General features: G+C 36.8%; 8 protein-coding genes and 1 long non-coding RNA gene across 9 annotated transcripts in view; 4 read left to right on the top strand and 5 right to left on the bottom strand.

Annotated features, from left to right (window-relative positions):
* LOC140150349 (uncharacterized) overlaps nt 1-621 on the bottom strand; it is an 895-nt gene extending 274 nt beyond the window's left edge. The window contains exons 1-2 of the mRNA XM_072172357.1: nt 166-621; nt 1-128 (exon numbers count right to left, since the gene is read on the bottom strand). The exon at nt 1-128 is cut by the window's left edge and continues 274 nt beyond it. Coding sequence (XP_072028458.1) covers nt 1-128; nt 166-621 — 584 coding nt within the window. The remainder of the gene's footprint in view (nt 129-165) is intronic.
* Nucleotides 622-695: 74 nt separating this feature from the next.
* On the bottom strand, nt 696-2288 carry LOC140150348 (uncharacterized). Its single transcript, XM_072172356.1, has one exon. The coding sequence runs from the start codon at nt 2286-2288 to the stop codon at nt 696-698; it is 1593 nt and encodes a 530-aa protein (XP_072028457.1).
* Nucleotides 2289-11464: 9176 nt separating this feature from the next.
* On the bottom strand, nt 11465-39175 carry LOC140151341 (26S proteasome non-ATPase regulatory subunit 11-like). The gene is made up of 10 exons (XM_072173650.1): nt 39038-39175; nt 26156-26257; nt 24770-24894; nt 23931-24060; nt 22514-22625; nt 20161-20388; nt 18218-18341; nt 16723-16884; nt 15887-15938; nt 11465-13337 (listed from the first exon to the last, which is right to left on the bottom strand). Exons 1-10 carry the CDS (start codon nt 39135-39137, stop codon nt 13195-13197), a joined length of 1278 nt encoding a protein of 425 aa, XP_072029751.1. The 5' UTR covers nt 39138-39175; the 3' UTR covers nt 11465-13194.
* A 13228-nt stretch (nt 39176-52403) lies between these two features.
* Nucleotides 52404-57383, top strand: LOC140149926 (apolipoprotein D-like). Its single transcript, XM_072171943.1, has 5 exons — nt 52404-52672; nt 54313-54456; nt 54791-54947; nt 55947-56008; nt 56771-57383. Exons 1-5 carry the CDS (start codon nt 52652-52654, stop codon nt 57002-57004), a joined length of 618 nt encoding a protein of 205 aa, XP_072028044.1. The 5' UTR covers nt 52404-52651; the 3' UTR covers nt 57005-57383.
* Nucleotides 57384-62280: 4897 nt separating this feature from the next.
* On the top strand, nt 62281-72855 carry LOC140151340 (uncharacterized). Its single transcript, XM_072173649.1, has 4 exons — nt 62281-62437; nt 67852-69633; nt 70113-70262; nt 71694-72855. Exons 1-4 carry the CDS (start codon nt 62381-62383, stop codon nt 72177-72179), a joined length of 2475 nt encoding a protein of 824 aa, XP_072029750.1. The 5' UTR covers nt 62281-62380; the 3' UTR covers nt 72180-72855.
* A 4812-nt stretch (nt 72856-77667) lies between these two features.
* Nucleotides 77668-84846, bottom strand: LOC140151339 (cytochrome c oxidase assembly protein COX19-like). Its single transcript, XM_072173648.1, has 3 exons — nt 84646-84846; nt 79957-80068; nt 77668-79091 (listed from the first exon to the last, which is right to left on the bottom strand). Exons 1-3 carry the CDS (start codon nt 84722-84724, stop codon nt 79013-79015), a joined length of 270 nt encoding a protein of 89 aa, XP_072029749.1. The 5' UTR covers nt 84725-84846; the 3' UTR covers nt 77668-79012.
* Nucleotides 84847-84942: 96 nt separating this feature from the next.
* Nucleotides 84943-101553, top strand: LOC140149586 (uncharacterized). Its single transcript, XM_072171663.1, has 7 exons — nt 84943-85078; nt 91478-91717; nt 92003-92174; nt 93323-93516; nt 94243-94372; nt 100789-100985; nt 101389-101553. The coding sequence occupies exons 2-7, from the start codon at nt 91481-91483 to the stop codon at nt 101551-101553; spliced, it is 1095 nt and encodes a 364-aa protein (XP_072027764.1). The 5' UTR covers nt 84943-85078; nt 91478-91480.
* Nucleotides 101554-102477: 924 nt separating this feature from the next.
* Nucleotides 102478-120030, top strand: LOC140151337 (uncharacterized). Its single transcript, XR_011858928.1, has 3 exons — nt 102478-102581; nt 110786-110853; nt 119308-120030. It is a non-coding gene; the product is annotated as an uncharacterized lncRNA (long non-coding RNA).
* A 2244-nt stretch (nt 120031-122274) lies between these two features.
* Nucleotides 122275-143231, bottom strand: LOC140151336 (uncharacterized). Its single transcript, XM_072173645.1, has 4 exons — nt 143017-143231; nt 130945-131194; nt 129941-130145; nt 122275-128292 (listed from the first exon to the last, which is right to left on the bottom strand). Exons 1-4 carry the CDS (start codon nt 143117-143119, stop codon nt 128113-128115), a joined length of 738 nt encoding a protein of 245 aa, XP_072029746.1. The 5' UTR covers nt 143120-143231; the 3' UTR covers nt 122275-128112.
* Between the last annotated feature and the right edge of the window lie 948 nt (nt 143232-144179).

The raw sequence follows: 144179 nt of genomic DNA, 5'->3' as shown, positions 1-144179 counted from the left end.
GACTGAAGCACTGTGCGGATGTTGCTTGTCCACTTAGTCAAGTTGAACCCGCCGTCTTTACAAGCCTTCTTTAGATCACTCACAAGATCAACAGCTTTCTTCAGATTTAACTGATCTGAGCATGTCATCTACATAGAAATTATGTAGCATAGAACTTGTAACTACTTTGTCGTACTTGACTCCAGCTTCTTCTGCTGTTCTTCTGAGAGCATAGTTCGCACAAGATGGCGACGAGGTGGCTCCAAATAAATGGACCTTCATGCGATAAGTCTGCAAGGGTTTATCTACTTCTCCTTCCGGCCACCAAAGGAAACGCAGTAAGTTGCGATCACTTTCCGGTACCTGAACCTGGTGAAACATACTTTCAATGTCTGCTGTCACCGCAATGCATTCTTGTCTAAATCGCAGCATCACTCCTACTAATGAACTAGTAAGATCGGGGCCTTGTAACAACTCCTTGTTGAGTGAATGTCCCATATAGTTGACTGCACAATCATAAACAACACGCAATTTGTTCTTTCTGGGGTGGTACACCCCATGATGTGGAATGTACCACGTTCTACCAGATTCACCTATTTCTTCTTCTTCAGGCACCTTCTGGGCGTATTCCTTGTTTATCATGTCATTTACTACAGACTTGTAATCCGCATGAAACTCAGGGTTCTTGGAAAACCTCTTCTTCAGATGTGCTGCTCTCACTTCTGCTTGCTGTGCTGTCTATTGTTGGGAAATTTCTTGTTGTGATCTTTGAGGGGTAATCCTATCTGGTAGTGACCTTCAATGAGTCTAGTTGTGTTGTTTACATCAGCTAGAAACTGTTGGTCATTCAAACTCTTCTCTGGTAGGTCTTCAGTGATGCGCTCTGTGAAATCATGGTTGAATAACTTCACCAGCTGGTGGTCGAGCGTTTCTTCCACTCTTGTTCTTGTTATGGTAAGCGGTGACGATGATTTATTGTTCATCCCATACACCGTCCAGCCAAGCAAAGTTCTGCAGGCATATGGACCATCATTGCTGCTATGTATCACTTCCCAGGGTTCGAAGACTTGTGGCACATTATTCCCGATGAGCAGACCTATGTGTGCATTTGCTTCATCTTCCAATCTGGTTAGACACACTTTCTCTAAATATGACCAGCTTGAAATCTGCTCCTGAGTGACAACATGATCCATGCGTGCAGGAATTTCCTCCTTGGTGTATACCTTTGGCAGCATCACACTGTTTTTCGTGTCCATGTCATAAATTTCTAGTCCCTGTAGGATTCTACTATTGACCTTCCTGCTTCCAGTCATGGTCTGAATATCTAACGTAGTAGACCTTCCTTTAAGATTGAGTTGCTGGCTTAAATTCTTAGTACAAAATGTAGCATCGCTACCCGAGTCTAAGTATGCATAAGTTTCCACAGTGATTCCTGTAGAACTTGATCTGATTTTTACAGGAATGATGCACGGCGATGAATTATCTCCGGCGCCTGTATGATGACAATGACATACACCAGCATTTGTCACCTTTTCTTCTTTATTCTTGGGTGCTGTGTCTTGCTTCTTGGATGCTGTGTCTAGCCTTTCTAGGTGAAGCACTGTGGGGTGATTTTTATTACACTTGTTGCATGATAATTTATTCGTGCACGCTTTACTGATGTGCTTTGCCTTTTTAAGGCAGCCAAAGCACATACCTTGCTCTTTCAGATACTTCAGCTTTTGCTCCGCTGGTAACTTCATTAATTTGAAGCAGTTGTCCAAATTATGGTTCTCTTTCTCACAGTAGTTGCAGGATTTTTTATCTGCCTTCTGGTCTGCAGCAGTATTTGCAGCAAAACTTTCATCTGTACTTGTAGCAAAGTTCCTCTTCACTTTAGGCCTGCTATTTGCACCTTTATTATTATTACCTTCTTTGTCACTTATTTTCCCAAATGCAGCATTGTTCTGAATTCTTGCTTGTTTCTCAACAAAGAGGGAAAAATCCTCAAACCTAACCGGACGACCCACATCTTCTTCAATATAGTCTACTCTTTGACGCCATCTGTCCTTCATCTTGTAAGGAAGTTTGCCAACAAGCAGTCTAATATTCGCAGTGCTGTGCAGCTCACTAGTATAGCCAAGAGACTCCATGGTATTTTTACATTCCATCAAAAACAAGGACATCTCTTGTAAGCCTGATGAGTCTTCATTGGTGATATTAGGCCACGCCCTCATTTTGGAGAGATATGCTTCCGCAATGCGATGTACATTACCAAATCTCTTCTGAAGCAGCTTCTTAGCCTCTTGATATCCGGTATCATCTTTCATCTGCAAGCAACTTTTTACCAAACTGTTGGCTTCTCCTCTGGTAAACTGCTCCAGAAATAGTAAACAATCTTGACTGTTGGTTCCTCTGTTTTCAATAGTGTACTCAAAGTTCCTTATGAAGGAAGTGAACTGCAGGGGTCGTTTGTAAACGGCTGCAATGTTCGTTTTGGAAGGCTAGATCTCACATGTTGTTCTAGCAGCATCTTGGTAACCACATTGTTGCCAACTTGACTGTCTATTGTCAAATCTTGCTTGCCAGAAATAGGCCTCAATTGCAATGGTGTTGAAGTAGCAATCGGTGGTGCTGGAATTTCTTGTTGTTGACCTCTTATTGTCAGATCCGGCCTGCTTGGTGCTGGATTTATATGTTGTTTGCTTTTACTATACTGATTGCCAGTAAAGGGCCTTGCTTGCAATGGTCTTGTCGTTAAATTATCATGACGATTTCCATTGTCTGTTATTGAACCGTCAGTTTGCCTAGTGTTGGGTGGTGCTGACCGTACTGGATTTTCAAGTTGTTGACCTGGCTGGGGTGGTTGGTGTATTTCAACTTTTACCTCTTTCTTCGTGAGCGTAGGGCTAGGTGCTGTATTGTTTTCACTGCGGTTACAATCCAACCATTCTTGTACCAAGTCCTTGGATTTCTTACCCTCATCCAGTGATTCTTCTAGAGAACTACTACGTTTGTCCTCAGTTTCATATTTCTCCAACGCAAATAATTTGGCGTTTTCAACGTTTATTTCTGTACGCAACTCCAATACCTGACGTTGCTGTTCTAATTCTTTCATCTTGAGTCTTATACCCTCTTCATGTCTTTGAATTATCTCCTGCAGCTTGTATTCTTCCATCTCAAGTGCTAACCTTTTTTGTAATGCTTCTTCTCTAGCTTCCATTTCTGCTTTCCTGGTAGCTGCAGCAATAATAGCACTTTCCATACTTATTGCTCTGCTTTTTATTGATCTGGAAAATGTGCTCTTTGAGCCTTTTGAGCTCCTATTTGTTGCCATTTTGACTCTTGCTTTTTGTTGACGAGTCCTTTATTTTGTAAATTCAGATGATGTTACCACAGCAAATCGAGTCTGGTACCGTCTGGGCAACGTGGGCAGCTGTAGGCTGCGTGACACATACGTGACAAAATGACACGAAGTTCTAAAATTGTTCTAATTTCACTTGGTGTGCTTCAAACCCGGGCTTCAAAGTTAAATCTAATCTGATACTCAGTTGCCTTATAGCTTATAGCTTCTTGATGAATAGCTTCGAGCATCCTATAACAGTTTTTTGTACTAAAATGTTGGGGATAAAACTACGATGTCCCATACCATGGCTGTCGAATTCCTGGCTACCGAAGCTTGTTACGATCACCACTCGTCACTGATATCGATGAATTACCTTCCTGATTTGAGCCTTGCCCTTAATTATGAGTAGGCCTAATACACTCACCACAGACACCAATACACACTCTCAGATGAAGCTTGGATCTATGTTCTTGCTCCTTTATATAAAAGTAACTCAAACGACGACTTTAAACTTGATTTAACGATATGATGATGTACAAAAAACTCCCGGGGGTGCCACTGTAATGGTGAAGGGGGGTATCAGGCGCGTCCGTGGACTCACAAAAAAGCACCCTAAACAAGTATTGCTGAGACTGAAATTTGCACCCCTAAACAAGTATAAGTAGCGTGATTTGCTACCCTAAACAAGTAGTTGTCTTTTCTCTAACCCTAAACAATTGATGCAATTATTACCCCTAAACAACACTAAAAAACAGGTGCCTTTAACCATAAAATAAGTAAGAAGCTGTTGCCTTGGTCAATTTTGGAAATAACTTGGACCAAAAACATGTTTTTGCTTCCTTTATTAAATAAATGCATGTTATGAAAAGCTTGAACATGTTGAATGTAAAAGTGTCAACTTCAAAGGTTCATAACTTGAAAACTGAGCCCCCTACATACATATGAACTGTATCAAGAGATAGAGCTCTTTAAAATAAAGCTTTTCTGAAAAAATTGGACAGAGCTCCGCCGTCTGACAGAGAAATTTAAGGTTTCCAAGAGCTTGCTTTTTAATCACAAGTCACTTATTCACAGAGCTTACCTATAGTACTAGTAGTAGCCTCCATTAAAACAATAGTTTAAGGATGCACAACTATGTTTTCTCAAAATTTGAGTTGGCAAAATCCCTAAAAAAGTAAGTCCTAAATTTATTAATTTATTCTATTTGGCAACTGGCTAAATTGCGAAAAACAAACAACCAGGTTTTGAATTTGGAGTTAATAGGACATCAGTAAAGTGGTCAAACATCGTTTTTTGGTATTTATCAATTATTAATTTAAATGAATAGGACTGGCAACCCACTAATTTCAGAAAATCATTGATCAATATATCATTAAAACAGTCAAGTGTCAATGTCAATTAGAATACTATGATAGCAGTTGTCTATGCATATATAAGAAAATATATTAATGTGCCGTGCTGCACCATGAGAAAGTCACGACAAAACAAAGTCGAAAACCATCTTGTAGGCTTAAATTCATTTGCACAAATAGACCTAAATAGTTAACTAAATACCTTCAGAAGACAAAGCATGTGTGGCAGTTAGATAGTTAAAATATTAATGTGCATGAAAAATCGGCAAGTTGGAAGAAAATCATTTCGGAAACCATCTTGTAGGCCTATATAGTTTTTTTAATGTGCATGCATCATGCGAAAGTCGGGAGAAAAACAAAGTCCGAAACCATCTTGTAGGCTTATTTTTTTGCACCGATAGAGCTAAATAGTTAACTAAATACCTTCAGAAGACATAGCATTAGATGGTTGAGTAAAATATTAATGTGCATGAAAAATCAGCAAGTCGGAAGAACATTATTTCGGAAACCATCTTGTAGGCCTAGCCATATAATTTTTTAATGTGCATGCATCATGCGAAAGTCGGGAGAATAACGCAGTGAAACCATCTTGTAGGCTTATTCTTTTGCACCAGAGTAGAGCTAAATAGTTAACTGAATACCTTCAGAAGACATAGCATTAGATGGTTAAGTAAAATATTAATGTGCATGAAAAATCAGCAAGTCGGATGAACATTATTTCGGAAACAATCTTGTAGTCCTATTTTTTTAATGTGCATGCATCATGCGAAAGTCGGGAGAATAACGCAGTCGGAAACCATCTTGTAGGCTTATTCTTTTGCACCACTAGAGCTAAATAGTTAACTGAATACCTTCAGATGACATAGTATTAGATGGTTATTAAAATATTAATGTGCAGGAGAAAATTATTTCGGAAACCATCTTGTTGTAGGCTACAACAAGATTCCGTAGGCCTATTAAATAATTTTTAAATGTGCATGCATCAACGAAAGTCGGGAGAAAAATGATGTATATTTTTGCCAGTTTGGTATGGGTTAAGTGCCAAGCGTCAAAAGAATTGAGTCCGTTGGCAAAACCCCGGGGCAAAACTACCCTAAGTACGTAAGAGCTCCAAAAACATACCCTTTTACACCAATTGTACATGGATTTGATACCCTATTCGCGTTACGCACGTAACGTGCCCTAGTCTGAAAAAATACCCTTTTTACGTGAATTTACGGACGCGCCTGATACCCCCTTCACCATTCGAGTGCCCCCCCCCGGGAAAAAACTTTAGGCTTCCGAGGGAATCCGCAACCCCATTGCACACAAAAATATCACTCCATGTCACTCCAAAACATGTATGCTCACCACCACTGAGGGCGTACATCACAAATTGCAGTGGGAAGGCTGACTAAATGCCATCGGATTCCTAAAAATATCAATTAATCTAATCAATCCAATAATTATGAAACACTTGAGGAAATGGCACTAACACTAATATCAACATACATTTAGCAGTGATATAGCATTCAAGTGATTATTCACCTCAAAACATCATCTGGATTTCAAATTTGATCCAAAATTTGTAGACTTAATTGTCAATATCAAATTTAGTGAAGCCTTTCATGCACATCCACACATCCCAGCACACATCCACCAGATTATCCATTAGCTTAATATAATTATTATCATTAATTATGCACATCTGGATAATTATTAATATTTTGCCTATAAAGCTCCAATAAATGATAAATTTCTGTAAACATGGTATGGCAAAGGAACTCTGTATCATTTGACTCAAATGCACACACTGCCCAAGTACATGTGGTGGGAAAATGTAGTTTTTATGTGTGCACTTGTGCTAGGGGAGTGTATTTGGATGGGGAATATTAAAATGATGAATACAATAATGCTATAATTAATGATATCAAAACATGATAACTTGAAATTCACAACAAACAACAATTTCTTGAAATGTTTTACTTCCAGTTTGCTATACATGTAGCATACATGTATGAGTGGCATACAGTGTGCACAGGCTGGAGGCTGTCACAATCATGACAATGTAGGTATCTACCCTGTGTGTAGCATATGTAGCCAGGACTAGATTTACCTTTTTCAGGCCCTGGACCAGGCTACAATTTAGGGCACTTGCTATCTGGATCCATGCATGTGTTACTCCCCACCCAACCCCATCCATGTAACCTATTGTTTTGATTATGTCTATGATCAGAGGACTCAGTGCATGAGTGTAGTTAACAGGCTTGTGAGAAGTGAGAGTAGATCTACTCTCACTTTCTTACATGCATGTAGGCAGGCACTGTATGGTATGGTACCCGTACCCATGGTACCCGTGTCCACGGTATGGGTACGGGTCCCGGCCATGAGTACGGTACGGGTACGGGCCCCAGGCCATGAGTATGGGTACGGGTACGGGTCCCGGGCCATGAGTACGGTATGGGTACGGGTCCCAGGCCATGAGTACGGTACGAGTGCACGGGTCCCAGTCCATGAGCACGGGCACGGGTACGGGTCCGAAGCCAAAATAGGGCATGAGTGCGGTACGGTACGTGTCCGGAACCATGGGTACGGGTACGGGTACGGAAAATGGGACTCGAGTACGGGTACGGGTACGAGTACGGGTACGGGTACTACAAGTCTGCCAAACTGGCTACGGAGGAGACTACTATTCATAATTTATAATCATCATATAAATCAATTTCGCTTCGAACGCTGAAAAGGGCCGTACGAGCCAGCATTTTACCAACACAATTTGTCTTTTTTTTCATGAGCAATACGAATAAAAAATTGCAACGAGTTAATGTAATAATTATTTTCTTCGAATGGAGTTAAACTTGCTTACAATAATAATAATAAGAAACCTTGCTAAACACATTTGAGGTATCATGCACTCAATATAAAATATAAAATATACGGCTTCAACCTCATATATGGCTTTGAACATAAACATGTATCGCTTCCCAATGCATCAAAAGTAGCACGCGACCCACAGTCACCATAATCCAAAAGTTGTTACTTACCGAAACTAATCAGTGCAGTGTCGTACCAGGCACAATTTCCAGGGAGCAGGGGAGATCGCAACTTTACTTTGGGAAATTTACTCAAGAAGTCTAGCTTCAAATTTGCTCACCGATAGCTTCGCATTCGAGGCTAGAGTCCATTGCTATCGAAATCTAGCAGAAATCGATGAAGCATGACACCGTGTAGAGCAATGGAAGTTCAGAAGTAGACACAGCCGATCACGAGGAGCGATCGATCAAAAATGTTGTTAAAATTCAACTCAATTTAATTGGACTGTTCAAATAGGTAGCAAATTTTAACATCAACAGAAAAATTAATGCGAGTTACAAAAAATGTCACCCCTGTATCTTGGGGCCCTGGTCTATCTGGTCCTGTGATAGTCACACCCACATACTCAGGTTACACTCTCTTAGTTTACTATTACTAATCTATAACCAAAACTGTCTTTGTTGAGTTTACCTCGTCTTTTCACAGTACGTCTTTTAACAAGTGTCACATTTTATGAACCAAATTGCCAGAACATGTTAATGCAGTGAATTTACCTTTTATGGCGCCAGTATTCGCCATTAAATGACGCTCGTGGCACTTTCCCATTCACAACAAAAATAATCTACAATAACTGCTGATGGCAATAAAAATAGATATTAGAGTAATATAAACCGCAAGAGTGAAAACGTTTAATATGATGAAATTTAAAAGCCTCGTTGAACAAGTACAAGTCTTTAAATTTGCTTCGAGGTTGGTATCAACCCTGGAATTAAGGAATTTGTTTTGGCCTCATAGGCCTATTGCTAAATTATTGTTTAAAGTATGGTAATAATGTTAACCTTTTGTCCACGAGGCACCCAAGTATTTTGAATGAGAGCACACAATGCGCAATAAAGACACCAGATCTGAAACTGACTTTAATAATCAAGGTTGATTTTTGTGTTCGTTCAATTTTGTTCTGTTCAAACTAACTTTCTAACATTTCTTAAGTCCTTCATACCTCACCGACTCTAATTTTTCTACTCCCTGCAATTCGCTGTCGTAGTGCACGTTAGTAACCATTGGTTACTGTTCCAAGCCTGGGCTCATACACCTGTTCCAAATTTTGATATGCCATAGGCTAGGCTGTCTTGTGATCATTTCGATCAGTGGTTCGTAACAAAGAAATCGTGATCCAGTTGACCTAGCAACGGTCTTATTCTAACGTGCACTATGACAGCGAATATGTCCAACTTGGATATTTTGTAATTCACACTACTTCAATTTTCACACATTTCCTTATGACATTCGAAAGCCACCCACAAATTTGTATGTTTCTTTTATAGAGGATGAACAGTTTTAATGTAAAGGCACATATGAAAATAACAACAAAGTATATATAGGTTTTCCCAGAGTATTTCGCACTTATATCATTCATATTCATAAAAAGGACAGTTTAAATTCGTCCTAAAAATCGAAGTTGCACAAACTCAAAACCAATTTCATATTTTTATCATTATATTTCACATTTGTATCATTGATATTCGTCAAATCTGTGTTCAATTTCGTCTCGTGGGGCGATGGCTACTGAATCGTGAAAGCAATTTAGTCTTTTGTCATTCATTTTAAGGCATTTGTCATTTATATTCGTCAGGTGTTAAATGGATGTATAATTATGACTATTTAAAAGGACAGTGTTCGTTTTAGTTTATGTTGAAGATCTTATTCTTATAATTCTTATGATCATAAAATTGTATAAGAAAATGAAAGAAAACACACAAAGATCATAAGAAATTTATAAAGAAAAGAGTAACGTTAAAGAATAACAAAACAAATATAAATTTACAATTCATCTGAAGGAAAATATTTCCAAGCAAACAGGGACATGTCACATGACCCAACATCAAAAATATACATAACTTTATAAAACTGCAAGTGCTACAATAAATTAACATGCTGTTTAAATTAAGTCGTCTTACATGTTTACCATGAATTTTCTTACCGGGGGTTCGCCTTTGCACATCTTCATTAAGGTTTTGTTTAATGTGTTTTTGTTATTTGGGATATTGAAATTCTATGATGGTTTCATGTTTTTTATTACTTTATTCGTTTCCATATCGGACAAACTGTAGCACGAGTTACCATGTTGTTGGCGAGTTAGTGTGAAACTATGAAGGACAAATCTTTATTATTTATGTCTTTTTGTCGTTGTTGTTGCTGTTGTTGTTGTTGTTTTAGGACACTATCAAAATAATACTTTTTAGCATGTCCTCTGCTCGTAACACGAGATACCGTTTTGTTGTTGTTTTAGGACACTATCAAAATAATACTTTTTAGCATGTCCTCTGCTCGTAACACGAGATACCGTTTTACATAGCTGTCCCATAGGTACAAAAAATGAGTTTTTAATAGAGCATAAAGTATGTAAAAGGATGCCCAAAATTATAACACGAGTTACCATGGAATTGCCTATATAGCCCTTGTAATGTATGATATCAAATAAAGAAAGAACGACAAAATTGCATACAATAAAAGCAATCCAGAATAATCCCCCAACAAAAAGTTGCTTAAATATGTTTTGGACTTATATCAATTTCAAGAATAATCTTTAACATGTTTAATCTTTGTAACAATTTATTGGATCAAAAATTAAAAAGAAATTAAAGCCTACATTATGAGCTCATAAGCATAAGTAAAAGATACAATATAATATAAAAATGTTTGAAACAAAAGCAGATCAAAAATAAGCCCCCTAAAATGAACGCACAATTAATACATATTGTATATAGGCCTATGAGACGAAATTAAATAAAACGATAATGAATATCAATGACAAATGACGAATTTGCTTTTGCGAAAGGGATCGTTACGTATTTTCAGACGAATTTGAACTGCATGACGAAAATCAATGACACAAACACGAAATTTAATGCTACAATATTGAAATCTAATGGCACAATAGTGAAATTGAAGTGGAGTTTTTCGCTCAAAGATTTTTCGGGACGAAATTGAAATGTCTTTTATACGAAAATCAATGACACAAGTGCGAAATACTCTGGGAAAACCTATATTAAATGTTTCTACTACTTAAACAAGACCAGAGACAATCAAACTTTGGGTGCTCCATTCTACTTCAGTGCCAATGCGGTTAAGAAAATGGCAGTTGTTCCAAATATATAATACAGTACCTTACAGTGTGATGACATTCAAAATTTAGATGTCTTGTGGAAAAACATAATTGGGTGTCGCTTTGACTGACATAAAAACAGAACGACAAGTGCTAATTACTTCGTTTCTTCACATGAATTATCATGCGCATAACGTTTTAAAACCTAAAAAGTTCCAACCTGATTATAAAATAAAGATGGATTCTTTGCACTATGGCACTTTTTTTTTTTTTCAACTAACTTGCCTTCAATTTTATTTAAAGGAGTATTTCGTGATCCTAGCACCCTCTTATGACATTTTTCAGCAGATATCTACGAAAAACGCATATCCTCAAAATGTCAGTTGATTCCGATTTTGCATTTGCGAGTTTAGCATAATTATGTGTATTACACTGTTCCATAGCCACTGTTGAAATTTTGTTCTGTACTCAAATTTGACGTTGTACGTGTTATTTTTGCCAAACGAATTAATCTGCAAGAAATGTTTTGTACATAAACATTATGTAGCCAGAGGTTTCCAGTGGCATAAAAATCTCAACTTTTTTTTAGAAAAGTGGACTGAGGCTGTGGATCACGAAATGCCCCTTTAATGTCATTAAAATGATTGCATCTCTTAGGACAGCACAAATTACTACAAAAATGGGCCATAATTCAATAAGTTTCTAAGGTATACAAAACCTTATTTATTTTTACAATAACATAACAAACACGCTACAATTCAGTGTTGCAAAATACTGCTAAACAAAATTTGATACAAGAAACTTTAAGATGAAGGAAGATAATTACCATATTCGACCCAGTTAGCCATTTCAAGGGGACGCATTGTATTTATTTACTACATTATGAAGTTTCAAAATTGACATTTTGCAATTGAAAAAAACAAACATTTGAGGACAATAGCGATCATTAAAGGAGGATGGTCTAATTTTATCACATAATATTTCTACTAGTTGAGTGACCTTGATTGACTCCACTCCACACTCCATACATACAGAGTTTCATCCCAAATACAAGACCCAAATTCACATCGCTCAGCTCTAATAGAGGCCTTGCATGTGACATATCATCCCGTAAATATGGCGGACTACTCAAATGCATTCAACAAAAGCATGATTGCAATCTACAGTGACAGTTCGTCTCACACACATAACCCTGCACTACGATCAAATAGGTTGATGACAACATTTGATTGAATGGACTGCACTCCACCATAACTACGGTGAAGGACACCGGCTCAAATCCTTTGTTTGGAGCCAAATCAGCCAATCGATAATTTCATGCAGGGCCTCTATTGATTTCACAAGGTCAATGAGATAAGTATGACCTTTACATTGGGACTAAAATCTCAATTTTGACGAGAAATGAGTAGTTGGTGACAGGCTATCCTCCTTTAACTGTACAACAAATGTCACAGCCATAAATCAATGCTAAGATGAAGATATTTAACTTGTAGTTTTGCCCAATTTCATGCTACAGGTTCACTGACAGAAGGTTATAAGATGAAATATTCCACAAGGGGTGCTAATTAAGAAAGGGTCATTAATTAGGTCAAATATGGTAGTAATGTGCTCAAATGATTACCTTGCCTACACTATGGACCACTATAGCCTCACCCAATGGAATAGTCCAATAACCTCAATTACATAATCATAGTGCAAAATTTGACCTTAAGTTGCAGAGTATGACTTTTTGTACCCAAATTTTCAAAGGTCATTCAATGAATGTACAAATGTATTGGGGTTTAAGAACTGTGCCCCTGATAGATGAGCATGTTGTGGATCCTAGTGCTAGGTCAGGGGTTTTCAACTCAAATCAAGGGCCACAAGTCGGCTTAACTCATTTCAAACATACATGCTTGAGGGCCAAAATAAATATGCTTTATTTTACAATTTAGAGCTGATCATATTCCAAATGTAAATAGGTGGCAGACTGGATTTGGCATGCGGGCCACCTGATAAGAACCCCTTTATTAAATGGCCTGTGGTCAAAATCCATTGCCAATGCTACTACCAATTCAGTCATAGCTAAAGTGCAGATGCAGTGTTGCAATTGAGTTCAACTGATAGTGAGTTGATGCTCTGGATGCCAGCAACTTCTGATTTATGTATTGGCTATACTTACTTTTAGCAATCTTGTATCTAGTAATAATATTACCATCTGTTGGAGGCCCACAGAGCTCACATTCACAAGCAATAATATGCAGGTCAAAGGTGCCCAAACTGACTGTTTTATCTTAATTTATTTTAACATCTGTGGGTCTGGTTTCATAAAAGAGTCTTGTCTATTGAAAATTCTTGCCACATAGCCTATGTGTGAACACCATATAGCAAATTACGTTGCAAAATCCAAAATGTTTTTCAACACATACAATAGTTAACTTTTAATAGAGTTTCTTGGTTTTGTTATAGAGAGCGTCGACTACTTTTCCCATACTTTGTATTGTTTCCAGTGAATTTTCATAGGTCTGATCCACGATGGGTTCATCAAATACAATGAGAACACCTTCACCCTGATCAAGAATACCTGTAATGACAAACAAAAAGTAAAAATATCAGTAATTATATACCTCATCTAAAGATTACCGCCATCTGATTGGTTAAAAGCCCGGGCATAATTTTGACTATGCCTGCAAAAGTAACTATTCCCCGAGCATAGTTCTGTGTGTGCTTTGTTCCCAGAGTAAAATGAGATTACACACGTGTTAATGTTTTCGCGCGCTATATTGCTACGCGGAAACTGCAGATTGTAATCTGTGCCATTCGCATTGAAACTATTAATTTCTCTTCCCAAAATTGATGCTTTTAACCAAACAGATGATGCTTTTAACCAAACAGATGACAAGAATCTTAAGATTTGGTATATAAAACAAATATTGACTGCTTTCATGACTATGCCCCTCGGCTACGCTTTGGGGCATAGTCATGGTTTTGAGATCACCGCGGGCCTAAAATTTTAACCATGCCCCTCATAGCAGTCAATATTTGTATAATACTTGTGCTTAACAGTGGCACAGTTATTATTTTGGAAGCTGCAAATCACCAGTCTTTGTGCTGTAAGAATTTCAAGATTTTCTACCAAAATATACATGAAAGAAACTCACTTCACATATTCAAACTTAAACATTTAGTTAAAGAACAAACTATTTCAGAATATGAAACTTTTGGGGTATATGTCTTTTGCATGTATCATTATTGTATGAAATCTTTTTTGTTTGATTCTGTTTTTAAATTTGCTTAAGGGGTGGAGTCATTACAGGCATCATCATTGGCCTTCCTCTCTCCTCCGTTCAATTTGATTTGATTTCTTCCTATTTGCATTTATATACCTCATATATAGATTCCTGTCATCTGATTGGTTGAAAGTGCAGCCATTGAATTAACTATGCCCGCAAAATGAACTATGGAACGGTCCATGGAAATGAGCTATGGACCGGTCACGTGCGTCACGATCAAACTGCGCATTTTTCCCAGCGTAAAATGATATTGCGCACGCGTTAATGTTTTCACGCTATAATTACGCAGAAATCGCAGATTGTAATCTGTGTGCCGTTCGCCTCGGGGCATAGTCATAGTTTTGAGATCACCTTGGGCCTATAATTTTAACCATGTCCCTCATAGCAGTCAATATTTGTATAATATTTTATACCAATGTGCTATTTAACCTTTATTAGGGATGCCTTTCAAACTCAACTGCCAGAGCTCTGGCAGAGCTGTCATTTTTATTAAAAAATTTCATGGCATATAAAAAAAAAAATAAACAAGTAGACCGCCTAACATATCGTACGCTATTTTGTGCGGTTTGTATTGCAAGGAGATCACTGGCTTGTGCAAATTTATTTTGTGTGGTTTGCATAATTCATTGACCTACAATTTACTCATAGACTAATTTGCAGTCGTTTATAATTTTCTCCAGCCAGGGTCAACAGGATTGTTACTGTTTTTTGTTGTTTTTTAAAGGAATTTTTATTCTATGATGATAACGACACAATGCCATAATATAAAGGATACTAAATTGATTGAAAAAATGATACCCCCTTGCCCCCCCCAAATTTAACATTGCATGTATGGCCTATAACGTTGTGTGAGAGCATGGTTTTTGGCATTCAGGGAGACCAAATGTACAGAATATGGGGTCATTGGTTGAGAGAGTAGATCCGTTTGGATCTAAATTATGGGGGGGCATTGGGTGAGAATGACTTTTTAATGGGGTCTTTGTGTGAGAGCCTAAAGAAGCCTCGAAAATTGAATTTCTAGTTCTAAATGACTTCAAATGGCTTTGTCATTTCAAAGTCTTTGGGTGATAGATCTAAAGGAAAATATGGGGTCTTTGGTTTTCACAGCATGTACTGGTAATGGGGTCTTTTGGTGACAGCGATGGTGAAAAAGGGGGTCTTAACAGCCCTACACATACGCGTCACCTTCACAGTGGGAGTGCCCTCCCCCCCCTCGGATTTCAGCATCTCACATCAAAGCTCCCATTGGGGGCACCATTCCTTATACAGTGTTTCTAAATCAATGGTATAGTTTTACAGTTTCTCTCTATAAAAGAAACTTTAACCATTAAAACCAATTAACAAACATAACATCAAAAGTAAAACATAATCCGATATCATTTTTCTGTTGAACAAACTTTACCAAAAACGTCACACAATGATACAACTCTATTACATTTATTCCTGTTTATAAATAATAGCGACTACAAACACAATTATTGAGAAATAATTTTTCACAATGAAGGAAGGACGGACTGACAGAAGGAAGGACGGATCTTCGGGCGGAAGCGTTCTTATAATCTTTACTCTATTCCATGGCGTACGATAATAATAGCATGGATATGTAGGGAGAGCATTCCACATGCAGGCTGTACTACAAAAGAACTTTGATAGCTGACAATGTTTAATCGTGTTATCTTGACCATTATTCTGAACAATAGACACCAGACTGGGCCTCTCAGCGCTGGCAGTCAACCGGCGGTTGGGATTGGAAGCCATCCCTTATACCAATTTGCTATAACATACACCACCACCACAAGAGAGACAACAATACTACTCTTCATGTAACGCCAACACTTACCATGAAATTTCTTGTCTAAAATCATTTGTGACAACTTCTTCTCTACTCGGTCCTGTATATGATAACAAAAGGACAGGTTTGATATTAAAACAAACAACAAAACAAAAACAAGCAAACAAACAGACAAACAAAAATCTCTGGTTAAAGCTGTAGTGTCCATATCAAATGTTAAGTTTTGTAATGCATTAAAATGCAAGGTTTGGATGAATTTCTTTACAAAAGTTTACTTAAAGGCCCATTCAGTGATTTGCTCACGCAGACGATCGTAAAAATCATCAAAATTCAGTTTTTGGTACCTTTGTCATTGTCATAGATGTGCTAACATAGCCTGCAAGGGGTTCAGCCGAAAGCGGTGTATTTTAAAAAACAAAATAAGACATTTTACAAGAATCTGTAATTTAGATACTGACAGTATCTAAATTAGCTACATGTATTTGAATGCGGCTTCAACTTCGTCAGTGCTGCTGTTTTCTTCGTATTTTTTGCCAACTTTGTCATTTAAAAAATATCAAATGACAGTTTGAATGACTTATGTGTCTTTAAGTTAAAAACAATACATATCACAAGTCGACACCAAATTCGCTACTTACTGCTGATCGATTGTAGCCAGTCAGGAAATATTTTAACTCAAATGTTCATAAATTCTGTTATAATGGAAGGGAAGTTGGCTACAAGCTGCTGCTTATAAGCATAGCAATTGCATCACACTTTACACTGACTATTACCACATGCTATCATTGTGTAACATTTGTGCCAAAGCACATCAAAATGGTGATATTTGTTCTCCCAACATAAGATATGACCGATCACAAGTTCATGACTATATCACCACTTACCAAAGGTAGTTTGATGATGTTGGCAATATGGTCCACCTGCACCCTGGAGAATGGCTCTATAATCCTGCACAGATTTTGTTCCATCAGGTTGTCATAGAGTGAATCCAGATGAGCCTGAATGATGGGGTCACCCTGGAGCTCTTGCTTGAACTTGAGCAATGTCTATATGAAAGAAAAACAATGGTAACAAATATTGTTAACATATAAAGAACTTACACAAAATGTTATATCCAATCAACTATCATGTTTACAGTCAGGTTTGGAGTTTGTTTCAAAGTCACAAGTGTGGGGATGTATGTGTAGGGGTGTTCGTAAGTATTTGCTGCAAATGGGAACATACTCAGAACTCTGCATTCCAACTGGAGATACATATTAAACCATAGGTCATCACCTGTCAAAGTAGATGCAATAGGGTGCAAAACACACAAATATGTATAAAAGTATGTCCCCTTTCCATGATAAAACAAACGTGTTGACTCTACTGTCAACGCATGTGTAGAATGCATAGAATATCCTGGTTTAAACAGTCAAATCAGAAAAATGACTGTTTGTATAAGTCTCAGATAGAGCCCCTGGTTGGTGGTATTTCCTGTAGGTATGTGTTTGAGGAAGAACATACACCTCCAACTTCAATAACAATATATATTGTTATGAATTTCGCGGACAGCCTAAACCAGATTCGGCTTTTGGTGGGTTCATATTACGTATGCATTATTTTTTAATTGGAGAACAAGGGATCAATGCCTTAGATAAAAGAGGGCAGCATATCAATTTTTTAATGAAGATCAGATGATAACAGCATAATAAGTAATCAAAAGAGGGCAGCTTACATGGTTAGCTAACGGTGCATTGCAGTACGGTTGATGATGATAACTGTTAAAAAATTGATATGCTGCCCTTGATAGGTAAAGCATTGGTCCCTTGTTCTTTAATTTAAAAAAAAATGCATGCATAACATGAATTTACTGAAATCTGAATCCGGATTCGGCCAACTGTCTGCCGAATTCATTATGATATGATGCTCCAGATTGCAGTTGAAAGAAATTCATTCTACCAAGCAGACTCTTACCACCCTCCGTTTCAATTCTGTACTGACTGAGGACCCAAAGGGCCTCCTTTCCCTCCGATTACACCCATGATAATAGGTATATTGTGAACACCCCCAGTGATGTATCAGGCATGAGACTGCAGTTTCCTAAAAAAACTGAAAAAAACCAACAACTGAAAATGCGTGTGAAATTGGGCAAAAAGTACCAAAAACAGGCTGAAATTAAATAAAGTTGCGGAAATTTTGACTATACTGAAAATTCTCATGCCTGATGTATTGATCTATTCCAGTTGAAATCCATACACCCTCTGTGGAAAACATGACCTTAATCTTCCACACAGGGAGTGTGTAATGCCATTTGTAATCTAAACCCCCTCTGTGGGAAATTAAAGTCATGTCATCCACAGGGGGTGTATGGATTTCAACTGGAATACCCCATTGCCTTACCTGTTGGAATTCTGAGAGTGACCTGTTCTTGCTGGCTTTGGCTATACTCTTCATTGCATCCACATTGGAACCGGCATGTCTCAGAGCCAGCTTGCCACTCACTATAGATTGCACATCATCAGCACTGTTGGAGAGATATAAAGAAGCAATGTTGATTAGGTATTGCTGGATTTGTTGGTTCATGTTGGTAAAGTTTGTTCGGTTTATATAAGGCGGAAATTATTTGGCTTTTGTTACTGCGCACATAAATAAAGTCTCAACTCACGCTCGCGTAAATTCACTTAACGTGCGCCACTCATGCAATTACGCAATGCACAACTAGCGTAAGCATTGCGCCCAACTTCGTGCATGCCATTTTGTATCAATACACGGTGTTGAGCAAAATCACATATACCAAAGAATTTGCAAGAGAAGGGGTAAATTAGACTATTGCGTAATACTGCAGAAAATATGCTATATTGTATTTTCATGCAAGGAGGTCATGATGGTGTACTTTTAGCATCTTACATCTTTATTCTGAGTGAAATTTAGTCTCAGAAAACATGTACATGTCCAGGTTTGTGAACATTAGCAATGCCCTACATTTGACAGGAAATTCTGTCAAATGTCAAATCCAGAAACCAATGAAATTCAGCACTTAAAAGCTAAAACCGCAGGCACTGAATACGAATGCCCAATCAAATTTTGTGTCCACAAACTCAAACTAAGAATAAAACTTAAACTGACTATATTCCAGTTAAAAGGGCATTTCGTGATCCACAGCCTCATCCCCCCACTTTTCTCAAAAAAAGTTGATTCGATCGCCGATCGCCGATTACCAGTTCCCCAATTGTAAACAATGGCTGCCATCACAGTGAGTAAATTTCACCCGTATGTTGAAAGGGTACTTGTACGCAAAGTATTACCATAATTATGTATGCTCTGAGCACAAAAAAACACACTCCCATATGCATTTAAAATACTGAATTTGACCATGATTATTATAAGCTCAATTTACCTTTTCCCCCTGATATCCGAGTCCGTCGAATCATTTGATCGCCCCATTTTAATATTGTGTTTACGTTCAAGTCAGTATTGAGTTTTGCACACGGCCCGTAGCTCTCTCCAATCTGACACGCCCGTGTGTAACCCGGAAAGTGTTGAGTGTTGCACGCGGCCAGTACGCACGTGTGTAGCCCGGAAGTAAGAACTACAATTGTACATGTGCATACGGGGAATTACCTGATTATCTCAGCTGCGTGCCTGAATCACGGTATGATTTTATATATGTTTATCGCCTACAAAGCTTGTTCTTTTGCTAAATTTTGCTTGATTTAACTAGTCTAATTCAAAGAAATATACCAATAAATGTATACTTGTTAAGCTTCAACAATTACTTTCATGATATTGGGTGATCGGTGCATTACATCGGCGGATGAAGGAAAAATCGGCCGATGCAGATCACTACCGATAAGCTAATAATCGGCCCGATTCGGAAGCTACCGATCTGATCGGTCAGTCTCTACGCAAAATCGGAATCAACTGAAATTTTGTGGATATCTACTGAAAAATGTCATAAAAAGAGGATGCTAGGATCACAAAATCTTCCTTTAAACTGTTATTTCGGGTGTAATATTTTTGCATATTTTATGTTAATTCAGCTGAAAATGTAAAAATATTCAAGTCCAGTTTGCCATTTCAATATGATCCATATCGGGAAAGTAAGTGTGGAATTCTAAAATCTTTAACACCGTTTCCACTGTTTTTGGAAGAAAATGGTGGAATTTGTAATGGCTCTAATATGACCTTTTGAATTTGGTTGGAATTCCGAACTCTTCTCAAGAGGGGTATGTTTTTCAAATGGAATAGCTAATTTTCTTTCCCATCTGGCACACAAATTTACTCAATCTCTATTCATCAGACAATCTGTTATTTTCCCAATTGAGATATGTTCTACATCTCACCTGTTTAAGAGGATTTTGGACAGCAACATGTACTTGAGTGCATCAATAGCTTTAGGGTTGTCTACCGAGTCGTATCCCTCAAAGGCCTCGTAAAAGTAAGAGAAGGCCGTCTTGAAATCCCTCTCGTCGGCTGCATGTAGCACACCTGACTGCAGATCCAACGCTGCTTGCAATTTTGGAGGACAGTAGATAGCATTGGCTGTTGTTCTTGCAGAGGTAAGTGCCGCCCTGGAAATAAATGGGTCAGTAATATGCTATTAGAACATAATGCATGGTGAAGAGTTTGGATAAGATAAGCTTGAAAACAGGAGTAAAGGTTATTAAGTAAGTACTTCAATACAAATAAACTGCCAAATTCTACTCTACAAGGGTACTATGTACAGTTCATCAAATTTTGCAGACAGGTGATCTGACACAAGTTGCCATCAACATGAACCATAAATCATTCATATTTCATGATCTTTTCTTCCATTCATTTTCGAAGTTCATAAAGTGCATATGTGACCCGCTCCCACAAAACCAGACATAAGTCACTAATTTTGAAAATTGAGGTTTTGATGTCATCATTTAATACAGGTCTTCAGCTTTTATTTGATACCAAAATTATGTTTCTGGGACATATGGACCTCATTCTACGGTCTTTCAACAGGAAGGGGGAAGTGACACATAAAGAAAAGCCAAATGCAAGAAAAATGGCTTTAAAGTTGTAAAATGACATGTAAAGGACTTGGGTTTGGCTCAGAAAATGCTAGATTTGGGTGTTTTAGACGTAAAAAATATTTTGTTTTCAATGGTAGGTTAAAGTAAACATATTAAGGAATCAAAAAATAAAAAATAAAAAACAAAATCTCCAAGGTTTTTCACCCCTTTCTCAACTTTGACTCGCCGTATCTTGAAATGGCTGAGTGTGACTTATGGCGGGTTTCATCAGAGCGGGTCACATATAGGGAATTTGCCAGAATCAAGATTATTCTTGAACTGAATCAAGATTATTCTTGCATTGAGGAACAATATACAATCCAACCTCCCTTATTCAACACTCTTTTATATCATATGGATCTCTCTTTTATCTTCACACGACAGGCGTTTGGTTATGCTTTGATGCATTATGTTCATGTTCAGGAATGAGGATGTACTTATACTTTGATCAGCTCATAATCGGCGGGAATTGTTAGGCTTTTACCACGCTGAAAAAGTAGATCCATGTGAAGAGTGGTATTGTTCATTTTGAAGATCTACAATGCGCATGTTAAAGAAAGTAGACAAGTATAGGACTTGAATTAATAATTTATGATTTTTCTGGCGAGGTGTCACAAGCAAATTCTCTTAATAAAATATATTGATATTAATCCGCGATGTTAAAATTCCCGCCGATTACGAGCTGATCAAAGTATAGAAGGACATTTCTATGTTGTGTATGTGACCCATCATATCAAAAGGAACAATAAGGGTCCCTTTGACAAAACTGAGATTTGAACATATCCTTACAGAGCAAATTCGAAGTTCTAAAATGATACCTTATTTGTGAAATTTGAAGAGATGCTCTTGAAGATAACAGAAAAAAATGCAGCTTTTATTCTTATTTTTTCATTATATTTTGCAAGGTTATTTTGCCTATAGATATATCTCAATATAGACTACGCCAATCTTATTGTTCCTTTTGATATCGTTTAAATTCAATGTTACACATGCATTAATTTTGAATTAGAGAATAAAGGATCAATTCTTTACATAATAGAGGGCAGCATATCAATTTTTTAATAGAGATCAGATGATAACAGATGGTAATCAAAAGAGGGCGGCATACAGGGTTAGCTAATGGTGCACCGCAGTACGGTCGATGATGGTAACCAGCATTATTAGTCAGTATTGAGAGTATGGATGGCTTCAAAACCCAACTGCCCGCCAGCACCCTGGTAGAACCAGCGATTGGACCTGCTTTATATTGTTCGCAAGTGATTCACAACAATAAACATGGTTCAACTGGCGGTTCTACTAGGGTAATTCGGCAGTTGAAATACGAAGCCATCCATAAACTTTTTGTTACACTTTGCCTACTTTGTAAAAGGTGCTCTTTAAATTTCATTGTTTATGTTTAGGTTTTGTTGACCCAATTTTAGTACTTTAGAAATTCAATGCAAAATTACACTTATTCACTTTTGATTTTTCACTTATCTGGCCCATATTAGTTCCATCATGACCAGATAAAAGATGTTGGAGTGTAACCCTTTGATTTGGTACTTTGGGTCTTAAGTTATAGTAGCATAATTACTTCTAAGGGTATTCAAACAGAGAGCATGTCATAGCTTATTACATCGGACAACATGATTTCACTAAGGGTACCCGTACCTACCTTGCTTTTGGTAGATTGCTGAGTGCATGGTAAACTTTACTCTCCAGTAGCTGTACCTCTACCAACAAAGCTTTATCATCTAACTTTTTCAGCTCTTTTAATAACCTGGAACCTGATGAAAAATATCATCAATTTCATCAATTAGTAATAGTAATAAATAGTATTAATTTCCCATTTTATTTAAGGTGATGGACATGAGTGACAGCAAAGGAAAGAAATGTGGTATAGGTAATGATCTTCAAAGTAAGAAATAAATATGTTGAGAAACAGTGAGACACCCAAGGAGAGACACTGTGATAGGTGAATGAGACAGTGGATGAGAAGGCTAATGAGAGTAAAGACAGAGATGATGATATTGATACAGACAGACATAATTAGGAAACAACAGAATGTTACAAAAAACAGACCACAAAAAGTTATTATTCTTTCAACAATGTAGCTAAGGAGGTATAAGCCACCAATCCATATATTTTGTCTGAATATCCTAGAAACAAGGGTGCACAATGGTTTAAGCCCAGTTTGGATCAATTACACTCACAAATGCCAGTCATTGATGGCCAAAGACAAAGAAAGGTATCGAAGTATCGAAAATAATGTTTAAGGAAACTTAAACATATGCAGATTTTTACATGAAATAACAAAATGTCCTCACAAGTCTAGTTTACCTCTCCCTTAAAGCTACAGATTGCTATTTCTTGGTTCCCATGAAAATGGGCAGAGAGTAACACAAGTAAGGTGTAAATTTCACCTTGAGCACATGGATAGTGTTTCTGCTTTCCCCTAGGCCACCCAATTTGCCCTACAATAGGCTACATAGTAGGCCTAAATGGCATGGTTTAGATCACAACTTTTCACATCTGGTGTTTTATTCTGTGGCTTTAAGGGGGTACTACACCCCTGTGGTAAATTTGTGACTATTTTTGCATTTTTCTCAAAAAATAATAACACACCGGTAACAAAATTTATGTATATTATTGGGGCAAGGAATATAATTACTACACTGAAATTTCAGTGACTCAAGACAAACGGTTCAGTATATATGATAGGAAATGAGGTACATCCTAGCGGTACCTCTTTTCTTATCATAAATAACAAACCGCTTGTCTTGAGTCACTGATTCCAGTGTAGTAACTGGATTCCTTGCCCTATAATATACATAACTTTTTGTTACCACTGTGTTATTGGTTTTGAGAAAATGCAAAAATAGACACAAATTTATCGAGGGGTGTAGTACCCCTTAAACAATTTTAGCTAAGTGGGTAGCACATAACCCATTGAGCTTATGCGAGATCATAAATAAGTTACTGCTCCCATGGATAAACTCACATACTAGTCTTTAATGAGGTATTATCCCACTTCTAAAGGGTGCAGGCTATTTTACCATGGTGTACAATAACTGTAAAACTTGACCACTCACCTACTGTCAGGGCATCTGTGTATCTCTTGTTCTCAAAGTAGAGAGCTATGAGTCTAGCTTCCAAAGCTTGCCTCAGGAATGTTCGCTTCTCACTGGTGGCCCATTCGATGCATTCTTGACACAGTGTGACCTTCACATTAAAGGAAAAAGAAAAACTTTGAAATTAACTCATTATATATTTTGTATTCCTAAGCGCTACCCCATGGTGCACTTCTGAATAGCATTTTTAAATATTGGTGTAATAATCAAATAATAGTAAAAGTTCATTCTATTTCTCACATAACTGTAATAATCACATTGACTTTTTGCAAATCTCAAATGAAAAATCAACCCTTCTGAGTTGAATATAAATCCTACCTCATTTGACTTTTTTCAAATTTCAAATGAGAAATCAACACTTCTGAGTTGAATATAACACAGTCATAACATCTATCCATCAAACTCTAGCTGTCCAAAATGATGGCCAGTTTAACACACTTGGAAGTACTGAAACCCAAAGAGTCCCGACTTGAAATCGCCGCATATAATGCTACATGGTAAATCTGCCACATTGGATTGTCGTGCTTGGAGAGCAAATCAGTGTAATGCCAGCTTTTGTTTGCAAAAGCCATGAATTGAACGACAATGTGTCTTCCAGCTTGAGCATTACAATGGTTTGCTCATGTAGAGATATACGAGAGCTATTGGCACAACTCATTACATGATGTAATTTGATGTTTGCTATGCGCATTGCCAAATAATCTCAATGTACACTATTTTGCCCTCAGTGCCAGCGACATGCAAACATGGCAGAGTTGGGACTCTTTGAGACTAATCTCTTTGACTCTAATAAATCCTACCTCATTTCCTGTGCCTGCTTCCATATCAAGGAATAAATCAACCAGCGCTCTCACAAGCTTGGCTGCTTTAGCCTTGCTTACACTAGACAGAAAAGGCCTGGTGAATTTGATGAGACCACCCAATTCTGAAGGAAAAAACAGAATCTTTGATTATTTATCAAATCTTAATTTCAGAGCTCGACCTTAATTCAAACTAAATCAAATTATTCCAAATTGCTATTCATGTACCATAATTAGCACTGTAACTTCTCTTAATAGTTTTCAAGCCTGTCACTCCCTGCCCCTGAAAAATATAATTGAACATTTCCCAGGAAAATATTAACCAATTTCAAACAAAGATTGCCACATTTTCTACAACATTGTATGTGTTTCTTCATTTAGGAAAGGAAATTTGTAATATTTCCTGAGAAATAGCTTCTGGATTCCTCACTACTATTCAAAATTGACCATGCCAATAACTGGATTATTATATGGGCTTGAACGTTCTATTAATTTTCTCAGAGTTCTTAGCCTGAATCAAATGTGCTGATACTGACCATGTTTGATCCCACTGGTGCATATTACTTTGTAGCTGAGTGCAAGAAAGTTAAAAGTGTATTTTTATCAGTTTTAAACACATTAAGGGGGTACTACACCCCTGTGGTAAAATTGGGACTATTTTTGCATTTTTCTCAAAAATTAATAACACACTGGTAACAAAAGTTATGTATATTATTGGGGCAAGGAATCCAATTACTAAACTGAAATTTAAGTGAATCAAGACAAGCGGTTCAGTAAATATGATAGGAAATGAGTTTCATCCTAGCGGTACCTCATTTTCTATCACAAGTATCGAACCGCTTGTCTTGGGTCACTGAAATTCCAGTGTAGTAATTGGATTCCTTGCCCCTATAATATACAGAACTTTTGTTATCAAGGTGTTATTAGTATTTGAGAAAAATGCAAAAATAGTCACACATTTATTGAGGGGTGTAGTACCCCCTTAAAGAACATGTAGAAGCAATCTTATGCTTTACAAACAAGAAATTGCAAAACTCAACATTTGTAGGAAAATAATTTAAAGTCATAAAGTGTGATTTGCTCGACAGCGACACCCTCAATTTGTTTTGAATTTCTACTTTTTCCAAGATTGTAATGCCCAGTGGTGTACTGAAACGTCATGTGAAAGACTAATCATGCAGTAAAATTTAGAGTTTTAATACTAAAACCAGGGATCCTTGACAGTTCTTACTAGTAATATCATGCAATAATTTTTGGCAAAGAATAATGAAAATTAAAATTTGACCAAAATCACAGCTGAAAAGTACTTGATTACATAAATCGTGACTTTGGCACATATCCGCCACAGACTGTTTATATCTGAGTTACAATATTCCTGATTCTTACCATCAGCTTGGCCAGTCTTAGCCAACAACTGTCCCAACTCCAGAATACTCTGCTCCTTTAATCTCATGCCTTCATCATTGTTTACTTCTACTTCTTGTTTTACTGTGGGAAAAAATAGATAATGTTAATGTTCAATATTGATTTCAATTGAAGAGTGGAATGTTTGTTTAAGTAATATTAGTGTTTAACTATGACAAAGGAGTCATTAACAAGTACCAAGATTGGACATGACAGGGGTGATTCCAGGCTATATGCACTGATAATGATGTGGTTGCAAGGTACATGTAGTATAAATCTTGGAATAGATTCATCAGGATTGTATAAAAGTCATAATGTTCGTTAATTATGTAGCACAGGAAAGACGTCGAAAAAGCCAAGGACATCAAATACACTAGGTCAAAAAGACAAGAATCTGTTTCGGAACAGCACAAATCAGCCATTACAGACCACACTGCTCAAGAGAATCATGTCATTAATTGGGAGGGGGCAAGTATAATTGACAAGGACACTAACAAGCAAACTAGATGGATACGCGAAGCACTTTGGATCAGAAAGAGGGACACCCAGACTATCAACCTTGATGAGGGCATCTATTCTCTAAATCACATGTATGATCCGCTGTGAAGAACTGTGCACCCAAGGAATGAGAAATTTTGCGGGAGAGTAGGCGGATCATAGCATTACTGAAGTTAACCGACCTGGTTGACGAAACTGTCTAAAATCGTGCGTAGAAAATTGGATTTGACTACATAATTAACCAACTTTAAGGTAGTATAAACTTTTTCCATATAAATTAAACATAGTTTTTGTTTTTCATTTTTGTAGAGCAAACATTTGCTTAAAACTGACTGAAGAAAGTTCCCTACAAAAAAGCACATATTCTGTTGATGTTTAAATTTGGATGGTAGTTATTTTGATGAGTCAATTGTATAATATTTAGAGCAAAGGTTGCCTATTTTTGAACAGTCTAAAATTCAGTTGTAGTGCAATTTCAACAATGTTTTGATGCAATTCTTACCCGTTGTGTACGACTGTGTTTACTTCTGAAGTTCCATTGCTTTACACACTGTGTCATGTCATGCGCCATTGATTTCAATAACAACTTGGAAGGAATGCTAACAAGGAATCAGTACCGGTACTTACTGGAGAACTCTGGCTTCGAGATCAGCATTGTCATTTTTTACAACGCAACACATGTTAAATATTCTGATGATGTTCAAATTTGGAAGGTACCGGTAGTTATTTTGATTCATGAGTCAACATCTTTTAGGTTAGAACAAATGTAGCCTAATTTGAAGTGCAATTTTAACAACAATTTTGACAACACAAGACCACAGTCAGAAAGGGGTCATTCTTCTATAAGATGCACCACGCAATTCCAGGCGTGATTTCTTTTATCAAGAACTTTCATTTACAGCAGTTAATTACAGCACAACCGCGATGAACTGGTCCCAATATGTTAGAGATGTAATGATTCAGTGGGTCTGGGAAGATGTCATCTACGATATTTGTAAAGCGCAATGTTCATATTTTTGGTATTGCGCTATATCAAGCGCCGTTGTTATGTTATGTTATGTTATGTTAAGAAACAGTATTGTTGAAATCGACAAGAGTTTATTTGGCCGGAAAGTCAAACATCATAAAGGAAACCCTAGAGCACAGGAGAAAGTGTGGGTAGTTGGTTTAGTAGTTAAGAAGCAGTGGAAATTGCATAATGTATCCTGTTGAAAACAGAAGCAGAGCTACGCTGATGAAGATCATCAATCGCCATGTGGAAGTAGGCTCCACCATCTACACTGATGGGTGGGTGGGGTATAATAAGCTCAATTACGCAGGATACCGCCATTTCACAGTAATTCATTCAGACACCTTCAAAAAAAAGGTACAGAAATGTTCAGATTGGAGAGATAATTGAAGTTGATACCAACTACATTGAAGGTACGTGGATGGATGCCAAAGATCACTTTGTTAGGATCCATGGGACCACAACTTTGAAGCCCATTTGTGCGAGATTATGTGGCAAAATTTCCATAGGGGATCGCCCGGTGAGGTTTACCAAATGTTTTTTGACCTGCTTAGTGATGTCTACAGCGGCGATGGCCCGGCACGCCTTACTGCACCACTCCCGCTGTTTGATACCTGGAGTATCCAGGGGAATCACGTCAGCGTTGAAGTGCATCAGATATATAACTTCCGCCACGCACCTGATATTGAAGCTGCTGTCCAAACAATCAATCTTGACCATGATTATGCTCGTGTGCCAGAAACGGAAAGCAAAGCGTCAGTACTCCAGCAAATGTTTTGCAAGTTATTCCCGAGACCCCTAGCCCACCCGACGAGCGTGAACTGCCTGGACCAAGTAGGCCTAGGCCTGGAACATCACAACGGTATATGCCCGCGGGATTTGTAGAGTGCACACAGGAGGAAGCAAAGAAGCAAAAGAAGAAAGCAAAGCAAGCAAAGAAAGTGGCCAAGAAAGCAAAGAAAGTGGCCAAAAAAAAAGAAGCAGTCTCAGTGCACCAAGGAAGCAAAAAGAAGCGCAAATGGCTGGCAGAAATGGCCAAAATGTCTAGCGACAGTGACTTTGAATAGAGAACAAGTTTAAAACTATATAGTTGCCCACTTTCAGCGGATTTTAAAATGTTATACATTTTCACATGTTTGTGAAGTTTTACGCTGCCAAGTTATCTCAACTCTTGCCTGTTGGACAAATTACTATACCATGATACCGTTAACAATTACTACTGTTGTTGATGAATTTAATATCAACTTAAACATTGTTGGAGGATTTCACCATTTTTGCAAACTTTTTGCATGGATTTAATATTGCAACTTTTCGCATCTTGAATTTTTGGACTTCTATTTCCTGTGGACATCTCTTGACGAATAATAGGTAAGAATATATTGTAAAATTTGTATTTCGAAACTGGATAAAATAGGCTTATATATAAATTTGTAATAATATTATTATTTTTAGGACGCTTAAAATGACTTTAAATTATCACTGAAAGCTTGAAAATCTGAAAAAAAAATCCGATGATTTTTTACAAACATATTTTGAAAAGGAGGCATATTAGTTCGGACTTTTGGAGGCATATTAGTTTGTAGCATCTAGTCATAATTGGTATTTTATGTTAAAATCCATCACGCATTTTAGCGTAATATTAACTGTCTGTAAGAACTTTTTTTCAGTAAGCTAGGGGGTCTTTTTTTAGCGGAGGCACATTAGAGAAGATGGCCAAAAATTGTTGAAATGTTTGAGCTGCGCAAAACGTTAAGTGTGTAAATCCCATTGACACACAAAATGGCATAAGCCAGTCTCTGTGTACAAACGTCGTACACGAGACTGGCAAGCGAGTCTATGACAAGTCATGAAAAAAAAGATTATGGTACGTTACCGTATGTATTTTGTATTGTTCTCAGAAAAAACCTGAGTTTTCTACCTGTGGCGCTCCAGCTGAAATACAGCAAGATAAATGTAAGATAGCAAAATGTAAACCTGTATTTTAGCTAGAGTATCTCAAGCTAGGCTAGATAGCAGAAAAAAGTCCCACGTAACATTGCATGGTAAAAAGTGAAAAGTAATTGAACAAAATGGTGTTGTCCAACGATGCTTTAATATAAAATTATACACTGACGTTTCGTACAAAAGTACTTTGCGTGTTGCGCTATTTCTAGTACGCACCTTTTAACATCGCATTTTTCATTTTTGTTTTTCGCGCTCGCAGACATTCTCTATTTTGCTCACTTTGATCAAGTACTTTTCATTTTATATTAAAACATCGTTGAACAACATCGTTGAACAACACCATTTTGTTCAATTACTTTAGGCTAGATCAGAAGTGGTCTAATCCTGCATAAAACCGGGCCACGTTTTTTCTATAGATCTGCTGCGCATTCAAATTGCATTGTATTGCATCGTAATTTCATTTGTGTCCATGCAAATTGCAATAAGTACAATGAAATAATGAATAGGGCGGGCTCCGGGGTGGGTTTCTTCTTCGTCTTACGTAACAGTATTGTTCTAAAAAAAAACCCGGAAGCGCTACATACATGTATGGCGCTCTAGCTGAAATACAGCAAGATAATGTAAGATAGTAAATGTAAACCTGTATTTTAGCCAGAGTATCTTGAGCTAGGTTAGATTAGTATAGTACTAATTCATACCTAGAATATTTTCTCAATTTTAATTTTATCCTTTCTAGGTATGACTGCTTTTACCGTAAAATTTGCGTCAATTCCCGATCATGATATGTGCGCCATGTTTTTTAGGTTCCGGGCGATTGCCGATTACATATGATAGAAATTATAGACGAGAGCAACTGGTAACCTGCGATCTAGCGAACCTGTGCAGTATCGGGCTGCTATTCAATTGCGTGGTCCATGGGTTACGTGTATTTTCAATGTAAAATACGGTGATCCACCCAAAATATAAAAAAATTACCGTATAGATAGATCCATGTACTAAACATGCTAAAGGCTATAGCGGCGTGCCGTTTGTTCGAAAATTTCTAACTTTCGTATGAACAACCGATAGCTTGTGATACGAAAGTTAGAACGTGGAAGTATACGTGCTCATGTAACGTACCTTGTTTGGCACATGTACACGGTTGCCATCCAGGGCCCAATATCATGCATATGAATAAAAACTTCTTCCTCAAGTTAATTATTGTCTCAAAAATATGAGGATATTGTTATTGACATATTAGTGACACGTGACATGTGCTATATTCCTTCATCAATTCACCATGACGTTACTCACGAAAAACATCATGTTGTGTCAATTTTTCTCGAGTGATCGCCAGACATCAACACAGTCCCCATTGTAAATAGGTGATCAACACATGTAGTGCTTGTAACAGTGCAGAATGTTGGTGCGGGGGTCTTGCTTTTTTGTAAGACATTCTTGTTGAAATTCACGATTTCGGATTCCGATTCCTTTCATAAACGGCTATTGCCGAATCATTCCGAGTCTTTCATTAGGAACAATAGAAATGCAATCTTGACCAATCACAGTTCAGGATTTGTGTGGGCGAACTTCCGATAAAATCTGTAGCGCGTGCTCATGGAGGCTCACTCTATCTCCGACCACAGACACATCAACATGGGGTTGTAATCACGGAGCTTTTGCTCTGGTTGTTTTATCATTTATGTTCTCCGGAGTTCAAATTACAAATTATCTTTATGTTATCTGCACCAGTGATATGAAATAAAATCATCACCAAACCAATTCCTGTTGTTACCAGAACTTTTATTTAAACCAGTGGCCTACCGTAATCAGCCATGTTTACAATGGTGGCTATGCAGTGGTTTCGTTCTCCACAACAAGATGGCCGAATACTTAGAAATAGAATCATCCGTGTAGGGGGCCTACAATGTACACGCACTGTTTCAATAGGTAAATTCATGCCATTCAACATCGATCGATTTTTATACACGTGATCAGCTGGTGATAGCTCATACAGAACATGGTGCATACATTGGATAAATAAGTCTAACGCTACAATAGCGTTTTAACATGAGGGGATGAAATGTCCAGGGGATGAAAATGCGAGGGGATGAAATGTCCAGTTACCGTAGTGCTGGGCTCACATGTTCAAGAACCGGAAGGGTATCACCATCAGTTTGCAATAACAAGTCATCCTTTGCAAATCGGGAGATGGATTGATTTGCCCAGCACTGGATTTTCTCAAATCTTTAATCACCGACGCAGTTGGCAGTTCACCGCTGTTTGAGGGCGGCAGACAGGTTACGCGAAAACGCTGCACAGCGGTCGTTTTGTCGCAAAACGCAAACCGCGTTTGAGCACAATTTTATCCTGTACCGGCTTACTAAAATGCTCTGTCTCAAAATTGACGGGAATCAGAACATTAAAAATTGCACAATATAACTGATAAGCAATTATTTTAGCAGATTATCGAGAAATTTTAAGTAATTAAAAATTAATTAAGACTTATTTATGTGGTTCGTTTTGCCCCAATTTTCGTGATATTGCTCTGAAAACACAATGTTTTAAAGTACTTTTTGAAAAATTTTGAGATTTTCTGTGTTGAAGTGAAGTCATTCCATATCAAATCACCTAATTTTCAGAAAAGGTTGGCTGGTCACCCTCTCAGATTTTCTTTAAAATCACTTATATCATAGCCCTATGGGTTAAATGAACACATTTCAAACGGTAGGTCTCAACTCCTTGTCGTTTCCGAGTTATGGCTCGTTGAATATTTGATGTTTTTTGACGCAATTTGTCCACTTCCCATTGAAATACACACAAAATTGTCCTAAATACCAATGTGGGAAATGAGCCACCATAATCAAACTCACACATATTCAAAATACTTATATGATGTTCCTCTGTACCAAAAATCAAAGTGGTGTCAAGCCATCTTCATGGTTAAATGACTGTTTGGAGATCGCATTGAAACACACAGTAATTGCCATTAATGTTCTAATTCCCAGAAAGCAAAGTTCATCAATTTACTGTGTATTTCAATGAGAGATTCAAACACCATTTTAACCATGAAGATGGCTTGACACCACTAAGATTTCTGGTACAGAGGAACATCATGCAAGTATTTTTCATTTGTGTGAGTTTGGTTATGGTGGATTATTTCCCACAAGGTCAAATGGGGTCACGAACAGGGGGTCTTTTGGCTGAGGGGTCATCTTTGAGCCCTTGCGAAATTTTCATTAAGCCAATGAGTGGCCTACCCTGCTATAGAGGGTCACACCTGAACCTATATTGCCTACTAAAGGCAAAAAAGATGATGTCGGACATCTAGTATGAAGAGGAGGGGGGGTCAAAAACAGGAATTTGCCATGTGCGTCAGCACGAACATGCATTTTTAGATGTCTATATCAGCAAATGGGGTGAGATACATTGTTTATGAGTCCAGAATCTGGTTATTTGTGTCAAAGACACCCTAGATTCCAATTTGTAGTCCTGTAGCTTACCCCTAGGGGAAGATATGGATGTCTAAACTCGGAAGAAAATTAATGTCGCGACACGCGTGCCCAAAAAGGGGGGGGGTCTGACCCAATTTTCAATAGGCCGGTTCTCGGAAACGACAAGGAGTAGAGACCTACCATTTGAAATGTGTTCATTTGGCACATAGGGCTATGATATAAGTGATTTTAAACAAAATCTGAGAGGGTGACCAGCCAACCCATTAGGTGATTTGAGATGGATTCACAGATGTCCTTTTCTAAAACCACAAACTGGATGTTGTTACTAGGTGTTTCCTTTTTGTTATACATTTTCTAAAAACGCCCTTTTTTTTGTTTTTAAACTTTACGCTGCTTCAAGCACAAGTCAATGCGATCGCGAAGTATAGACCTATGCTTATTTTTAATGGAAAACGCACAGGCCTAGGTTGTGTTTTGTTATTAGAATAAATAGCTTTAATTAGTTCTGCATTTATTGTTTGTTTGATGTGATAATAAATTAACACCAACATACTTTTGAACATCAATAGGCCTAGTACTAGGTGTTAGTTTTTTGTAATAAATCGTCTAAAAACGGTTTTTTGTTTTGTTTTTGTTTGTTTTTGCACGAAGGCGCTTAGAGCGGCCCGCCGCGGGGATAGGCCTACAGCACAGGAATCAAAGTAAATTTTAAGATTCTTTTATGTCTCTTTATACATACGTATACATGGTATAATAATAAACATGCATCACATTGGTTTTTGGTTTTTGTTTTTGACGTTATTTTATTTTAATATTAGCCTAACTTTGTATTTTTAATTATTTACTATCAAACAAGTGCAAAATGTTTAAGAAAAATTAATTAATTGAGTCATAATTATAAGGTCACAATAAAAAATACTTTGCAGGCATAGCCTATGAAAGTAACAGTTATTTCTTATTATTATTTAATTTGAGACTTTTTGTATAAGTTCAACAGTACTTCATGAGTTCTGGAAAGATGAAGAAAGTTTAAATCTCCAAAAGAGTACATTAAATAAAAGATCATTTAAGGCCTATGAAGGCGCTGGGCCGCGCCGTACAGTCCCGGTAATTAATGCAGAATGTTAATTTGTCCCTGCTTAATATTTATAGTAGCTTTTTGGTTAGTTGTTTGTTTACTTTTTAGCTGTAGGGCTATATATGCCTAGGGGCCTACAGTTGTTTTCTTCCTCAGCATACCTATATTATTAATTAGGCCTACTTTCTCTTCTTTTCTTTTCTTTTATTTTTTATCATTTTCCTGTCTTTCTCTGCATTGCACCTTTATTTTACTTTATTTTTAATGCACCTTGCTTTTATATACTTTATTATAATGCTAAAATCCTGCCAGTCGTCTTTATTTATGATTTATTTTCATATTTCTTTTATCCTTCCGTAGGCCTATTTGCAGTGGCGTAGCCAGGATTTTAGAACCGAGGGGGCAAAACTTGAAAATGTACCGACGAAAATATTTTTTTGCCAACGGAAGTTGTGATTTGTTGACCCAATTTTTTTTTTGCATGGTTTGAAAAAGTGAAGAGCAAAAAAAAAAAAAAGAAAAAAAAAAAGAATATTAGGCGGTAACAGCATAAAAACCACGCAATTTTTATGTATAATTAACAATTTTTCTTAATTTTTTTACAATTCTCCCTTTTTCCGGTCACCCTGGGTAAAATTTTTTTTATTTTACAGGCATCGGAGAATGATAATCCATGAAAAAACCTGAAATGTTTGAAGAAAAACCGCGGGAAATTAAGCTAAAAGGCGAAAAACTGGTTGAAATTAAATGCGGTAAAACGGGGCAAAAAAACCTCCTAAATTCTGGTTTAAATTTGAAAATCGACATCCCTGTTTTTAACATGGCTTAAGTTCCTATTTCTTTTTCATATAAAATATGATATAAAATAAAAATTTTATTTTTACTTCCGCTTTCCTGCATGCCATCTTAATTTCATCTTTCTCCTTTAACATGTTTAAAGACTAATAATTCATAAATCCAATGAAATTTTCTATTAATATATAGGCCTACTCCCAAATATAGCACACGCTGGTTGGAATGAGATTCTTTTTGAGATTCTTTTTAGTGAAGAGCCTATTATTGGTCGGCACAACATTGAAAAATCAATTTTTCGACTAAATATTCAATTGCAAAATATAAAACACTTAGGCCTAGGCCTATACATGTTTTTAATCTTTCCCATTTTCATTTTCTTATTTTTTTTATCGGTACACATTTTGTTGACAGAATTGCACAACGAGTTCATTTTAAAATGAACAGGTTGTTACAATGCAAGTACATGTATATTATTTTCTCCCGACATGGGGCCAAAGTGTTTTGTTTGTAGGGCTAGCTAGAAGGAAATGGCAACTAAAATATGAATTTAAGACATTTCATGATTATATATACAGTAGGCCTACATCATGCTACAAAGAGCGTTTCAAACATTCACACGAAAGGAAAATGTTATAAATGTAAAACATCTATATTGCCCTAGGTTAGCCAAACAATAATAATAATTTAAAAAAAACACAATCGTTCAAAACATTCACCGTGCGAAAAACCGTAAAAGCTAACCATGCATCATGTATGGTAATAATTATGGGAAAAAGTTATCCAAACATGAAATAAAAGGCACGAATGTGCGTTTTAGACTAAATTTCCTGATTAAAATGTCTTGCATCAAAAGCATTCGATAATAGGCCTACCTAAACCCGAAAATCGACATTTTTGACATCCGGTTTAGGCCTATGGTCGATCAGAGAGATTGACATTTTTGACTTCGAGGTATTGTTACCGTACATTTGAAATTCGAAAACGTTTAAATCGTATTTAAAAAAAATAAAGTAAATGCTTTACATGTTCATGCTGTTAAAACATGTATGAGTATTTCGTAATTCTATTGCATAAAAATAGGGCCTAGGCCTACTTTACATGTTTACTTATAAAACAAACAAAGGTTAAATTTGATGTTTTTTAAAGGATATGCATGCATGTGGGTCTAAGTATCCTCCAATAAGGGAGTTAAAAGGGGTCAGGCCCGTAACCAGGATTTATTTGGGGGGGGGCGGTTTTGAAAAAAGTGGATTTTTTTCTAATTTGGACCCTTCTGGACTAGGGGCGGATTTTGAAAAAGTGGACTTTTTTCCCCAAAAATTTGGACCTTTTTTGACCATAAAAGGCATATACCCCCCAATTTTGGGACTTTTGGGGCATTTCGGGATGGGGGCGTCCGCCTCCAGCTCCTCAGGTGCCTAGCTGAATAAAAAGAATTCAAGTCTATACAACAAAGCTTAAAGACCTGAAAGTGTTTTCTTTTCTTGTAAACTAGGGCCTAAATTTAAATATTTCCCAAGCTCCTCGGATTCGGAAAAGTTTGAAAATAAGGGTTTAATTGATGCCCAATTTTGTAGTTTTGGTCAACTTTTGGAAATAATAAGACCGAAGATTAGGCGTATAGGCCTACATATTATATCATAGAATAAACAAGGCCTAAGGCCGTATAAAATTAATATTTTGGTTCTCGTCCAGAGGATTTTCATGAATTGATGAGGAGGGAGGTGTTTTTTTTTTTTTTTTTTTTTCCAATATAAAATCAGCATTGTCAGTAGTTTTCGGTCTTTTCCAACAGTGCTCGAGGAAGCGATGAGGCACTTTTTTTTTTTCAAATGTGAGATTCTGAGGGAAAAACTCCCTATAGTACCACAAAAAGACTTGGAAGTGATCCTTGTTCTCTAATAAACTTATTTATATATATGAAAAAATCATAAATCATTCCAAAGTCTAAAATAATTGAAAAATCCAAAAAAAAAAAAAAAATCTGACAAATCCCAGAAATTGAGGAGGGAGGGGCGAGAACCAAAACATTAATTTTATACGGCCTAACATTTTGGCGTTCAAAAACAAATTTAAAATGAGGGCCTAAAAAGTATAGTACTGTATTTGTCATTCTGGGGGAGCCCGCGTTCCTCCTTTGATTTGGAAAAGTTTGAACATAGGCCTAAGGGGTTAAATGACGCCCATTTCAATGTTACTAAAACGAAATCTATAGGATATTAATATTATATTTTGAGCAATGGACTCGAAGTCGTTATTTTTTTGTGAATGAGGGCATAAACTCCTGATGATTATCTTAGTTGAAATACGCGGGTAAATTTTGACTTTCATAGTTGGGTACAGGGCCGAGATGTAGTTGTAAAATCAGCCTATATTGTAAAATCAGGCCTATATTGCAAGGAAGTACGGTGTGGTGGTTGTAGCTGGTAGCCTATATGCAATCAACTGAGTTGAAAATAACGTAGGTTACCGGTATTTTGCCGAAGGTGTGTATTTTTGTGCATTTTATAATGTAACATTTTTGATTAATAATCACGGTATATCAATCATTTATATGGCCTATTAGGCCTAGGCCTATAAATTCATAAGCCTAATAATAAAACCAAATGCATGCATGCATCATTGGCCGTTGCAGATCTTTTAACAGGTAGGGCTATGTCGACAGGCCCAGTGAATTTAAAATGAGAAAACCTTTATTTTAGTCAGTGTAAGTGTAAATTACTTGAGAAATCAAATAAATAATGGATCAACTGTGTAGAGGGCAACTTAGTACAATCTGAATGGATGTAGGCCTACCTGCTAAAATGACGGTCGCATTTTCGGTTATGGTCTCATTTTGATTTTTATGTGAAGATTGGAATGTAAATGGGTCAATCGTTGAACATTTCAATCAATTCTCAAATGTTATTCAAAAGTAGGCTATGTTGGTGTTAATTTATTATCATATCCAACATAAAATAAATTCAGAACAATTAAAACAACAAAATACAACCTATCGTTTTCCATAAAAAGGATACTTCGCATTGACTTGTGCTAGGCTTTATGCGCATAGCGTATACGTCCGCCAAAAAGCAGCGTAAAGTTTAAAAACAAAAAAGGCGTTTTTAGAAAATGTATAACAAAAAGGAAACACCTAGTTTTAATATCCGGTTTGTGGTTTTAGAAAAGGACATCTATGAATATCAAACTGCAATATTTCACTTCAACACAGAAAATCTCAAAAATTTTCAAAAATTACTTTGAAACATTGTGTTTTTAGGTCAAAATCACGTAAATTGATCCAAATTTAAATAGACAATAATTTCACCTGATTATTCTTATTTAATTAAAAAACACACAACTACCTCATAAAATGAACCCTTATCATTGTTATTACATGTTATTTTTAATTTGCTGATGCCGCACATTTTAAAAATGTACCTTTTTAATGAGCCGATATGGGGCAAAATTTTGCTCGATCGCAGTTTCAAAATTCGCGGCTAAACGGCCGTTGTCAAGCTCTTGCGCGTAACCTCGCTGCCGTTGGTGGCGGAAATGAACACCGGTGAGTTGTCAAAACAACTATGATCAAGCAAGGTTGCAGAATTAAACGGACTCATAATATTAATATGGTCGGAATTTGTACTTCAGCGCCTGTGTTTCCACTTCAGCTAAGATACGTAAATGTTAGCCAAGCTAAATTGAAGCCAAATGGGACAATCTAAAAAATTGTTTTTATGCGTTTTAAAACTGAAGACGCTAAGATGACTGACCGTGTTATACCAGCAATCTCTATCACACAGTAACCATCGTGTCGTGGGTGCAAAATTCGGCAGCTTGAAATCGGTGGTTTAAAAACACTTTTTCAACAAAACAATAGCAGATAAAACAAAGTACACTTTGAATTTAATACTATAGAGCATCGATTTGAAACATATATTATTGCGAATTTCAGTCACACACTTTCAGACGGCCGTGATTTCATCAATAAGATTCAATTTCTGTTCTTATGACTTTGCAAAAAACTTTGTTCAGACAACGATGACAACAAAGTAAGTATCTCTTATTAAAATACAACCAAGGTCCGTCGGCTTGGTTTAGATTATTTGATTGTTACATATTCTTACCAATATTATGTAAAATACCAATAGCGGCTTCTTTATTTGTTGGAATTAAAGCTTGAGCTTTTTCCAATTCGTTCATTTCGCGTTCTACGGGCGCTGCCATTTTTATAAAGTGATTGGCTAGCCTAACTCTATCGGAACTGTCGCGGCGTCCTCCAATTTTGCCACAGTCCTGCGCAGCGCGGCGACTTTGCGGATAAATTAATAGATTAACAAACTTACTCTAGCTAATAACAAAGGTAGCATTTTATACACCACCAATGTAGAGCAAGTATTAATATTAATGAAGTGATGTCATCACACTGTATTGGTAATGAGGCAAAAAAAAAAAAAAGATTATTTGCTTGTCCTCCAGTGACCTCCACCGACCGACCCTAATCTGGAAAATCTGGAAAAAGGTTGTTTTTTTTGTTTTACTGTACAAATGAATACCGACCCTAATTTTGGAAATTCCAGAAAAAGTTGTTTTTTCATTCAACATCCTGAAAAGTTTTTTAGTTTCCGCACACTTCTAACGACTTTTAAACTGTTTGAAAAACATGAATGAAGTGGTATACAGTCACAGAATTCTGTGTATACAGTAGAGAAATATTCCAAATCACAACTATTTGGGCTAAGCTAATCAAAGACATACAGTCATGTTTTGGCTATGACCTTAAAAAGCTATGACCTTAAGAAGAAAAAAACGACCGCATGATGCAGTCATGTCTACAGTAGAATTCACCTCGACCTTTGCAGGACTTAAACCCCATTAAAAGCTATTAAACCAAGATAACACTCATTGAAACAGCTCAACTGATTAAATCGGATCTTCTCTGGTTGTGCACATGTGTCTGTTTTATATGTGCGGTATCGCAATGAGCTGCTATAATACAGCTTCAGTTGGGTAACCGATTATAAAGGAAACGCAAGGAAACAATGGTATGTGGACCTTTGTTCACGAAATGAGACAATGGCCTGCTCTTTGTTAACCAGCATTCTTGAAAATGAGCAACATAATGATTGTTGACTTAACACGGTTTGGAAATAATTTCTTCATATTTTTGGTGTTATCTGTCGTTTACATATCCTTCCTAAAACACAAAAGTGCGACTATTTCCAAACACCTAAATTAGCTAAAAATTTAGGACCTGTTACAAAACTATATTTTCTAGAATTTCATAGAATACTTTCAATGTAGCTTGTACCGTTTTTTTGTGGCATCCTTCAGAAAGGAGCGGTCCGTTACCAATATAGCTCAATATTTTCGGTCAAATCTCCATTCAATTAACACGGGGAGTTGGCTAGCTATGAGCTAGCTATGCCTTGCCCTCACTCATATTCTACGAAAGTGCGACTATTTCTGAACATCTAACCTAGCTGTAATTTTAGGTCATGTTAGAGAAATATATTTGCTAGAAGTTTGGAGAATACTTTAAATATTGGCCGGTTATTTTTCACACAGTGATGTTAACTAGGCAAATGCAATATACTTCTAACATACACTATTTGTAAAGGTCGCGCGTCAATGGTGAGAGCACTGTGTATTGTGTATAGGAAAACGGACAGTAACTGCAGTATGGACCGACCCAATTTTGAAAAAGTTGCGGATATCAAGCAAACAATCTTTTTTTTTTTTGGCCTGACTGTATATATTTATTTATTTAATTAATTAATTAATTAATTAATTAATTAATTAATTAATTAATTAATTAATTAATTAAGTTATTTATTTATTTATTTATTTATTTATTTATTTATTTATTTATTTACAATATTATAATATATATTTATAATATATTTCGCTCCTATATTTTATAGTTGAGCACTGTATCTAGTGATGGTTTCATTATAATTTCTTACTATATTTATTTATTTATTTATTTATTTGGAGCCTTTGGGCGAAACAATCTGTAGTGAATCAGCGTGTAATAATTTGTTTCTTCTAATTTTATATATTTATTTATTTATTTATTTATTTATTTATTTATTTATTTATTTATTTATTTATTTATTTATTTTTTTATTTATTTATTTATTTATTTATTTATTTATTTATTTATTTATTTATTTATTTATTTATTTATTTTTTTATTTTTTTTTTTATTTATTTAGCGTAAGTGAAAAACTGCCAGGTTAAAGTGCTCAATTCATTATTGAAGAGCGTTCTAGTAGTTGTACAGAAAATGCCAGTTTAAAAACATGTAACATTTTAACTGTCATTTTCTGTACAACTACTATTTATTTATTTATTTATTTATTTATTTATTTATTTATTTATTTATTTATTTATTTATTTATTTATCTATTTATATCCATGTAATTGTTTGTTTGTCTGTTTAGAGAAGCATAATATGGCTTATCTCAGGGGCGTAGCCAGCTTTCTTAGTCAGGGGTGGCAAAATAAAATTTCGAAGGCACAGACGAAAAAAATTGGGAGTTGGATCATACATAACCGGTCAGGTTTTTAGAGAGACTGTACATGTCTTGGAGCTTCCAAAAAGGCTTATGTGCGCGCATAGCGTGCAAAATTTTTGTAATATAGTACACTATTTTCGCCCATGATTGGGATGAAGTGGCTTAAATGTGACAATGTGCAATTTGTATTTTACGCTATTTTGGCCCATGATCTGGTTGCATTTTGGCGGGGTGTGTGTGTGGGGGGGTGCGTTTGTAAATGCCGTCTAACGAGGACCTACATATGGATACACACCGTAAAACGAGGACACACCTCCAAACGAGGACGTCCTCGTTTTGAAACTATGCCAAGGATGACGTAAATGATGCAAATATGCATATAAGATAGCATATAAGATAGGTCCCCCATAGCGGGTATAGGACGGGTCTCAGTTGGATAGTAAGTTGCCTGGTGTGTTTGCGTGAGGTCCACGGTGTGTCGATTAAAAACGGGTGTGTAAGTCCTCGGTTAGATCCTTCTAAAGTCGAGGTCCTCGTTTGAACGTATTTACAAACATGTGTGTGTGTGGGGTGGTGGTGTTAAGTACCACTGCCAATGTATATTCAGTGTCCTGAAACAGCTTTATTTGTTTAAAGACACTTTGTTTAACAATAATTGGGGCCCTGTAGCCCATGATATTCGACATGAGGCTCATGTATACCTCTGGCAAAAGGATCTGTATATTTTATTTGCTCAAACTCCATAATGGCACCTGGATTAATTCAACTTTCATCAAGCACTCTTTATGCTTGTAGACGAGGTTTTACGGTACGTTGATAGGCCTATGGTTGGTCACAAAATCTGAGCATCTTTGACATTTGACTCCTCTGTTGAAGCTCTGTTGAAATGTTGACCCTTAGACACTTAGAGCCACTTATCAAGTTTGAAAACATCTTGAATGTGCTTTGGGACCATCTGAGGAACTTAAAAAAGTTGGTTTGGTTTAGTCATGGTGGTGCAAAAGGCGGTGGTGCTATAATGGGCACATGCACTGATTGGCCACATATGCCTACATACAGTAAGCCAAATAATTAAGGTACCAGTTACGTTCACCCCCTATTATCCCAAACAAAGACAGATATGTCATAATTAGAATCAGTAGCCAACAGCTGCATCTTTTGGCTCGAATTTAAGACCTCACTTGTTGAAATCGTTCAAGAAATAAAGACACGACAATCCGAAGACCAAAGGAATATTCAAATTCAAAAGTTGCAGTTTGCTCCATTGCAGCCCCTACTGATTTGTACACAAAGCGTTCTCGAACAAGAGACAACCAATTTCAACAAAATAAGGTCGTAAATCAGAGCTGAAGAGTACAGGTATTGGCGGCTTGTTTTTAATAATTTCGACATATTTGTCTTTGTTTAGGATAATTATACAGGGTGAACACAACTGGTACCTTAATTTTTGGCTTACTGTACATGTATTGTTTAATGGGAGGCTGGCGCTCTACTATCTCTTATCGAGTGTAAATCAGACCAGTGGCGTACCGTGGCCGCCACTTCCCCGGGGGGCTGAAGAAAATCCAATTTTACCGTCCCTTCCTCAACAGCCCGAAAAGGTTGCCCCAATTTTTTTACGGTCGTTTGAAAAAGTGAAGAGCAAAAAAAAAAAAAGGATTTATAGGCGCTACCGCCCCAAACGCAACACATTTGGATGTATAGTACAATTTTTTCACATTTTCCGCCCTTTTTTCTTTACTAATTCTTTTTGCCGCCCCTTCTTCTTCCGCCGCCCCTCCTTTTGCCGCCCCTTCTTCTTTCCGCCGCCCCTTCGATTTGGCTGCCCCCTACTTTGACCCCGGGGGCTGGCGCCCCCAAAGCGCCCCCCCCCCCACAAAAAAAATACGCGCATGCAGACAGTTGAAGCAAGAGGACATTAATGTATGTCAAGCGATCGAGGACATTAATGTATGCCAAGCGATTGTGACTTAAGTTGATTTGATAAGTCAGATACATAATCAGATAATTGTTAACATTGGTTAACAAACCCGAGCTAAAGACAGACCTATCATCACGGACAGGATATTGAAATTGACGGTACTTGTCTGTTTCACAAACTCTGGTGGCTGAATCAACGGAAATAAGCTGAAATACCGATGAAGATGATGAGGCAAATAGCTGTAAGTATTATGTCCCGTAAAGGATAAGGATAAGCAAACACAAAACGTTTTCGACATCATCCACAAAAGGTTATAAAGGTCGCCAGAAAACGTTTAAATGTCGGGTTACATAAAGGGTATATAAAGGGTATAAAATGTTTTCACAACATTCAAAAAAATTTTTTGATAATCAAATGCAAATATTCTAACGTTAAATGTTATGTAAGTGTTGACAAAATATTTGGCATAAAATGTTTACGAAAAATATTTTACAATAACATGTTGAAAACATTTTAAAAACATTGTTGTTATGCATTTTCATACAAAACCTCTAAAAACGTTTTCATGACCTTTATATAACCCGACGTGACATTTATTGTTATTAAAACGTTTTTATCTCAACCCAAACCCAAAATACAACCTGTTTAATACGTCTTGAAAACGTGTTTGTGTTTGCTGGGTTGTTATGGTTGTTTAGTAATTATTTCTTAATCATATTATACTGATAGATTGTAGTAAAGGGTATACCGTTTGACTTAACAAAGGTTTTGTGATTCTCAAGTATCCTAAACATGCATGGACGTAATAATCGTGCAATTTTTTAGACAAAAGTAAAATCTCAAATTTGTGCTTGTATAAAATTGTAGAAGCATTTTTGAGTAAAAGTTGATAACCTAGGCATTTAGGGGGTAAAGACAAAAATAATTTCAGGTTGCATCATTTTGACCCGGTGTTATCGGTGTGATATACTTATAGGTTCTTGTAAAAGTCTTCGAGCTTTCCAAAAGAGGATTTCATTGGGACGCGCGAGCGCTTCACGGATTATAGGGACGGTTTATCATGTTAGCAAGGTGCTATTCGTAAGTGTCCTCACGGTTGTTGGATGTGATCATTTATTAATTTTTCTAACAAAACATATAATTTTCGATTCTAGACCTGGACATTATCAACACCTATTATATTAACATACACATATATTTTGTAGCTATATTCAAAATAGATTTTCCTTTCTTTATCAAATAATTTTTTATCTTTATCTGCCTTTTTGTGGTGATTTTTATTTTATGAATTGTATATTTGTGCGGAAATTGAGGGCGCTATTTACATATGTTTTAAGTTTAATTTAGCCCAATAATATGAGTTATTTCTTTTATTTCATGATCTTTTATTTAGAAAAAATTTCCTTGCAATTTGTTATTCATTTTTCTGATGTTTTAATGTCATTTGTCTACCCCTTGTACAGGTTCAAACAAGTTTTAAAATAAATAGCGCCATCAGTGTTCAACTTTGCTTTAAAATGATTGTACAGTTCTACATGCCATCAAGTAAAACAACCGTGTGCTGAAACGAATTTATTTTATCTTGAGATTATAAGATGCTTATCATTTCAGATTTATTGTTTACATCTTCACAATCATAACACTACTAACAATGCTTAATTAATTTCTTTATTGATCTTCATGTTTAGTTGTTGATATTGTAATTATCTACAGCTCCGGACTCACGTTGTTACCGATATCGCCATGCTTTATCTGTCTAGTCAATGGCTCTTATATAACCTTCCAGACATCTGTACTATCATTATCATTAAACAATATTTCGTCCAGTGGACTTTGATCCAAAGTATTATAGTCAAACTGAGCTTCAGTCAACCATATTTTTTCCCCTTTGGTCCAAATCTTATTTTGTCCCATATATTTTCGGCAAACTAGAAAGATAGTCCTGATTTTCGTCCAATTAGTTTTTTGAGTCAATGTGTTTTGGCAAACAAACCAAAGATTTAATGGATCTAATATAAATACTCAAAATCTTAAAAATTGTTCAAAGTTACAGTTTTCTTAAACTTCGTGGACGTAATTCGTTTCATTCGACTGCGGAGCACGATATAGAAACTAAGGTAATATCATCTACTTGTAAATGGTATCCCCAACAGCTTCTGGTTGAGATGCATGTAAAATCGCTATTATTAGTGATGGTGTTGAATAGACTGATTGTGGTTGTGATGGAGATTGATGGACTTCTCCAAAGGTGCTCTAACTTCTAAAAAAAAGCAGTCCAAGCATAGATCATTGGTGCTAGAGGCCGCCATCATTGATCCCAGATACATTTGGCTACTTGATAGAGCTGTCCATATATTTGAAATGGTGTATGTGGCTGTGGGTTGCAGTTGCTTGTCATGTACTCAGTTTTGGATACGCTGATGATGAGACTGCTGCTGCACCTGCTATTCAATTGTGCCTGTGCTCGTGAGATGGAAAACAAGATTTATACAGCGCCAGATCATTTATAATTTTGGCTTGACAGACGAAGGTGTGTTACTATACGCCAGAGTCGGTAGCTTCGGTTTCATTGTTCATCAAGTGGGTACAATGAACAATAATGGGGCTAGAACATTCCCTGCAGCACCCAGGTGGACACTTGAAGCGGTTCTGAGATGTTCCCTTATCCTTTTGTTCATAAATTGGCAAAAACAGCTGCAGATCTTAGAAACCCAAAGGTTAAGAAGCGTGATGGATCAACCCTGTCCAGTGACAAAGAGCTACGGAGTCAGGAGAGAGTACGTACTTTTCCACCTTGATCAACAATATGACAATGACTCCCAGATGGTCCACCTTTTTATCAGCTTCCAGTAGATCCAGTAGATGCTTTTGTTGTGTCAGATCTGTAAGACGCATTCAGACTGGCATGGTGTTGAGCTCTTTCCAAGTTTCCCTCGATGCCGGGTTTTTACAAGCAGCACTTCTTCTTTGCGGCATCTCTGACTGCCAGCTTCAGAGTCATGTCCGTCATCCCGGTGGGCAATGCACAGGGATTTCGCTTCCCATCCATATTCTCTGCCACATCTTCGGCAGCCTTCTCAAACAAATCATACGTCTCAGTGATTGGTGTTGAGGCATTGTCGCACTGGACTTGCTGGAGTACTTTGAATGGAACGGGTTTGATAGCTTAATCTGAAAGTAAGTCAGTATCTTGTTACTCCTCCAGTTGTACTTGTATAACGTTCATACCTGAATACAAACCCACCAAGGTCATATATACTTTGTCCAAATTGAGTTAAGCATGAGAACTTATTGCTTATACACAGGCCTGTCATATGTATAAAAGAACAACATAAATAACATAAATCCACCCTCTACGGGGGTCTATTGAGCATGTGAAATCCAAAAGCCACCCAAGTCCAGGACCTCTAACTGAAGGAATTAAAATGATGCGCAGTTTTTTTTTTAGTTTTCTCAAAATCACTTTTCATGGACTAGGGTGGGTTTTGTATTCATATATTCAGTTGTTTGCGTGTTCGACACTGCCACGAGACGTTGTACATGTTCTCCTATGACATTGAACCTATAACAAATGCGCCAATTTGTGCAGGAGTAAGAGTATCATTTTGTATTATTGTATATGTCTGATTTACATCCCGGCAGATTTTCCTTGGCTTGGTTTTGGTTATGTGTGATGCCGCTAACATCAAGCGACAAGCTGCGTCTGAATATTGTCTCGAGAATGTAAATCCTGTACAGGACTTCGATTACAAGCAGTTTTATGGTGTATGGTATGAAGTCGGCAAGGTATGTGAGAAAGATCCTGGTTAAGACAAAGGGGACTTTAAGATGTTACTAAGTATAGCTTATTATCTGTGTGAATCTGTTCATTTCATGATCATTCCGACAACAACAGAAAATACTCTTTGTATAGTATCGGATCATATTTTCAAATTGCATAAGCTAGGCTAGTAAATAAAATGAAAAACAAAATAATCGATAGAATGAATGTCAGGTGGTCTGAAATTGTATATTTCAGCCTTGGAGTCAATGGAAAGTCCTAGAGGAGCCAACGACGATTAAAAGACGATGTCTCTGAAAACGTGGAAAATGTGGTGTGCTTTTACGACAATAATTTGTAATAACTAATGTGCTATTTCGTTGTTAGATCCAAACACCAGCTGGTGCTGCATTTCAGGTTGGTTGCCATTGTACTGCTGCTACAAATACCGTGCGAGCTAATCCTAAATCACCTAGTGATGTAGATGTAGAATTCAGCTGCCGGAAATGGAGTGCATATGGAAAGCATTTAAACGCATCAGGTTAGATTTATAGCAATATTTAAAAAAGGAAATGCCATGCAAAACCAACCCTCCCTTTTATTTCGTAGCATTTGCCATTTGTGACAGACTCGTACTCCCCAGAATAACTCACAATAATAAATAATAGTTCATTATTATTACTTTTTCTAAGTTTCTAATCTGTTCAATAGTTTTTGTAATTGCCCTCGTTTTCACAGCCGTTTTGACCGACATGGATCCAGCAGGCAACTATACCGAGACGTATTTTCCTGGACTACCGGTAAGTTTAGAGATTGCGTCTACTCAGTAGGCCTACTGCTTACTGACCATAACCCTAGCGCATAACAAAATACAAAAAGAGTACTTCAAAATGTGTGTTTTTAAGTGACTCTTCGTTGTTCCTATTTTGAGAAGCGGCTACAGGGCGCCAGGTAACCTTAGCCGAGTCACTCAGTAATCCGTTGACCGCTATCCAGTCAATCGACATCTAATTGGGGGTTAGGGTTAGGGTTAGGGTCAAGGTTACGGTTAGGGTTACGGTTAGGTTGACAAGAAAATCACCGAGGTTACATGGCGCTCTGTAGCCGCTTGTCTATTGTGAAGGTTAAAAGGGCATCCCAAAGTGCCGTTACCTTTATCTGTGGCAATTGTCCAGACTCTTCTTCACATACTGCAGTTACTGTCCGTTTTCTGACAATACACAGTGCTCTCACCATTGACGCGTGACCTCTACAAATGATGTATGTTGGAAGAATGGGCACTTGACTAGTTAACATCACTGTGTGAAAAATAACCAGCCAATATTTAAAGTATTCTCCAAACTTCTAGCAAATATATTTCTCTAATATCACTCTAATATCGATTTGTTTTATTATTTACAGTATGAAAACATCAGTCGATTTACAGTAATAGACCAAGGTGTTGACGATGAAGGCAACGAATACAGACTTGTGTATGTGTGCAATGACAACGATTACTGTGTACATTTCTTCAGTCGCAACCCTACTCTGGGGCATTCTGCAGTCAAGAAATTAATTAATAAAGCTGAGAATATGGGACTCAATCCATTCAATGTGGAGTACGAACCAATTAGTCACAAAAGATGTTGGTAAATGAAGATCAAAGGCTTCGTAATAGCATACCTCTAGAACAATCTGCAGTCACAGAAATTAATTACTAAAGCCAAGACTATGGGACTCATTCTATTTAATGTTGAGTACGGTATCAAGCAATCGACCACAAAAGATGTCGGCAAATTCAGATCAAAAGGACGAGGTTTCTAAATAGACTCTATTCCCAGCAAACACAAAAATATTTTACGTGTTATAAGCTCGTTTTGGTTTTGGTCAAAACGTTTTAATAATATTTAAATGTCGGGTTAAAGGTCATGAAAACATTTTTAAAAGGTTTTATATGAAAAAGCACATTTTTACAAAAGATGTCAAAACGTTATTGAAACATAATTATGTTATGGCAAACATTTTTGTAAAATATTTTGTCAACACTATATCAGAATGTTTTGTTTTAAGTTTTGACAAATATTTTCTAAATGGTATTAAAACGTTTTATAACCTTCACTTATATAACCCGATATTTAAACGTTTTCTGTAAAACGTTTTGTGTTTCCTGGGTTCCCTCTCAGAGTATACCTGCTAAATTAAATTATTGGAACACTATATATAGGGATGACCAATGAACCATCAACTTGATTAGAACACTCCCATAGACATGCAGGGAGCTCAACTGTGCACTGCTTGCACAGCCATTTCTAAATTGAGCTCATTCTTTTATTTTTCATAATTTTTCTGTAAAAATTGGAGATGTTTAATGCCAATTATGTTTTGTAACTATCCTGCAAATTACAGCATCATAACTTATTTGGTTTTTCTGTAAGTGTGAGTCAAAATTGGTCAATCGCCACAGTGCGCTTAATTGCCAGTGGCCCAGTGCAGCACTGCTCAGAATGGCACAAAATATTCAGATAAAAAAGATCAGGTGAACACCTTGACCTACTGAGCTGTAATTTGGCAGAGTTGTTGTTATTACCTCTATCATACCCTCTGTAAAAAGGAAAAAAAACCGGACAAGTAGATCTCGAGTTAAAATTTAAATCACCAGCTTCCCTTTGGAATTTCCAAACACCTTTCGAATCATGTTAAATAGACACCTTTCTGAACATAAATGTGAAGTTTCATGCTCATTTGTTGTATTATTCACCTGATCTTAACCCTAAACATTTTCTTATATTTATACCATCTGCACTGACTTGCTGCTATACACGCACAGGAGCTGTACTTTTAAAATACGCGCCTAATCAATAATGAGTCTTTCACTCCATTGTTAAAGTACTGTGCTCTCTGTAGCATATGGCGTGACCAGGCCCTGGATGTGATGGTTTTGTAGCACATGACAGTGTTCATTCAAGCCTATCAAGGTCTGTTATTAGCCACTTGCTGAATGGCTGGGCATTATCAACTATCAAAGAGATACCTTATGCTGCTGCCAATCACAATAGAGGTTAAACATTTTGTTAAAACCCCAGAAGTGATATCAGGATAAAGCTGTGCATGTTGGTACTTGATTGTTTGGATTCCTATGTTGAAAATCCCTTGTAGTACATTAGTATTTTTCTTATGTGTAGTGTATATTGTTGTGGAAAAAAGTTCACCTGGACTTTTGATTTTGTGCCACTTTGGCCATTATGGATGATTTTTGGCAAATGTTTTCTAAAAGCATGATTTCAGTGCCTCGGTTTGAAGAAATACTTAATGCTATTGACTAGTAAAGTGCCATTTCATAAGAAACCCTTTGATACTTTCACAATATGCTTGTTTCATGTTTGCATATATATTAAAATAAAGAAATATAAAAGGTAAATATATGCTTATACCAATTTTGCTCACATTGCTATATTTAGACTTTGTCAATTTATTTCGTTCCAATGACCGGTCAGAATGGGAAACTTTGAAAATTCATAATTCGAAAAGTTTTTGACCGATTTTGACCATTTAACCACCAAAATACTTCTGTTGATGAGTTCTTTCCAGAAAACAATCTTTTGTAGCAAAAGGGGCAACATGAAATTATGATGGTCATCCCTACTATATAGTATCAACAGTATCCGCTTCAGATACTATACATGTAGCTACTTAACAGCAGCTACTTTAAACTGCCTCCTGGAACGTTCGTTCGTGCAGTGAGATTAAAAATCCGTGCAGTGAGAATTGAAAATCCGTGCCTTAAATATTTTTATGTCATTTAAGTTTCAACCGGTCAAAAGACCAGGAAATGAAACTAGCCTTACAAAACAAAACGCATCTGGTATAGTCAAAATTTTCCGGCGATGCCGACAGTTGCTCAACGCCGCTTCTCCCTGCATTTTCGGTAGGGAATGAGTGCCAAATGAAGCCAATAAGTGGGCACTTAACAAAGTTATCGTTTTAGTTGAAAAAACTCGAAAAGAAGCAGGTTCCAGTACATGTAAAGAACGCAACTACATTTTTTTACTTCGGATAATTTTACCGCAAGTGCACTTCTTGGACCAATTCGTACAGATACCGGTATCTGTCACAGCAAATATGTACGGATTGTCTGATTTCTATCAATAAGATCGTGAGATAATCAATAATGATTCTCTCCGGACGTAAATTCTCGGGGAAATACTGAAACTAAACTGACCGACTAAGGCTGGTCACATGATTCCGAAAGCGGAGCTAACTTACGCCGGTACTAACTTTAGCCCGGGAGAATTTAGTCCCGACTTAAACCTACCCCAGCCGGGACTAACTTTGCACCAATTTAAACCTGACTTAGACCCGACTTAGGCTTGGCTTATGCGGCCCATACACGTTCAATCTTTTTGATCAATATCAAAGACCCTAGATACAAGAGTGGATACAAAATCTACCAATGAACACGCACAATGGTAGATTTTGTATCTAGTGTTCCCAATATTGATCAATATTTTGATCGTGTATGGCCGCATTAGACTTTCTTCGGGAATGTCAATCTTCATGATCTTGGTTTAGTCCACGGTTAGACCTGGGATTAGCTTTTATCCAAATTTAATGTGGCAGTGAACAACATGAACAAGACAATCGTGCGTGGAATGCATCAGTTGTGTCCGATTTAATATACTGTCTAGTCAATAGTCGTATTCACAAAGTAGGACATAAGTCACTTATTACCGGTAATAAGTCACTATTACCGGTAATAAGTCACTTATGTCCGACTGTGTGAACACGAGTTATGTTGGTTACCACTTTATGATTGTCGGCAAATCAATTGGACGTCAAAGGAACAATGCGTTACGTAATCTATTGCCTCCACATCACGTCTACATGTTCACTATGAATGGATGAATTAGCATGACAAAGGCGAATCAGATAACCAAGCAGTTAACGCTCTAAAGTCGTGTTCATACGGTCGGACATAAATGACTTATTACCTCGGTAATAAGCGATTTATTACCGGTAAAGTGTAATTAATAAGTCACTTATGTCCGACCGTGTGAACACGACTTGTAACATTAGAGTGTTGCTGTTTCCAATCGCCTACTGGTGTCTTGTCTATCTCAAGATACCTATCTAAAATATGGGTTTACATTTTACTATCTTACATTATCTTAGCTTTATCTTGCTCTCCCGTGCTTGCTGTATTTCAGCTAGGGCGCCACAATGAAACCCGTGGCTTTTTAAAGAACAATACAAATACGTAATCTATTCATGACTTCAGGTGACGCGACCTTGATAGCCACCCATGTTCATTGAAGTGAGAGAGGATTGAATAGAAATTAGCATGAATGCGCGACCATTCTTTTAGAAATAAGACTGACCCGCTTGCCCCTATGAATGTATACAAGTGATATTTCTGTATAGACTTTTTATATTCCTCGCGAGAGACATCACAAGTGAGGGCAAAGCTACTAGTCGTGGGTAGCGTAACTGGAAATTTACGATACTTACGAATTATGCTGTCCCGGTCTGCTGCCTGAAGAAATAGCGACCCGGAAAAGCGATAATGAAGGTGACACGAATAGTTGTAAGTATACACATAGAATTGCAAATTCAAACGTAGCGGTAATAAAATGAGAAATTAAAAATTAGACTTCAACATTGCTTGTTTATTTTCGAGGAACATCCTCGCTTCGTTGTGTTAGTTCTGTTTTCTAACCGTTTCCAAGAACTTGAAAGTTGTGCATGAACATGATGAATATCGTTCTCAGGACCACATATTTGAAAGATTTTTACTGACTCTCTATCAGTTTTGGGTATTTTGAGATATGGAGTGTCAAAGTTCATACAGAGGTCAGAGGTCAAATTCAAAATAGTTCGAATGCAAATTATTCCTGTTGTCAATGATCCAGAAAATATAAGCAGAAAGGTCGAAGGTCACATTTTTGTAATATTGTTACCATTCCTTAAGGGGTGGGGTATGTACGTTTGGACAGTATTTATTGTGGGACATTGGTGCACATCAGACATATCGAATTGCATTCTGAATACGAAGAATGTCGTTCTGATATCAAATAATTTTGATTTTTTGAAATTCGCTATGTAATACACATTTTATGGCAAATGATTAAAAAATTGATATTTTTGATATTTAACAGTACTCGAAGTAAACTTTATAAATCAGATGATTTATACTTAAAGTGTATGTATGTGGGATGAAAAGCCGACGACCAATTGAAAATTTTGACCTTTCGTATTGAAGATATGGATTTTTTTCCCAAAACATTTTAAAAAATTAGGTCTTTTGGGGGAAAAAATCCATATCTTCAATATGAAAGGTAAAATTTTTCAATTGATCGTCGGCTTTTCCTCCCAGCTACATACACTTTAAGAATATATCAATATATTTATAAAATTTACTTCGAGGACTGTTAATATCAAAAATGTGAAAAATATCAAATTTTAATAATTTGTCATAAAATTTGTATTATATCGTGAATTTCAAAAAATGACATTCTTCGTATTCAGAATGCAATTCGATTTGTCTGATGTGCTCTCATGTCCCACAAAAAATACTGTCGAAACGCTCAAAACGCTCATTCCAGATCCCTTAAGCAGTATACAGACTTTTTAGTAGACGTACAATATTGTATGTAACATATCTACGTTATTTAATCTATTGCCATTCTATTTCCAGTAATATTTAAGTTCTAACGAATGTTTGATGATGTAAAATCGATAATATATTTCTACCAGATATTATACGTAACATATTATCGATTGTACGTCATCAAACATTCGTTAGAACTTAAATATTACTGGAAATAGAATGGCAATAGATTAAATAACGTAGATATGTTACATACAATATTGTACGTCTAATACTCGGAGTCTGTACTGCTTTACTTTAGCTTTATTAGTTCGATTGGTATCTATTGGTAATACATTCCGTCATAACCAATCGTTCCTGTCCTCTATACAGACCGTGAGGAAAGGTTTTATCTTGTCCCAAACATGGCTTCAACCAATATGTCGGGCATTGTGAAAAATCTAACAATTTTGTTTAATCCTCGGTTCCAAAGGCACGTTAAAAAGTGTTTAGATCTTTCAACAATGCCCTCCAAACAACAGTACGGACGGAGTTATCAATCTCTAAATCAAATATTTCTCGTTACATTACATAATACCATACATGTAATCTTTTTTATTTATCTTCTATACATTCAGTATATTTGTCTTGTGAGTTTTGCTGTGTTCAGCACTGTTAGTGGTAAACCGTCAGTACGTACGAGTGAGATATGTCAGGATCCAATGCCAGTATCCAACTTCAACTACACCACCTTCTTTGGCCGTTGGTTTGAAATTGGAAAGGTTAGTTTCCATCAAGGTTTTCATTCTCTCTGGTTGTAATTTCCAATTTTCTTTGCTTTATACCTCAGTTCTTCGGCTCAAAATTACAAGGGGACATATCTGACAGTAAAAGCTAACATGGAAATTTACAATGTTCATAGAATTCTTCTATTTTCAGAATTTGATCTTGGTCTGTGTTTGTATAATAAATATCCACTCGAAATTAAAGCAGCGTTGACTTTTAACACATTATATACACCTATTTTAAACTTTGACCTTGACATTCTCCAATTAAACAAACTTTTATTGGCAAAACCATCTAATCTTTTTTTTTTTTTCTTTTTAATTTTCGCAGATACAAACACCAGGTGGAGCAGCATTCCAGAAGGGTTGTCAATGCACCACGGCTGATCATTCCAAATCCTCAAAACCAGACGCGGAACCAAGTAACGTCGATACCGTGTTTGGCTGCCGCAAATGGTGGCCAAAAGGGTTGCTTGTTAAAACAAAGGGTAAAACTATGATTATATTCTTGTATTCTCTTTACGTGCAAATTAAACATAATTAATACATGCCAAGTGAGGTAGAGATACGGTGATCAGAGCGCTGAATGCTACGTTGGTCTGCCCCATCAAAGCTTAAATTTTGGTATCTGGAGAAAGCTCATAATAATGATATAAGAAATTTATGAAGCGCACAATGCAAAAGAAGCGCATAAATAGACCTACAATCAAAAATAAAAGCTCATTTGAACAGGTGCATGAGTCAATGCAATGACTTTTTACAATTTTCATAGAATAACTGATGGCGAAAGATACTATAATATATAATATGTGACCCATCACATCGAAACACGGCAGTTGTCGTCAAAAATTAACTTACAGATTTCTTTACCTGACTAAAGGACTGCTTTAAAAGCTTTAAAATGACACCTCATCCATTGATGTTGCATGTAGAATGGTGATTTTATGTGACAAATAGAATTCAAATTCCTTATTATTTCCTTTATTTTTCAAGGGACTTTTTCTTTATTATCTTTAAATGTGGGTTTCCGACAACTGCCGTGTTTCGATGTGATGGGTCACATATTTGAGTATATGGACTACCAGTGCAGTAAATGCTATCTTCAGTAGATAGCAAAAAAAAAAGGAAAATTAAGAAAAAATAGGGGGGCCTAAACAAACATCAAAATATACCTAAAAACTAACACGCGTGCTGCTATAAACAAGGCTAGATGTATGAATTATTTTGTGTATTAAATATCTTGTAGTCCCTAAGCTATCTTCAGTAGATAGCGAAAAACATGAAACGTCAACTATATACTCGCATACCAAAAGTACCATTTTCGGCAAAGTTTGCCCTCCCCCTTAAAAGTTGGCTTTCCCCACTCCCCACCCCTCTGAAAAAGTGCTGGCTACACCACTGGCAGCTTCCCCCAAGGTGTGAGGGGAATCCGGAAACATTCGTATTGTAACCATTAACGAGTTCATATGTTTTTTTAAACCCTGTAGTTGCATTGACCAACATGAATCCACCAGGCAACTACACAGAAACATATTTTCCAAACATACCGGTAAGAATAATTAACATTGGACTGTTCCAGTTGAAACTTATACATCCCTATAGAAGACACGACCTTCCACACAGGGAGTCTGAATTTCAAAGAGGGCTACCTGGATGGGTGACTCCATTTTAAATCTGCAACCCCTGTGCGAGATATAGTTTATTTTTAACATGTTTAATATTGATTCAATCAAAAAAGATACTGGCTTTTTTGGAAGATGGTTACTATATGGTAGATCCTGATATGACTTTAAAGGCACAAGCAGCGATCCCTGCTACAGCGTAAAAACTGAATATGAAAGAATTTCTTATAAGGGTGAATGGTAAGTCAATAAAATTGTCATGAATGAACAACAAATCAGTACACCAACATTGACCAAAATGTTACTTACAATACAAGGTACGTTTAGTAGCACACACATTCTCGTTTTATGAAAATGCAAAATGAGTTAGATTGTCTGATTTGGCGAGTTATTGATAGCAAATGAAATATACCGACGCTTGTATATTTTTCATTGTTAAATGTTTAAGACTATTATTAACCCTTACTATAAACGTCCCTTAAATTTTAATAAAGGATACTGCTGTTTTATTTGTAAAGATTTTAATGCATTTTGTATTTTGTTTGTTCCCCAATAGTCCAGGCGGCAATAATCATGCTTTTATTATGCAGAATTTACCAAGTAATCCCCAAATGCTATTTTCTACACAATGCATCTCAAATTATTAAGTATACAAAATTAACTTTGTATATTCGTTCTCCTTTAAACAGTTGATTTCGTTTGACCAAAAATTCACCGTACTCAAGAGAGGATTTGATAGCCAGAACAACGAATACACGGTGACTTATGACTGCAGCGGACAGGAATACTGTATTCATTTTATGGGTCGACAACCTACTATTGATGACACCACTCTGGAGATGCTTATTAATGAAGTCATTAAGATGGGTTTGAATCCTTTAAACATTGGATTTGAACGTGTGAAACAAGCTAGATGTTGGTGATTCCTCGTGTCGGAATCTGTGATGTGTTACAGGCTCAGGTTTTTTTTTATTTGACTCTAGGTTTTGTTGGACCCTGAGGTCCAGCCTACAAGAGCTTTCTTAATGACTCACCAGTTGGTGATGTCTGAAAAGGACATGTTTCTAAAAGACGACAAACCAGTTCAAAGTTTCAAACATAGCAAGCCCCGATCACAGAATTAATTCTGTGGCCCAGATAGAAGTACAAAGATACGAAAGGAACTTCATTTCCAAGAGTTTTGTCAGCTTTTGAACAATTTTGTTGTCACTCTATCTGGACTGTTTTATATTACTTCTATTTACCTAAGAATGATGATAAAACAGTTTTATGATTAAATAAAACACATTATATAGACACACACCCCAGCTGACTGTGAATTTCCAAAATATATACCGAAGTACAGAAAATATATATTGCTTACAGGCGTAGGCAAAATCAAATCAGAAAGGGTGAACTATCTTAGTTTTTGTGTGTGCCGACTACTTGAATTCAGCAGCGGAGTGGGAAAAAGTCAGTTTCTGAACAATAAAAAAGTCTTTTGGTGTTACTCATATTTGTTCAGGGGCGTAGCCAGCTTTTTTGGTGGGGGGGGGGCAAATAAAATTTCAGAGGCACGGACGAAAAAAAATACAGTTGCATCATACAATACATAGAGACTGTATGCCGTCGAGCTTCAAAAAAGGCTTTATTGGAACGATGTTTGGTATTTTACACTATTTTCGCCCATTATCAGGATGGAAATGACTATCTTTATAATGTGCGCGGGCTGAATTTTGGTAGAAAAGGGTCTCCTTTCTTTTCCATTGCCTTCCTGATTTTCTCTTTCAATACGCGCGCACATTGTAACAATAAAGCCCTTTTTTTAGCCGGATAATGGGCGAAAATAGTGTAAAATACCATTTTTTCGCGCTACGCGCGCACATCATCCCAATAAGGCCCCTTTCGGGAAGCTCGAAGACATATACAGTCTCTTTGTATTGTATGATGCAACTGCAATTTTTTTTCGTCTGTGCCCCAAAATTTTATTTTGCCCCCTCCCCGTGACCAAGAAAGCTGGCTACGCCCCTGCACACCCCAGTCTTGGCACTTCGTGAAGATTTCCGTAAAGAAATATTCCATACTTACGGTCAAGCCTGTATGCCTCAACTGCAGGTTATGCAATTCCATATCAACTGGTATATAAAAAAATGTTTTTCACATTGAGAACCCGGCCCCCGCACTCTATGTATCCTCGGGTATTCATGCTCGTCGAAAATTTCGCGAAATAAGGGGTGTTTTCAGATGAAGAAACGCGATTCGCGAAACACACAAAAAAGGGGTGTTTTTTCAAACAACGTGTTCGCGAAATTGAAAAAAAGGGTATTTTCATCGAGCAGCCTACGCGTTTCTGCCAGAAAAGGGTATATTAGAAATGTCGTTCGCGTTTTAGCGAAAATAGGGGTATTGTTTCGCAAATAATTCGCGAAATCGCTAAAAAAAGGGGTGTTTTTCCCCTAAAACTTCGTGAAATGAGATGCAAAAGGGAGTGTTTTTAAAGTTCACCGACAAGCATGGATACCCGCGGATGCAAGAAGTGCGGGGCCGGGATTGAGAATTGTGAAATAGACTAGACGAAAAGATGTGCTTGTATAAAATTGTTGAAGCATTTTTGAGTAAAAGTGAGTTAATCACCTAGGTATATCTTTACTAATTTGGACCTGCTGAATCCAAAAATGGCGATGAGCAAGCGTTATTTTGAGTCTATGCCCTCAAAATGACCCCAGAAATGACCCCATAGGGTTGTACAGGGGTCAAATATTAAACATGCTCCGATTTCACTCATTAGCATATCACATTATTGGTCTGGTCGTAAGGATCACAAATATATACATTTTGTTGATGTGCAACCTGTGGTTGCGGAGTTATGTGCCCAAAAGGGTCGAAGGTCAATTTTGAATTTGTACAGGGATCAAAAATTAAAGTTGCTTCGATTTTCATGAAAATTGTACCAAATTGTTTTTCTAGCTTCAGGCAGTGAGAAAAAGATAGGTTTCCACTATATGCGATGTATAGTTACTTGGGTAGAAATCATAAACCGATTTAGGGGTGTACCCCCGGGGTGGTAAATGCTCAAAATGGTCTGCCAAAAATCGCTTCCCTCCCTTTGGCCGTGCCAAAAATCTTTGCCCCCCCTTTTGACGTGCCAAAAAACCTTTTCCCCCCCTGTGCAAAAAAATCTTTGCCCCCCTTACACATGCAAGATTTTTGGAAACCTGAATTTAAAACCTTAAATTGTCTATATAATGCGAGCGCAGCGAGCAGGAAATTTTGCATATAACGTGTTCCTAATGTTTTCCTGCACCTTTTTAGGGCGTAATATAGAAACGGTGCCCAAAATATCTGTGCCAAAAATCGCTTGCCCCCCCTTCGACCTGCCAAAAAGTTGACCCCCATTTTGAACTGCCAAAAATGCTTACCCCCCCTTTTGGCCTGCCAAAAATATTTGCTCCTTATAATTCACCACCCCTGGGTACACATAATTGCACCAACCCTTAAGGGAAGAAGTGCACCAAAAATCATTTTTTTAAATTAAACATGCTAGGAACAAAGTACTAGGAACTTCGTACTTGGTGTAAATGACACTTGAGACCAAAAAATCAGAAAAATGCACACAAAAATTTCTTATTTGCATATTTAATTGGCGGCCATCTTGGATTTTAGGTGTTGGGTTTCAAAATAGGCCTAGTAACCAGTAACGGAACGCAACCGTAGAGCTAGAGATGTAATTTTTTTTAATGAAAGTTATAAAGCAGCTTGAAAGAACATGATAATCTTAAGTGTGCGTATTGAAAATCAAGCTTGCGTTTTGAAATAAAAAACTGACAAAAATTTGGATTTTATATGTGCAGAACAAAAAAACGAGTCCTTTAAGCAGATGAGTGGCTGCCGCGCATGCGTAGTGGGGAAGAACAATGAAGAAACGTACCAGGCTCACTGACCTCTACTGTACAGAGGTCAGTGTCAGTGACCAGTCTATTGTCAATAGCCTTAGCTGGAGGTCCCTCGGCCCAAGGAGTTTATATAGGAAGGAGAGGAAATAGATTATGTAACGCTTATTGTTCCTTTGTGCCAATTGGAGTTCCCGACACGCTATTCATCGAGAGGTACCTTTTGTTCGAGACAAAGGGCTTCCGACATTAAATCGGTAACTGACCTGACCAGCGTATTAACGCTATAATAGGCAGGCTACTGTCAATAAGTGATGGAACGAAAGTCACGTAAAAGCGCCTATACGAACGAGAGGTACCTTTTGTACTAGTCCGTCCAAGGGTGTGCGTGAGTTGTCGCATGCACCCAAACAGAGGTTCACCTACAATACAAACCTATTGCAGCGCCCAAATTGGTTTGGGCGCTCATTTGATTATACTCAGTGAACACGCTTTGCTCTACCATTTCGCTACGGACAGTTCAGCAGCATTGGCAAAGTGTGCGATCTGTGTGGCGGATATAAGAATATACACAAGTAAGTTGTCTACATTGTTTGCCAATAGGTCTACATATAAGGATTTGAAGTAATTATGATATCACTCATACTGCAGTATTTTTAAGGACATTAGCCGCGGTCCACGTCGTGTTTTATTATGTATAGGCCTACCATAGTATTTTACATGAGCATCGCGTAGGCCTATATAGGAGTCTACCCTGGACCTCAAATGTGATATATTTGCTGATAACTCGAGAAGCATATAGCCATACTATTTCTGAATCAATCAATAAAGCAAAGCAAATCATACTTGTAGGCCTATAATACTATATTAAATATAATTGCGGACCAACCGATACAGCTCGATACGCCCAATGTATGAATAAAAGCACCTAACAATAAAGTCGCCCAATTGAACAGTTGTAGATGTCGATCGCATGACTTCATTAATATTGATTGGCAACATTTTCCAATATGTCAGCGCTCAAATCGGACACAATAGAACAATAGACTCTTCAGTGCGTTGCCTCGGCCCATTCTCAAAACTATTAAACAGGTCGGAACAAACTGGTCATGCGTGGCTAATGAAGAACTAGTGTATTACTACCATTGTGGGGATTTCTGCCATGATGATATCGGGACGATGACACTTGTGTGATGAAAGATTGAAATGATTTCTTGTGCATGCTATTATACGCTGGCGAAGTTACGTAATAATCGGATTAACTACCATAGCAATAGGTACAAACAATTTTTGATTATATCGCGTTGCACTACTACGTTCATCCGGTACCGCTGCATTGAACCATAGATGTCAAAGAAATGCTAATCACTTGCACCTGTAAGATTAGATTCTTTGAAAAGAGCGGTATTGTATTCAATCTATTATATGATTGAAGACAGGTGATGAGTGCAACCTGCTTGTAGTGCAGCGCGGTATATTCAAAATTGTTTGTACCTATTGCTATGGTAGTTAATCCGATTAATTACGTAACTTCGCCAGCGTATACCACTTGACATGTGACGTCATTGCCCGGCAGTATGCGTGCGAGTTATGGCAATTTCCATTGTTCTCATTCCCCTGAACTGAAGTGTATGCACGCATTGTAGTTTGCTCAGGGCACGTGCATTTTAAATCGCCCACCACATTTCATACAGTACAAGAAGGTCATGGAACGGTGTGGTGGTTCGTTCAAGCATATCGATAGACCAGTTCCTCACCTTTTGTTGACAAACAATGATATCAAGTGGTCTATAGGAAAGGGGCCGGGGAAAAAAAGAACGAAGGAAGAAGAGAAAAAAAATCGGGCAACTGCAAAATTTGATCAAAGCCATCCCAGATAAAGGACATGATCCCAATTTAGATAAATTATTATTGCAATCACTGCAAAAAGTAGAAATTCGAGAAAATAAGCCAAATCGGCATTGAAAGTTTGCAATGCATTGTGGGACAGTTTTGCAGCTTTGCCCTCTGACCTATTGGGAAAATTCAGAAACATTATTGAATAAATAAAATATTTAAGTATTTTTAATAGACAGTAAAAAAGTAAAAAAGTAGAAAAAAAGTAAAAAAGTAGTGGCTGCGTAGGTATTTTTAAGTATTTTTAATGATATTCATTATGACAATAATAAATTAATCAATAATAATTACTGCAATATAGGTCAAAGTATCCCAAAACTGCTCTCAAAAACCGGAAGTTAGTTACAATGGCGATTGAAAGCTCCTTTTTAACAGGGTCTACTTTTTAAAGGAACCTTCTTGTTTATTACAGCATGATGACATCACCTCATTAATATTCAAATCCCCTTTACACGGGTGTGTAAAGTGCTACACTTCTGCTGCATGCTGTACGCATAGAAAAGAGTTTAAAATCGTTTTTTCTCAAATGTCATTATGTTTCCAAATGTGAACAGAGCACTTAATATCTGCTTACAAACATTCTATACAAAGGTAAGAATATTTTTACAATCAAGTTTACGCTATTGGTGAAATTGCGACGTTTAGTATGACGGAATTGGATGGTATGCAGCCAGTGTATGGTCAGATGGTTGCCGAATTCGGCAGTCTTACCATACAATAGTACATACATAACAACAAGTACAACGACAAACTTGGTTCATCTACAACTTCATCATGTTCATTGTACATGTACTCGACATAGTCCTTCTATCAGGATCAGTGCATGCATGCATGCATGGACGGTCTCAATTCCCTAATTTATTATGAGAGTCACTCATAAAATAAAATGTAGTAGTATCATAGACTATCATGACTATGGGGATGTAGGCAAGGTAAGGCTTACCCTGAGTTTAGTATGCCCACATTGCTTATTACAAAGGGCCTCATTCAACTCCTACTTGTGACCACAGAAATGGCTTAACTGTGTAATCCCCCATAGGAAAATACAACAATTTCAAATTTGAACACCAGAAACTTCACGTAGTCGTAGAAAGTCAAAAAGTGTCAATTGGTATACCTTGATTATTGATACAGAAGTTAGGGGCTGTGCAATAATTATCAGCCCTCGGGGCGGGGGTAAAATTTCGAACGGCTCGCCAAAAATCGCTTGCCCCCCTCTCGCCCGCCAAAAATTGCTTGCCCCCCTCTCGGCCCGCCAAAAATTCTTTGCCCCCCCTGAACATGCCAAATTTTTGGGATCCCAAATTCCAAACTTTAAATGGTCTAGATGTATGTTACGAGCGCAGCTTAGAGCAGGAAAATTTGCATATTTAAGCGTTTCCGTGCCGTTTTCCTAAACCTTTTTAAGCATTTTATTAAAAAGGTGCCCCGTGAATGTGTGGCAAAAATCGCTTGCCCCCCCCTCTCGGCTTGCCAAAAATTGCTTGCCCCCCCCTTGCCCGCCAAAAATTTCTTGCCCCCCCAATTTTACCCTCCCCCAGGGCTCATAATTATTGCACAGTCCCTTATCATACAGTGATAGTATTTTTTTTTCAAATAAAATCGCTTTTCTGTAAAATGGATCGCCGTGCTGAAAAATGTTGCATGTACTTGCTGTTTTGTACAGTAATTCATTGTAAAAGTACCGGTACAGTCAATAATGGTCACAGAATTTGGAAAAATACATTTGCCCATAACTTTGCTAATTTTGGTCCTACAGACATGGTTGACCCCTCATTTTTTAAGTTAAATAATCACCTTTCTAAACAAACCAATTTCAATTTGAAATATCATACTTGAAAATTTGATGATCATACCTACAGGCTGAGTAAAGATAGTCACTTGTGCTGAGCATCAAATTGGTCACTTATCGCTCACTGTTCAAAATGTGACATCTACACCAATTACAGTCCCCGAAACTGTCTACTTTTTAGCCGACCTCAATTCCGAAACATTTAGTGATAGTTAAAAATGCGATCCCCAACCCTTTGGTTACCTTTGGACGAATTTGTCAAAATCTCCGCGGAGTCTCCGTGTCTGAAATTCCCCGGTACAAACATCGAAAATGTTGCAATTCTCAGTTCCGGTGATGATACTATATCCGCAACCGCTGTTTTCATACATGAATATGCATATCTCTGACCCCTGTAAGGTCAAAAATGTGGCGTTGATTTCAACCAATCCGATCCACCGTTTAATAAGCAGCTTGATACTGACGTCATATCTGAGGTGACCAGGAAGCAGGAGCTACCATTTTGGTAAACTGAACTCGACTCGTGCGTTCTTTTGGTTCACATAAATCGAACAAAATTTTCAATAACGGGTAATAGTATGATTTCAATTTTTATTAATGAAGTTACTTGTAGTTTTGAGGAATGACAAAGTTGTTTTTGGAAACTTAGATGTTTGTTTCAACTGATGATGTAGGATCGCAAGGTGAGTGAATTCGTGAAGAGATTTGCTTGTTTGAGTGATAGTAGGATACGGGATGTTTGACCGGCTCCGACGTCTCAATTCACGACGTCTCAATTCGTACCTGCTAACCAGAGACAGCAATACTGCGTATTGCTGTATGGAACCAGATATAGGCAAGGCTCCCGCTGGACGCGAATTCTTGCGTCCAGACGCATTTTTGTATTGCTGGACGCAATATTCAACAAATTTCATCAACCCCTTGCGTCCAGTCGGATGCAAGTTGATTCAGCCCAAAAATTAGTGATTATAAGCTTACCAACTTCATCATCATAAAAATTGTGAAAATCACGTTGACTGATCACTCCTAATTCTCCTAATAAAGCTTAATTAATATTCATAACCAATGGACCAATCAGTAAACGAGGTATTGAACTTTCACATTTAACCACTCCCATTTTGCAACACTTCCGGGTCACCAGTCAATGAATGAAAATTCTTATTTCTTACGGCAGCGAGACGTGATAAGCTTTCAAACACGAGAGCAAAAATGCAACTTTCTAAACTACCGGTATCGTACATTATCAGTAAGTTTGCATTCACGTAATTTGTTATTGACAATAATATTTACATAAATCTTTAAAATCTCATCAGGAATCTGAAAGGAAATTGTCAAATATTTGTATCAAACTGCGATGCAATACCGCAATCGGGCTTTGTAAAATTGTATTCCCTGTTGCCCAACACATTAACATACATGTACGGACGCACACAAATTTTGTGGGATGCACATTTCCCGACCAGGTTTTACAGTTGTGCGTCCGATCGGATGCAGAGTTTTTGAAGGCTAGCGGGAGCCTTGTATGTAGGTATATGCCAGGCAAACCTTTTAGTCAACACATTTGCTAGTCAGCGAAATTCGCCTAGACCGGGGACCAAACACAGTACATATTTACATCGAAATTTCAATTTTTTTCAAGAACAGGTCGGTCAAGGAAACCTACATAAATATGTTTTCTATACTTCACTTGACCCAAATATATGATTTTTTATGGTGATGAGACACTCACACATGGAATTTTAGAGGGATTTTGATAGCAGTTCCATTAAAAAAAAGCTGCTATCATCATGAGACTAAGATCTAGAAACACCCCCGTAATGCTGTTTTGGGGAATTTTGCTAGCAGAATCTTGTTGATGAAAGTCGATCTTTGAAAAGATGTAACTTTGCCACGGAAAGTGCTATGAAAAAAAGGTTTTCAGTTTTGGCTTTCTTTACTCAGGGCTTTAATTTGATATATAAGGCCCTTCGCACTTGGTTATTAGTTTCTTGTTTACCGCCCGCGTCCAAAATTGTAAATCTCAAAATAATTAATTATTTTATTTTTATTTCTAATTTTCTCCTTTTAATAACTTTCGACTACTTCTACTTGCCATTTTCTGACTTTAATAATATCAACAATAATGATGAATGAACAAAGAGTACAACTCCACCTTCACTTATTTATAAAATCAAATATTGTTGTGAAATAATTAAATCAGGGACTGTCTTTTGGAATTTGCAGGAGAGCATTATTTAGCTCTTCTGGAGCCTTCAAGGAGAGCTATTTAGAGCATTTACCATAGAATGTATGGGGAGAATGGTCAACTAAGGAGAGCTATAAATCACTCTCCTATATCAGATTTAAGGAGAGCAGTAGAGAGCGATTGCTCTCGCTCTCCTCAAAAGGCAGGCCCTGATTAAATGCCCGCTCTAGTCAAAAGAGTCAATAGTTGCTTGTAATAGTTCAAACTAAATAAAGAAAATAAAAGATAATTAATAATTAAAAGTCACCTCGTCCCTCTTTCAAAATCTTCAACAGGAAACTAATAATCAAGTGCGAAGGGTCTAAAATGATGCAGTTTGATAGCAAATTTAAATTCACCTGGCATACCTATTAGTATGTAGGTATGCCAGGTGAATTCAAATTTGTGGGGTGGCACGATCTCAAATTTTAAAAAACCCATAGGAAAATGACCGAAAAATGGCTTGTGCCCCCCCCCCCATCAGACCCGGTGCCCCCCAATCAGACCTGGTGCCCCCGCAATATGATGACCCACACTACGCCACTGTTGACAAGTCACGTGAAAAGTCTTGCCTGATTTCTAAAATGAAATATTGGTCATAAATTTTATTAAAAAGAAGCTCCAAAGAAGGCTCAGATTGCACCAGAGAGCATCTAGAAACAGAGTAGGGGTAGCGCTAGGCTGCCTTTTTCTGACTCGCCAAAATACAGTTCGGACCCCCTCTTTTTAAATTTTCTGCAAGTTCAGGGGGTTCGTGCAAACCCCAGTTTTTCAATCTAGGGATACCGGCACCGCAGATAATACTATTAATAATTTCCCGGGTGGGGGGGGGGGGGCACATAAGACAAATGACCATACGGGTATGTTCCCCCGGAAAGACCCCCCTTTTTGGATTTTGAAGCTCCGAAAATACCTTCTATGTTTGACCAAAATAGAGCTCCGAAAGACCCTTGATTTTGATAATTTCAGCTCTAAAAGACCCCAAAATTGCTCATTCGTCATATTTCTGTGGTTTTTTCAGGCGATTTTCAACCTAAAGTCAATCAAGACCCTTGATTTTGACTGTTCGCAGCTCCAAAAGTCGCCATTTTACTTGTTCGCAGCTCCAAAAGACCCATTTTTACCGGTACGCCGTCAGCTCCCAAAGACCCACCATGTCAAAATTCCGGGGGAACATACCCACCAAAAATTTTTGATGTGCGCAAATTGCGCAAAATTGCCGCAAAAAGTGGAAATTTTCTTAATTTTGGGTTTTCACTTGGGGGGCAACAGGGGAACAAGTTCTGACTGGGGAATTTGCCCATTCCCACAGTACTGCCCTCACCGATTTTTGGAGATTTTCAAATATTTTTGTTATTTTTCTTCTTTGCTCCTTTACTTTGTTTCTAAATCTGTTGTAATGAAAAAACATGTTAGGAAGTTATTGGTTATCATTAATAAACACATTGCAAACACTCTTCAAGCTAGGAGAAATAACAAAAATATTAGTAAATTGTAAGTTTGTATTAGGGGCCTCCCAAGGCATTAGCCAGAGGGGTATCTTTAGGGTGTCCAAAATGGTCAAAAATACCTTATTCTTCAAAATCAGGGTGTCCAATTCCTATACACTCCATTATAAAAATCAGAATATTAGAGTGTCCAAATTGAAAACAGGGTGTCCAAATGACAATTTTATACAGAAATGAATGGTAAAAATAAAAATAATAACATAATACCTTAACAAATAATAAAGGCCTCCCTCACCGATTTTTGAAAAAGTCTGGACGATACACCTCATTTTTATGATGTGTTAACAAAGCCTTTACACAGAAATGAATGGTCAATTTGTAACACATAATTTAAGATGTAAACAAAGCCCTTGTAAGTCTCAGTTTAATCCTGCACTGCCAATAACCTTGCTATAAAGCCCTTGGTATCAAAACATCTATCAACATGATTTCTGCATTGCAATTGTTCTAATCAGTTGCTTTTGTGTGTTGTATTTTGCAGAATGTTACAGTTGTAAGACTTCAGAGGTTAAGATGCCTGCATAAGTTATTATGTACTCAAAGTACACACCATGCTGCCAAACTAAAGAATCCTGGTCTTCCAGAACAAACATCAACAACACTTGAGATGCCATTTTCATCGGAAGAAACTGAAACTATCCTTGAGAAATTCAATAGGAGTTCACGCTTAGAGCTGATGAGAATTCAAAATATTTCTAAAAAGGGTGCTAATACAATTGTAGAACATAGACATGAACATGGTGAGTTCAGCAATGTCAGTGATCTACTCAAGCTTGCCTGCTTCAAATTTCTATCCCACAAAAGATTGAAATATATGTTTCACAGCATCCTTTCACCACCTGATGATAACGAAAGCCAACAAAATACTGCAAAGAACTTAACCCTACAGTTTTCTCCAGAAGAAACGGAAATCATTCTGACTAAATTCAATACCAGTTCAGAGTTTGAGTTTGTTAAAATTAAGTCTATATCCGCTGAAGGAGCAAACACAATTGTGAAACATAGAAGTGTACATGGGCAATTCAAGAGTTTCGGTGATCTCCTTGACATTCCTTTGCAACACATAGTCTACAAGATCCCAAAGATATGCCAGAGTATTCTGTCCTTGTCAGAAGATAAACTGGCTGGGATAAGTCAAACAAAGTTATCCATTTCACCCACTGATATAGAAACAATCCTCCACCAACTGAACACATTATCAAGTGAAGAGTTAGCTAAGAAAAACCTGGGTGGACATCTTCATGAGAATATCGTGGAATACAGAGAGGAGAATGGCTTGCTTGAAAGCATTGAAGACTTGAGAAACATCCCTGGAATTGGTCCTAAGAAGGCCAAGTGGATCTGTCATGCTTTTGGTGCTAAGGAAGTTGCGGATGATGAGTACACATTGTCCCCAGAAGTAACTGAAACTGCCCTCGACAAATTCAACAACAGTTCAGATCTGGAGCTATTGAAAGTTAAATATCTATCTAAAGACAGGGCACATGGTATTGTAAAATATAGGTGTGAACATGGTCAATTCAAAAATGTTGATGATCTTTTAAAGATGCCATTTGTAAGAAATTTAGGTCCCAAACGGTTACAAGAGATGCTGGCTAGTGCTCTGTCCATACTGACTGATTCCAAAAGCAAGGATACTACAAGTACATCAGATACGTTACAGATAGATCTGGCTGATACCAGAAGCAAAGATTCTCCTGGAAAACCAGATGAGGTACATGTACTAACTAAAAGCAATTTGAAATTGTCATCAGAGGAAAGTGAAAAAATCCTTTACAAATTGAACAATTGTCCTGCCTTTGAGCTGATGCAATTCAAATCAATATCCAGAGACATTGCTAATGCAATTGTGACCCAAAGACGTGAACTTGGCTTATTCACCAGTGTTGACGATATTCTCAACATTCTAAATTCAGATTGTAAGAAAGCAGCAAAGAAGCTGGCAACTATTTGTCGCAATATTCTATCAGCACCAACTATTATCACATCATCAGTAGACTTTTCACCTACAGACACACAAAGCATTCTTCATACACTAAACACTTCATCGCAGCAAGAATTGGCTAATAACAAGAAGATAGGTAAACAATTGTCTGAGCTGATTGTGAAATACAGAGAGAAAAATGGCTGGTTTCAGAGAGTGGAAGATTTACTGGGAGTTCAGAAAATTGGTCTCAAGAAGATGAAGCAGGTATGCCAGGGACTCCTGTCACCTAACCTGAAACCAGTTGCAGAGTATGTTTACAACATGGAAAGATTGCAGGTACATAGTATAATAAAAGTGTGATAGGATAATGTCCTCACCACTATTCAAGGAAAATTGTTGAAAATACCATACATGGAACCCCAGTTTCTCTATTGGAAATAAGTTGGACTTGAATTCCTTCCCACCAAACAATAAGTGTATTGCATAACGAAGGAGATGGATTAACCTCTGAGCTGTATCTATTGTTATGCAATACGCCTAGATATTACCTTGTGGGAAGGAATTTCGGTACAACTGACTTCGGGTATATAGAAACCCAGGATCCACATATTAATAAAGATTAGGATGTAATGTTAATTCTTATCAAAGCAGAGTAAATTATGTGATGATCAGTAAACAAAAGTCAATATGATTATGACTACATGTTTTCCCATAGACTTGTATTCTGTGTCCAAAAATTCAACTTTAATTTCACAGGATGGATGCTTAAATTACACATCTGCTAATACACATTTTAATGTCTTTATATTTTGCAGTCCGTTCAAGACTTGGTAACTATTGATGTAGGTCTGAAGCACATAGCCTGGCTACATATGACTAAAGATCGGGAAGTTTTACAATGGACAGTACACAACATTGATAATATCACACCAGCAAAGTGGGTACCGCAAGAATACTTCAGTGTGGTAAGGAATACTCTCTATACCATTTTTATGCCTTCACCGGAGGTATTATGTTTCCTGGTTGTCCGTCCATCTGTCCGTCCATCCGTCCGTCCATCCGTCCGTCCGAGCTTGCTACATACCTGCCAACATTGAAAACCTAGAAAACAGAGTCCATGGCGAACGGAGGGCGCTAAGCGCCCGTAGTATCGCCCCTGACGGCGGGGGGTACAGGGGCCCTGTGGTGTCCAGGGGCAAAGCCCCGGTGGGGGTCGAGGCTAGAGGGTTTCTACACTGTAAAAACCCTTATAAGCCCCTTCAAAGAAGACACATTTTATAGAAAAACAACAATAAAGAACAAGGTGAAAATGAAGCCCTAGGCTTTTATACACTTCAGCTTGCATTTGAGGAGGGATTTAGACTCAATATCTAGCAACAATTTCAACACATATTTGATGACTACAACCTGTTTTTATAAGTTTAAGAAATATGCTTCCTTCACACAGAAAATGTGCTTTTAAAAATGCAGTTTCCTATACTTTTGTACATAACGATCATTTGTTGAAGCGATTTTTTTTGGCTTTATAACAAGGACTACATGACTGATAGGACATTTATATGATGCACAATGCAAAGGTGAAAATTTAAAAAATAATCCATTTTTTCTTAATTTTGAAAGTTTTTGGGCGACTTTGGAGAACCTCTAGACCTATCCTTAAGGTTTGCATTTGAGGAGGGATTTATACTCCGTATTTAGCAATAATTTCAACACATTATTTGATTACTACAACCTTTGAAAAAATGTGAAAAAACATTCTGGGACCTGTTTTTATAAGTTTGAAAAATATGCTTCCTTCACACAGAAAATAGTGCTTTTAAAAATGCAGTTATACTTTTGTACATAACGATCATTCGTTGAAGCGATTTTTGGCATTCAACAAGGCCTACGTGACTGATAGGACACTGATATGATGCACAATACAAAATTGAAATTTCAGGAAAAAAATCATTTAAAAAAAAAGTTTTTGGTGACTTTGGAGAACCACTAGACGTATTCTGAAGTGCTAGGATCATTCACAGTTAATTTGAAAAAGATTACAGTTTGTTATCCTTAATATGCAAACCAGTAACTAATGTTTACCTCTTCATCTATCACATATTATAAATGCATTGGTTTATTTACTTTATTAATATTAATAATACTTTGTGTGTTGACCGGATTTCACTAGATCTCAAGTTCATGGGCTTAAAGTGATATATCAATTTGTTTTTGATATGTCATCATGGTCAGGGGTTTTCATAAGTTGAAAAGAAAACTGTTTGGTTTGTGAAAGTTGTACAAGCCTTCCGGGTCATATTGCCTAAATGGTCAATCTAAATGATCAATGCAAAATATTCTTCTGCATACATTTTGTGAATGTTTTGGTTAATTTCTACAACTTGATTGCTTTGCAGGTCAAAGACATTGTATCACAGCTGCCTACAATTGACTTCTACATAATTGAACACCAGCCTAGCATTGGCCAAATATCCAACAAGAATATGTTCAGTTCATTCGTCTTTGTACGCGCTTTAGAAGCCCTATTCCTTGGACTCCTCAATGCTGACATAGGTCACTACGGCAATCTTGGAGCTGTCTCGGTGTCACGGAATATCGCAGCACGCCATTTTGACCTCATGGTTGGTGGAAACCGCGTCACTGCCCAGCCACTTGTAACGACAATGTTGAAGGACCAGAGAATTCAAAGGAATCTAACATATGCTAGTTCGTTTGTTGGATTACCCAATGACAGTGCCAATTCTTCAAATGTAGAGGGCGCTTCAAAGTTCACAATAGATGACCACGTAGCTCGGGTATTTCAGTCTTCCAGCAGTTACCAAAAAGAACACCTTGCAAACTGTTTGCTACAAGCCACTTTGTTCTTTGAAACCGTCAAATGAATGTTTAAAATATTGTCTGATAGTTTCAGATCGGAATATAACTGGCATTTTGTATTTTTTGAGACATTTTTCAAGGTAATTCCTACTCTCAACATTGTCAATAATATTTTTAAAGGCCGATATCTCAATTTCCAATTTTATAATACCATAACTTACAAACTCAATATCTTTGCTTAGGAATCCGAATGTCCGATTTCATTGGGGGGAAACGGCGTTGTGGAGCAAAATATCTCTATGTAAAAACCTCAAAATTGATAACCTGCCCAAAAGTGTCTGGTTTTGACATGGGACGTCACATATTATTTATTCGCTCCTTGCATGGTCACGAAGATTGATGGTTGAACCTCGAGCTGGCAGCATACATGAATTGAACCAGTCATTTAACATTTTATAAGCTTACGTCATTCTTTTATATCTGTTGCCAGTTTGAGGCTCGACCAATTTGATGGAACTGTGCAAGCGGTGAATAGCATTTTCAAAAGCAGCATTAAGTTTGTAAATCTGATGAATGTCATTTTATTTAGTAATGTTAAGGGCTGGGGTATGAACGTTTGGACAGTATTTATTTTGGGACATCAGAGCACATCAGACATATCGAATTGCATTCTGAATACGAAGAATGTCATTCTGATATCAAATAATTTTGATTTTTTGAAATTAGCAATTTAATACACATTTTATGGCAAATCATTAAAATTGATATTTTTGATATTTAACAGTACTTGAAGTAAACTTTATAAATCTGATGATTTATACTTAAAGTGTATGTAGGTGGGATGAAAAGCCGACGATCAATTGAAAATTTTGACCTTTTCAGATTGAAGATATGGATTTTTTCCCCAAAACACCAAAAAAAATTAGGTCTTTTTGGGAAAAAATCCATATCTTCAATATGAAAAGTCAAAATTTTCAATTGACCGTCGGCTTTTCCTCCCTGCTACATACACTTTAAGAATATATCATTAGATTTATATAATTTACTTTCGAGGACTGTTCTATATCAAAATTTGAAAAATATCAAATTTTTATAATTTGTCATAAAATTTGTATTATATTGTGATTTTCAAAAATTAAAATTATTTGATATCAGAAAGACATGCTTCTTATTCAGAATGCAATTCGATAGGTCGGAGGTGCTCTCATGTCCCACAAAAAATACTGTCGAAACGCAATATACGCTCATTTTAGATCCCTTAAGGCAACATACCACTTTCACTACTTAGCACTGAATGAAGTAACATGATACTGAAAAACATGTTTGTTAGCTCCACAAGAACAGGCAAAGAAAGAATGTAAATCTGAATAGTGAGTGTCTGATTTATTCTTTCTTTATTGAGGGTTATACTGCTTCAGTGACAAGCACTGCTTTTCAAGCAGGCCCTCATTGTATACATGTTATAGCATCATGTTTTGAGCAGTGTACTTGTTGAAACATTGAAACTGACACATCAGAATTAAGCAAGTATCATTTTAAACTTGATTAAATTTTATGATTGCCAAATCCATAAAATACTCACTAGTTTTAGACTTTCGCCATCTCGGCTGATGGCTTCTTCAGAAATGACCATTGGGATCCACTTTTCCCGCGGTTTTGGCCGCTGCTTCCGGTAATTTTCTCATCTCTCGGAGGCTTGGTTCTTATAAGTGGATTGTATACATGGTCTCGAGAGTAGCTGCCTGCCGATGTCCCTGTTGACTGTTTTGTTCCCCCGCCTTCTAATCCAAATCGCTTCTCTGATAAGTATCATTTTGCTTTTATCTGGCAGGTGTCCAGGTGGTATATATGGAGCCTTTTTCTTTTTAAAACTTCATCAATTCATCTGATAATAGTGATGAACCTCCAGAGGGATGTTCAGATATCAGCTCAAAGACAACTCGTACTCAAAATTTGTATATACTCAAAATTTAGCTTCAGTTAGCTCAGTCCTTCCCTGTTACTGATGGTTTGAGGAATCCATAATGATTTGGCATACAATGATGACACTTGAAAACTGTATAATAGTACATGTACCCTCCTATGGATAGGTATGATGCTATACATTTGTATGAAGCCAAAAAATTCAATCTGTATGGCTTTTATTGATAGAGAGTTTTGGCCAAATAATACTTTATAGATAATAAGATATCCACAGGAGAGTAGCAATATGTGTACTGGCGTTTTTAAGTGACACATAACTGCCAAATCATATCGGACCATCAGAGAAGAAATGGGACTCGGGGAAAATAATCAGTACTACCTTTTGATAATTCTCAGCATACTGTTACATTTTGTACGATAAAATTGTTTACACTTTGCCTATTTTTAACGGTTTCAGTTTTTGATAAAAATTCTAATTTAAGGAATGCAAAATATTCACTAATAAAAAGTACAATATAATGTTTGAAATTTTGTAAAAAACAGTACTGTTCAAGACATTTTGTCACAAGTGGCTGATGTTTTGATGAGTACAATTGCACACTTCCTTGTCTGATCATATGCTTGCAACTCAAGTTAATATAGTATTATTCTCAGAATTGTATCTCCTGCCACAAAAGTAACCATCAGCTGAACAGTAATTTTGAATATTTTCCCAGACATCATTAAGTGGTAGGAAGACAAATGTGGACAGAGTGTCTTGGCTACACACCCGTCTGCTTGTCATTCTATTTACGATCGACAGGCAAGATCTATGCCTTTGACAGATGTCAAATTAAAATCAAAAGCTGTTGAGAAATCTGCTGAACTTATAATTAAGCACATCAAATTTTACAACACAATACATATATATCTGATCACCCTAAACCCCAATTCGCCGTAGAAGTAGTGATGTACAATGTAACAGGATCATATTAATAGGTGAAAACAATTTTTGAATGTATTGCCCAGCACTGTCAGTAGGCTGCACTAATCACCTGTCATGCCTGCGTTATGTGCCGTCATGGATGTTGAATAAGACACTGATCATACAGGTGCGACATGGACGCTGCATAATGTGAAATTTCCTTAGAATTACGATCCAAGTCTTTATGCCTATTCTTTGATAATCAGTGGTGCGATACAGATTTACAGCGTACATCTAGTGCAGGGCAAAACATTCAAAAATTGTTTTCACCTATCGCTATGGTAATAAATCCTGTTACATCACTACTTCTACAGTGAATAGGTTGTACAGTTTTGGTCAACTAGTGTTTCCAAGGGTAAATTAGGATGGGCAATTTATTCCTGTGACAGGCAAACCTGCCTTTAAGGCACTGGTGAACAAGGAAATGAATTGTAGGACGTACAACTTAACAGGTGGGTGGGTTAATTGTAACACTTGTTTTCTACCTAACATTGTGGCCCATCACCCAAACATTCTTATTCAAAGTTTTGAGTTTGGATTATAGAAGCAAAAATGTGTATCACAGTTTCCTGTAGAACAGTACATGACTTCCAGGGTGGTGTCCATTTCTCTTTGTATTTCTGATATGAGCTTTCACCCAATACTAATATCTGCATCTTGTTGATAGGGTGAAGTGGGGATGAGGCTTGTAAGGCAAAAAAAAAAAGTTGGTCTCAAAGCTCAAAGTTGTTTGATAAGAAATGCAAAATGCAATTTTTTTTTATTCCCGACTTGGTATTTTTATGATATTTTGCCCAAATTTTTTCAGAAAAAACTATAATTTTTTTTTTTAAGAAAGAAAATTTCTGCATTTCTTTTTTTTTTCAAATCTTGCGATTTTACAAATGTACGCACAAGCTTTGAGACAAACAGGTTTTTTTGACCTAATCGGGTTGCACAGCTCTAAGGTGGTACTACACCCCTTGATAAATTTGTGACTATTTTTGCATTTTTCTTAAAAAATAATAACACACTGGTAACAAAAGTTATGTATATTATAGAGGCAAGGAATCCAGTTACTACACTGGAATTTCAGTGACTCAAGATAAGCGGTACGTTATTTATGGTAAGAAAAGAGGTACCACTAGAATGTACCTAATTTCTTAACATATATAATGAACCACTTGTCTTGAATCACTGAAATTTCAAAGAAAAGAGGTACCGCTAGAATGTACCTCATTTCTTAACATATAATTATAATGAACCACTTGTCTTGAATCACTGAAATTTCAGTGAAATAATTGAATTCCTTGCCCCTATAATATACATAATTTTTGTTATCAGTGTGTAGTTCTTTTTTGAGAAAAATGCAAAATTACTCACAAAATTTATCACCTTAAGCCATATCAATTATAATCAGTGTTAACAGAAATAATTGCCAACATTGCTTGGAAGCTCCAGACAAGCCTAAAATTCAATATTTATGGTGATTTTGTCAATTTCTTCACCCAATGTTGGTGTGCACATTTTAATTGCTTAAACAAGACCTTTGTCATTTTATATTTTGAGTTGCAGTTGTGAGCTATCCAGCAAACAGCAATTCTGTTAAATTGGCAAGATAATGTTAGATATCAGGTTATATAAAGCTTTTTTTGCTGCAAAACATTGTAGCATACAGCTTAAAAGTTAAACAGTCATTCAGCTCAAAAATAAATTTAGATGTAATTTGTCTTTTGATGTTGTGATGGCGTTGACCTTAAAATTGATGTGAGATAACCTTAGGTGAAATCAGTGCAGGGTAAAGTGATGGAATATCAAGGCCCTGGTCACAGTGAGTTATGGTGGGGTCTCCTGATCTGACATCAATCACTAGGTTTGACCCAAAGTCATCTTAGATCGTTCAAGGTTAACTCCATCACCACATATTATTTCTCCTGATGAGCATGTGCATCTTCACATCAAAATATGGAGATAAAAATCAGTTTTTCTTGACAAAATAATTTTGTTAAACATGTTTTTTTTCTTACAAAATGTTTTTAAATGTCTTCATGACCTTTATATCAGGTTATAACATTTTGACATAAACCAAAAATAACTTTGAAATTATTGAATGTGTTTGCTATACTTTGATCAGCTCGTAATCGGCGGGTATTGTTAGGCTTTTACCACCACGCCGAAAATTAGGCCAGCGTTAAGAGTGATATAGTGGGCCTATCTGATCTATTTTGTGTGCTAAATAAAGTAGGTAGAGTATAGGAATAATTTGTGATACATCTGGCGAGAGGTCAAGAGACAACTCTCAAAATGAAATGTATTGATATTAATCTGTGATGTTATAAGGCCCATCGATTATGAGCTGATCAAACTATAGGTAGGTATTCTTCCTAGATGAGAATTTGTAATCCCATGTATATCAATTCCTATCAACTGCAAAGTATTATAGAAGCTTAAATGTACTACATTCATTATGTTTTGAGAAAGTTATATTTTATATACAGCCAATAATATTTGTGATACGACATAATAAATCATGCAACTAAGACTAATTTTATCAAAGAGTTTGTTTTTATTTACATTATTACATGTTGTCAAGCAGGGCTCCAATTTTTTTTTTTTTTTTTTCATTATCAGGCTATTTTCAAGAAATGTTACTAAAAATAGCCCCTGTGTACATGTATACATGTACCTTATGCCTTACCAAACTAAACTGTTTTTATTATTTTTGGCATACTTAGTGTGAGCTGAAGCCTGAAGTATGAGAAAATAACTTCACTGGATGATACAATTACCCAAGCAGTCCAGTTTCAGGAGTCTTAATTTTATATTGCTCACAAAAGAACACGAAAGATACCTGCAGGCTATGGGATTCACAAAAAGTAACGTTTGATCTATCTGCAATTCTGCAACAGAATTTTCTAAAGTTGTTAAAGGTCAATTGAGCTCCATATTGGGTCAAACCTGAAATGCTGTTTTAACAAAAATGGTGGCAAATTGTTTGACATGCAAATTGGACTCAAATACAGCATAGTTTGCATCGTGGAGGATTTAGGCTAGAATTTTGGAAAGAATTTGCAAATCAATTCTTATAAACAAATTTGGCTTCGGCTTTTGGTAAATTCATTATTTCTTATTTGAGAAAAAGGGATCAATGCTTTACATAATAAAAGGGCAGCATGTCAATTTTTAACGGCGATCAGATAATAACAGCATAATAAGAAATCAAAAGAAGGCGACATACAGGGTTAGCTAACAGTGCATCACAGTACGGTCGATGATGATAACCGTTAAAAATTGATATGCTGCCCTCTATAGGTAAAGCATTGATCCCTTGTTCTCCAATTAAAAAAATAATGCATGCGCAAAGTAATTTACCAAAAGCCGAATCCGGATTCAAACAAAAACAAGCTAAAGATCGTCTAATTCACATGATTCTTTCATTAGGAATGTCCGTTTGTCATTACAACTCAACCTTACAAGAAGATCGGTGATTTCTCTGTTGATATCAGCGATAAAACAAAAGAATAAAGCGGTAATGTTTATTCTGCTACTTCCAACATTAATCAAGACAGTGTTTACTCAAAGTTCCATGTGTAGTTGTGTACACACACGTAACCTTGCGTTCGCGTATACGCTACTGGACTGTGGATTCATCACAGATTAACAATACTTGGCTCCTGTACAAAGGTATAGAAAGAGTTGTTGAATACTAAATATATCTACTTGAATGGTTGCGTCATTAATTTGGTTGAATTTAAATGTATTTAGGTTTTCATCTTGCAGGACTTCTCATTTCACAGTTTACAAACTGTATGGAACAACACATGCATCAAAATTGCACTTCTGGTTTCTTGGATCATTCTAATGTTACTGAATATACGGTATGTGAAGACCTTGCCTATGTCACACCATTGATTTTCATGCTGGTACATGTATAGATCAGTGTCTGATCACATGACAGTCTCTCCTAATCACACTGTCAAAGTGGGTTCTTTCCCTTGCAGTGTCCAAGTAAGAATTGCCATCATATTACTGTCATGTTGATTTCTGTTGCTCTTTGTTTTCCAAATCAGAAAATCCAAGCTTATTCAGTGGTTCCCTTGTCATCAGTTCCCTGTAAGAAGTACAAAAATGGAAAAATAATAACAATTATTAAATGATACAAAAGGAACACAGGAACCAGCCACCATGTGTGGTATCTTTTACAATATGCATATTTGAGTGCCTAAAATATTTTTATATACCGTACATGTAATTGACTTGATTTTTTTTTCTTTCTTATCCCACAAAATATCACAAAATTTGCATTTCAGTTGCTTATAAGATCAAATTATCATCATTAGTTAAAATAATGATTTTCTGTCGGATAATGAATTATATTTCTGGTCTTGTGTTTCTTTTGTTTTGCCTAATCCTGTCAGAACCTACCTGAAATGAACAATGTTTAAATACACATGTACTATGAATTAAACTTGCTACTGTAAATGTCACAGAGCCTCACACTCACAATCAATCTTACGATTGATCTACCAGTACCAGTACCACAAGTAGTCCCTTATGAAGTAATTTGTAAGATCGATATTAAGGGGGTACTACACCCCTGGCCAATTTTATGCCTATTTTTGCATTTTTCTCAAAAATTATAGCGCATTGGTGACAGGTAAGATATGTATATTATAGGGGCAAAGACAACAACTACTGCACTGAAAATTCAGCAACTCAAGTCAAGTAGTTATTGATTTATTGATTAACTATTGGTTTTCCCTCATTTTATCAGCTTTGACTGTAACTCCACAACTGTTGTATGTGCTGAAATAAAATTTCCAGTGCAGTAGTTGCAATCCTTGCCCCTAAAATATACATATTTTACTTGTCACCAATGCACTATAATTTTTGAGAAAAATGCAAAATAGGCACAAAATTGGGCAGGGTGTAGTACCCCCTGAAGTCTTTGGAGTCCTGGTACACTATTAACTTACTTGTCCATTCTGCATTCCAGATACTCCTTAGCCTGTACTCTGCACGGATTATGTCGTCCTTTGTTTTCAGCGAGACATGTCATAAATAATTGTTTAAATTTCTTGCATTCACCTGAAAAGGTACAAATAATAATTCATGAATTATGGGGTAAAGTCATTGCCGGAGTCATTGACAATACAGTCATGTCAGATGTCACCGTCTCACAGATTACACAACCATTTGGTTGTGTACTGTAACAAAAATCAGAAATCATCAGATCTATCTGGAGAGTTGCTTTTGTTTCACTTAAAGGAGGATTTCGTGATCCTAGCATCCTCTTTTTATGACATTTTTCAGTAGATATCCACGAAAAAAGCTTATTTCCAAAATTTCAGTTGATTCCGATTTTGCGTTTGCGAGTTATGCATGATTGTGTGTATTGCACTGCTCCATAGACAATGTGTTGTCAGATTTGGCGATGTTTTTGCTAAACGAATTAATCTGCGAGAAATATTTGGTACATAAGCGTTGTGAAGCCAGAGGTGTCCAGTGGTGTAAAAGTCTCGACTTTTTTTTGGAAGGGTGGGGGGATGAGGCTGCGGATCACGAAATGCCCCTTTAAAGTGGGTAGTTAATTTAATTCATAAATTTGGTGTGGTTCTTTTGCCTTTTTCTTGTCATTCTAAAACTCTCCCGGTGAAACTGATGTACTTGCGATTTCAGTTACAACATTTAAGATTCAGAAGAAACTTTGAACTGGCAACCCAAACCTGCCAAGAGACGAGTGTATTTTATTACCGATTATGAAGCCAATTCTTCTTTAAAATGGTACATTATCAGAAGCTTGGTGTCGAATAGTACATGTAATATTAAGTATTTTAGAACTTGGTTCAATATTGCAAGATCAAAGAAAGTCTGTTTACATTTTTGGCATTGCACCACCCAGCGATGTTTGATTAAAAGTTTGATGTGCTGCCGTGAGCACAAAAGTTATGACGTTGAAGGCAGCTTTTGTATGAAAGGAACCATGCGGGTGTTTGTAAACAAACTTGACAAGCTACGAGTGTCAAATGGATTGCAGATTTTCTGATTGTGATGATATTATCTTGCCGGGAATAAGTGGTAAGAGTGTAAGAAGTATTCTCTATCATGTAGATAAATGATAGATTTGAAGGACTTAATCCTTTGTGGTGAAATAAGCTTTGCAGTACGACTGGTCATTTTGTAAAATAAACATGCATGTCCAAGCTTCAAAATTCTGCTACCTTAATTTGGTGATGAGCATTTTGACAGGTTAGCTGTGTTGGCATGAGTACTTATGGCACGAATGATCTTTAATCACTGTTTATATGATTTAAATGTATGTAGGACATTGATTTAGAAGTCGGGTTGGTCAGATAGAGATTGTAGTTTGGATAATTATGAAAACACCTAAATTCGGAATGCCCATTGGTTTAACACACAAGCTCTGTGAATTTCATAACTTTACACATGTTGTCTATGAGCGAGACTGGATGGCAAAATGAGTGCATTTCTTTGTCTTTCTTTCTTTCTCCCTTTGTAGTGCTGACTTCAAATAATCGAAGGTAACTTGCACTGCGGTAGCTTTATGGTGTGCACATGCGTCAGTCTCATGCGACAGAAAATGAATTCAAAAGCGTATAAACAAAGTGCAAGTGTCATGTTTTAAGATAAATCCATTGTTTATACAAGTGCTAATACATTGTACCTGTGTATGTTTTGTAGTATTTAAGACTTCATAGTTGAAAATAGATCAAAGATTGTTCTATGTTGATGTTGTTTTGGTAAAACCAATTAAACCATGCCTAATGCTGTTCAGACCTTTCATAAATATTCATTGCATGCAAAGTTCATAATGTTAGTTGTGTATTCAAGATAACGACCTGAGATGTGTATGAAAATTGATTGCTAGTAAGCTCAATGACCTTTTAAAGGAAAGTGATGGTATGGAAATAATGTTACAAAGTGTAAGATTCCATGTGTGTATCTTCAAGTATTGTAAGTGTTAACCATGTCCTACTGGGTCATCTTTTGAGTGTGTAATTTGTATTCTGGTACTGTGTTCTTGATACATTACAGGCCGTCAGGAAGTCAGGAGTTTATAAACCAGGAGCAAAGTCAAGCAAAGTCAAGTCAAGCAAAGTCAAGTGAAGTCTGAAACTTACATGAAGTTGTGAACACTTAATAATGAACATTAATTAGTAAGAGGTGATGATACTGGGCCATATACATTCCATTGTGACTGAATATTGTCAGGTCAAAAGTCATTGTGACTGTGAATATTGTCAGGTCAAAAGCCATTGCATTGTGACTGTGAATATTGCCAGGTCAAAAGTTGGTAGCATTAATATTATTAAAATGTTTGACAGATTTAAGATTATGTGTGGAAATAAGTCATTTACGTGTTTGACTTAGGTTGACAGGTGACCATATATTGTGTTCAAACGGGTCCATTTCATTGATTTGTTCAGCCCTAGTTCGGTCCGGGGAATTCCAAGTTAGGTGGTGGTGGCAGCATTTTACTTTATTAATTCCATCCTAACTAAGACCCCCTGCGCGTTACAGTACTAAAACTGGCTGTGACTGTACTGATGGCAAAACTATATCTTTTCAGCAAATTAGGTTGCTTTTCACTCATTGTTCAAAATGTGACATACACCAGGCAAATACAGCTCCCGAAATGGTCTACTTTTTAGTGGACTTCAACTCCGAAACATTCAGTGATACGGTAGTTAAAAATGCGATCCCCAAACCTTTGGTTACCTTTGGATGAATTTGTAGTTCAGCTAGAAAATGCCCGGTTCAAACATAGAAATTGCCTGCAGCTAGGTCTGACTGAGTGAATGAAATAGTCAGCATTGCCAGATATACTGTATTTCACCAACTTATCCTGGAACCTAGGATTGGGTGCAGATATCGGAACCGGGGATGGTCCCCCTTCTCTTTTCGAATAGCTCTGACACTTTTAACGTGCACAGGGATGAATCCTCCTGAACACGAACACAGGACCAACGGCTTTACGTGACTTCCGAACCACGGACGTCGCACATACACTACTTATATCTGCACGTGCTAAGCAGTGTATGGGGGCAAGAAGAAATTCTACAATTAAATTGAATTCTGTGATGGAACTAAACTTAATTGAAGGATTCCTGACCATAGGAACTTTTTAGGAGGGAAGAGAATTTTCTGCATTTCTTTACTTTAGGGTTTTTATTTTTGCATGTTATTGTAATAGCTGCCTTCTTGGCGGGTTAGGGTTATAACACTGTACTTCCACAAGGCAGCTATAACATGTAAGAATAAAACCCCATTTAACGCGGCTGTGTACTCAAGACGTTGTTTCTTTCGCAAAATTGAGCTTTTTTGATATTTGTTACTTTGTTATGTTTTTTATAAATACAAGGAAAGAAAATCCAGATTTATAAACTCCAACTGCGCTATTTTATGGATTTTATTTCACTATTTCATTCGTGTTTGCAATTTTAAAAGAGAGAAACCTTTGTTGTATCAGCGGGTTGACACCAGCGCAACAACGCATCGCTGCCATGTATCGCGCAATTTGTTAACGCACAGATACGCTTACGCATACGCTGACGCTTATCTGCATGCGTGGCGCATCCTTTGGAAACACTAATTTCAAGTGGTCAAATGGCTCCGTTTTAGCTGATAAAATGTGGGTTTTTCAAGTTCTTTTCCTCGATTTGAATATCAAGTTATGAATGGATTTCGCTCAAACTTCTCAACGGGCTGTGGATTTACCCGATGTTCACATAATATAAGGTAGAAAAACGAAAACTGCCACATTCTCCTGTGAGATTCGATGAAAGGGCAAAATGTGACCACTTTAAACTTTAACGGCCATTATTTCAATGTTCATTTTCTCGGTAAAATGACGATTTAGGTACACGATAACTCAATAAATACAGCATCTATAGGTAAGCAAATATGATCATCGTAAAAGCATGATCGACTCAAGAAACGGTTTTCTCATTTTTTATATTTTGGTCTATTTCCGATTTTAGGCATCATTTTGTGCAAATAGGCGTTTGTGAATTTTAAAAAGTTCAATTTGATGCCTTATATGGTCAATATCTCAAAAACTATTAAAGGCCAATATCAAAAAACTATAAAAAAAACGTTTTTGGAATGGAGCCTCAAGATTGAGCTAAAAACAAAATAAAATATTTTGGAAAGAGTGTTTTTTGTTATGATGTACCTAACAAATATTGCCAAAAACTCACTTTTTGTGATTTTCTTCATAATTGTTGTTTTTACCCCAAATCTGTATTTATATTAAGATTTATTGATGTCTTGCCTTTATAAAAATGTATACTTTTATATGTCTTATGCGAATAATTACAAAGTTATTGCACTTTTACTACATGCATGTCTGAGAGTACACAGCCACCTTAATAGGTAAAGAAACGCCGAATTTTCACGGCAAGCTCAAGGCTCGAACTCTTGCCAATTGTATTCTCCCGGCCGGCAGCGCACCGCCTTAACCGCTCGGCCATCTCGCCCTCTGTTAACTGTTTGTTTGTTTGCCCAGCTTGGTCCGTGAGAGACACATGCTAACCCATGGGAAATCCATAGACCGTTCCAAGCTCATACAATAAAATTGCACAAGCCTGGATCATGCTGGATAGCCAGGCTAATTAAAAAATTATGATATTAAAAATATATACCTTCATGATCTAGTGGAAAGCTTCCTCTATCGGGAGCTGATGGGTTGAATCGTTGCTGCATGTTATATGCTCCAGCCATTCTTCATAGAGTCTTTGGTTTTCCCAAAAGCCAAAAATACAAAATTATATAAGCTTACTTCGAACTTCTTCAAGTTGTTGACTTTCCCGTAGTTTCTGCTATTCAGAGCTGAGAATAGGCAACGACCTTTGACATCAATCAAGAATTGTTCTACGAATTAATTGATTGGTTGTGATATGTAATTGGTAAAAGAATACTCCAATCAGAGACCGTGTATCAACTCGAGTGGTAAAGAAAGCTTTGTATACACAATCGGCGCATGGATTTTTTTTAAACAAAAATTGTAATGCATGAAAATTGAAATAAAGTCAGCAAGGTTTCCTCTTATATTTTACGGTAGAAGTGCACGGCTCGGTAAGAAGACAATTGCATTAAAATTTTATAAAGTTTGTTGAAATGTGGATGTTGAATAATAGATATGACATATGTTCATGAATTGGATGATTGACAGTACACATGTACATGCACTATGCAGTATATGCCCAGCGAGGTCACGTCACACTCGGTGTGACGTGCCCTGAACTCCCAATAACTTTCGTAAGCGACAGACAAATTGCAGGAAAGCGTGCCAATTTAAGCTTCCTGTAATATCTATTGCACATAACGTACGAAGTCACAAACTTACAAACTTCAATATGCACTTCAAATACTGCAGACCAGCTGTTATTTAGGCTATGCTAGGTGAATTCAAATTTGCCATCAAACTGCATCATTTTATATATCAAAATAAAGCCCTTGAGTAAACAAAGCAAACACTGAAAACCTTTTTTTCATAGCACTTTCCGCAGCAAAGTTACATCTTGTCAAAGATTGACTTTCATCAAAAAGATTCAGCTAGCAAAATTCCCCAAAACGGCATTTAGGGGTGTTTCTAGATCTTAGTCTCATGGCGATAGCAGCTTTTTTTAATGGAACTGCTATCAAAATCCCTCTAAAATTCCATGTGCGACTTGATTATCACCATAAATAATCATATATTTGGGTCAAGTGAAGTATAGAAAACATATTTATGTAGGTTTCCTTCACCAACCTATTCTCGAAAAAAATTCAAATTTCTATGTAAATATGCATTGAGTTTTTCCCCGGTCTCGGCGAATTTCGCTGACTATCAAATGTGTTAACTAAGGTTTGCCTGGGATACCTATGTTATTGTTAATTATTACCGATCCTGTAGAATAACTTACATAATCTTCAATTTCATGGAATCCCGTTGCTCAGAATTGCAAATGTCATTTTTATCTGTCAAATCCGCTGTGTATGTGCTCAGAGATTTTATGATATGCTCCATAAATCACAGCTGTGAAACTGACTTTATACCACTCGCTTCGCTTTTAAAGCTAGCAGAAAAGCGAAGCCTCCGGCTACCTCGTGGCATGACGTCACACAAAATTTCCGATGGGCGCCTTATTTATTTGTAACCCGTTTTGTGATTGGTTGCAAACACCATTCATCGCAATCGTTAGCCAATCAATGAAGGCGACGGCCTTTTACGGTATGAATTAATGTGACCCGCCAGTAAAGTACGTCTAACCTGATTGGTTTACAAAAATAATTGGATATTTGCTAAGCCAGTCAGCGTGCTTGATGCTTATACAACCTGGTCGTAGAGGTTTTTTTTTTTAATAAGCGAATTCACATGGTGATCCAGCGATCGAGTATAAATTCTTGTCCATATTTTTAATTTATCCCTGTCTTCTGGTTTTGTTCCCCACCAACTCAAGATCGCTAAAGTTGTTCCCATTTTTAAAGTAGGCAATTCAGGCAATATTTAAAACAGTGTTATAATGAAGAATAATGTACATTATTGGATAGAACATAAATTCAGCATGAAAATGCTTTTGAATTTTTCAAAAGGCCAACCGGTTTTCGAGCTATGGCTTGTTTTGTCGGGATAACTTGGCAAAAAATTTGAACGTTTTAGGAACCTATTTCTTATTATAGTCTTTATTTTGGCATGGCACCATCATAATTTCATTAAAAAATTGTTTTTCTATAATAATTTTACAATTATCTTCTTTAAACTATCCCACATTTGTTTTCATAAGAACATAAGTTGTAGCAATTTTCCGATCAATTATTTTGAGGAAATAGTCGCTAATTTGCATAATTAGTAATTAATTAACAATTTTAATTAATTTTTGCAGTAGGAATTGTGATTTTTGATCAATTAATAAATGAAATGATGCTTTAAAGTGACTGACACACAAAGAAATCATCAAAGTAACAAAAAACATTTAGAAAATGTGATTAAATTCATTAAAAAGGTCTAAAATTGCATTAATTAGTGTTCAGTGAGCATGAAAACTGGCAACACTGTACGTTGGTTTTCCTTATATGAAGCCCAAATTTCCTTGATGTAAAGGGTTTTCTTTGATTATTGGAGCCTTGCTGCAGGGGAATTTCTTTGAAAATGTGGATTTAGAACAACTTTATAGGCATGTATATTGATACTAACATGCATAAATATTGCTTGAAACCATCATTATAAAAATTCAGTCCTAAATTTTCAAGAAACTGTAACTTTCCAACCACTGCGCCGATTTTGATGCAGGTTGATACAGTTATTCATCTTGACATACTCTACTTAAAAAATTAATTGCTTTCAGCACAAAACCAGACTATAGTACCAATAACAGAGCATTTATAGAACTATGCACTCACTATATGGCAACACTGGTTTCCATGTTTACTGTGCCATGCTCACTGTGCAATCAGTGGATGACCTTGTCAACCAATTCAGTGACCACACTGAACTACCTATTTAAAGATGGTGATCGCCACGATTCTTCCAATTATAGACCAATTTCAGTTCTTCCTGCTTTTTCAAAAATTCTTGAGCGTCTGGTCCACAAGAGGTTGTACAATTTTATTTCCCGATTTAATCTACTTCATAACTCACAATTTGGCTTTCGTTCTAACCGTTCCACATGTATGGCCATCATGGAAGTCTACAATAAAATTGTTAACGATCTCGATAACAAAAATCACGCCTTGGTATCTTCCTGGACCTCTCAAGGCATTCGACACGGTTAACCATGATATTCTGTTCTCAAAACTCGCTCACTACGGTATTCGTGGGAATGCCTTCGATTGGTTCAGGAGTTACCTTACTGATAGATCCCAGTTCGTTAACTTTAATCGTCAGTAACTCAATTCATTTGAATACAAGTTGTGGAGTTCCACAGGGCTCAATCTTAGGACCCTTATTATTCATTCTATATATAAATGACATTGTGTTCTCAAGTAAATTTTTCTCATTTGTCATTTATGCTGATGACACTAATTTATTGGCTTCACATAAAAATCTCCAACACCTTATACATTCAGCTAATATTGAACTTGCAAAAATTTCCACATGGCTTAAAGTAAACAAACTTTCCCTTAATATTAAAAAGACCACATATATGTTATTTAAAACAAACACAACACACGATTACGTATCCTGACACTATTTCAATCAATATTGAAAACAAACCTATCTCAAGGGTCTCTCACACAAAATTTCTCGGGATAATTCTTGATGATTCTCTAACATGGCATCAACATAACACTTATATTACAAATATTGTTTCAAATATTCAGGTATTCTTTATCGCCTTAAACACATACTTTCTGGCTCAACATTATTTTCTCTTTATTCTAGTTTGGTTTTACCACATATTCAATATTGTAATATTATTTGGGCCGACAAGAATAATTGCAATTTACAATCTATTCATCTCAAACAAAAGAAAATTGTCCGTTTATGCACCAACTCACATTACCTTGCACACACACTACCTTTGTTTAAGAGATTAAATACACTAACCGTTTATGATATTCACAAACATCAAATTTCCCTCTTTATGTATAAGTTCAAAAGTAGTTTACTCCCAAATATTTTCACTGATTATTTTAAGAAGAGTAATACCTTCCATTCTTATGGAACTAGGTCAGCTGAATTGTATAGACCTCGCAACTTCAGAACAGATCTTGCAAATAACACAATTAAAAGACAGGGCCCATTAAGTTGGAATGTTATTGATCTCAATATTCGTAACTGTAACACCATTAAATGTTTTAGTAACCTGTATAAAGATTATCTTGTATCCCAATATGAGTTGTAATTAGATTGCTCGGGGTTCTATTTATAGATCATGTTGATTTCCAATCAATGATTCTCGTGACTTTGAGTCTCGTAACCATCTTTTTATTATCTTGATTATATCGTATTGCCAACATATTTGTCTGTCTCACCTGTGCTGTCCTGTCTCGCTTTGCACATTGTAGTTTTGTCGCTTCATAATGTCTGTCGTCTTTGCACGTAGTATTTAAGTATTAGTAGTTCTCTTATAAATTTCTTTCAGGGTGGCCAAACTTGTACGAGCCTTGTGCTCTTTTTTGGTCATCCCTCCATTGTAATACCGTTTGTTTTGAAATATGATTCATTTGGTAAATAAAACTGAAACTGAAAACTGAAACTGAAATTCAGCATGACTTCTGCTGTAACAGGTGCAATAACAATACGTCGACACAATCAGTGACATTTACACAATACAATAATGAATTATTTATGACATGCATGGGCTGGATTTTACGATCGAGGTAAGGTTTTCGGCCTGTCCCTGCGTGAATATCGTGACTTTTCAGCATCAAAGATTCCTCACGATGACCAGTTTTTATGCGACACTTTGATAACAGGTAACTTTTATAGGTCATAGGGTAGAAACGATAGTTGTACAATTGTACGAAAATATACATTTTGTTATAGGCCTAAAATGTTTACAAAAATATATTGGTCCGTACGTTGTGCATGTATTCAGTTGTTCGACGTATACATGCAGTAAATCAGTATCAGTATTCATGTAAATGAAAGGGAAGCTTTAAGCCTTAAAAAAGTTATGCTCTCAGCTCTGTTTAGCCCGAAACATGGTCTTACATGTAGTTCAGTTGTAATTGTTCCTTCCTCACCATAGGGTCATTATTATTTTCAACAGCTGGCAATACTAAAAAGGATACTAGGATTTCAAAGTTTTATTATAATAATGAGTATGAATGTGGCTGTGTCGTGAGTTACTGGTAGTGCGGTATGGCCATGGGAATGGTACAATGTATATGGTTTTTTAAGGAATGAAAAAAAATGAAAAGGAGTTTATTTCAACTGGGGGTCCTTTTCGCTAAACTTTTACAAAGCTTCGTACAAAGTCTTGAAATCGTTTGTAACTTTGGTTAGTGGGTCAAGGTCACCCAAGGTCATCCAGGGGTCAAATTAGTAAAAACTGTTTTTTCGGAGACTGGGGTCGCACGTTCCTCAAACTTGACGGGTGGGTGCGTCTTGACCCGGGACAGAACAAGTTTGTATTGATTCAGGTCAAGGTCATCTAGGGGTCAAATTAGTAAAAACTGTGATATGGGCATGAAACTTGGTGGGTAGGTGCATCTTGACCTAGGACAGAACAAGTTTGTATTGATTAGTGGGTCAAGGTCACCCAGAGGTCATCTGAGGTCAAATTAGTAAAAACCGTTTTCCGCCTATTTTCTTGGAGACTAGGGGTCGCACGTTCCTCAAACTTGGTGGATGGTGGGTGCATCTGGACCTCAGACAGAACATATTTTCCATGGCAGGATCTAGGATCATGCTTGAGGTTCCACCAATGGAATGTCCGATTAAGATTATTTAAATGCCAAAATGTTTCTTTCATCAATTCCCAGCCAATAAGTTAGGTCTGAATAAATTTAAAGGTACTTCCAATTTTTAGTAGACATGCCTGTTAGTAGTCATCCAATCATGTACCACAATAGCAAAGCTCACATGTTCGTCAGTTTGTTGTACATGTTTACCCAATTAATTTATTGTCTCATTTGTATGAATGAACTACATAACTTCCACAAAGAAAAAAAACTAGTGTGGTTCTTAAAACTGACCCTGGAAAGCTGGCAGTGCTAATGGTGAGATCAGATTATCATTTGCCATTTGACCCTCTCCATCACAACTAGCGAAAGCCGCCCATCCCACCTTGATTGTGAGTAGCCTTTGATAATACGAGGGGGTATCAAAAATTTTTAGAAATCGCCCAGAAGTGAAAGAGCTATATCAATGAAATTTTGTCAGTGCAATCACTGGTCCTTATGTACATTAAGGTGCAAAAATGGTCTCATAAGTATGTTTACAGGTGGCACTAGATGCCAATAACCTGCTACCCCAGTTACCGATACTGCGCATAAACTGCAAGATTGAGAAAATTGAGGCAAGCAGCGTTATTAAGATCCTGCTTTTGAAAGGTTGCAGTGCCTAGAAAATTGATGATGAAATGAAAGTAATCTTCGGTGGTGATTGTGATATGTCACTGTTGCTTTTTGGAAAAGGAATTTTTATTTCATCACAGATTTTCTGGGCACTGTAACCCTTAAAATGGAACTTAATCATGCTGCATGCCTCAATTTTCTCCATTTTGCTGGTTATGCGGTTACATAGGCAGGTAATGACATCTAGCTCCTGTAAAAAGTAAACATACTTATGAGACCATTTTTGGACCATAATGTACATAAGGACCAGTGATTGCACTGACAAAATTTCATTGATATAGCTCTTTTCACTTCTGGGCGATTTCTAAAACTTTTTTTGATACCCCTCAGATAGGCTGAGGAGATCCGCTGGCGGCCCATACCCATAATATAAGAGACCGCCTTGAACAAGATTAAATGAGGTAGAACTTAATCAGGTATAGTTTTGAAATTCACATAATACTGTTTTGTAATTTACTTTATTGACAGAAAATGGCCAGATTCAACAAGTGTTTGAAGATGACACCAGCACAGGATATCAACATGGAGCTGGACATCAGCAGGGAGTTAGCAGTCCATCAAGAGATAAGTGGAAACACCAAAGAGTTGACAGAGTTTGATGCCACACCTCCTATGTATGTGACATCACTTGGCAGAGGGCTGTGGCCTAAACCTGACCCCCGTGAGATCAGACTTCCAAGAGCCTTTTATGAAAACAAGGGATTGCTGGTAAATATGGATATCAATAACTGCACTTAATGATTTGATAGCTGTAATAAGTTGCTCCTCTGGGTTTTTTTCTCAGATACATTTTTTAAATTGCTTGTCCAATACTGCCTGTCCAAAAGACAGGTTGAGGATTTTCCCACCCATCAGCTTTTGATAGGTGGATGGGTTTCTGTCTAACATTTTGCCTAAGATGCATTCATTTGAGAATAAAGGAATCATAAACATTGTAAATATTTGTTATACTTTCTTATGTTGAATTTAACATAATGATGTATTATTTTGTAGTCGTCCAGGGCCCAGCAACTGACAACCCAAGGACCAAAGAGGAGCATAGGAAGAGGAAGCATTCTTAGTAAATATGGCTCCTCCAGACCTGGGCATGCCCCATCCTCGATGACAGACGGAACAGCAACAACCCCAAGAGATGTTCTCATGACACCAGTAGATTTGGAAGAAGGTACAGACTCATATACTTATCCTTGAAAGTTGATTGTGAGTTTCCCATCACATAATTTGTTGGCAATATTAATTATTTTAAGGGGGTTCTATACACCCCTGCTCAATTTTGTGCCTATTTTTGCATTTTTCTCAAAAATTATAGCACATTGGGGACAAGGAAGATATGTATATTATAGGGGCAAGGACTACAACTACTGCACTGGAAATTTTATTGCAGCACAGATAACAGTTGTGGAGTTACAGTCAAAAATGAGGGAAAATCAATATTTGATCAATAAATCAATAACTACTTGCTTTGAGTTGCTGAATTTTCAGCACAGTAGTTGTAGTCCTTGCCCCTATAATATACATATCTTACTTGTCATACCTGCCCTGACATTTTAAACTACTATGAAATCTGTCTCTCAATGATCAAGACCCAACTTGACACAACTTCGGTAGGCCTACCCATAATCTGGAAACCCATCATTCGCCTCTTCCAAGCCCTATCCTGCTACCACATTGGACGACCCGAAATTAGTATCTGGACGTGGATATAGGCCGTTAATCTGCTGAAATAGGCCTATATGCATGTGTTCCGTATTGAATCCGTTCCGTGTTGAAAATAGGCCTATATTGGTCCGATGAGATGCACCTGTCAGTCACACTGTAATGCTTTCCGATGCGCGCACTGTATTCCGCGCACAATCCCGTTGATACTCCGCAATAGCGCACTGCGGACACGCCGTGATTAGTATTATGATATAATAGTATTGTCTTCTAACCGTAGTATTCAACTTTCTTTGTAATTCATTTGTTCTGAGCAATACTAAAATGACCATATCTTTGGAACTGTACATGCAATTGTAATTCTGTCTCATTTGTGATGTGGATATAATCTTCCTAAATTTTCTTAATTTAATTCTGATTTCTCTTTCAATACAAAGTACCGTTCTCCCAAGAATATGAATTTTAGCATGAAATTAAGGTGTCAAAGCATTCAATGAAAGTCACACAGCCTGATAACAGAGAGATCTGTATAAAAGAGGTCTGGATAACGGCAGGTTGAACTGTAGTTTGAACTTGACCTTATCAATAATCATGATAATACTAGCAATTGCATATCTGTCTCCACCATAAATTATTTTTGTATAATTTTGTTTTCAGGTAAAGCTGCCTTGATGAGAAGATTCCTTGGTACTCAGGGAGATTCTAATGAGAAGGCTATGTATGCTCCAGGTGAAGGGTCATTGGTGTTCTCGCTCAGGTCAGGGTCAGTGAAGACACTCCCAGATGTGAGATGTAAAGAAGATTTCCCCTCCTTGCTTGATGACGACATCCGTGTGCCGGTTAAGGTACATGTAAGTTGAACTTGACATCATTACCATGAGAATCTTGATCTGTATGGGGTGTGACCAGCTTTTGTTTGAAGTCACATGTAAGAAGTATTCAATCTCGGATAACCTAGAATTTCTTGCTTCAACCAGCTGGTAAAGTTTGTTCAGTTTATATAATGCGGAAAAAATAAGACTCATAACACCGTGTATTGATATAGAATGATATGCACGCAGTTGGACGCAATGGTTACGCTAGTCGTGTGTTGCGTAATGCGTGACTGACGCACGCTTGTGTGAATTTACGCAAACGTGAGTTGGGACTTTATTGACGCACACAGTAACAAAAGCCGAATAATTTCCGCTTTATATAAGCCAAACAAACATTAGCAGGTTGAATCTTTGATGGTAGAAACATCTATCTTTAAGCAATACCAACTGTCCATAAAGATTGCTGCTTCCATCTCGGTAAATGGAAAAGAGTTATTCCATTGATTTAAACGAGGGAATATGTATATGAGGTTGATGTAAACCAAGGAGTACCCTACAAGCTCTCCCACAAGAAAATTTCACCCATTGGATATGGTTTACATTTCAAATGAATGACTCATTGCATGATCAGCACTGCTCTGCCTAAATTGGCAAGGGTTTGATAGCACACCTAACCGTAACATTGTCACAGAAAAAAGTACTTTGTAACAATATAATACCAGGTATTTTCCCCATCACATTGTGTCTTTTTCTTTACTCTAGTCATCACACTCTGATGTTGGCCTGTACAAAAAGCCATCGCAAAAATCCAGAAAAGCCAGCACTAGAGGAGATAAACAGCAAGCTGAGGACCCAGAGATACTAGGAGAAGATGAGACACCTGCTGCTTCTGGTAAGAGATTTCATTTAGTTAAGGGGGTACTACACCCCTGCCCAATTTTGTGCCTATTTTTGCATTTTTCTCAATAATTATAGCGCATTAGTGACAAGTAAGATATGTATATTATAGGGACAAGGACTACAACTATTGCACTGGAATTTTATTTCAACACAGACAACAGTTGCGGAGTTACAGTCAAAAATGAGGGAAAACCAATATTTGATCAATAAATCAATAGCTACTTGCCTTGAGTGGCTGAATTTTCACTGCAGTACTTGTAGTCCTTGCCCTTATAATATACATATCTTACTTGTCACCAATGCGCTGTAATTTTTGAGAAAAATGCAAAAATAGGCACAAAATTAGCCAGGGGTGTAGTACCCCTTAACCTTGGATTCATCATAAGGTAGCCATGCAGTTTTTAATCAAGTCTTACACCTGCATCGTACTAAACAGGCGCAGCGAGCTTTAGCATCATTGTTGTTGATTTGCATCCACATCTACTCCCTCTATCTGAAAAGTAACTAGCTGATGTCGATTAGAAGTTGTTAACCTGCCTATAGCATCAAATCATTGCCAGTTGATCTGAAGTCAACTTAAAGGCAATTCAAATCACAGTCACTAGCAACGACTGATTTGCTGGTAGGATTTGACAATCGCTAAAGTTTGTTCGGCTTATAATTGGCGAAAAAAATAATTGTGTATTAATATTCAATATAGAATGGCGTGCACGCAGTTGGGCGTAGCATATACGGCAGTTGTGCATTGCATAATGCGTATAACTGGTGCACGCTTATGTGAATTTACACAAGTTTGAGTTTTGACTTTATTTACTCTGGCAGTAACAAAAACCGCATAATTTTCGCCAATTATAAGCCGAACCAACTTTAATCACTGGTCAACATTTTATCTCCCGATCACTCTGAATGGTAGTATGATATTGGTATTTCATTTGTGATGATTTGCTCATCACGTAATGCATCATATTTGGATTTTAGGGGCTCGGTGCACACTATTTTTGTGGGACCTGAAAGCACATCAGACACACCATATTGCATTCTGAATACAAGAATTTTTTTAAATTTGCAATATAGTACAAATTTTATGGCATATTATTAAAAATTTACATTTTTGACATTTAACAGTCCTCGAGGTAAACTAGGTAGCCTTTATCAATCCAATGCTAAATATTTTAGATCTGTTGAGAAACTTCAGGTATATATTCAATACGAGAGCAGGCCGTTGCAACTCATATGCTAGCGCAATACAAAAAGGTGGCGACAGCGTCGGCTTTCCCTGTGTATTACCCTTCACTAACATGGCGTCCAATGGCGTCTCCCGGCGGGCCATTTTGGAAAAGTAAAGAAAAATGCTGCTGCCACCACGATAGTACTAAAAGCTACGTAAAAAATATGCGTAGTGCTGTGGAGACTTACTTTAACATGACGTCACAAATATGCTAATTAAAGAAAAATGCTGCTGCCATCTACGTCCACATGTTGCAAGCGTGACGAACGCCTGGCCTCACGTCGACGAACTGAGTTTCAATTCCATCGCACTACGTGCTCTATATACTTATTCCATGACGAGAGGTCAAAGTTTTCATGATGGTCGGCTTTTCCTCCCAGCTACATCACTTAAAGTACATTAGATTTATAAAGTTAACTTTGAGGACTGTGCAAAGGTGGGTGACCAAGCCCTTAAAATATCTTTTTGTGCAAAAATATTTTTAAAACTTTCTGATATAACAAATTTTTGATATGAAAACAAATCAGTCACAATAAATCCAATTTACCCCAAGGTGGCTGTTTTTAATTGCATGCAGCTAAAACAATTTAAAAAAATCAAATTTCCCAAAATGCAAAGTCTGGGTCAATCGGGCTTGTAGAACAGGTTTTTTAGGTAACTAGATGTAAACTATGCTGGAAGTGATGCTATTATTTATAAGACTGCTATGCAATGTGCATGTTGCTTATACCCAATACCTCTCTTTCTTATCTATTCCATACACAGGGCAAAAGATCTAGCAAGGATCTGATGCAAGTGTTAAAGCTCAAGCAGGACAAAATGGGTTTTAACAGGAAAAGCGCAGGACTTAAAAACTGCTAAGTTTCTATAAAGCCAAGTTTTATAAACTGGAAAACTTTTTATACACTGCTTTTCTCAAATCTTTTTCAAAGTTAAAGGAAGAAAAGCAATACTTTATTACTTGTAAAAAGAAAAACTTTCAAAGTGTATATAAAAGTATTTATTTTACTATATTATTTATTGACAACAACTACAAATAACTTCAATAAGTGTGTTTGGTCTGAGTGGTTGTTAAAAGAACCATTTATTTGAGACATGGAAGTGGTGGTGATAAGGTTTGATTGAGGTTAGTCCTCTGCATTCATCTTGAGCCATTATAATTTATAATGTTCATCAAACCCCATTGTGCTATTTCCTCCCTACAACTAATGTTTTGAAGCTTTATTTTTTTACAGCATGTAACTCCATAATACTAATACATTTTATTTATTTTTGTTCTCACATATGGGACCTGCTACCACAAAATGAGCAAAAGTTGCAAGTTGGTAATTTCGAGACATCTTGGCTGCTGAGTTGATGTTTGTTTGCCACTCATCTGCACAAGCCAGTAGTATTTCCTAGAGCTGTAAATGACCCATTGTAACCCCATTCACAAAGGATATGCAGATGTACTATTGGCTTGAACAGGTGTGTGTGAAACAAAGAACACCAACGCAGCAGTCAGGAAGTCTCAAAACTACCAACTTGCGACTTGATGCTCATTTCCTGGTAGCAGGTAACATATTTACTTTCAGCTACACTGACACTCTAAAAAGTAATAGCACTTAATTATTTCATAAGCATTTTTTCACCCTTTGATATTTTATCAGAAGCATAATGGTTTTTATTTATCCCATAAGAGACGGGAATGTGATTAACAAAAACTTGACATTTTCTCTTTTTGTAAGAAAACTGAGCAGTGTACAAACTAAAATGTAGGTAACACCTAGGTTTCATTATCATTGAGGTATAGAACTTTTTATTTTGTTGGAGAAGAGCAGGTAGGGCAACTACTTCTACATGTTCATACTACATACTCTGAAAATTTTAGAAAATTCGCACAGGGTAATTTTTTTTAAATCACATTTTTGTTCCTAAAATGGGGGTTATAGCGCCCTCAACAGGCACTCTCTCCATAGGGCTACATGTAAAGACCAGTTATAGACAAATGGCCCTAAAATAAAATGGCCTCGTTCAATTTTCCTCACATTTTGCATATGATGTAGATTTAACATCTGGAATGTAATGCAGGTGGTGTCATTGCTGCTCTTCTAAATTCATTTTTAAAATGTCCGCCCCAGACCAAGGTGGTAAAAGTACAGTAAGCCTATCAAGTTGTAAAAGGGCAATCTGTGATGCATGGACTGTCTTTTGAAATTTGTAGGAGAGCATTAAGTAGCTCTTCTGGAGCCCTCAATGAGAGCTGTTTAGAACATATTGCAATATAATGTAAGGAGAGAATGGTCAACTAAGGAGAGCTAAAATCACTCTCCTATATCAGATTTAAGGAGTGTAGTAGATAGTAATTGCTCTCGCTCACCTAAAAAGGCAGTCTCTGATTATATGGCAGTGTCAAGTTGTAAAGGGGCAATATGTGATTTGTAATATGGCAGTGGCATAGCCAAGCTAGGGGACCAAGGTTTGGCAGCTCCCCCTGTGAGAAGTTTTGCTCCCAGTGAAATGTTTGATGCCCTAAAATTTAAGATTTTTAGCCTTTTTTGTACTTTTTAATCCATTTTTGACTATTTTCTGCCAAGTTTGGCACCTTGAAAGTTGCCTTGCCTCCTCCCTTTGCCACCCCCCAATATAAGTCCTGGTTATACTACTGCTTTATATGTGACATATTTAAACAAGCATTAATTGTCTTTAAAATGTGCACATGACAAGCCTAAGAGCAATATCTAACAAACAAAAAAGTGAAAATACATGTTAAAGTAGACATAAAGTATAGATTAAAGTTTGCAATATTTTTATTCTTGTTGCAAATGAGGCTGCTGAAACTATTGGTCACATATAAATGTAAGCAGATGATGCTGGGAACTCAAATTAACCATTTATCTTGATGCATTTGATATAGCAGTTACCAACAATATTTCTTACAGAAAATCTCAGATTGTCCCTATAATATCGTTATGACTTTGGCAGACTGCTGTATCTGGATTACATCTTTGTTAACGCGGCTGTGTACTCTAGCCATTGTTTCTTTCTCAAAATTGAGTTTTTATGATATGTTTGTACATTGTTATGTTTTTTATAAATACAAGGAATGAAAATCCAGATTTGTAAACTCCAACTGCAATATTTTAAGGATTTTATTTCACTATCCACTCGTGTTTGAAATTGAAAAGGAAAGAAATCTTTGTTGTACCAGCAAGGTACACGCACGCAACAACTCATCGCGTTATGTATCGCGCAATTTGTTAACGCACAAATACGCTGACGATACGCGACGCTTATCTACATGCGCGGCGCATCGTATGGAAACATCACGGAAGCACTGATTTCACAAAACCTAGTGGTCAAATGGCTCCGCTTTTAGCTGATAAAATGTGGGTTTTTCAAGTTCTTTCCCCGATTTAAATATCAAGTTATGAATGGATTTCGCTCAAACTTCTCAAGGGCTGTGGATTTACCCGATGTTCGCGTAATATAAGTTACAAAAAACGAAAACTGTCGATTCTCCTGTGAGATTCGATGAAAGTGCAAAATGTGACCACTTTAAACTTCAACGGCCATTATTTCAATGTTCATTTTCTCGGTAAAATGACGATTTAGGTACACGATAACTCAATAAATACAGCATCTATAGGTAAGCAAATATGATCATCGTAAAAAGCATGATCGACTCAAGAAACGGTTTTCTCATTTTTTATATTTTGGTCTATTTCCGATTTTGGGCATCATTTTGTGCAAATAGGCGTTTTGAATTTTAAAAGTTCATTTTGATGCCTTATATGGTCAATATCTCAAGAAATAAGGCCAATATCAAAAAATAAAAAAAACCGCTTTTGGAATGGAGCCTCAAGATTGAGCTAAAAACAAAATAAAATATTTTGGAAAGAGTGTTTTTTGTTATGATGTACCTAACAAATATTGCCAAAAACTCACTTTTTTGTGATTTTCTTCAAAATTGTTGTTTTTACCCCAAATCTGTATTTATATTAAGATTTATTGATGTCTTGCCTTCATAAAAATGTATACTTTTATATGTTTTACCCGAATAATTACAAAGTTATTGCACTTTTACTACATGTATGTCTGAGAGTACACAGCCACCTTAAATTCATGTTACACATGAATTTATTGAATTCTCTTGGATTAGCGAGCAGGTGATAAGCACTTTAGATCCAGATGACAGTGTATCAATTTTTTAATGGTGATTAGCATTCTCTTGGTCCGGCTGACGTCACAAAGGGGAAATAGCCTTGTAAAACCAGTGTGCGCATGTGCAGTTCTCCTTTTTCGAGCTGGTTGCTATGCGTGCACTTGTGCAAAGGGGACAATATTCCCGGATGTCCGACCGAGTGAATGGTAAGTGAGTGAAAAAGGGCAGGATACAGAGTTAGTGGTACAGCACTGCTTTGTCGATCCACTCTTCTCAAATTCAAGAGAATTTGTGCGTAAGATGAATGTAACTGAGAGACAAATCCAAATTCGGAAGTCTGCCAAATTCATAACGATATGTTTACAACTGAGGTACAATGTCTACAGATTGTTTTGTCTTCTTTCCTGTACAAAAATATGAAAAAGCCTAAAGTGCATTCAATCATGTTATAAGTTGGCTAGTAATTGTAGAAAGGTACTTCTTGCGTTTATCATCTTTTAAAAGAAGAAAATACATCGGTAATAATAAAATGTTCAGTTAAAAACTATGTGAAGTGTGTGAGCTCAACATTATTATTAGAACCCACTTATAAGTATTTCAAGACTGCCAACCAGCAAGCTGCATGATATAAGTACAAGTACCTCAGCTAGGAACATGTGTGTAAGTATTCCAACACATCAACTCATTGTGCTTGATTGTAAGCTATTGTATCACATATCGTCATGGTTTCTACATAATGATGAATCACAGATTGTTATAAACTGTCTATTTGTATTATACATGTTAAGGAGCATGTATGACTTGTTGAAGCTCCTAACAACCATTATTTTAATTCTTGTTTTATTTTTGTATTCGCTTTCTGCTGAATGAATTCATAGAACTCATAAAACCGATTGCAAGATGATACTGACTGAGCAAATTCACGCATGAATTGATAAAATCTGCTTTGATTGTTTCCCAAATATTAACTAGGAATTAAGTAAATAGTGCAAGTTGATATACATTTCATTAACAACCTTTCTGTTTTCTATTTCAGGACAATCATTTACATTCAAGGACCTAGCCAAGGAAATCAATAATTCACCTGGAGATGGTTCTGCTACCAGAAGGATTGGTAAAGGAAGAGGAAGAGGGAGGGGAAGAAAGATGAAGGAACTAAATGACGATTTTCTTGGTGCTGGAGATCTGGTGGGACAAGATGATGGAGGTAACCTACAAGGTGATACATTAACAGTAAGTAAAATGGCAGTTTTATTCTTGCACATATTCCAAGTTACCCAGTTTCAACGTATAATGAAAACATCAAAATCCATTGAAGTTCATTGAAACCTGTTTTATGTACAGAAGAGTTTACATCTGATATTTGATGCATTTTATGGATTGATCTTCAGGGAGTTGATTTGTGCTGCTTAAATTTCTCAATGCACTATCTGATATATCGAGCAAGAGGACAAGAAGGGGTAAAACTTCTTTTCGGGGTGGTAGCGGCCCTTTCCCTCTGGCTATGCCACTGATTAGCAGGGCTACAGGCATTTCAAGGTGCAACTAGATTTGGAGGTGGACTTGCCTGACAGACTAGTGAAATTTGAAACATTGAAATCCACATCAATAATTTCAAACCTTTATGTTTGCACAGGATCTATTTCAAGCAGCCAATGTTCTACAGGTGGAGGGTCTTCCTGCAGATATAACACAAGAAGAAGTGGTGGACTTATTTGCACTGTTTGGTACTGTGTTAGGCTGTCATATCATGAGAGATGCTCACACTAGGCACTCTATTGGCATGGCTCAATTAAGGTAAGCACACTGTTTGGTACTGTGTTAGGCTGTCATATCATGAGAGATGCTCACACTAGGCACTCTATTGGCATGGCTCAAGTAAGGTAAGCACACTGTTTGGTACTGTGTTAGGCTGTCATATCATGAGAGATGCTTACACTAGGCACTCTATTGGCATGGCTCAAGTAAGGTAAGCACACTGTTTGGTACTGTGTTAGGTTGTCATATCATGAGAGATGCTCATACTAGGCACTCTATTGGCATGGCTCAAGTAAGGTAAGCACACTGTTTGGTACTGTGTTAGGCTGTCATATCATGAGAGATGCTCACACTAGGCACTCTATTGGCATGGCTCAAGTAAGGTAAGCACACTGTTTGGTACTGTGTTAGGTTGTCATATCATGAGAGATGCTCACACTAGGCACTCTATTGGCATGGCTCAAGTAAGGTAAGCACACTGTTTGGTACTGTGTTAGGCTGTCATATCATGAGAGATGCTCACACTAGGCACTCTATTGGCATGGCTCAAGTAAGGTAAGCACACTGTTTGGTACTGTGTTAGGCTGTCATATCATGAGAGATGCTTACACTAGGCACTCTATTGGCATGGCTCAAGTAAGGTAAGCACACTGTTTGGTACTGTGTTAGGCTGTCATATCATGAGAGATGCTTACACTAGGCACTCTATTGGCATGGCTCAAGTAAGGTAAGCACACTGTTTGGTACTGTGTTAGGCTGTCATATCATGAGAGATGCTCACACTAGGCACTCTATTGGCATGGCTCAAGTAAGGTAAGCACACTGTTTGGTACTGTGTTAGGCTGTCATATCATGAGAGATGCTTACACTAGGCACTCTATTGGCATGGCTCAAGTAAGGTAAGCACACTGTTTGGTACTGTGTTGGGTTGTCATATCATGAGAGATGCTCACACTAGGCACTCTATTGGCATGGCTCAAGTAAGGTAAGCACACTGTTTGGTACTGTGTTAGGTTGTCATATCATGAGAGATGCTCACACTAGGCACTCTATTGGCATGGCTCAAGTAAGGTAAGCACACTGTTTGGTACTGTGTTAAGCTGTCATAAACATCTCAAAAAAAGTAATTACCCCCTTTAAATAATGGCCAATTTTCAAAAACGGGCTATTGTATTACATATCTGTAAAATGCGTTGGAAGCAGAATTTATTTCAGGGATTTAAAAAAATATTATCCTGTTTTGCCAAATGAATCATAGCTAAATCCTAATCCTTTAGTTAGTCCTAACTGGCAATAAAAGTCAAATTTTAATTTTTGGTCAATTTTTGGAAATAAGGGCCAAAAACATGCATTTTTAGGGTGTTTTTCACATGCTGTGACAATCAAGCCCAAAGACTTGTACCAAGACTAATTTCAGTTTGTGCAGTTTAATTTTTGGAAAAGACATGTTTCATTCTGATAACCAATCATTTAATTAAAGTAACACAAAAAACTCAATATTTTGAATGCTTAGACTTGTTCCAAGTCTTTGATTTTTGAAATTCATTTGTCAGAAAATGCATGTTTTTGGCTTTTTTTCTTTTTCTTTTTCTTTTATCTCCAGTTAGTACTAAATGAATGATTAGGACTGAGCTATATTTCATTTGGCAGAACTTGATCCAACTTAATCCCAAAAAATTAGTGCTGCATTTTTCTGGAATAGGGAGTAAGCAATAGTGCAATATGACAATTGACTTTTTCATTCCTAGCAATGAAAGGATATTTGAGGTATATTACATCATGATAGAACAGATATTAACTTTTGGTCCCATTATGACCTTCAACTCCTTGTGGGAAGTATAATAGGGGGCATAGTATACAAATGGTGATCACAAGGTGATCTCATAACCATGACTGCCAGAGGGGTAGCCGAGGGGCATAGTCATGGTTTTGAGATCACCGCAGGCCTATAATTTTAACCATGCCCAGAATAAAAGCAGTCAATATTTGTTTTATATACCGAATCTTAAGATTCTTGTCATCTGTTTGGTTAAAAGCATCGATTTTGGGAAAAGAAATTACTACTGGGTATAAGCCCAGTAGTAATTTTGACTAAATTCTTAAATCATACCAATGCTTTTCTTTCACATTTAAGAATAAATATTTAAAAAATATCAGTGAAAAAATAAAAGTTCATACTTACAATTAAAAAATTGACATAGAAGATAGAAATTACTGGTATGTTTGGCATATACAAATGAGGAAGATAGTTCTTATTTTAAAATTCAACTACTAGCCCCTCCCCAGTTATAAGCCCACCCCAATTTTTAAAGTGAAATTGCCCATCTAGGGGGGTGAGCTTATACCCGAGTGGTTACAGTAAGAGTTTCAATTTGAGCGGCACAGATTACAATCTGCGATTTTCGCGTAATTATAGCGCGCGAAAACATTAACGTGTGCGTAATATCATTTTACGCTGGGGAAAAAAGCACACGCAGAACTATGCCCGGGGAATAGTTACTTTTGCGGGCATAGTCTATGCCCGCGCTTTTAACCAATCAGATGGCGGGAATCTTTAGATGAGGTATATAAAAAAAATAAAACCAATTCTAGTATTATTCTCTAAGGTGTAAGGATGCCAAAAACATTGGTTCCACTAATGTAGGAAAACTAGAAGCAAACTCCAAAATCACCCAATAGCACCCTGTACTTAAAATATGATCATTCTTTTGATACCAAAATCTTTGTTTTTGAATAAAATTGCACTGATGGTGATATGCCGTGACCAGCTCTAATGACGTCAGTATGTAAACAACGTAGGGGTATTAATAATTAATTAGAATACAATCCTGGTATAAATTATGTAAATGAGTTGAAAAAGGTTATGTGAACATGTACAGTAGTTGACATCTACAATCAAGGAAATTAATTCAATGTTGATGAAAGCACTTTTTCCAATAGAGTGTATGCAATAAACCAACCGGAACGATATAACAATTGAGATGGCAGCCATGTTGGAGGACAGTTCTAAAATAGCTTAAGATGACAGAGGGACAGGTCTCTAGATCGATTCCATATCCATTCATACCTATCACCTGTGTTAATGTATTATCATGCGATTTGGCCCGTGGCACCTTATGGAGGACAGAATTTTATTTAAATGAGGATAACTCTGTCATGTGTGACGTCGTATTGCATACCCTCTATGGGCTCTCCAGTCTAATTAGATGATTAGTGACAATAAAAGTTATTGAATTCAACATATCTTGCATAATTATAATGGCTCATTTCAATACTAAACAATTCTGATTTTGGAATCTGCCAGTTTATTGATCGCGAAAGCCCGAGTAAAAAATCTGACTATGTTCATTGGATTTTAAGCAGAACCATACTTGTTTATCAATCCAATTTAACCACAAGTACTATTAAAGCATGATAGTGCAAGACGCGCTAAATGTACATCCATGCACCACTGAGAGTTTAACTTTCACGCCACCACAAACGTGCCGCAAATTCCATAGATCGTTGTGTACGATGTAGTTAATGGTAATGGCATGTGCCCAGAGGATTTAAACAATAGCGAGATCTGGGCGACCAATCACAAGCTAGATCCATTTAAAGATGCATTACATCATGGCCAATTTTAGTTAGACCAGAAATTGGCCTAACTCCCCATAGAGTCCCGTGTTAAGAATCTTAACCGCAACCCAAAGTAAGTAGTCCACTTGGGAAGCTAACAAACAGAGGGAGTATGGTGACTGAAAATATCAGATGTGAAAATCTATCAATTGCACACAAATTAATACAAAGCAGCGTTTTATGCTTAAATGTAATTGTATGCAAAATAGGCAAGTGGACTACGGAGAAGTCTAGGTGTGCCAACTATTAATTTCGTTGATTGTAGCTATACTAATAAATCTTTGGTTGAAACCATACAATGTGTTATGCTGCCCTCTATTGAAAAATAATGAACACAAATAATGCATGTAACTTTGGAATACTAAGTAAGTATTTACTCAACAGAAATGTGTGCTTTTGGTACACTTCAATATCAGGACTTTTTTTTGCCCTGCTAAAAATAGACAAATTGCTGTCAAAGTACATAATTAAACATAAAAATGGCCGACCCCATGCGAGTCACATTGTCCATGTTATTGCGTGGAAAATGCAGTGGTAAAGTCATTCTGAATATGTCACAAAGGATTAACCTGAATGACAGGATTCATTAAGTTGTGTGTGATGTGAGGCCTCTATTACACTTACATTTTACACTCGGAGGCTCATTTAAGGGCTCAGATAGTGACATTTTCACATATTTTTTGTGGGATCTGAGAGCACATCAGACATATTGAATTGCATTTTTAAAATGAGGAATGTCCTTCTGAAATCAAACAATTAACTGGTTGCGAAAGTTGTAAACACATTACCTACCCTATTTTTTGTTCGGCCAATAACAACATTTTGTTTTGCCTAATGGAAAAAAATCACGGAATCGGAGGTACAACACAGAAAATGACATTTTTGTATGACGTGGCAAAAATTGTTAAAAGATAAAGAGAAATAAATGTTAAAAACAATCTTGAGTTGTGTGTGTCAATATCTATGATAAAAAAAATACTGTTTAATAATACCGAAATAAAGGTATATTACAAATGCATGAACCTATATCCATCCAAACATCGTAACAGTTGGCCTATTCTCGTGAGAATATTCCAATCAGAGCATATTGATCGCGATATTGAACACTTTATTGTGACATTATCATTCATAATCATTTGTTTATACATTTTAAGCTTTATTCATAAAACATGGATTTGCAAATTTTACAACACGGACATCACGGAAAATGGATTTTAGAAATTGGTAAACTTCAGACTCTAGCCTAATGTTAGTTTGGACACACAAATACTTATATTTTGAGGGCTTTATAGCTAGAACTGGTTATAACCGGAGTATTTAGATTTGAACCACCACTTAACTTGGACAGGGTAACTGTGCCACAGATGTGTATGTTAAAGCCACAATGTACCATTTCCATCAAATTTTACTTTCTAAGGTCTGTTCTGTGATGTTCTTTATTCTTTTTTCTGTCAATATCATAATGGGCCATAGTAGCCATATTTTTGTTATTCTTGACTCAAAATGCTGAAATAATGTTTATAATATTATAAATGATTTCATTTGAACAAAACCAAAAATTTGACTCACTTTTGACGGTTTCACCTATCATGGCCTATCATAATGTATATCAACAAACCTGATGAATCTATTTACTGAATATTTATAATAGCTGTCAGGAAAGTAAAGTGAAAGAAAGGCAACTGGCTATTTTAGCCATTGAACATATGAGTTCTATGGGGGATTTAATGTCTATTGTCTAGCTGACATTATGTCAAAATATTGCTCTTTTGACCTGACTAACATAACAAATTTGGCTGATTTCATTACTAAGTTGTAAGCTGGATGTGTAAACATTAGGCCCCTATATGCAAAAAAAAACATGTTTGAAAAAATGTCAGAAACGGTATTAATACTAGTAGGCCCTATATGAGGCAATGAACCAATGGCAGCGGATCTTTGATAAGTGTTAGGTTCATTGATTTTTGTGCATAGGCCTACAGACCCAAATTTGTGTTTGCGTATTACTGTGTGTCATGCGTGCGTATCTATGAAGCACTGCCTTGGTCAATTTAATTGCAGGTGAGCAATTTTGAGCCATGATAGGTTTTTTATTTTACTCTTGATTTTAATAATTTTTTTAATACCTTAAGGGATGGGGTATGAACGTTTGGACAGTATTAATATTGTGGAACATTAGAGCACATCAGACATCGAATTGCATTCTGAATACGAAGAATGTCCTTCTGATATCAAATAATTTTGATTTTTTGAAATTCGCAATGTAATACACATTTTATGGCAAATGATTAAAAATTGATATTTTTGTTATTTAACAGTACTCAAAGTAAACTTTATAAATCTGATGATTTATACTTAAAGTGTATGTAGGTGGGATGAAAAGTCGACGATCAATTGAAAATTTTGATGACCTTTCATATTGAAGATATGGATTTTTTCTCAAAACACCAAAAAAATTAGGTCTTTTTGGGAAAAAATCCATATCTTCAATACGACAGGTCAAAATTTTCAATTGATCGTCTGCTTTTCCTCCCAGCTACATTCACTTTAAGAATATATCATTAGATAAAATTTACTTTAGTACTGTATTATATCAAAATGTGAAAAATATCAAATTTTAATAATTTGTCATAAAATTTGTATTATATCGTGAATTTCAAAAATGAAAATTATTTGATATCAGAAAGACATTCTTCGTATTCAGAATGCAATTCGATATGTCTGATTTGCTCTCATGTCCCACAAAAAATACTGTCAAAACGTTCAAAACGCTCCTTCCAGATTCCTTAACCCTAATGCTGAAGGTGGTTTTTGGCTATTGGAAAGGAAAGAATGCATGCACAATGGTTTTACTTTGTAAGATTTTATGGAGTTGGGGTTAACATAGTCCTCTATGCTGGGAAAGGAAATATAAGTGTTTAAATAACAAAATGCCTGCATAACAATGTATTAATAAGTGGTGGTGCAATAATTATGTGTACCCCCGGGGTGGTGAATTCTCAAATTGGTCTGCCAAAATTGCTTGCCCCCCCTCTTTGGCCATGCCAAAAATCTTTGCCCCCCTTAAACATGCAAGATTTTTTGGAACCTGAATTTAAAACCTTAAATTGTCTTATGATATAATGCGAGCGCAGCGAGCAGGAAATTTTGCATATTTGAACATGTTCCTAATGTTTTCCTAGAGCTTTTAGGGCGTAATATAGAAACGGTGCCCAAAATATCTGTGCCAAAAATTGCTTGCCCCCCCTTTCGACCTGCCAAAAATCACTTGACCCCCCTTTTGACCTGCCAAAAATGCTTGCCCCCTTTTGGCCTGCCAAAAAATCTTTGCCCCCCTATAATTCACCACCCCGGGGGTACACATAATTATTGCACCACCCCTAACAAAATACTTCTATTACAACAATGGATTTATGATGTTTATTAATGAGGTTAATTACTGATAATTTTGTTGATGTACAAATAACAAAAATCAATGCACATGCCCTTTAATTTTACCATAGAAAATATACTTTTCGGGGATGTGGTCACACCCCTATATGCCCCCCCACATACGGACCTGGGGTACGTGTGTATTCAAGATTCAAAGGCTCATTCAGTGATCCCAGTGAAAGTATAAAAAAAATACAAATTTGGTGTCCTCTCCTGCCCTTTTTCCCTATTAAACTGAGGTTATAATAGTGTTATGAGTTATGGAAAACTGTTTACAGTATTGTAACTTTCTAATATTAGGCATGTCCACTAAAAATTGAAGTACTTTTAAATTGATTCAGACCTAACTTATTGGATGGGAATTGATGAAAGAAACATTTTGGCGTTTAAATAATCTTAATCGGACGTTTCATTCCAGAGATATGGCCTTTTCGAGTGTCACGGTTTTATATAGGGCTGCTAGAACATGTTAAAAAGTTAAAGTCCAAAAGGAATACTAACAGAAAGTGCAACTTTAAGGTACTTTTTCTTAATGTATTTATTAACTATCTTATCTGGAACATTATATTTGCTTATAACAACATGAAAATAAGATCATCCTGAAAATTTAATCGATTTTGTTGACATACAACAAAAACTATAAGACCTCAAAACCCATGGTTTGTTTGTTGAAACCTCAAGCATGATCATAGATGGCCGCCATGGAAAATATCTCCATAGAGGAGATGAACAATAAGTGCATTATTTCAAATGAAAAGCGGTAGTCTTAAACATTGTTCAATCTTTTAAAGTCAGCACATTTTATCTTCAAAAATTATTATATTTCATCATGGCATAAGTTTGGTAACATTAATCACTACCAATTTTGAGAAATTTGCTCCAACTCAAAGGTTATCTTTACTACATTGAGCAATACACTGTGTGCATGGAAGCCATGATGGTCCCCGGTTTTTATACTCCCTATGAAATGGACATGGTAGTGAGAAGTGCACGGGGAAGTGCATGATTTGAGATGGGCCGCGGTAGGCGTAAACATTCTTAAATTTCTTAACATCCTACACATTTTGTCTTCATAAATAGTTAAATTTTATGAGTATGTAAGTTTGCTTGTCTGATTCACTCCAAATTCGGAGATAATTGCGTTTGAACACCTGATGCACGGAATGGTGTCACTTCAACCTGTTGTAGTTCTCATCTCATTAAATTTTTCATTAAAAAAGTTGATCTCTTCATGCAGGAAGGTCCTTTCTATTTACTGACCAAACAGGAAAAAGTTTGGTGAATGTTTTCTGGTGGAATCAGGAATTTCTTGAAACACCCTGATATAGGCCTACATTTGGATCAAAACAAGTATGTACGCCATTTAACATGCCTGGGATTTCTTGTATCGATCAGTTTCTCCATAGACAATACGTGTGTGAGTGCACGCACACAGTAAATGAAAATCGTTCTAGTGGAAACTGTATTGAGAGTGGGCATCCCTACTAATATATCTACAGCTGACCTGTAAAATTGAATACACATCTGTTTGCAGTCACATTTGTAAAATTTCATCTGACTGCTATAAAAAAAAGGCCTGGGGAGGGATTTCCCCTGTTTGCTGGTTTGTCCCCAGGGAGTATTTTTCTGGTGTATATCCCAGGGTGAATAGGCAAAGAAAAATTCATTTACTGTGGTTTCAAAATTAAAGGTGGGTGACCTGATTGACAACCTCATCCCCAACTTTACCCTATCAAAATGCAGATTTTGGTATCAGGTGAAAGCTCATATTTTTCTCATTAACATATTGAAATTAGGCATTCCAAATCGGTATATTTCCGAAGAAATCATCAAAAACTGCCAAATTAGTCTCAAATATGGTGTACCACATTTTTTACTAAATCAGCAGTTTTTTGATGATAGCTTCGGAAATACACCGATTTGGAACTCCTAATTTCAGTATGTTAATGAGAAAAATATGATCTCTTATGTGATATCAATTTATTACATGATCATGATGAGTATCATTAATAAAAACACTGTAGACTACCAGTTTTATGCTCTATTAAATGTCAGTAATTCCATGAAGAATTAGTCGCATTTACAATGAACATTTACATGATCTTTTTGCATGAATGCTTGAAAGGGACAACAGTTTATGTTATACATAAGTTTTTAAAGAATTTGATTTTCCAAATATATCAGGTCACCTTCCTTTAAATGACACCTATTATTTTTTGTTTCAGGATGTCATCTGACAAAGAATGCTGCATGGCGATAGATTGCTTTCATGAACAGGAGTCTCCATTTCCAGGTATGATAGCTACATGTATACAACAAAATGTGATCAATTAGGAGCTTAAAGGAGGATTTCGTGATCCTAGCATCCTCTTTTTATGAATTTTTTTAAGTAGATATCCACGAAAAAAGCTTATTCCCAAAATTTCAGTTGATTCCAATTTTGTGTTTGTGAGTTATTTATGATAATGTGTATTACACTGCTCCATATGCCACTGTTGTATTAAATTTCATTCTGGTATACCAGAACGAAATTCAAATTTGGCAATATTTTTGCTGAACGAATTAATCTGCAAGAAATTTTTGGTACATGAACATTATGTAACCAGACGTAACCACTAACCAGTGGTATCAAAATCTCAACTTTTTTTGAGAAAAGTGGGGGGATGAGGCTGTGGATCACGAAATGCCCTTTTAAGTAGGCTTCATTAAAATCCAAGTTATGAGCCTATTGGATCTATACCATGTATCTTGAGATAAACCGAACTTATTACACCCAAATCACATTTTTATTGATACATTCCCTGAAATTGATTCTGCACTGAATCACAGATATGGACTGAATGATAAAAACATTTGCTAACTACAAATTGCATAATAAAAATCATACGATTCCCACCAGGCTTATGCCAATTCACTGTCAAAAAGCAGATAGTACTAGAATTCACAATTGTGGGGCAAGGTTGATAAAGTTCAGTGATGTCATAAAATGATACTCTTAATAATATTTGTGTCTAGTCTCAGCTGGCGATATCATCATTGCTTAAATGTAATAATATTATTGCTTGAGTATGTTTACTGAATTCATGGAGTGTAAGGTTAATGTTTCATAGCAGGACATCACTAGGATCCACAACATGCTCATCTATCAAGGCACAGTTCTTTAACCCCAATACATTTGCACATTCATTGAATGATCTTTGAAAATTTGGATACAAAAACTCATATTCTGAAACTTGAGGTCAAATTGTGCACTATTATTGTTTAATTGAGGTTATTGAACTACGCCATTGGGATGAGGCCATTGTGGTCCATAGCAGGACATGTTGCTTCCAATGTTTCTGTTAGGAAGAACATAGTGGCTCACTGTTGATACTCAAAATCACTTTAAACTTGTGATCTTGCATTTCATTTGAAACTATTGTGTTGCATTACACATTAATATGAGTAAGTATCCAGGGTATGAAATAATGTGATATGATCTAATAACATGGGAACCAAATTTGACATAATTTGATTCAGTGGGCTGAACCTAAGAAATTGGATTATTTACACAATTAGTACTCAAAATATGTGTTCTTTCAGCTGATAATGAATAATTTCCGGTAACTCGATATTTTCTCCCTTTGAAAGCAGAAAGTCACATGGTCCAAGATATCTAAAGCAAAGTAGCAGGATATGTGAGCGTAGAATGCACAAACACAAAATATTGCGCAGACACCCGCGATTTGCTTTTTGTGACATAGATTCCAATGTCCATTATGCTTCAAGGAAAGTTGGCATTAATTAACCCTATAGTCTATATATCTACCTTGAGTCACCGGCACTACAGCGTGTGCTGCGTTGGCTTAGCATGGTTTCCTGCGTGTACATATGCAGCACGTTGATCGCGTACGTAAAAGTATGTACACGCACCAAGTAACGCTAAGCTAACGCCGAACTGGCTGAACTTCAAAGCTAGTGCCGGTGACTCGAGGTAGATATATGGACTGTAAACTCCCTTTCATGCTTTTTGGCAGAGAGGAAGAAAAGAAAGAAGATGAAGAGAAAAGTTATTTTGACAAACAGACTGCTTTTTAAATAAACAGGTGGTTTCAAAGATACTAGACTGTTTCAAAGACTACCAATTGAGTAGGCACACAAAACTCTACTAGACTATTACAAAGACTACCAATTGAGTGGGCATACACACAGCTCTCTGCAATCATTTAGCATACCTGGGTGTACTGCGTAGGTTTACTAGTGCCAACATTGTTTGTGATGTTCCCATGTCAGCATGAATGTTGGATATGATATCATGTTTGAGGCTATTGTATGTTATCATATTTTAGCAGATGGCACAGGATTGCATTACCAGCTGTCACTTTGCTATGTTTTCTCATTGATTTTGGTGGATTTTGTTGGATCTTGGTATAATTTGTTGTTTTCACTAGGTTTTCCCATGTCATACTTTCTTATTTGTGCTGTCAAACATCATCATGAATGTTAAAACAGATAATGTAAATTGACCCAATTCAATGTCACCGTAAACGCCAGAGTACAATATATCTCTTGGTTTTGATCTGGGGTAGGGGGCCTTTAGTGCTTTTCCCTCTGTGCTTATCACGGGGCTTATCATAACTGTTTTCTCTCCTGGAAGAGTGTGATCTAATGGTTAGGATACTCTTTTTTTCATGCATGAAGTCCTGGGTTCAATTCATGCATTTTTGGGCGATTCTTGAGTTATTCCTTCATGTAATTTTACACGAAATTAGGGTTAGGGTTAGTTTAGGGTTAGGATTAGGATTAGCTTACACGAAATAATTACATGAAGGATCAACCGATTCTTGGTGATTTTGTGTTGTTTTGACTGGAGGCAGCAATGTGGCAAACCCTAAATTTGAGGTCAGGCGGTATAGGTCACGCGACACGTGACGTACGAGGCTGACGAAGATACAGGGCTGAGAGCCCCATTCAAAATATACGGTTAGCATTTACAAATGGAAAACTAACATACTTACAGTGGGGTACTTCGTCGTACCCCAACGGTTTTAGAATAACATAATTTTACTTGGACACCACATAACAAATTTAGAATTGTTTGTGAAGATTTCATGATTATGTGTTAATCCAATAGCGAGTCAAAAATGGCGATATCGCATCCACCATCATCTGTTTGAGGTGACATTCCCCATGGCCACTCTAGGAGTAAGCATATAAAGCAATAGTGATATAAAGAATTCAAGATGCATGACAATTGTTTTGACATAACACTGTAAATCAGGGTCGGCAAACTTTTTGAAGTGGCGTGATTATTTTAGAGTCAAGGCTGACTTTCACAGATAAAAATGCTGCTTTTTTAGTGGAATTCTAAAATGATAATATTAGTGACTGATAGGCCATAAAAATGTTGATATACATGTATCAGTATTATCAGATAGCTTAGGGAAGGGTCTTATTTGAAGCAAAAATTCGAAAATCCCTTGTTGCCATGTTAACGGCATTTTGACACCTTTAAAAAAATTGGTTGAAAAATGAGTTGTTGCTGGCCTAAAAACGAAATATGAGTGGGGAATTTGACTTCATTTTCTACTTTAAGGGAATCTTGTCACATTTAAGGGCTGGGGTATGAACATTTGGACAGTATTTATTTTGGGACATTAGAGCACATCAGACATATCGAATCGCATTCTGAATACGAAGAATGTCATTCTGATATCAAATAATTTTGATTTTTTGAAATTAGCAATTTAATACACATTTTATGGCAAATCATTAAAATTGATATTTTGATATTTAACAGTACTTTCAGTAAACTTTATAAATCTGATGATTTATACTTAAAGTGTATGTAGGTGGGATGAAAAGCCGACGATCAATTGAAAATTTGACCTTTCGTATTGAAGATATGGATTTTTTTTCCAAAAACACCCAAAAAATATAGGTCTTTTTGGGAAAAAATCCATATCTTCAATATGAAAGGTCAAAATTTTCAATTGACCGTCGGGCTTTTCCTCCCTGCTGCTACATACACTTTAAAATATATCATTAGATTTATATAATTTACTTCGAGGACTGTTATATATCAAAAATTTGAAAAATATCAAATTTTTATAATTTGTCATAAAATTTGTATTATATTGTGATTTTCAAAAATGAAAATTATTTGATATCAGAAAGACATGCTTCAGATTCAGAATGCAATTGATAGGTCTGAGGTGCTCTCATGTCCCATAAAAAATACTGTCGAAACGCAATAAACGCTCATTTTAGATCCCTTAAGATTATATATTGTATATTTTGGTATTTTCATGTATTATTTTAGGTCCAGTAAGGTTATTTATGCACTTTGTGTTGATAAGAAAATTGTTGGTGTTTTTAAAATTAGCGTTTTAGAGTAAATATCATTGTTTAAAATCATTGGACCCCCCTCCCCTCCCCCCACCATGGTGCCCCTACCACCACCCACCACTTCTAGGAGCAACCATCTACTCAGTAAGGGTCGCACCATTTTAGATATTATTGGTTGGAAATATGCCCACTAGTGAGATGGAAAAAAAATTGCCTCGCTGATGAGTAAAAAAAACATAGCCCCCAAATGCAGCGAAAAAAAAGTCTGCCTTACCCTAACTCCCTAGCCCCCCCAATAATATCCAGTGGTGCATCCCTAATGGTAAAAAGAAATATGCGTGCCAATTTTTTTGACATATCACTGTAAATCAGGGTCAGCAAACCTTTTTAGGGCAGTTGTTATTGTAGTGATGTGTGCCATCAGTGTAAACTTTAAAGTGGCTAAAGAGTGAAGGCTATGACTTCCCCAGGCAAAATTGCCTACAATTTTGCATTTTTTGTGGGATTCTAAGCGATTTATTGTTAAAAACCACTGGGGGCCACTTCCCCCCACCCATCATGGTACCACCCACCACTGCTAGAAGTAACCATGATGGAACTTGCAGGTGTATGACAACTTTTTTTTGCATAAATACACTGTAAATCAGGGTTGGCAACCTTTTTGTGTGCCATTTTGATGTGTGCCATTGGTGTAAACTTTGTGATGTGTAAGTGAAAGTGAAGTCTAGGACTTCCTTCCTTTAGGCTAAAAGTTCCTAAACAATTATTGCATTTTTTGTGGGATTCTCTGCAGTTTTATGCTATTTTGGAGTCATAATCAAAATGAGAATGGAGCCCGGGGGGTCGCTCCCATTGTGGCCTGTACACCATCTGCGATAATCAACTTTTGAAAAGCACCCTAAACAAGGATTTAACCCTTGGCTAAAATGATACCCTAAACAGGTAACACGCACCGGTTTTCCACCATAAACAGGGATTTTATTTCTTGCATCAAATTTCATACCCTAAATTTCATTTCCACGTATTAGCAATTGCAATGTTGCTACCCTTTTTTACAATTTTTCATGTTTCTGACACCCTAAACCCTAAACACGGTACGCGCGTATCGTGTCTACCCACGAAAAACTACCCTTTTTACGCGTTTTTATTATCGCGGATGATGTACAAGCCACAATGGGAGTGACCCCCCCCCCCCCCAATGGAGCGATGCCCCTTTTGTACACATTTGACATGTTTGGATTATGGTGGCAATCCTTGACAGATCCCTAGCTGCCCTGGGAAGATCTTTATGCTTTAGTGTGTGAACATTTCATGTTGAATTGAAAATGTCATGTTCCAGGATTGAGTTAATTGTATCAAACAGCATGAAAGTACATACTTCCGTTTATGGACACCTGTGATGCAGTAGCGATCACATAGGACTGTGTTTAGAGTTTCCTTCTTCTGAATGGCGCAAGAGTGACTTAAGCAATTTCAGCACAATGCAATTAACAAGATCAGACCCATACACAGGATTTTTATTTTTTTGGAGGGGTACAGAATTTACAAAATGTGGACCTTCCCCCCCCAAATGCTTGAATACAAACATGGACTTCACTTTAATGATTTTATTTAATATTGCTATTCACAAGGCAAAGTACTTTAACTTAATTTTGTAAAGGGGTTTGATATTTCATCATCTGTTATTAGGGCATGGTTGGCAATGGATGTTGGCATGCAGCAGACAATTTTATAGTTTTAAGGTTACCATATATGATCGGTATCAGGATGGGGGGAAATAGGGTAACACCAGTCAGGATAATATTACTAGCACACAACTTGGCTGGGAGTGTCTGGGCTGATGTGCCAAAAATATGTAGGTCCAGTCAAGTGGGATCGTGTCAAATTGCTCAGAATGGGTTGTGCTGGGTTGATATCAATTGGTGAACTCCAGGATTGGCATACAGAAAAATCTCACATGTCTCCCCCCAAATTACAGTAGCAATTGGATGACCACAGCTTTCAACATCTGTACACGTCATACATCGCGTATTTCAAACTGTAACGCGAACACAACACCTTGGATACAATACTAACCAATCACGAGTGCTTTGGCATGGGTGGACAGGCCCGTACGCAGGGGGGGTGCGGGGGGTGCGACCGCACCTCCCCAAATTTGCAAAAGTATACAAAAAGTCCCAAAATTTCAGAATTTGTGAGCGTGGCGAAACAAAAAAATCAGGTTTTTAAGCTTTTTGGTCAAAAAGGTCCAAATTTGGGAAGAAAGTCCACTTTTCACAAAATCGCCCCCCCCTTGAAAAAAAGTCCACTTTTTCAAAATCAGCACCCCCCAAAAAAAATCCTGCGTGCGGGCCTGTGGGTGGATTCACCTTCGCGTTACGCACACTCAGTAGTACATGCTGGCGTACATCGTGCAGTGTACGCAAAAATCGTTACGCTATGTCAAACTGTGTTCGTTCAATTGAAATTTCTACTGATGTAGGTGACTGTTTGGACAGTTCAGTGAAGGATCGGTATTTCAGTACCCCTATTGGCAGATTTTCCTCGCGATTGGGAAAGTCTATATGGCACGATGTGTGTTCAAACTAGATTGCTGTGTAGTATCTTGAGAACTTGACACTGGGGTTACATTGTTCTTCAAAACATTGGCAAGTCAATATTAACAGCACAAAGTTTCTTGGCTTTGTTCCAATTTCAACCAAAACAAACTGGTTTCACCTGTTTGATTTTCTTGGTATTCTCATTCACTAAAATACTATAAATTACTTTCCCAACATTTCCTAGAAAAAGAGCTTATTGCGCATTCTTGCCATGATGTGATATTGGTCACGCCATATCACCTGTTTTTGTATACTGCCCCCTATCATTAGTTTGTATACATTTGGCTTTATAATGTTGAATGGCTGTTACCATGGTTACAATGACCTAGCAAACCCAGGCCAAACAACTTCCAGTAAGGTGCAAGGGAACATGGCTGATTGTAATTTGTGTAAATGTTTTTGCTGATGTATTAAGTATGTAAAACATGCAGGTTTCTTGATAAGGACCAATAGTCCACTACTATTAATAGTACTTGATAAAATTTCCAGGGTAGGGAGCAAAATTGCAAATTCTCCTACTGACCTGCTACTGAAGCAAAATCAAATTAGCAAGTGAGCCAAAATGATGATAACGGTGGCGAATGATGATATCAGGCTAAAGGGAAGATGCCCAACACAAATTTTGTTCAATTTTGCGCTGGTATAATATTGAGCTGGTGGGCTCCCCTCCTGACCCATGGTTGGTCTGCCACTGATGTGGACTTGCTCACTCACACCATGTTAATCATCAGATTTCTAGTACTTCCTTGTTTATATTATACACTATTGAAGTACTTCCCTTATCCCAGGAAATGTGAGGCACTGGTGGAGATTGTAAGCTAGGATTATAAGGATTAACCAGTTGGTGCAGTCCAGGGGTAGGGAGGGATGTGTAACATTTTGTAACCTCCATACCGCAACCCGGGTAGTATAAGGTTGAAACAATGGGATGTAATACATCCCAGGACCCCAGGCCAGGCTTTTCCCAATTTTCAGAATTTCAAAGGGCACCCTTTCTAAAGCCTGAGTTATAACGTAGTATTCCAAGTAAAGTGTCAGATGGTCCTAAATGCTGTCCTTTAACATGGCAAAAGTCCCAAGTCAACAAAAATATATCAATCCAGCGATGCTGATGTCTTCATCTGTGCTCAGGCCCAGTACTAAAAGTATAAATACTCGGATACTTGTTTCTGACTAGAAAACAAATAGCACAAATGTGTTTTCTAAAGCATGTGCTGCCTGCACACTATGCACCATTTCCTCACATTTTCCAGGAAGAGGAAGTACTTGAATGTCACATTTTGAAGTTAATACAGTTTATCCACTCTGAAGTACAAAGTGACAGCGTGTTAACAATGCGTAGTGCTGCGTCCCTGCTGGAGGTTTGCGTGCCTTCAAAGTCGGCACAATGTGTGCGTCCGTGTCGGTACTTTGTACTTCAGAGTAGACTGACTGTAGTAGTACTCAATAAGATCTAACTAATCATGTCAATCATATCTTGTCAATAAACTCCAGCATTGCAAGCTGGGGCTGTTATAGCTAGTCTACAATGCAATGGTGTGGAGCTGTAAAGCTTGTCTACTATGTGGTGGTGTAAGCAAGCAGGTGGACAGGGTGGACAAAGTCCAGGGGCCCAGAGGGTTCAGCCTCTTCCCCACCTCCATGCCAGATTTTGGTATTACAATTTTTCTCATCACCCCAATGAAATGTTAGTCCTGATGAGATATTGTTTCTTTGAACCACTAGTGTGATAAACATTATGCACACAATGTCAAAATATCTATGATCAGCTTATGAACCATATTTTCATAATGCCTTTGTTTTAATGTTTAATTTTACAGGACGATATCCTAAAGATTCATTGCCGGATCTTCTAGTAACCTTAACCAGTACCAGGTAGTATTGTATGAAGTATAAGTAAGCAAGAAGCCAAAGAAACAGAGGAGCCATCAGTATCTTTTAGTGTAGATTATTCATCCAGTAGATCAAACCACAGCAGCTGAGGGGACTATCCCATCATGCATTGCAGTAGATCAGCTTGCTCCATAGCAAATGTATACAAAACATAAGTAAAAGCAACTTAAATATTGAGAGCTGTGGTTAGTTTTGCAATAACGTGCAGTTATCGTATGGTACAGTAAAGCATAATGAGATGAATGATCCTTTCAGCTGCTGTGTGATCACACATAAATTTGTAACATCAATAAAAAACAGGAAATAGAATTGCAACTCATTATGCTATGTTGCATGCAGAAAGAGCGTACCTCTACAGCCATCTGACTGATGGTGACTTAGCCCTAATACTGCAGTTGCTTTTTGGCGAGGGGGAAGGAAAGAAGGAAGGAAGAAGGAAAGAAGAAGAGAAAATGTTTTTTTCGGGTGCGGTTTTGAACCCCCGACCCCTCGGGTGCCATGTCTGTGCACGGGCCTACCTTGCCACGGGGGTGTAGCTTGGCCAGCCAAGCTTTCCGTCGCCACATGACTGTTGCATGATGATGCAATCGCATCATGTGGGATACCTGCTTGTGTCTACGCTTTCTGAATTGAGGTTGGGGTTAAGAGACTCATCCCGTCATTAACAAAAATGGGGACTTAGCTTTCAGCTATCACACACATGGGACCCGGTGCTATAAGGTCTTCCCTGTTGTCTATTACATCACCAGGAGTCAGATGCCTGAAGTAGTCTGGTGTTTCTGGATGCAATGCAGCTTATTATCTAGTCCAGCTCCAGTGACACCTCATTAATTTCCCTTTGGATACATTGAAATAGGTATTAGCATTTTACTTTGAAAAATCAATAAAAGAGTTATAGTGCTACTTTTTGTGCCCCTCCAGTGAACAGAGGCCTAATCCTACCCAGGAGAATATGCCTGTAGCTTTTAATCGTACCTCTTGATCGTACCTCTTGATATGACATAAATCCAGTCTAGTGACTAGGGCACAAACCCCATGATCACCACAAAGATTGCCCCTTCCCTCTGATCGCAAAATATTTAGTAATCACATCAGAGCATATGACACAAGTCCAATCTGTTGACCAAGGTACAAACCATGCACAAACTCTCTGATCACCAAAGGTCCTGAAACTACCCCTCCCCTCTGATTGCAAAATATTTGGTGACCGCTGCCAGCCAAAGCAGCTCAGAGAGGGTAGGGCATGGTTTACACAATTTGATTTTAACAGGACAACTTTATTGAGGACTCGTATGAAGATTTACAGTCACATCTAAAACAGCTCAGAAAGGGTATGTCATGGTTTTCACATTTTGTTTTTAACATGACTCGGAGTCTGAGCTATTATGCCTGAGGTGTCATTGGAGTCGGAACAGATAATATTAAGATGTAAGTTTATTTCCAGTTTTTGATTTATTTTTTTACAAAATATTAAGCTACTTCATCTTGCAGGTACTTGTGAATTACTTACGGCCAGTATTTTTCTGCTGGGCCCTGATCTAGCCAACAAGAGAGAATCTTACTACTTTGTCCCTTAGTCACTCCACATTTGGTCTCCAAGAGATATTCAAAATTTTTAAGGGGGTATTCATTTGATTTTACAAAGTAAGTAAGATTCACTTGTAGGCTGGACCCTGTACTGGTGGAGTAAAGATAGTTTATGATGCTCTGTCACAAATGTTTACTTTCAATTCAAGCATGCAAAATGTGTACGATTTTTGGCCCCACATCTATGTGGGGCTTATGTTATCATCCAGGTGGTTGTTTGTTTGCTTCTTTCTTTGTTTTTTTTGTTTGTTTGTCCAGGCGGAAGCAAATTTGTTAATCCACTGTGCAGCTCCAATGCAATGGCCGACCAACTTCAAACTTGGTACAGTGATAGGGTATGTTGGCCTCATGTACTGTATAGTTTGGTGTCACATTATTTGCATATTAATGAGCTCATTTGCATACTTTGCCTACATTTCCGTTAATCCACTCTGCAGCTCAAACGGATTCAGCGATCAACTTCAAACTTGGTACGGTGATAGTATATGGTAGCCTCATGTGCTGTATACTTTTGTGTCACATTATTTGCATATTTATGACTATTAATGAGCTCATTAGCATATTTTGCCTACATTGTCATTAATCCACTCTGCAGCTTAAACACAGTCACAGATTAACTTCAGACTTCGTATGGTGATAGTATATGGTGGCCTCATGTGCTGTATACTTTTGTGTCATGTTATTTGCATATTTATGAATATTAATGAGCTCATTTGCATATTTGGCCTACATTGTCATTAATCCACTCTGCAGCTTAAACGCAATTACTGATCAACTTCAAACTTGGTATCGTGATAAGATATGGTGACTGGCCTGATGTGCTGAATAGTTTTGTGTCATTTTATTTGCATATAAATGAATATTAATGAGCTTATTTGCATATTTTGCCTACATTTCCATTAATCCACTCTCCAGCTTAAAAGCAATCATCGATCAACTTCAAACTTGGTTTTGTGGTAGTATTCTTTTTATTTACCAACCTTTGTTGTGAGCATGAGGCCACCTTAATTACGAACTGCGTAATTGTATAGTTAAAGGTTATTTTCCTTCATTTGTGGAAGTTTATCTAGCCTGAATATTAAAAATTGGGTTTTTTTTGTAAAACCAAACTGTAGGTATATTGTCTGGGATATATACCACATTATTGTTATGTCGAAAAGACTCAGAAAAGAGGCGAGAGGTGCTTCAGTAAAACTTTAAAATGTAGGGGTAACGTTTTGGAATTTTCACCTTTTATGCACTTTTCTTATGGATTGCCAGGATTGGCTAGATGCTTATTCTGAAAAAGAGACAAGCAGGAGACTGTATCATATTTGTAAATATAAATCAAAAATTTATTTTTTATATACAAACATCTGTACACATGTACAAAACTTATTATACAAACTTAGAATGTTTAGAACTTAAGGTACTTATCTCAAAATCGTATTGTTTAGATACTTTTGTATACCGTCTTCCTGTGGACACTTTAGTTTAGAAATAATTACTCCCAATATTGGATACAATTTGAAATGCCTTACTAATATAATGTTTTATATGAATTTAGCTTATTTCATGTTACAAGGTGCTCTGGGGTATTCATTTTTTCTGTAAATCCCATAAGCCTTTGCGGGTAGACCCCAGATGTTGTTATTTGAAATCACGCCAGTGTGCACATCGTTTAGCGAACATAGTACTGCACATTTGAAAGCCGTGAAGTGCGCAGTAATGATGCACCCTTCGGTGTGATGACATCAGAAGTCTACCTGCAAAGGATTATGGGATTTACTGAAAAGGTAAATTGAATATTTGAAATACTCATCAAGCTAATTTTCTTGTAGACATAGAATTTAATTAGCTCTTTATGACTAATGTAGAAATATAGTAGTTAGTAGTACAAGTGCAATATGTGTAGTACATTAGACGTCTAAATCCAGGTATTACTGTAGCAAATTAATTAATCTCTGAAAGCCTTAACATTTTATAAATTCAGCTAGAAATACTATAAGTAGAATTGCAACTTTTTTTACTTTTTATTATTTTTAAAGTTTCTTAATAATATGATTCAAGCAATTATGTCACTGAGTCCGTCCAAGACAGGATACATTCAAAACAATAACAGTGATACTTTAACAGTATATAGTGCTACTGTTCAAGTAGACATTTTCATGCTACATTCGTTTTCGCACAGAATGTTTGCAGGCAAGCAAACACTTAAATGATCACTTATTCAGTAATAGTCTTTCTAAAACAAATGGAAACAAACATGGATATCACAACTTTATTGACATGCAATCATTAAACCACAACCATCACTCAGAATCAAAATCTTCAGCATTTTGCATGTACAAAATCTGAGGTGTGTATAATAAATGCAGTGATGGTTGTGACAAGGTTTACTGTGTACTATCAATTTAAGCTAATGCAACAGGACAATTACATATTCTCAGTAAACGCAAATGACTACAAGGTCGTCAATCATGTCATTGTGATTACCGCAGACTGCTGAATAGCAAACAACTATAAACAGTCCGGAACCTCACCCCTTTGTGTTATATAGAGTACAGAGGGTGATGTTGTCATATTTAAAAGTGTCAAGCCATTTTGCATGGTCGCTAATCGTGTAAGGCACGACCCAATTTTGGCTCAAAATATCCTCATTGCAGATTCTTCCAGATTCTTGTGTGCCAAATTTAATGTTCAATGGGCCCAAATCATAACATATTGCTTATGAGTTAACACTGCACTACATGTTATATCTACATGAGACAGTCTGTAGTAATATGGTATTTAGCAGTATGGAGAAATCACAATGATCTAGTTAGAATATTCAATATAGTATTAGTATTTAACATCATAAACACACATGTTTTAACCTGGTTATTTTTGACTAATTACAACTTCGTGTCAAGTTCCGGCTTATAATGTGTCCAAATTTCTGATCATCCCTGTAAGTCTACAACTGCCATAACTTATAAACTCATAACATATTATCATAAAGTTTACTGACAAAACATATAATAAACACCATGTTACACTACATGTATATTACTCATAAATGGTAGTAAATGAAAAGTTTGGGTGACAAAAAACATCATGTTCTGCGGACAGATGGACCTTTCAAGTTGGGTTGGTTGGTCAGTGGTCAGGCATTTTTCTTTTGAATTTTTATTTCATTTTTTGTTGCAAATGACCCTAAAAACCTTAAAGTGAAAGCCCCACTTTTGGTTTAAGATTTATCCATGTAAATTCTGTTCTATCTGTCATCAAAGTAACAGGTGTATTGTCAGTTCTGTGAAGAACTGGTCAGACAGGGCTACCTGTTTAAATATCGGTAAAATATGTGCAATTTTGTTTCCTGTCAATATATTTTTTCCCCAAAAATCATATTCCCAAACCCGCAAGATCTGGGTCGGTCGGGCTTGTAGAACAGGGTTTTTCCTGTCACCTTGTTATTTTTTACAATAACAACTTAACATGATTGTTACGTTACTACCCTTGAAAAGATCACCAAGTAATGATATAAGAAATGGGTTATTCCACTTGAAATCCATACACCGCTATGGACAACATGACCTTATGTCCACACAGAGGGTGTACATTTCAAATGGAGTCGCCCATTTAGGTAGCCCGTTTGAAATTAACACTCCCTGTGTGGACGATTAAACAAAAAGTTATGTCCTCCATAGGCATGTGGATTTCAACTTCAATAGCCAAATGTAAAAATAGCATGAATGTTCTACACAATCAGTGGTTCACATGAACTAGTCACGTAGCACAAGTTCTTGGGGGTATGTATATAGGCAATGGTGTTAATGTTTCTTTTACAACTGTTATATAGCCATATAATTTGATCCTGCCTCTTAACATAGAAACTTCAGTGGTGGGCTTGCGGATCATGTTGTGAAACATTCTTTGTCCTTTAGCAGTGATTCAAAGAATTGGAGCAAAGAATTTCTGAAATAAATGTGGAAAATCTGTGCATTTTTGTAGCCTTGTAGGCAAATTAATCTGCAACATTTACACCTGTTTCGCAATGGTTAATCTCGTTAAGAGATGTTGGAAATTTACCAAAACTTTGAATCACTGAAATAAAGAGTAAAACGACTCATTTAATTGGTGAAAACTTGGCATATTGAGTGTATGACTAATGATATTTATTATGTAATGTTTTGGATAGCATATAACCTGGAAATGTTTGCAGAATGTACATTTAGTTAGTTTATAATTGTATGTTAGATCTCAAATGTTTGCAGCATGTAACTTTTAGTTAGGTTACAATTGAATGTTAGGTCATACTATGTTAACCACACCCAACTGAGGCACACCAGTCCTGTAACCTTTCAATTGCATTAATAGATACTGAGTTTAAGACATGGCATGTGAAATGTAGGCCTCTTACAACTTGCGATGGTACAGATAACACAGTGTCAGACTAAAAAAAAGTGCGACCAACCGGATGTCATAAGATGACCTAATCGTACTACTTCTCGTTTGCAGAGTTTGGCCATGATTGAAGGAAATAACATTGGATAACATCTAAACATTCCAGGGATATTAGAAAAGGTTTGTGAACTTAAAATAAAGACACTGCTTGAATGAACTGAACAGGAAAAATAAAAATAAAATTAAACTTGTGAGAGACATACATTTCGCATGCTATTAAAGAACCATTCTGTTTTGAAGAGATCAGCGAAAGTGCCATTATGTTTTGAGAGATGGGCAAAATTCCAAAACGTTTTGCATGAAGTGTCATGTCTTTTAAGATGTGCCTGTCTTTCCCAACTGTTAAATCAAGCTGTCTCATATCAATGTAGTGAATCATGTTTTTTTTACTTAGACCGTGATTGTATTTTAATCACAAAGTTGACCCTGTTGGAAGGAAGCCCATGTAGGAAATGAATTGAAGACGTTTTTCCTCATCAAATAACAAGACATTGATAGTAAAAACCATTTTAAATGAAAAATGATTGACAACAGGTGTATGCCTATTCAACTCTTCCATGGACCTTATGTTAATATGACTTTATTGAATGTATTGTGGTAGCACTGAGAAGTATGTTGAAGAGTTGGTCAATCCTTATTGCTCTGAATTGTTCTGTGATCTCTTCAACAGGATTGCTATTTCAGTAATGCAAAACATGGACTTTGGACAAGGCAAATTGTGAAGAGGCTACCAGCCTGGTATTTCAATCAATCAAATTGCCAGATTTAATCAAGAAGTTTCCTTCCTGATGTCTTGTCTGATCTGATCAGGGAAGTGATGATGTAAAGGATATATCTATAGGCCTTGACAGAGTGTTGACATAATGTTTGTTTACAAACAAACTGTTGATAGCATTGAAGGACTTATTCATAAAACTAATTAGTGTGTTGACCTCTGCCAATAATATTGTACTTTGTAATTTTATTTTTTCTTGGATCGGTGAGAGCACCTAGGTTTCAACTCCCTAAAGTGTATGTAACATTTAACAATGAGTTATAATTACCAGTACATTACAAGCAAAACCTTAAGACTACAGTTTGTTTGAGCAGAGAGGCAGTGGAGTAAGCCGATACATGTACAATGAATATTCATAACAATGACTGTAAAATGAATATTCATAACAACAAATGGACTACAATAAATATTCATAGCAACAAATGGACATGGTAATTTATGTTGAAAACAATAATACCATTATTTGGAACCCAGAATATGAACAGTGACTGTACAAGTCCAAACATAGTCAAGAAATTCACCTTTTTAGAAGATACACAGAATACCAAACTTACTTGTGCAAATATAAAAAGTTTATAGTGTTTTATATACAATTATGTACAAGCTCTTAAATTTTATGTACATAATTAAATTAACATTTTACTAGAATATTTACACTTACATTATGTTACAAACACACAATAGTAGGTATATATTTACAAACTCTTAATAACAGTTTGCCGAGTATATACATTCCCTCTGTAAAAATAAATGGTACAAACTTTATCAAATCTACAAGATATTCTCCCAAAATACAAAAAATGGCACCTTTTTATAAAACAGCAGCACAAAATGAAAAAGAAATTATCGAATGATTGCTCCATTCAAAATACTTTACACATTTTAAAACAATGGGCTACTAATATTCCAGTTGAAATCCATACACTCCCTATAGAAGACATCAACTTAAAATCTTCCACACAGGGTGTGAATTTCAAATGGGATTACCTGAATGGGCAACTCCATTTGAAACGTACACCACAGTGGGAGATTAAAGAGGAAGCCCCACTAGAGCAGTTCTTCGGGGGTGAACCAAACCTGCCTGGTTATTAAATTAATCATTAACAAGGTTATCTCTGAATTTGACAGGTGCTAATTGATAAAATAACATTAAAACATCATTTAGCACCTGTCAAATTCAGAGATAACCTTGCCACTGATTAATTTGATAACCAGGCAGGTTTGGTTCACCCCAGAAGAACTACTCTGGCGGGACTTCCTCTTTAAGGAGATCGTAGGGGGTGTATGGATTTCAATTTGATTACATGCCGATTATTCCTTCAGAAGTGTGTACTTCAAAATGAGGTATACCGTTGAACAATTCATTTTTTCAAGAGCTATTTTGTACAGCTTTTTATCACAATGGGGAGATAAAAGAAAAAATAAGTTGGTGTCATACATTTTCCCTGCACGACTTATGATATAATACAGAGGGAATGCGAAGGTTGCTGTGACAAAATGCAACATTTGTGAAACAATGTTTCACCATGGGACCAGTGGTGGCAAAATCTCTCAATTTTAGAAAATCCTCTAATTTTTTCCCCACGCACCCAAGGAAAATTTTCACATTGCCCCCCCCCCCCCAAAAAAAATCCTAGCACCGCCACAGCATGGATTTGATGGCATATTATAAAACCTACGAGTTGCATGAATTCCAAACCCACAATATAAAAAATAGTTTATAAAGAATACATATGTGTACTATTCTGACAATACTGTTTGTAAAAATTCATACAAAAGACACAAAAATCTTCTTATCACACAATTCCAACAAGCACAAAACTGACAAGTTTTGTTTCAAAATCATAGTCGCACAGAAAAAAAAGTATACATATACCCGAGAAAAAACACAGTTGGTCCTAAGTAATCTTTGGACTAGCACAAAATGTTCAGTTTTGATAAAATGTTACCATCTTCTATTGTGACGTTTTTGTTGGTGAGGGTGCGATGCTCTTCTGTTGTGTTGTGGTGGGTAGTCCTCTTCTGCTAACTCTACACCCAGGATGGCAGGTACCTTGTGTGTGTCACCTGCTTGGTCTCTTTCTATGTGGAATATTGTTCTGCTGGGTTTGTTGTTATCATTAACCTGTGAAATATAAAGAATGAAGAAAAGGTGAAAATGCCGCTGTGGTGCTTTCATAGTTTTCTTTAAAAAATCAGTCCAGTTTTTGCAAATATTTTGACAATTTAGTCAAAATTAATCCACTTGTCAAATTCATATATGTATCCAAAACAAAATTCCCCAAAAGGCAACATCTGGGTCGGTCGGGCCATGTGGATGGTTTTCAAAACTTTTATTTATGTACAAAAGTATTTGCAGTGATAGTTAACACCAATTGTACAAGACTACTGTCTAAGAGTATTATTACTGTATGTTTTTATTTAATATCTTTAATCTTTTGAATTGGAATACTATTTTTAATATATATTCAATCACCACAAGATCACTTCAGATGCAGATTTGAGTAGATGTCTTGTCAATAAGGCACAAATTTATGTAGTACAATTGCATAACATCATTTCGCTTTACAAAATGTCGCTGATCGCAATGCCCCAATACACACCTTATAAACCATTTAGCATCATTCAGGGATGCAGCTCTATACAGACACAGAACCCTAATCAGCCTACACATAGAATGACCAACCATCGCTACCCCAAGACACACCTTATAAACCATTTAGCATCATTCAGGGATGCAGCTCTATACAGACACAGAACCCTAATCAGCCTACACATATAATGACCATCGCTACCCCAAGACACACCTTATAAACCATTTAGCATCATTCAGGGATGCAGCTCTATACAGACACAGAACCCTAATCAGCCTACACATAGAATGACCATCGCTACCCCAAGACACACCTTATAAACCATTTAGCATCATTCAGGGATGCAGTTCTATACAGACACAGAACCCTAATCAGCCTACACATAGAATGACCATCGCTACCCCAAGACACACCTTATAAACCATTTAGCATCATTCAGGGATGCAGTTCTATACAGACACAGAACCCTAATCAGCCTACACATAATAATGACCATCGCTACCCCAAGACACACCTTATAAACCATTTAGCATCATTCAGGGATGCAGCTCTATACAGGCACAGAACCCTAATCAGCCTACACATAGAATGACCAACCATCGCTACCCCAAGACACACCTTATAAACCATTTAGCATCATTCAGGGATGCAGTTCTATACAGACACAGAACCCTAATCAGCCTACACATAGAATGACCATCGCTACCCCAAGACACACCTTATAAACCATTTAGCATCATTCAGGGATGCAGTTCTATACAGACACAGAACCCTAATCAGCCTACACATAATAATGACCATCGCTACCCCAAGACACACCTTATAAACCATTTAGCATCATTCAGGGATGCAGTTCTATACAGGCACAGAACCCTAATCAGCCTACACATAATAATGACCATCGCTACCCCAAGACACACCTTATAAACCATTTAGCATCATTCAGGGATGCAGCTCTATACAGGAATCAGCCTACACATATAATGACCATCGCTACCCCAAGACACATCTTATAAATCATTTAGCATCATTTACAGGGATTCGCTGACCACTATGGTCAAGACAACTTATAAACCATTTAGCATCAGGGATGCAGCTCTATACAGCAGGCACAGAACCCTTGTCAGCCTATAATATAATAACCATCGCAGCCAGGATTCTTGTTTTGCATATACTTACATTGACAGGCACTGTTAGTATCATCTCGTCTCTTCGTTGTTGGTCTTGCAATTCCCTGAATGCGCGTTTACAGCATTTTTGGAAATCCCATGCTAATTCACGCACTCTACCAGAGATGCATTTGCCGAACTGTTTTACTTGTGTGAATGAATGGCGTTGACTAGGTTGGTTTCTCTTGAAGTTGCCATACCCACGGTTAGCATTCCTGAGTGATAAGGAAACAATACAAAAATTGGTTATTCCATTGTTATGGATTTCAAAACTATCATGCCCTTTGGAGGCTGGCATTTTCTTTGGTAGGGGATCCCAAATAATGTTGGACTATTATTAGAGTATATTTTGTAACCGATATATATGAAGCTGAACATTTTTATGTAACCCTACCCACCCCTTCTCACATCAACAAATACAAACTATTCCCAAAAAATAATGCAATCATTTGAATTCATTCAATTTAAGTCCAGGGTTTGGCTCCGTTTCAGTGGAAGCTGATAAGTTCTGCTTTTTGAAGGCACTAGGAGAGCTCTCATTGCACACAATTTTAATTAGTTACCCATTTTCAATTGTATTTGTAAAAAGGAAGTGTAGTGTTAACAATGTTATGACCCCTTATTTTACTATATGCCAACAAATTATGACAACCCCCACAATCAATATTTGGTAAATTGGTACCCCCTTCCAAAGAAAATGACGGTTTTATATGAAAAAAAACACAAACACAGTCACATTTTAAAATTTTGTTTGTAAAAAAAATTGGCAAACATAAAAAAAATGTAAAAACATTTTCAACACTTGTACAAATATGATTCAAAGTTCAAAACATTTTGAAATGTTATTGTTATTAAAAGGTTTTATACCCTTTGCATACTTTTCATCTGACCTTTAATTTAAAGGTTTCATTGTACTGTACAATGGGGCTAACCATAACATAGTGTTTTTATTACATTTACAGATGACTGATTAAAGGTTGCATGTAATCCAGGTGTATCATTAAATGTACGTACCTATCTGACATTTCGGGGCCATAGTTGTTGGGATTACATTCGAAGTTATTCTGTCCAGCAAGTTTACCCAGGTCACAACAGGTCATCCTTGACCTAGGAAGAGTTGTTGGTATAATGGTGGTGGTTATGCTGAGAAAGTCTGATTCCATTCCACTTCCCTCATCTTCCCAAGATCCTGAGAATGAAGGCTGATACTCTGTTGGTGGTGGAGTTGTTGCTGACTCATGCCCATGGTGGTTCATCAAGAAGTCTGAAAAACACAAAGAAAAATCATAATAACTTAAACTGGAGAAAAATTTTATCATGATAAAAACGCCTTCATTAATTGCTATATAATCCAAATATTCATAATATTGTTAATACACTTCACAATGCAAAGTATTCAATCTTTATTAGGTATTAAGGGGTTGTTTGGAATGACAGGTGAGTCAGGGGTCAAAAACAAAATTTTTACCTTTTTGACCTCAGCACATGTGTATGTATGATCTGCCATACAAAAATTAAAAAACAATACCTCAAAGTATCATTTTTAATGTTTTTGTCATAATCACGCTTTTCTACAAATTTCATCTGTTTGTACCGGGGCGTGTCTGTTGCCAGGTAGGCCTACATGACAGCATAGACACACGTTACAACCTTGAATAATAATACAGAATTGTGACGTTATATTCTTCTTAACCTATCTTAGAACTGCCTATTATTTCAATTGTTATACTGTTCTGGTTGGTTTATTGCATATACTGTATAGAAATTATGCAATATGACGTCGAGCATGACAGAGTCATCTTCATTCAAATAAAATTCAGGTACCCGTAAGGTACCACGGAGCAATTCGCACGATAATACAATAAAACAGATGAAAGGTATGAATGGTTGTGGAATCGAATTGCAGACCTGTCCCTCTGTCACCTTAGAACTGCATCTCGTAGGCAATGGTAGGTAATAAACCAGCCGGAACGGTATAACAATTGAAATAACAGCATGTCTTGGTCTCAATTCAAGATGTGCAATTTGGACACACCTACTCGTTGGCTGATTTATACTTCAACAGTTCCTCAAAGCAATATCAGAAAAGCCACTATCTCATTGTTCATTGGCCCGCAGTATGCGCTCGCCCCGGGCACTCAACTTTAGAATTGATGGGTATATGTGCCTACAAGCGTCGCGAAGTAGGCGCATATCAGTACAAAACGTTGGGTTTTTTAATGAAAAAAGGGTCATTATGTACAATCAAAATGAAAAAGGGGTCATTGGGTATAATATTTTGAAAACTGAAGGTGCCTGGTCATCGGGTATAGTCGGCTTCAAAAGAGAGGCATATATTGACAGGCACATACCGTCACCTCTAAAGTTGATGCCCCCCCCCCCGGGGGCCCGCATTCTATTTTGTTCATGGCTCGGCTTTTAAAACTCCCACACATCACAATAAGGCTATTGAAAAGTGTATAGAATAGCTAATGATAGACCGGTCCCTGCGATTAGTCGCGGACCCGAGCGACAATATAGTAAACACATCGAGTTTATAACACAAGTGACAGTAGTCGTGAATTATGGAGGGTTTCATTGAACTTCTACCAGCAAAATATGGAATAATACTAACACAAGACACCAATCGAGATGATGATACCAGCCATAATGGAAGGCTTGTATTTGACCTTCTTATGAATCCAATTTCGTGGCGAGAAGTTAAAAAGGTAATGTATATTTCAAGAAATTTGGGTTCAAAAATTCCGTATCAGCTCGTATCATCAATTCCGTAAATATGGCGTATAGAGGCACAACTTGACAATAAACTGAACTATTTAAACGTAAAGGACGCACTGGATACACATAAATTTGTGTTTCCTTGCTGGCGGAATAGTTGCAAAACTCTTTTTTGTCAAAAAAGTTGGACAATTTATGAATTATGATTGGAAAAATAGCGAAAGGAAATAGACTTTTCCAACCATGTAAAACTACACTGGGTTGTTGACATGGTCGACATACATTAAGGCATACGCATGTTCCTAAAGTAGGAGGTAAGTACTATAATTAATTGTTTAAAGTGCTCAACATACCAGCAAAAATTCATAGGGTCATCAGAGTACAGGGACTTTGTGAAATACTGGGTTCAAAATAAAAGTGCGTCAGCCGATATGCAACATCAAATATAAAAGCCGATTTACATAATTTCCCATGACCTTACAGAAGTGATCGTGCTCAAATATAAAACTATAGAGTTTGGTCCTTGATATGCACCATCAATTGTGTACTTGTGATCAATATTGCTAGGCAAACAATCACAGCAAACATGCCAAAATCCTCCCATTTCTCCTCCATTAACACACATATAAACCCATCCCTTAAGCCGCACTGGTCATAAGCCATGCAGTATTGATTTTGAGACTTCAAAATTCATGTAAGCCGCGGCTAATAAACCGGAATATACGGTACATTTTGTGACAAATTGAGGGCTACATAAACTGTCACGAATGGTAATATTTTGTATACTTCCACACATCAATACCATCCTGACCTTGACTCCTTGTTAAAACTTATTATATCTGATTTATGCACTGCGGATATTATAAGGAAAAGTATCATATCACCTATTTTAATGAAGTTTGACGCAAAAAAGTGAACTTTAGGGTCACTGTGAACTCCGTAGTTAGAAGATGTTGTACATGTAGGCCTACATTGTAAAATTCAACGGTAGAGATCGGACTGGTGTTGGCCCTATAACAAATTTGACATTGTATTGAAGGACATCAATTTCTCGGCAGGTTCGTTTTGCATACCTGCATACTGCATATTTTTAGAGTTTCTTTGTGGGGAGTTCGCCGAGTTGTAAGCATCAAATGTTGCATGATTGGGCATATCGTAAACAAAATATAAACACATGATATAAACACTTTTGTTTGATCCTTGGGCAGACATCTCAAAATTTGTGAGAGATGCTAATTAGATTGGATGACTGTACAATGCTCTGTGTCACGAGTGTGAATTAATTTTCTGGGTGTCTGTGTCTCAATTTGGAAAAACGATCAGTCTAAAATGATTCAGTCAGCATCACCTTAACATAAACTATTTTATTTAGCACATTTAGCTGTCCTTGCCTCCTTCGCAAATATTCAAAACCACAGATATTGGAACACAACAAAATACACATTGTTTATGTAGATTAGTGATATCATATCCCATAATGCCTATCTTTGGATGGTCTATGCTTTTTATACCCTGGTACAGGTATAAGTTGGAATGTCACACTGAATGATGGGACATAGGCCTACTATGAAATCCAGATTTATTCGAAATATAGTTTGTATTCAAAATCTAGCAGTAACCTGAGCCCTAACATTTGGTGAAGGGGTAAAGGGGGAGAGGGGTATAATTAACCAGAGGAAAAGTTAGTATCATAGGCCTATTAATAGGGAACACAGGAACGTGGTATGGTAATTTATTTTTATATGAATGAGTGTGCATGAACTATAAATGAGGTAGGGTTTTTGTACTTCAATGTAAAATTTGCATTGTTAGTAGTTTCAGTCTTTTCCAACAGTCTTAAGGAAAGGAGCATAAGCACTATAGCAGGCCCCTTTTCTTATCTTTTTCAAAATATGAGATTATGAGGGATAAATCCCTTAGAGTACTGCAAAAAAATGTATGAAGCCTTCCTAAAGCAGACCTAAAGCATTCCAAAATAATTAAAAAATTAAAAAAGCTGGCATATCTCACAAATCTCAGAGGGAGGGTACGAGAAGCAAAACGTTGATTTTTTCGGCCTACAATGGTGCCATGTAATTCATAAATAGTAAACATTTGATAAAAGGTGACCCCTTTTTGTTATTCAATTCTAAAGGGACTCATCAGTATAGTTAGTTCCTGTTTAATTTATAGGTTGAGAACAAATGATACAATACATTGCTTGTTTGCAATGATACATTTTTATTAATACAAATAGGAAATGGTACTGGATAAACCATACACATTTAAGTCTGTTGGGATAATTATATAGCCTTGGGGAAGTCCAGTAAAACTGTTAAGGTGACAGTGCATCTACAAAAATGTGTACTACGTATCTTGGGGTGTTTTTATTTTCAAGTTATTTTAACGAAGTAAAACACACTCATTAACCTAACAAAATGAAAAATATCAACAAATTAAACGGAAGTGCACACCCATCCACCCTCTCCATGCACGCCACCACCACAACGCTCGTACCAACAACTCCAAAACATGCTCTCCAAATAAAGTAGCTTTAATATATTTTATATACTCGCCACTAAGAAACTCTAAAAATATGCAGTATGCAGGTATGCAAAACGAACCTGCCGTCAATTTCTTGTAGATGGGGGAGAATGTTTGTTTTATACATTTTTGTATAAGTTTCTTTATATCTTAGCAGAAAAAAGTCAGAAAATTGTTGGAAAAGACTTTTCAACAGTTTCCTGTAAACCTGCAATGTGCATGATGCTTCATTATTGATATCATTTAGATAACAAATAGTGAAGACAGAAGTGCTAAAATTATGTTATAATAATTCATTTAATAACGGTGATGTAAACTGTCATACGAGGGGCAGTCAGTATGTTTTAAGAGTGGACTCGTGACGTCATATGTGGATTGTTTTTACAGCATTTCTCAATGATTACATAAACACTGTACCTTTGTTTTTCAAACAACACATGCAAAAAGTACATCACACACATTATTACGTAACAGAATTAGCATAAAATCAATGGTCTAGAGTCACCTGGTGAAATTGAGTCGTTTTTGTTAAGGGAAATGAGAGGCTGAAATGAGGTATTGTTGTATTTTTTTTATATTTTCTCGGGAATTAAAGAATGGAGAATGCTGCCTTTTGGAACAGTAATAGAACACAAACTACCAGTTCATTAAACCATGTTTGTTGGGCTGTAAAGGTTTTAGTTTGCTTAAAATGCATGGTCAAATATGTCTTATTTTTGACAAAAACAAGATTTTTCTTTCTATACAAATCTTGATATTGCCAAAAATAGCAAACGTGGAAATTAAATTTTTTTGGCCAGTTCTGTTGACTAATCTCCAAAAATTAAAACGGGAGACTCCCTAGAAAATATTTGAATCCATGTTATTCTACCATTGTTACATTTATACAAAAAGTAGTGGTACGGAGAGAGAAGCCATCGTTTTAATAAGAAATTTATTTTTAAAACTTTTCTGTTCATTTCAGGTTGAGATCATCCATAAAAATTCATATAAATATTTAAATTAAAATTTTCATAGCATTTTGTAATATTTTAGGCCCTATTTACATGGAATTTTGCCATTTTCGTGCATTTCCACCATGTTGTATCGGTCATTCTACCTACGCATGCGCAGATTATTGTTTGATTTGCACCTGTTATCATCGCACTGAGTATTAGCTCTCACACGTGACCAGTCATTATATTTTAGTCTGTTTCATTTTGGAGATAATTAATGTCATTTGTAATAACTGCTTTTTCATTAACGCCATTTTTGCAGAATAATTTTGCTTCCATTCAAGTCCTAAAGTTGTTGAAGTTTCCAGACTTCCCATTTCCACCACAGTTTAATGACAAGTCTCATATTTTACCAAATGCAAACTGAGGACCTAGTGTTTATTCCTGCCGAAAACTAGCCTTATGCCCTTGTACTTTCTCTGTTCTCGGACATTTTAAACACGTGTCTTTGCTGTAATTTAAAAAGCCCGCCTTTTTGAGTGATTTGGCAGTGTCCCTAGTATATTGATTTTATGCTAATGCTGTTACGTAATCATGTGTATGATATAATTTTTACATGTGTTGCTTGAAAGACAAAGGTACAGTGTTTATGTAATCATTGAGAAATGCCATGAAAACAATCCACATATGACGTCACTAGTCCACTCTTAAAACATACTGACTGCCCCTCGTAATTCAGTTGTTAATGTACCTGGTCATGACATGCATACTGATCACTCAGATCAGATGTTGATGTAACTTCATGAACTCTCAGTCTCAGAGTTCCGTTGTATCCTATAATACTTGGTGATTATTTTTGACTTGATTTATATTCTGTGAAGGTATGCTGTGATTATTTACACCAGTGACAAGTAAAAACGATACGAGGAACAATAGAATTGGAAGACCAACGCGTAGCAAGGTTGGATTAAGGTCACAATATTTAACAATACTACATCAGTTTGTGACTTGAGGCACTATCAACACGTATTGTTCTGTCTTTAATGAAGAAATCTCACGTTGCGTTGCTATAAACAGTGTTAAGATTTACTGTTTTTCCAATGTGACTCGCTGACTCCCTTTGCCATGAACTCGGAATAGGCGAGATGGTATTAGAAAAACATATTTTCAACCAATATTCCCAGGTACAGAACATCTGTTTGCTTCCAAGGGATTATTAGCTGATGTAAAGCAAGTAGGCATCATGCCTTTTGATTGGTTCATTGCGACATCCATCTAAAGCTGGGTCGTCCGATAGATGCTTTCTGATTGGTTGAAAGTTATGCAGAGCACATGGTCCGATGAGTGTAGCGCCGCCTACATCACGGAAATTAATGCTCTGGCATATACAAAACCATGAATTTGCCACTTATTTTAAGTGCTCAACATGCATGTGTATTGTATCAAATCGATTCAACAGCAGTTTTTCTCAGAAATGTTCTTTTCAAAACGGGGGCTATATATTGCCTATAAATTCCTACCACGTTTGAATCGTGCGTACTGAGCAGCTACCGAACTTTACTTTGCAGGGGGCACAAAATTTAAAAAAAATAAACATTAAACATCTAGGCCTACTTGAACAACAAGCCTTGTTCATTTTGCGTAGAACATGGAATACATATATATAGTCCCTACTTTGATGAAAGAGCAAAACACGTGGGGTTTCAGCAAAGAATTTAATACAAACCAGAAAAATCTACAACCAGCTCAAAATTCCTTTCTCAAAAGCTTTCCTCAACAATTACTAGTAAACACTTCATGTGAAATAGAAAGGAAATAGTATCGGATTTACTTCTCGTTATACTTCACTTGGTTGGTTTCAAGGACTTTAATCAATGTAAACATATTAAGTTTTCTCTTGTTTATTAAATCGTTTCATAGCAGAGTGCTTTGGTTCGTAAACACTTTCGGTGTCAAGCTTTTCGGCAATGCCATGAACTTTTGAATTGACACCTGTCAAACTATGGTCACTGTTTTTATTTTTCATGTTTAGCCCACAGTATTATAAAAAAAATTAAAAGCCCGGTGTTTTCATGGTTTTTAGGCCTACAGGTGTAGTGCGTAAAATGTTAGCTCATCACATATAGGTGTATTGCCCGGATGTAGGCCCTATCGCATTATTTGAAATGAGCCAGCAAGTCAACTTTAAGTTGATTTAAAATACCCATTGAGTTGTATATCACAGGGTGAGAATCACACATAAAGAAAACCCTACATGCATGCGAACTAATGCTTTTACCAACAGCAGTTCAAAGCGCGCGTCCTTGGTTAAAAAAACCAAAAAAAAAAAAAAAAAAAACCTGAGCAGCACTCGCGGCAAAAATAACTCACGACCCGTCAACATAAAAATCCTTTCCACCTCCTTCAACAAAATTATAGTTTCCAGGGTTAGTTTGTCCATGGTCTACCTGGAGATACCTTTGCTCATACCTGGATACCAAGGGACCAAGCGCAGCCCCACTAGGCCGGCCGGCAAAACCCGGGGCAAAACACCCGGGCTATACATGTATGATAGCCAGTAGTTGTCACATCACAGATATTGGAACCAATATCTGTGGTCACATAATGTAGTTGCTGGGGAAACATGCCAATTTTAGAATGTGCCCAAAAGGTTAAGAATAAGAATGTAACGAGCACTATTAAGGTGTGTAAATTGGAATGTACAGCGATAAATCTTGGGGAGTCTATGGTGAAACCTTTGAAGATTTTCCCTTTGTATCTTTGGCTTAATATTGTCACATTTACACATGCTACCATGCCTACCGGATATATGAAAGTCCGATAAATGTGAAATTCCATTTAATCATCCTAAAAATTCAACAAACTTTGTGAGGATTTCGAAAGGAAGCCCCGTCAGGGATTTTTTTTTTTGGGTGTACCAAACCTGCCTGGTTATCAAATTAATCGGTGACAAGGGTATCTCTGAATTTGACAGGTGGTAAATGATGCTTTTATGTTATTGCATCAATTAGCGCCTGTCAAATTCAGAGATAACCTTGTCACTGATTAATTTGATAACCAGGCCGGTTTGGTGAGAAGAACTGCTCTGGCGTGGCTTTCTTATTAAGGAAGTAGAACAAGAGGTAGCGGACGGTGAAGTCACTTACTCGCTATTTATGAACGATCGTAATAAAGTACACCTTGACAAGATGGTATAAACCCCCAGCCCCGGTAAAACTTGGGCAAGTTAGCCGATCCCCGGGGCCGATCGGTATCAAAACAAAGTGTGTTTTTACTTCAGCACAATGAGCATAGTTTCTCCCACTTATGAAAAAAGTATTGGTGAGCGTCTTCATCTGAATAGCCGGACTAAGTAGTATTTAATTTCATAATCAATTAGACATGGTCAAGGTCAGTGTTGCAAAGATTTGTTTTTCACGAAACCCAATAGCCGTAGGCTGTGCTCTTGAACTTTTCAAGGCTACACTTTACTTTAATAGGACCCTCGATATAAGCTTCAACGTCAAGCACTATATACTATCTTGGGGCTTAATGAACTTGAACTATGAATTCTCTATATTCACGCGTTGCGTTATCATGGTTACACATGAAAGTAACTCAATTTCAAACAATCATGTAACACAAGAAATCAAGAAAAGCCCTTGCGGCCATTTTACCAATCGCTTCTTGTTTCATCCTAAATTCCCGCCTAAATTCGAACTTCTCCGCAGATGTATGCACAGAAAATTTAAGATAATTTTCATTATTTAAATTAATTGAAAAATTACACTTTATGTTTTGCAAAAGTTCATTCTTCAAAGCATTATACTTATAATACTTTGAAAACTTGCTTGATTTATTGTTGTCAACGAGTTATCACAGGACCTACAAAAGTATATCTGTGATATTTGAATTCTTCTACACACTCGCTATGAAATGATCAATGCAATTTTTGCCAAAGCGCGCTACCATTCGTAAGATGCTGTGAACTACCAAATCTCTACAGTTAATAAAACCATAGATACAGGTTTTGAGCAAGTTCATCACTGAGGAAATTAATCAAATTATATCACGGACGGAACTTCAATAATATGATATCTGTGGATAAAATGTAAAGAAACCCCTTGGAAATTGTCAACGTTTTAATATCCTCCGCAGATTTTTGTGAAGCCTTGTCAAAGACAAAAGTTGCCAGGGATGATAATTAACGCAGGTGGCGACCTCGCTAATCCGACCTATCTCGTACGTAATGCATGCAAACGCTATTAGCTAAACGCATACAACATCGCATGCAAAGAGGACAGCACAGGTCAGGATGTGATGCGCATCACCTGCACTGCTGATCAGCATCGCATATAATTGCCCTGTGAGAGGCTTCACAAAACCTTCTTTTCCTGGGCTATATTTCTGCTTGATATAACCTTGTCACTCATCACAACATATGGTAACTTGCAAGCACATGATCTGAGCGCAGAAAATGACATGACATTCAACTTGAATTTCGCAATCGCGGTGAAAGTTCGCACTTGTTTTCCCCACAAAATGAACGCAATTTACCTTTAAGGGGCCAGTGCCGATCTATCATTACCAGGTGCTTTGCCTGATAAACTGCAATTATATTCAATTTGACGCTACATGAAAGTGTACGTGAGAGTATGAAAAGGACATGTCACACTATATAGAACCAGGGAAGTGCAAACAACTTCCCTGGTCATGGAACTACTACTCAACTACCTTCAATCATGGATTCACCGTGACTGTGTCAGATCATGGATACTATAGTAATTCTCATATTATCAGCGTAATACGGGTTGCAATATTTACAGTAGGTCTGTGAAATCAGAGCACACAAACTATCGATATCTCTACGATTAACATGATTAATGATTAGTGCAATTAGATTACGAAGTTTGTTACATTTTTAAAAGGCCGTTTATAAGTAGGTCATTCCTAATCATACTTTGCTGATGTTGCGAGATTCGCACTTGCACTTCAGAACACTTTATAAAATTTGGAAAACCCATGCTAAAAAGTAAAGTGCATGGTCGAGTCTTCAAATGCAAGCTTTAGTTGAGTACCAACATGACCAAGAGGAAATGAAATAGTTGTTATTTATCAAACAGGAACGACATTGCGTAACAGTTCTTCGTTAATTACCAACATGTAACACGTAGGACATTACGATGATATTAAAATTAAGCTAAATTTATAGTGTTTTTACCAATATCGTATAGCATTATAAAAAATATTTAAAAAACCTATATGTATACATAAATAGACACTTCGATTTTGCTTATTTGGAACTTATCGAACAAAGGTTGACAATAGTTTGATCATTTATGATTGTAGGGGTTTTTTTTGTCTGCCAAATATTATTGAATAACCAATTTATATTATGATGATTTGTATATTAGATTGAGGCAAGATTAAAATAGGAATTCTATAAATATGGTACTATTGGTAGATTATTTCAAAGTACAATATTATTTTTGATCTGATGAGATAAAACAAACAGCCGGTGATACAGACGATCACACCACGTGGGTCAGCTGATCAAAGTAGACCTAAATAAATAAATAAATAAGTTGCATTTTGCTTTTTCATCATTCTGAAAAGTGCATCGAGTTTGAGACGCAAATGTACTCTGTATTAGATATTTTGGGTATTGTCTTGAATGCACTTTTTTATTCAGTGGCCGGTCGAGCAATCCCACGAAAAGGCATAAAGAATAATATTTATACGATAGGATGAATTTGCTCAAAAGTAAATCCTTTTCGGATATGTGGATCACTTGATCAAAGTCAGGTGCATGTGTGTTTTCAAAGACATTACTGTGAATTCTGAGTGCCCACCGTCGGTGTTGAGGAGGTGCACCAAAGGTTTCAAAGTTTGCAAAAGTGCAAAGTAACCTTTGCAAAAAATAAGGCCCCAGTAGTTTTCCCGTAGTTTTTTTTTTTTTTTTTTTTTTTTAAGTGTTGTATGTGCTGGGCTTGAAGTTGAGGTACATTGAGGTGTCTTGTTTTCAGGTTATACTGAGAAGCCTATAGGGGTTTGTTAAAGACTCAGCATGTTGAAGGCAATGATACGTCTCGGGTAATACATGCATTTATTTTAATACAAATAAACAAGTACGGTATAGATGACTCCACTCCGGCTTGCAAGAAACCGGTGAAATGAAAATGTGTTTGCGTGCTATGCTTTAACCACATACCCCAGGGTTTGTGCTTTTGAAACCTTTTCTCAAGGAATTTGCCTTCCAAAAACATTGTGAGCCACACAATAAAGTGAATAATCAACACAAAATGTACCACACGACACAAAAGCTGCAGGATTCAACGTTCAAAGCTGTTCAATGTTGAACAAATAGGGCTTTAAGACGTTGATGACCATTCTTGTACAGAGGAGCAGTTGAGCCCCTGGTACAGAGAAGCTTGTTGGAGATTGCGAAAATAGGTAAACACCGAACAAGTCAGCACCGATATTGATTCCAAATGATTTGTTGAACCAAACATAATCATGTATTTTGAAAACAACATAGGCCTACACGTGGGCCTCACAAGACACGTGCATGGTTTACAATCGGGAAAATCAGGAACTATACAGTATTCGCCAATACATGTAATTCACATTTTAGGATATCCCAGTTTACCAATTTTCCAATCGTTCTTCTTGTTTGACTGAACCCTCACTAATATAACTTAACTTGATCGAAAAGTTCAAACACGAATAAGTCTTATATAACTACGATGAACTAACAAAATTGTTCTGCGCTAGCAGGTTGCAGATTAAATATAGTTAACATGTTGTACATTTATGCATACATATTCTCAGCTCTCAACGTATTGTAAAAGCTACTATATTCATCGTGCAAAAGCAGAATAAATTATATAAACGTAATGCTAAATTATATTTAAATGTAAAATTGGCTTACCTTCAAAATTCGTCAGACGTACAGCAAGGCAATCTTCCGTGAAGAATACCCACAGACAGATCAGAAGCGTAATAAGGCTGTAATAATTCATCTTGAGTTCCATTGAAGTATCAAAGATGCTATGTATTCAGATCAAGGATTTCCAAAACGGTCAATGTTTTCACAAGTTTTTAAGTCTTCAATACCGTAAATTTGGTGAGCTGCTTTTGCAAAACGCAAGAAAATTAATTTGTCTGCTGGTATCCAGTGATGGTGCCCACGTTTTATACTTCACTTTTGTTTACAACGGGAGCCCCGCCTCCATCGTTTTGACGTAACGTGATCACAGCTGCTTGGCAAATGGCCAGTGAAGTTACGTGTAGTATTATACACAGACTTTTTTGCACGATTGATCCTGTTTAGATAGAGTGAAGGTCTGTGTGAAAGACACCGGCATATTGTCCTGTTTGTTTTGGTCGGTACCCACGTGGGTAACAGGAGCCGGTGTTTATCAGCAGGATTTTGCCCTGTTGCAATCATGGCAATGGCTATGCAACAAATATACAATCGTGACAAGTGTCCTCGTGCCTCAAGATTACCGAGATTTAGAAATACCTGTATTATCACTGATTATTTGTATCTTAATTCTAGGTGATAGCTGGTGATTTATTTTGTTTAATGTGCGTAAAAACTCAGTAGTGTCCCTTTAATTTAAGGGTATACGAGGTATTGTTGGTCTTATCTGAATCAATATATTTAATATTGAAAAATCCCGTGAAAAATAACATTTTGATGTTTTGCAAAAGTTCATTCTACAAATCATATATTTTGAAAACTTGCTTAATTTATTGTTGTTAATGAGTTAGGCCAAGTAAAAAATAAAACATGTTTCACGTCCGGGTTTTCGAAAAAAGGAGGAAGAGGGGGCTTTTTATTTTCTATTTTTTATCGCAAAATTGGTGTAAATACCCATACTTAGAGCTGTTTTGGCGTATACAATAATGCCTGGAAAAAGGAGGAAGCCCTTTTTATTTGTTGTTCTGAGAGTTACACCCCTCTAATGATTACAAAACCTTCCTAAAATGTGTCTGGTATCTTAACAAGGCTATAGAAAGCATCCCAACTTCCTAGACATATTTTTTGAAAAGTTATAACTGAATTTCAAAAATAAAAGATATTTGAGG

Source organism: Amphiura filiformis, chromosome 4 (assembly GCF_039555335.1).
Source record: "Amphiura filiformis chromosome 4, Afil_fr2py, whole genome shotgun sequence".
Lineage (NCBI taxonomy): Eukaryota > Metazoa > Echinodermata > Ophiuroidea > Amphilepidida > Amphiuridae > Amphiura > Amphiura filiformis.
The sequence above is the reverse complement of the archived record's forward strand: the minus strand, read 5'-3'. Positions and strand labels throughout refer to the sequence as shown.

Bases quoted from the DNA above. Each gene is read 5' to 3' on its own strand.
- LOC140149586 (XM_072171663.1), top strand. From the start codon at position 91,481: ATGGCCAGATTCAACAAGTGTTTGAAGATGACACCAGCACAGGATATC. The intron at 91,718-92,002 runs GTAAATATGGAT...ATTATTTTGTAG, and splicing joins ATGAAAACAAGGGATTGCTG to TCGTCCAGGGCCCAGCAACT. The intron at 94,373-100,788 runs GTAAGAGATTTC...TTTCTATTTCAG, and splicing joins TGAGACACCTGCTGCTTCTG to GACAATCATTTACATTCAAG.
- LOC140150348 (XM_072172356.1), bottom strand. From the start codon at position 2,288: ATGAAAGATGATACCGGATATCAAGAGGCTAAGAAGCTGCTTCAGAAG.
- LOC140151340 (XM_072173649.1), top strand. From the start codon at position 62,381: ATGTTTCCAAATGTGAACAGAGCACTTAATATCTGCTTACAAACATTC. The intron at 62,438-67,851 runs GTAAGAATATTT...TGTATTTTGCAG, and splicing joins TACAAACATTCTATACAAAG to AATGTTACAGTTGTAAGACT. The intron at 70,263-71,693 runs GTAAGGAATACT...ATTGCTTTGCAG, and splicing joins CGCAAGAATACTTCAGTGTG to GTCAAAGACATTGTATCACA.
- LOC140151336 (XM_072173645.1), bottom strand. From the start codon at position 143,119: ATGGAACTCAAGATGAATTATTACAGCCTTATTACGCTTCTGATCTGT. The intron at 130,146-130,944 runs GTACGTACATTT...CTTATCACTCAG, and splicing joins GGCCCCGAAATGTCAGATAG to GAATGCTAACCGTGGGTATG. The intron at 128,293-129,940 runs GTAAGTATATGC...TATATTTCACAG, and splicing joins TACTAACAGTGCCTGTCAAT to GTTAATGATAACAACAAACC.
- LOC140151341 (XM_072173650.1), bottom strand. From the start codon at position 39,137: ATGGCAGCGCCCGTAGAACGCGAAATGAACGAATTGGAAAAAGCTCAA. The intron at 20,389-22,513 runs GTAGGTACGGGT...ATTTATTTCCAG, and splicing joins AGCAATCTACCAAAAGCAAG to GGCGGCACTTACCTCTGCAA. The intron at 13,338-15,886 runs GTAAGTGTTGGC...TTGTCATTACAG, and splicing joins TTTAGACAAGAAATTTCATG to GTATTCTTGATCAGGGTGAA.
- LOC140151339 (XM_072173648.1), bottom strand. From the start codon at position 84,724: ATGGCTGGAGCATATAACATGCAGCAACGATTCAACCCATCAGCTCCC. The intron at 80,069-84,645 runs GTATATATTTTT...GTACCTTTTCAG, and splicing joins CTTTCCACTAGATCATGAAG to GTGAATGCAAGAAATTTAAA. The intron at 79,092-79,956 runs GTAAGTTAATAG...TACTTCTTACAG, and splicing joins CTGGAATGCAGAATGGACAA to GGAACTGATGACAAGGGAAC.
- LOC140149926 (XM_072171943.1), top strand. From the start codon at position 52,652: ATGAAGGTGACACGAATAGTT. The intron at 52,673-54,312 runs GTAAGTATACAC...CTATACATTCAG, and splicing joins TGAAGGTGACACGAATAGTT to TATATTTGTCTTGTGAGTTT. The intron at 54,948-55,946 runs GTAAAACTATGA...TAAACCCTGTAG, and splicing joins GTTGCTTGTTAAAACAAAGG to TTGCATTGACCAACATGAAT.